The sequence below is a fragment of the Schistosoma haematobium genome, chromosome 4 (assembly GCF_000699445.3).
Source record: "Schistosoma haematobium chromosome 4, whole genome shotgun sequence".
In the NCBI taxonomy this organism is placed as follows: Eukaryota; Metazoa; Platyhelminthes; class Trematoda; order Strigeidida; family Schistosomatidae; genus Schistosoma; species Schistosoma haematobium.
In genome coordinates, this window is record NC_067199.1 from 34,505,608 (window position 1) to 34,649,786 (window position 144,179).

The 144,179-nt window shown below is 34.6% G+C and overlaps 2 protein-coding genes across 3 annotated transcripts; one reads left to right on the plus strand and one right to left on the minus strand.

The window, feature by feature from the left end:
• Positions 1–1,173: 1,173 nt before the first annotated feature.
• CNNM2 (Metal transporter cnnm2) lies at positions 1,174–71,398 on the minus strand. The gene is made up of 11 exons (XM_051216265.1): positions 71,290–71,398; positions 69,229–69,335; positions 66,411–67,426; positions 55,882–56,239; positions 43,587–43,730; positions 35,456–35,587; positions 14,381–14,468; positions 11,691–11,848; positions 9,464–9,658; positions 1,321–5,407; positions 1,174–1,274 (listed from the first exon to the last, which is right to left on the minus strand). The coding sequence occupies exons 3-10, from the start codon at positions 67,410–67,412 to the stop codon at positions 4,638–4,640; spliced, it is 2,847 nt and encodes a 948-aa protein (XP_051066836.1). The 5' UTR covers positions 67,413–67,426; positions 69,229–69,335; positions 71,290–71,398; the 3' UTR covers positions 1,174–1,274; positions 1,321–4,637.
• An 11,864-nt stretch (positions 71,399–83,262) lies between these two features.
• On the plus strand, positions 83,263–106,695 carry ACSS2_1 (Acetyl-coenzyme A synthetase, cytoplasmic). Of its 2 annotated transcripts, XM_012940616.3 has the most exons (9): positions 83,263–83,411; positions 84,740–85,175; positions 86,577–86,764; positions 90,188–90,403; positions 91,821–92,089; positions 94,545–94,753; positions 97,292–97,709; positions 101,511–101,797; positions 105,439–106,695. In XM_012940616.3, exons 2-9 carry the CDS (start codon positions 84,819–84,821, stop codon positions 105,598–105,600), a joined length of 2,106 nt encoding a protein of 701 aa, XP_012796070.3. In that variant the 5' UTR covers positions 83,263–83,411; positions 84,740–84,818; the 3' UTR covers positions 105,601–106,695. The 2 variants fall into 2 exon arrangements, with proteins under 2 accessions (XP_012796070.3, XP_051066837.1); XM_051216266.1 differs by having other exon boundaries at positions 86,577–90,403.
• The last annotated feature ends 37,484 nt before the right edge of the window (positions 106,696–144,179 follow it).

The following is a 144,179-nucleotide window of genomic DNA, read 5'->3' on the forward strand; positions in this document are numbered from 1 at the left end:
TGTTTAACCTTTTATTCTTTCATGAAATTAGCACCTCTTCTAGTGTTAATAAATGTCATTATTCCTCTTCTTCTACATTTGTCTTTTGTATTCACTTCATAAAATAGTATTTCTTTTCAACTCTGAAACTACTATATGACTTTATTTCTTGATCATTTTGCTAAATGATGTAACACCTATTTTACTTAATACTTTAAAATAATACCCTTTATTTAAATCTTGTAATCTGTTGATAATCTTGAATTTCCTATATAAAATTATCTGGAATCGCTTCATTTTCTCATAGACTTTTATATTCGATACTTGAATAAGTTTAATTATGTTTCTAATAATTTTGTAATACTTATTATAATTGTACAGCACAAAATAATGATACCATTCAAAAAGTAAATATTCCTTCTCTGAATTGGCTCAGCCCCCAAATGCCTTAGAACAGCCGAGGGCGGGGAGAGTCAGCTTTCTCTCTTGAAATGCTCTCACATGGCCATATGCATACAACCACTGCCTTCCTGCTGCGGGTATGTTGTTTACGAAATTGAGAGGACGAAAATTGAATATCCGGCACTTTAACCGGGTTGGTGGATATGGAGGATCCACATAGGGGAGTTGGAGAACCCTGATTCCAAACCAATGGTGCACATGGATTCCAGTATCCTGAGGGAACAGGAGGCGTATAAACCTATTGTCGGTCACCGGCTACCATGGGACTGCATCTCTTTACGTTGATTCACTGCCTTGCGGATGAGACCTTCAGGTCGAAGGCTCCGGGTGTGGCACCCTAAGAAAACCACCTGATTCGGTCTGAGCATCAGGGCAGCATCACAGTTCACACACAAATCAAGTGATTTGTGTGGCGCATATGTATTCGCGATGTTTATTCCTTTTTTTAAACAATGAATTGATATGTATCTAATGCAAAAACCAGAAATCTAACAGTTAAGGTGTTTAAATCCAATTTACTTGTATATTTAACAATAAAGTATCTGTTACTGATGTACATCTACCGATATTGTTATATCATATAAACGTAGTTGGATAGTAGGATCAACAAGATGAACATTATTCATTAATAATATGTATATTGATCATAAAAAATAATTAGAACCTAAATCAAACCATTGTGTTCTAATACTCTGAAAATTGTAATATACACAATTTGTATAGTATAGTTTTGTCCAGAATAAACAGTATGTTAAATACAAACTATCATTCAGTTGGTTATAAACTCAAACGTTTCAAAACGTTACATCTCTTCTTTTAAACTCTGATTTGTCCTGTTTATCATATGAAATCTATACATGTTTGACTATTATCACTTACTTTTACTGTTAAATGTTAAAATAAATGGTGTTGGGTAACTGAGCAGTCAGTAACAAATTAACAGTAGCTTAACACCTCTAAATGGTAAATCTTATTGTAGATGACAAAAAGATAATACACTATATCATCCCATGTTTAATATGAATGCTGAATTGTGCTCCTCTGGTTACTAGACCAAATATAAATAACACCAAGAAGCGAGTATAATTCGAATTAGATTAATTTACTCATTATGATTTTTATTCCACATTATTTCTGTTTAATTCAATTTGATGATCACTCAGTATGGTATTTGTTTCCTTTATCCTTATGACATTTTATTCTGTATAACATACGACATTCTTGTATAAATTGTTTTTCATAAATGTGATGTATTCTGATTATTAATCAAAAATGGGTGCATGAATCAATATATAGATGGGTGTATTTCCAACTCGACGGGTTGGGATCGCTCGTGTTTCTGGTTGCTTGAGGAACATATTTCACTGTTTCAAACTTGGACTTCTCTCTCCCTCTCTAGTTAGCGGGGCTGGGACGCATCAGAATAGCTAGCTTATTATTCTTTGGTCACAGAGTTTTTGTTTCCGTTCGCAGACTAGGTGAACTCGTAATCGCTCCAAACATAGCAGAAAAAAACTTACCTTTCCACAAAAATAATAAATTTATGACATAAACTAGATGTTAGCTACTGAACTATACCATAATCTCAACCCACTTAAACTCATAACAATATTATTCCAAGCTTAATTCATAGAAGTTGGTCGTTTAACAAACTGATCATTGAGTGGTTGAAAGAATTCACTATATACTTTATCCCTTGTATTAATGACTACAAGTTATTGGATAAATTTTTATCACATAGTGATCAATTTGAAGAAATATTAGTGATTAACTTCGAAATAAACTTTTCGAATACAGACTGAGAAGTAATGATTTATACAATTAAACAAGTTACGAGTGATATAGCCACTCTTGGTAATACTACATGAAGGACTGTAGTACAATATAAAACAATGTCAGTGAAAAATATCGACCCACCTTAAAAGTCTGAATAATGACGAATGATTACCTCATCATCCAAGATACCACCCCCCCCCCGAGATTAGAACTCAGGATCTACCAGTCTCGCGCACGAACGCTCAACCTCTAGACCATTGAGCCGGCATCCGGTAGTGTTAATATCCAACTTTAAGTAATCCACGAAATTGAGCGACACATCCACCACTGTCTTCAGTGAATTACTACCTCACAACTGATCTGGCTGAACTCTACTGATCACGGATTTCGCGTGAACTTTGCAATTATTGGTCAGTTGAAGCTCGACTCATAATCTCAACAATTGAAATAACTATAATATCCACAAAAATCCCTTCTGATACTAATCAGCATATGCTCACTAGTGACTGGTTTCAAGAGATATTTCCTGGAGTGCTAGTAAGAAGCAGTGAACAGTGGGGTTCAACCAGATATATTGAGAGATAGTAAATCACTGAAGACAATCTTGAATGTAACGCTCAATTGCGTGGATTAGTTGAAGTTAGAAATTAACACCATTGAATGCTGCCTCAGTGGTTCAGAAGTTAAGTGTCCGTGCGCGAGACTAATAGGTTCTAGGTTCGAATCTTGCGGGGGGAGGGCAGTATCTTGGATACACACTGCTGAGGAGTCCCACAATAAGACGAAATGGTCGTCCAATGATTCTTGGTTTCCCATGATGGTCTATCTTCAATTGACTCACAGATCTCAACTATTGAAATCACTATAATATCCACAAAAACCCTTTTTTGATATTATTATATATTTATTAAACCGTTTGTCTAACGGTTTATTCTAATCATAAATACACTGTTCAACATTTACAATGATAGTTGAGTTTATTATTTTTTATCAAATTAACTAATTATATATATAATGTATTACAATATGTACAATTATAACTCTACTTGATTCTTCTTCTTCTCCTCACTCTATTGTCTATCAAACTTATTCTTCCTCAGAAAGTTTCTTTTAATTAGATTAAGTAATAATAAGGATAGAATAATTTCTAAGGCAAAAGTATTTCGAAAAAACAAAAGAAGAAAACACATCTATTTTCACATTGCCTGATAGATAAATGATTCAAATCATCATTGAATCTGTAAAACATAAAAGAAAATGAAAAATAAATAAATAAATAAACAATCGAGAAAAATAGAAAAGATAAAGAAGATTTAAAAAAGAAAAGAAAAGAAGCGAATAATACAAAAGAAACAGAAGTGAGCAATAAACAACGGAAAGGAGGTCAAAAGTTAGTGAATTTACATTGTATACCCTATTTCTTTTTTTTTTCTTAATTATTGTTATTATCAATTATTGGGCATATTGACAAGAACAATTCCATTACACAGAAAATGCATGTCAAAGTAGAAAAAAAATGTAGGAAAACAATCAGAGAGAAAAATGCGATAGGGGGTGGAAAAGGATTGTGTGTGCGTGTGTGTATGTATGTATGTGCGAGAAAATAAATACAAAAAAAAGATAAACTATCTCACTGCTTTATTCAGTGAGAAAATGAACAGTGAACTATGAAGTGAAATTCATGAAAACAAAGAATAAACATAACAGAAAGTACTAATAGAAAAGCATAGAGTTAATATGAGAATTTGACAGAGCATAATCTATACATAAATATAGATTATGCACTACTTAAGAGAAGGTGAATTGTGGAAAAGTTGAGGATTGAAAGAGAACAACGACGATAACACTAACAAGACGTTAGTTAAAGAAAGGAAAAGAATGTATAACTGTCTGTATGGATTGTAATCATAACAAAGTACAATTTGTGCGTATGTATATGTTGTTTACATTACAATTGTTTATAGAATGCATGAATGCAGATAATATCTGTGGAACAACAAGCTTGTTGATGCTTTGTTTTAATATTAGTAGTGTTAATAGTATTGCTTTATATAATTTTTTTTAAAAAAATGAGTGTTATGAAAAAAATAACAGTAAAACAATGAGCAACATCTGAGTAATTGCACCCATAGCAATGAGCTTCGTTTTATAAGAATCACAATCAATAAAACGAGGAATAATCATTAGGAGAGAAAAATGGAAAACTGAGTTAAAAAAAAAATGATCCCTATTGTAATAACTATTGAAAGGAAGCAATAAAAAAGGTTCAGATTTTAATTGAGTAGCTTAATTATGAAGACTAGAGAAATATTATGAATAATTATAAATTAAGGCAAATCAAAATGAAATATTTGACAACAGATGTAAATCAATGAATAACTAAATAGTGTTTTGGTAGGAGGGCTAAGGATAGCTATAGATCATACACGTCCATCTCCACCATCATTAAACTTAGGAAGAGGTTTATTCATATTAGTATTAATTACAATAGATGGAACAAATGCTTGTAATTCTTCAGGTTTAGCTTTATTTAAATCTTCATAAGAGACATACAGTTTCGTCGGAGCTTTATTGTTATTACTGTTACTGGGAGTAGTAGTGGTAGTAGTAGAAGTAGTAGTATTGTTAAAACTGTCATTAGTATGATTACCGGTTGTACCGTTGTTATGATGATGAGGATTGTTTTTATCAGTCTTATTATTATTTATACTACCACTTCTGCCTCTACTATCATTAACTGTAGTATGAGGTTCAATATAAGAGGCTGTACTAACTATATAAGTAGTACTATCTGGAATAGCATTTTCTACATTATTAATATTATTATTTATGGTTTTACGACTTGTCGTATTAATTACAGTTGATATGTCCGGAGTAGTACTATTAGTAGTATTAGTTGTACTAGTAGAGTATGTTGTCGCCGCTTTTATTGTACAATCTGAAGATGGTGAAGATGATATTGATTTAATACTAACATGATTATTGTTATTGTTGTTAATTGTAGAAGCATAAGCTTCAGCTAATGATGATTTTTGTAAACGATTCATATGATGATTCCATGCATTCTGAAACATATCATGACCATCATAAAAAATAGATGGATGTAATGAATCAATACAACCATTTGATGATTTAATTTCATGAAATTTTTCTGATAAATTTATTGGATATTTACCGGTAACATCAAGAGCTATTAAAGTAAATAAATAAGTACAAAAAAAAAGAACAAAAATAAATTGGACAATATTATTATGCGATGATGTTAATGAGAAAAAAATATGATGAAGATAAGTAAACGTTTTTATTCTTGTATGAAATTGAACATTCAATATGAACCATTGATAAATCCTATCAACTACTGAAAAGGATAATCGTAGGTTACTAGTGTTTGATCACAAGTATCTTCGAAGTATTGCTCGTATATCCTGGGACCATCAAGCAAGTAATGTAGTTGTTAAGAAACGGGTACTAGGTAAGGATGGTGTTATAACGCTCGGTTTTACTTCGTCTAATGTTATAACGGTTGGGTTTCCATGTTTACACGTATGGGACGTTAATTTACCTTGTGCGAATATCTACACTAGATTCCCTCTCAGTGTCTATTCTACAGGACTTCAACACAACTCAGATCAAGAACACGTAATTAGCCTGACCACAACGTAAATATATTTCCACACTAAAAACTCGACACAATCGGACAACAATGAATAATAAGTGGGTAATAATAATAAGGATAGGGGAATATATAACTCATCTGACGCCTGTCAGACTATCTACATATCTGACTAAGCGTCATTTATGGCGTAGGCGAGATATCTGTCTACCAACCAAAGAACGGGTTTACTGGGCAGTAGTTCGTTCTGTCCTACTTTATGGCAGTGAAATATGATCGGTAAGACTAGAGGATATTCATAGGTTACTAGTACTCGATCATAGATATCTTCGAAGCATTGCTCGTATATCTTGGGACCATCGAGTAAGTAATGCAGTTGTTAGGAAACAGGTACTAGGTAAGGATGGCAAATCAATTGATGAAGTTTCACTATTTCATCTATTGAGATGGCTAGGACATGTGTTATGTATGCACAGTCACCAGCTGCCCCAACTTGCGATGTTTCATGGTGTAGGAGTAGGTTGGAAGAAAGCTAGGGGCGTCCAGATTAAAACACGACACAAATCCATGAAGTCATTGACAAGTGGACTGATCCATGTTGGTAGGTGTAAATTACCTGGTTGGGCCGATGGTCAGAGACCTTGAATGACATGGCCTAAAGTCGTTTGCAATGGAGCAGGTGCATCCACTCTTTGTGTTCTCACAAATTCTAATCTTCTGAATTCTTCACGTCCCTTTTTTCTCTTTCCAAATTTATACTCCTTATATAACATCTTCAAACTCTAATCTTTCCAACTACTGCTTATACGTTTATTACCTCTACCACTATGGGATTTGAATCGACAATTGTATCTCTGTGCTTATGTGGTATGGCAACTCGAACTGATGTATGTACGTACGAAGTTCTACGTCGTTACTAATTGACTGACTGACTAAACATTGAACAAGAATTTCAAACTAATGCCAAAGTATATTTTACAGAGATGAATAAATCAGAATGAAGAAAACTAGTTGTGAACTGGAAAAATAAGCGATTTAAATCTTATATCACGGTGAATAAGTAATAAAAAAACCTTTGTCTAATGCTTAAAACATTTAAAATTGTTACGGAAAATTCTTTGCTTATCTTAAGATAAAATGATAATAATAAATATACTATACTAGTAACAAATATATCAGTTGCTCAATTCGGTAAATATCACTTTATTACATAATCATAGTGTAATAGATGAGTTGGTTGAGTAGAAATGTCGAAATAGATAACGACAGTTCTCTTAGATTTTCATCTTTAAAACTATTGAATGAATTCATCAGTAAAGATTTTGTAGGTGATGATCAATTTTCTGTAAAACATTTTGTGACTATGCGACAGATTTGATGAGAAACTCTATCAGTAATGAACACACACACAGATTGAATAGTTTAAATTCTTCAAGATATTTAAGTGAGTATGGTTACTCAAGAAAGACCAATTGGTATCCAATAATTAACAGTGTCAAACTCAAGTTAATCTGTGATATCGCGCAATATTTATTCAATGATTCTGTGTTAGCCTCTGACGTGAATCACAACACAGATCATGGTCTTAGGGAAATACAACTCGATATCACCGGGTACTGATTACAAGAATATCATATAGTGGAGCTGTTTGTTTAATTTTTCCTGGCCTTAAATAGTCCTCAAATTTACATCCGTTTGTAATTTGAGTTACTTACAAGTTACATTGAATTTTATACTGTAATAAGCATTATGTTTTAATGTTGAAACCAACTAGTTAGAAAAATAAGTGTATATTCACTGAATATTTCACTAAAATCTGTATACACTTATTGGATAGGTAACTTAAGACGACTGGAAAAAAACTCGGTGACAAGTGTTTTAGCTGAATTATTGAAATATATGTGTAAATTAAAAATGGAAGGAGGAAAATTTCTTCAAACAAAAGATGATCATCGATTTGTACAGGTTACAATCATTACACACACTCGGGTATCGTACAACAAACATCCTTTCGTGTCTTTTAGCGATCACGAGACTGTAATAACGATTAGCCTCAATTAATAACATTATTATCACTTTGTGATTAGTTAAACAAATTATACTGAATAACATATCACTTATGCAGTATCCATTGTTTACATATACATAGACATGTATGTGTGTGTATTCTCTGATATGTGTCATTCGTAGTCGATGCAGGGATTCTGTCTCATTACAAAGTATCAAAAATGTACTCTCGACATCAGTCAAATAACTGAAAGAAAAGAAATAGATACAGTTAAAAAAGATGCATTGAATGAATACACACACAGACATCTTTTTCCCTTCGATGACAGCCCTCAGTGTAGTTAAACAATTGTTGCTACGACTCATTAATACAATCGATCAACGATGATCGAGAAAAATAACAACGGTAGAACATTCAAGATTCGGCTGAACGATAATTGAAATTTATGTCAATTTACAGATCGTGCTTGTCACAGACTGAGTGATATCAGGTGTTTAGTGGTGGTCAATGGGAAACTGTCGATATTGGTTTCATGCTAGTTGACACTCATTAATAAAGCCTGTCTTTAATCTTCAAGGAGTTTGTACTCGTTATGGGATTTGAATCCTTTTCACTCAGCTTCACATTTTGAGAAGTTATCACTGAGCTACTCAGGCCCTCACTGACCACCTGTAGGACTGAGATTTTAGCATTGACTGTCCAGTGAGTGATGATGAACGTTAAGTATGTTTAATTTTTTAGCAATGATGGAATTTCGCCAATCAAAGTGCCTCGAGATTGTAGATGAGCTTTGCTCACAAGTGTCAGTTAACATGAAATATAGATCAAGAGATTCCTACTGATTATTGCCAAACATCTAACAACATGTGATGCTGAGTCACTTAGACTAGCAGTCACACTGGAACATCATCAGTAGAATACGGTCAGAACTAAAAAACTATATAAACATGATATTAGTTACTATTCAGTGACCAGTGAGTTATGACTGATATCAGCTTGGCAACAAGAGAGCATTTAGTGAACAGCTGTTCTGTGTATTCCCTAGAAACTGAAGTTTTAGCGAATAATTATGGAATTCAGATATTTCAGAACTGAGGATAGTGACTTCTCTGAAATATCACTTGGATAGGATCGTGTCATGTCACAAACTGACTGAAACAGAAAATATGTAGAATATTGTGTACTGATTTCATGGTTTGGAACTACTGTACTCGTTGTAAAGAAAACCGAATGTCTTAGATTCGATTCTATGTAGGTGTTTGTAGTTGCCTGTTATTGAGGAGGTTCGAACTAAGGAACAAAAGACCATCACTAAAGTAAAATCAGTTCCATTGAGTTCACAAATACCATCTGATTGAAACTGGAATTCAGAAATTTCTTTCGGTTATCTTAAATCAATTCATAAACTTTGATTTAAATAATTTCATCTGCATTCTATTTATGTATAAAGACAGATAGAGTTAAGTATTTTATGGATAACTCTATAAATACATTTGTTATGTTACCATACATTTTTGCTATAATCGAGTTAGTAAAAATGACAGATTAATATATATATATATATATATATATATATATATATATATATATATATATATATATATAGATATATTTGTTTAACTTACGTGAACTAGCCCGTTGATGTAATACAGTTAATCGTCTAGCTAACAGATAATGTTCTGCTGATATTTTTAAATATTGTAAATTAGAACAAGCTTTTAAAGTATAATCAGGTAGAAATCGAGCTTCCGATGCTAAACGTGCTGATTGAATAGATGGATCCATATTTTCAGAAGGATTTGGAAATAATTCATTGACACCTATTTTATTATTGAAAGAGAGAAAGAAAAAGAAAAAGAAGTGGATTTATTGACAATCAACTCATGAATATGCTAGTTGAATCAAGAAACAAATTATTTATTCTTAGCACATTAAAACACTTTTGGAACGATTTTGGTTGATATATCAACAGAATGAAGTTGATTCCATGGAAAAATTAATAAAAGACAAATGATTAGGGTTTATTTCACTAATCCTATCATAAATAGGTATTTAATCTCTTTATTCATTCATTCGTCTATTTTTTTTGGAAAGGATCGAGTTTAATGTATCATTGAAGATAGCCAACTAGAAATATGAGTTTCGAGAAGTTGTATCCTTATGTATTTAAAGTAGTTGACTTGAACAAATACTGTTTATAAGTTTAAATGTTGAAAAATATCTGGACAGTATAGCCTAAAGTCTGGTATAAAGAAAGATGATGAAAAAAGTGTGTAGCTCAGAAGGATGGATTTATCGAAATTACGTTTGTCAAGATGGATAGCTTTGAGCATGAAGATATCACCATCATCATTTTAAGCAACATAATCATTACAAGCTTAAGACAAAAGTAAGTTGTCAAATACCAGTATTATATATTTTTGTTTAGATCAATACACGTTCAACTGGGAAAATGTTGAAATCATTTTCAAAGACAACAATAATAAGGTTTAGACCTCAATGCCTGTCAGTAATCAGAAAATATTCTGAAGAAAACTACAAGGTTAAGACTTATGTAAAGATTTTATTTATTTATATTAGTTATTTAAATCTTCCCATTGATGTTTAGGAGTGCAATTGACCAGTCTGTTTTGGCACATATGCATCCTATGCAGATCGCTTAGATATTCTCATTAAGTCACAAGCATTGTAAACAGAGATGGATGATGGATAGCAGTGGAATCCAAGACGCGCCTTACATCTCATTCGGGACTCGTCAGCTTGATAGATATACCTCCAGGACTCGAATCCAGTACCGTTCGCTTAAAAAGCCATCGCGTTATGCGTTTAGCTGCTGAGTCCAGATAGCCAATTTTGTGTTGACAGAACAGCCGGTTAGTCAACTGTGGAAAAAAATTTAAATAGTCTTAATTGTGAACTTTTGTGTTGATTCATTGTTGTTAGATCTTTCTCTATCCCCAACTTGTTGTCACATAATTGTAGACTTGTTATTTCAATTTGCATCATGCACATTCTGCTTACAAATATAATCTATACTCTGTAATAGTCTTCTATTTAAGGTATATAATCACGGGTTTAAGTTTGAATAATACAAGATAATAGGATGGCTTTTCTAGTATTCTGGTTAATAGTTTCGGGGCAGGAGATTTTCGCTTAGCTAACCGATCATTAGCAAAAACATTGGGGTGACAGTATAATATAAGGACGAGCTCGACAATTGGTTCTTAAAATGACCACATGAACTTGAAGACATTTTTCAACTAATTAAAAGAGAGTATATATATAAATCAAAAGTATCTTGTAACGGAAGTAACAAAAACTGTTAAAATTTAATGGTTCAAAGGAGTTTATTGACAATTCAAGGTTATTATCGGTTTTCCTATCTTAGTACTGCAGAAATATCATTACATAAATCTCATTTGTCTGAGTGAAAATACATTCAACATAAAACGTTCGTTTCTAAATTCAACTATAAAGGTATTTTGTAGAAAATACATTATTATCTACGGAGCTCTCATTCATAATTACAGAGATGGAATTCTAGAACAGTCATTGTCTCCATTTCGGTATGAAGAATTGATTTGCGAAAATAGTTATTCATTTTAGTATTCTTACAAGCTCCCCTATCATTTAGTGTATTGCTAATAAATTTTCTTTGAGAGTTTGCCTATAAATAACGTTAGTTGAACGCAGTACATGATTAGTTCACATGTTGTTGCACTGGAGTGAACACCAGCTCTGTGATGCAGATACATTCGGTTGGTGAGTTTTCAATAGAACGAAACAAGCGTCCTAGGTTTCACTACTAACCATAATCCATCAGTGTTTTCTTTAAAAAACAAACAGACTTACGTTTTAAAACAGCTTCACCAAACATAAGAAAGGGTCCAGCTTCAAAAATTAATCCTTCAACACCAATTTGAACAATAGCACGTCCTTGCAATAAAAGAATAGCATAATTTGACCATTGACCCATATGATACAAAGTATTTGCTTCATCATCTTTTGGACTAAAGAATCAAGAAAAACCGAACGAAAGATTTACAAAATATACATCATGAACTTATGGAAAATGTTATTGTTTTGATTATGATGTCCTAATAGTAACACAAGAACAAATAGTATGGACATTCAAAATTCGATAATTTTGAATGGGAACTATGTTGTGATTAAACTTAATTTGAAGCTTGAACTAAGCCATTAAGCATAAAAATATCAATCGTATAGGAATACTGGTCTGAAAAGTTTACTCGTACTAATTCTTGTTCCGTATATTAAATCACTTGGAATTTATGCTTATGTATTGTGTTAACTGGGATTGTTTGCTATTATGCTTAAGGCGTTAAACTGAACGCTTGTAAGCTTGAGAAGTCAGTTGTACACACACAGTATTTCATTGTTCTATGAAATGTTCTTCCGCTTCAGACAAAAACAAAGAATGTGATATGCAAGCTGAATGAGTAAATATATATATATAATTACTTATATGGTAAAGCAATCTCCTCAAAATTCACCATTAATTTGCTAACTGCGCACACAGTTTAACAACATTCCCCTATTTCATGAATCATTTGAATTAACTATGTGTGCTAAACTCAGCATAATGTAGTCACATGCACTTTCGTGAAAAGTTTAAACCATTGTTTTTCCAATACTTAATATTGAGACAATTCATGAATGAAAATGAAGGTTTTTTCATGTATTCTTGAGAAAGGTAAGAGGTCGTCTACTTATACACTGATGCATATATTGTATACAATAAAAAAGACATGTTGTAGATATACATCTAATCTAAAAGTTACGTAACGGTTTTTATGAAAGACTAACCATTGAGTAGAGAAGTCTTATAACTGATATGTATACTGTTTACCAACAATTCACTCATTGATTTTCATGAAAAATTATTATCAACTATACTAATGGATGCATCTGATACCCGTAACGAATATGATAATAGTAATTCGTTATCAACACAGAGAACAGATGATCAATACAATTCGATTTGCACTAGAGAACTAGAAAAAGAGGATATTTTGTATTACTATGTGATCAGTCAATGTAAATATCTTAGTTCTACAGGATATCAATCGTGGTTTGAAAAGCTCACTGGTAACGCTTCAGAACGTGAAGACAGATGACACAAGTTTGAATCCTATAGGGAATATCGGTTCCCTTAAAAGTGTACCTACACTTTAGTCAGAAGTACCAAAAAATACGAAACATAAGTCCAAAGTTTCCTTTCGTCTACTTCCAACTAACTAGTATGCAACAAACATTGCAGTTATTACTGACAGTGTAATGCTAAAAATTCGTAGAAAGAAAGAAACAATATGTACACTAAAAACACTAGCAAATCATCTACTTGGATATTGAACTTCAGTATTTAAATAAACTCTATAAAGTAAGTCATTTCAAGACATCTTTAACTATTAGTATTGTGTTCAACCATAGTGGTAGTCTAATTTGCTGTCCTACCCACACATTGGACATAAAATGAAAAGAAAATATTATCATTATTACCAATTTCTATAAATTATAAGCATAGTTGATAAAATTATAAGGAGGAAGATACTGTTTCTAAGCAAATATAAGTCATATTAATGATTGGAAGAAAAAAATAAATCATAGAGAATATAAACAAGATTATAGCTTATTTATCAAATACAAGTTTGTGTACTAGGTGTTGGAGTAATATTGTTTGTATTAGGTCTAATGATAATCCTGAAATTAGTCGGTTGGAATTTGAACTTGTGACCTGATGAGTGGTAAATCATGTGTTTTTGGCCACTAAGTCACAGTTCAATAGACAATATAGATAAAATTAAATGATTCAGAGGCTGATAATTTACATTTTTAACTTCAATTCACTATGTTGTGAAACTACCTTTTTAATGTCACTGATAGGTAACTGTCACATAAACGACGTAGTTGAACTCTGTTGTTTGTGATTTTTCACTAGAGCTCCGGAAGTTATCTCTTGAGATAAGTCAGTAATAAACCCATGATTAGTATTAGCAATATGAAATGCTTGTGCAGATTGTTCACATTACAGACTGCCCTTAGTTAAATAACTAATGACAGCTAGGAAGAACTGGACAGCTGTTCTTAGTATAGGACTCTTCAACAGTGCAAAAATATGTAAACTTTTGGATACCGACTCAGTGGTCTAAAGATCTAGTGCTGCGAGTCCCAAAGATCCTGAGTTCGGTATCTGGATGGGAGGGTAGTGAATCCATGTGTCAAGTTCAATGCCATAACGAAACAGTTGTCCAGTGTTTCATGGTCTGTAACGATTGTCTAAGATCAGCTCTCCATGTAACCCACAAAAGATTAAATCCATTATGTACGTAATTCTTTAGTATCATTTAGCTGGATCATAACAAATTCATATTTCCAACTGTAATCAGTTCACAATATCATGACAATATCATTACATGTGGATTCCTGAACTCCTAATATCTAACTGGCAATCATTAATTAACGAAGTGGACTGTCTTCAATTCCTATCAAGTATAAACAAACATCATTACTTTAATACTTACTTGTAAATACATTCACCAACAATATTTGCATTAAGGAAACTTTGTAGTACAGAATAACAAATATACTTCTCTTCAAATGATTTCACTTCTAAAAATTTAGAGGATTAAATAATTATTTAATAGACAAGGAATGTCAGCAATATAAAAAGTATTAACAAGAGTAGTAGTAAGGGAAAAATGGAACAAGAAAAAAATTTAAATATAACTCTTTTGATTGAGATCATGAACCGATTAATGTTAGACCACCGTTGGAAACCTGGAAGCACTAAACGGCCGTTTCGTCCTATTATAGGACTCCTCAGGGCCTGGGTTCCAACCCCGCGTATGGGATCGTGAATGCGCAAAGCTGAGGAGTTCCATGAAAGGACAAAACGGCCATCTAGTTCTTCCAGGTTTCCAATGGTGGTCTAACATCAATCGGTTCATGATCTCAATCAAAAACTTAATAATCTCCACAACCCCTTCACTGTTAAATATAACTCATTTAATAGGGAAAAAACATCTATGTACTAAGCTTTGAACTATACCACATTTGAGTAAAGGTTAATGATCCAGTTAAAGTAGGAGGATAAATGATAGGAATCTACATAATATATTGATGGAGTGTCGAGTATTTCAACGACTAGACTACATTACTTAACATATGATAGAATTAACAATATTAACAACAATGGAAAAGATTTATCTCTCTAGTGAGTGATTTTATTAAAAGTTAGTTCTTTGAATTAGATGGTTTTATTGATGATTTTATTTAAGAGAATAAACTGTGCATTTCAGAGAACATGATTTAAACAAATTCGTCCTTTTGTGCTATAAATATTATTTGTCATTTTAATATTATATGCGTGTAAAATGCTTTTTATTGTTAAAAAATTGGAGAATTTCTCTAAAAAGGTAAAGATCTACAAACGAGAACATGATTAAACCATTCAGCTGGCAGAAAACAGATTAGACGAAATATAAGTAGAATCATGAAAATAACATGTTGAGTAAAAGAGAACTTAAAAACATGAATGAATAAATAGTGGTATCAGCATTTTTCTCTAAGTAGCCAAATTATAAAACAGATGTGAATGAAGACATAGATTTATCACCTCACATTCTTATCGGCTTTAAAATACTTTAAAACTGAAGCTAAAGAAGCACTGAACAACTGAACAAATAGCACTTCAAAGGTTCAATCCAGCCTTCCTTCGAGATACTAACAAATTCAACGAATTCAAGATAACTCTCAACAACGGGTTCCAAGCCTTACAAGATCTACTGAATGAAGAAGAAACTACTATGGAGGACAACTGGAAAGGCATCAAGGAAGCATTAACTTCAACGTGTCAAGAGGTTCTGGGCCTAAAGAAGCATTATCGCCATAAGGAATGTATCTCTATAGAAACACTGGACAGGATCAAAGGAAGGAAGAACAAGAAGACAGCAATTAACAACAGCCGAACACGAGCAGAGAAAGTCCAAGCACGCGCTGAGTACATAGAAGTAAACAAACACGTGAAGAAAGGCATTAAAGCCGACAAGCAGAAATACGTGGAAGAACTAGCAAAGACGGCGGAAAAAGATGCAAGAGAAGGAAATATGAAACAGCTTTACGATACAACGAAGAAACTATCAGGGAAATATAGTAAACCAGGGAGGCCGGTCAAAGACAAAGAAGGCAGGCCCATCACTGAAATTCAACAACAACGGAACAAATGGGTAGACTACTTCGAGGAACTCCTGAATAGGCCGGCTCCAATGAATCCAGTGGACATCGAAGCACCACACACAGATCTTCCTATAGATGTCAACCCACCAACGACGGAAGAAATCAGAATGGCCGTCAGACAAATCAAGAACGGGAAAGTAGCAGGACCCGACAACATACCAGCTGAAGCACTGAAATCAAACATCGAAGTAACCACAAGCATGCTTTACCCTCTATTCAAAAAGATTTGGGAGGAGGAACAAGTGCCAATGGACTGGAAAGAAGGACATCTCGTCAAGATTCAAAAGAAAGGAGATCTGAGCAAATGTGAAAACTACAGAGGCATTACACTACTGCCAATACCAGGGAAAGTCTTCAACAGAGTTTTGCTCAACCGGATGAAGGATGCAGTAGACGCCCAACTTCGAGATCAACAAGATGGATTCCGTAAGAATCAATCGTGTACAGACCAAATTGCAACACTACGGATCATCGTCGAACAATCAGTTGAGTGGAACTCATCACTATACATCAACTTCATTGATTATGAAAAGGCATTTGACAGTGTAGATAGGAGAACGTTATGGAAACTTCCTGAGAAGATTGTCAACATTATTTGAAACTCATACGACGGACTACAATGCAAAGTCGTGCATGGAGGACAGCTGACAGATGCATTCCAAGTAAGGACCGGAGTCAGATAAGGCTGTTTACCCTCTTTCTTCTGGTGGTCGACTAGATTATGAGGACCTCGACATCTGAAGGAAAACACGGCGTACAATGGACAGCTCAGAATCAATTAGGCGATTTGGAATTTGTAGATGACCTAGCCCTCCTATCCAACACACACGAACAAATGCAGATCAAGATAACTAGTGTAGCTGCAGCTTCTGCATCAGTAGGCCTCAGCATACACAAGGGGAAAAAGAAGGTCCTCAAATGCAACACGGAGAACACTAACTCAATCACATTTGATGGAGAAACGCTGGAAGGTGAAGAATCCTTCACGTCATTGATGAACAAGGAGGATCAGATGCAGACTTAAAGGCAAGGGTTGGCACAGCAAGGGCCACATTCCTACAGTTGAAGAACATATGGGACTCGAAACAACTTTCAACCAATATCAAAGTCACAATCTTCATTACCAATGTTAAGACAGTTCTACTTTACGGAGCTGAAACTTCGAGAACTACTATAACCATCATAAATAAGGTACAAGTATTTATAAATAGTTGTCTACGCAAGATACTCAACATTCATTGGCCGGATACCATCAGCAACAGCTTTCTCTGGGAGAGAACAAACCAGCTTCGAGCTGCAGAAAGAATTAGGAAAGGATGTTGGTAGCGGATAAGACATACATTACGCAAATCATCAGACTGCATCACGAGGCAAGTCTTAACTTGGAATCCTGAAGGGAAGCGGAGAAGAGGAAGGCCAAAGAACACTACGTCGGATAATAGAAGCAGATATGAAAAGGATGAATAACAACTGGAAAGAGCTTGAAATGATTGCACAGGACAGGATTGGATGGAGAGTGCTTGTGGGCGGCCTATGATTCTCCACGAGGAGTAACAAACGTAAGGAAGTAAGCTATTATATCCATACTGTGTAGTAGGACTATAAGTTACTACATAGATACATCATGAACTTTAATGATGATGATGATGATATTTATGCTGCAACTCAGTAATTAAATATAGATTTGCATACTCGAATTTGAGACAAACATACCCTGTGATGCAAATGATAAATAACACATGGAATTACAAGTTTCAGTCAATAATTTAACGTTCAATTTTCTACTGCATTTAAGGAAATGAATGACTCCAGACTGTTGTTGGATTAAACTTGTAAGTTAAGTGGTTGAAATGAAAAAAATTTCAAAGGTGCATTATAAAATCACTTATGAGAAGTCGAGGTGATATTTAACAGTCATATGAGACGAGGCGATACTACGTGACTGCTCACAACCCGAAATACATGAACTGTAGTTTGAGAACCTACAACTAAATGGTTGACAGTTGAATGCTTGATCATGGTCATCAATTCGCTGCTTCCTAGTGAATAACTTAGATCAGACTTCACCGTCGATATTTATTCATTTAACTATGTGCTTACTACTGAATCATTATGATAGGTATTTCTCGGAGTTCTGGTAAGAAGCGGTGACTAGTGGGATTCAAAGTGTCGTCAGTCATGTATTTATCAACCGAAGACAACTACAGATGTGCAATATCACAAAATGAATGAAGTTTGATACGTAGGTCATTTAATACCCAGTCAGTGGTTTAAGGATTAACTTCGAGATCTGAAGATACAATGTTCGACACGGGGAGGAGTTGAATATTAGGAAAAGATAGCTGTCAAGTGCTTTTTAGTTTCCAATAATTGTCTAAATAAAGACAGTCCATGATGTAAACCACAAGAAAAATAATTGACATTTAGATATCTTAAAACTACTAATTACAGATTTACCAAACTTCTGTCATATTTTTCAACATCATAACATTAAATGTCTGATTACTTTGCAATGACCATGTTTAGTACAAGAAAACTATATAGGATCATTCATCCACCAAATTGATTTTTTGAATTTCGTTTGAAGAAAATAAGCCTGCAACAATTCTATCACTCTCTTAGTTGAACATCATGTCTACAGACCTCGACAGTATACAATAGTATAACATTTCATTTGATAGAAATTACAATAAACGAAATAACATTAAAATTCAACTACTGTTCTACTATTACAACTACTAATAGTAGTAATAGTAGTAAGTACTGTTATTGTTACAAAAATAGAAAATCACCATGGTAGTTCTATTGATCATGGAAGAAAAGATAGAAAAAGACAATGGGGTAGAAATTGAAGGGAGAAACTAAAATGAGGCAGTAAATAAGATTGGAAATGAACAGATATATAAACAGATGTACAATAACTCAAGGTAGAAACACAAACAAACAGAACAGTGACCAGATGGATACAACAAGCAGCAACTTAGAGAACGAAGAGAACATAAAATAAAATGAAAAACCAGTACATATTTCTTATTAAACAAAAAAAACACGAGTAGAATGACCTTATCACTTGAGAAAAGGCAAAAAAATTTCCTACAAGTGAAAAGTGGTAAATTATTTCAGGCAGAAGAAAACTTGGTATTGTGTATTACACAAGGAACAAAGCAACAAAAGAAAAAGAAAAGCACAAACTAACAACAACAACATATTGATTCGGATCGTAATTGAAACATTGGATGGATTGACGCAAGTAACAATAAGAGACAAGAATGTATGGGTTGATAAAAATAAAACATAATCTATTTTAGTTAGTTATTATTATGATTACTATTAACTGCTTAATTAAGTAGTATAATGAAATAATGAGAGAGGCGTACTTATAAAGAAAATGATTATCAATACATTGAATGTCTTAAAAGGAAAATAAACAATAGGCCAATTAATCTATTACACATTAGTTTATTAACATTACAATAACAAAGGTCATGTATCCATGGGATCATTTTTATTTTTCATATACCTTATTATTATTATTATTACAATGAAAACGTTACATGCTGGTAACTAAAAACACCAATTTACTAAAGTCATATATTGTTACTATTTAAGTAGTACTTTTGAGTAGATAATTAAAACAAAAAATTATCGATATTTTTTTCAAACGATGCATTATATTTAGAAAAAAATTTTTTTGGTTCATATTAGAAAACTATGGTTTTCATCATATGACTTATTATTGATAACTGAACAAAAACAACCTGAGTCATTTTCTCTGAATGGTAAAATCTCTAAAGGAATAATTACTGTTACTACTACTACTACTACTACTACTACTACTACTACTATTACTACCAATGATAATAATAATAATAATAAATACCAAATAATTTCAAGAAAGAATTCTTTAAATGGAATTTTAGTGAATTATGGATATAAATGAGAGAATTAATAAGTCATTCATGGATTGAACTCTGGATTTTTTTAAGTTTTAAAAGCGAATAGAGTTAGTCAGTCAACAATATGAAACCTTCCATGAATGTGTATCAGTTCAAGTTGTTAATAATTAACACTAAAGCAAAGAGATGAAATTATCAAAACTAGAAAACATAAGAAATAAACAATATGATTCGAAAAGAAATGATGAATTTGTGAAATAGAAAGTAAATGACAACTTGAGAAATAAACATTGAATGGAAGACAAATAATGAATTGACCTATTCCAGTCAGTCAGTCAATCAGTAACGACGTAGAACTTTGTACGTACATACATCAGTTTGAGTTGCCATACCACATAGGCACAGAGATACAGTTGTCGATTGAAATCCCATAGTGGTGGAGGTAGTAAAATTATAAGCAGTAATTGGAAAGACTAGGGTTTGAAGATGTTATTCAAGAAGTATAAATTTGGAAAGAGAAAAAAGGGATGTGAAGAATTCAAAAGATTAGGATTTGGGAGAACACAAAGAGTGGATGCACCTGCGTCATTGTAAACGATTTTGAGCCATGTCATTCAGGGTCTCTAACCATCAGCTGTTATCGTCTCGCGGATCCTAACCAGATATTTCACACCTACCAATATGGATCAGTCCACTTGTCAATGACTTCATGGATTTGTGTCGTGTTTTGTTCTCGCCGCCGCTGGCTTTCTTCCAACCTACTCTTATACCATTGAGCATCTCACGTCAAAGCAGTCGGTGGTTGGGCATACATAACACGTCCCAGCCATCTCAATTGATGAATTAGTGAAACTTCATCAATTGATTTGCCATCCTTACCTAGTACCTGTTTCCTAACAACTGCATTACTTACTCGATGGTCCCAGGATATACGATCAATGCTTCGAAGATATCTATGATCGAGTACTAGTAACCTACGAATATCCTCTACTCTTACCGACCATGTTTCACTGCCATAAAGTAGGACGGAACGAACTACTGTCCAGTAAACCCGTCCTTTGGTTGATAGACGGATATCTTGCCTACGCCATAAATGACGCAAGTTGGTAAAAGCTAGTCGAGCCTTCTGTATTGTACTGAGATTTCGTCACACACCAAGGGCTGATGAGACTTCCAAGATAAGTGAAGCGGTCGACACACTCAATTACATCACTCCCTATCATTACTTCAGGTTTCGATGCAACCCAATGCTGAAGCAACATTTCGCATTTCGAGGGGGAGAATCGCATGCCGAACACGCTTGCATTGTTGCTTAGAGTGATCAGAAGACTCTGCATTTTGTCAGCGTCTTCACCAAATAGAACTATGTCGTCGGCATATTCCTATTCCATTGAAACTGACTCACAGTTACATCTATCTAAATTGGTTATGTTAATCATGTGGTGAGTGCGTTAATCTTTAAGTTATCACAGAAGTAGAAATTAATGACATACAGTTTCACATTGTATTAAATTTATTTCACACTAGGATTAGTAAACTATTCAGTCCTAATAACATAAATGGATGATGAAAATCATGTCTACAAATTGTTATATCCTAGCAAAGATTAAATTATGGATACCTTGTGAAAACTATTTATGAACTAATATCATACATATATTTTTTATGGTATAACTGTTAAGAAACTAAACTATAAATTTATATCTTTCTTATTATAATAAGTTTTTATTTGACTTACTGGTCACTGTTATATGATTTATTATTTTCAAATTATTGTCAGTCTATTAGTCACAGTTTCTAACAATCACAGCCACTTGGTCTTGTACAAATATTATTTCCTTTTGTATGATATGACGTGGTCTGGTTGGCTATTATATAAACTAAATACAAATGAAATACATGATTTGATATATAACGGGAGGTGATATTGGTGTTCTGGACTGAAACGGCTGGGTTAAGTAAGAAGTTGCTATCTCAAACTCTAGGCGGCTCGTACTGGTCCGCTCAAATAAGTCGGTGATTCTAATTGGTAATCGTATCGCATCATATATTAACAGGGCACAAGGATCACAAGTCATAACACAAATTAAACTTCTCTTTCTACAAACTTACAAACTATGATATAATTCTACTGTTATCAATACAACATAATTAAAGCAATTATTCTCTATGATAAAATTTGGATGGTGTAATTGTTGTAACTTTGAGCCCGGCTATTTGTTACGTGATTTCTTTGCCAATCAAAATAAGACTTGTTCAATCTTAGTACTGTACTAAACCAATGAAGTTCGACCGGTATGAGCAGCCTAGAGTCCTTATTGGTCCTTTGTTCGCCTAGCCCGTCCATTTTAGTCCAGAACGCCAAAAACAGCCTCCACTATGCGAATCATTTATTCCAAACATACGTGGTTTATATTATCAGCCAAACAGACTGTATCATACCATAAAATAGGAAATAACATTTATACAACATGAAGCCGAAAAGTAGCTGTGAATATGGAAGACTGTAATCAACAAACTGAACATAAGAACAGTAAATAATTTCCTATAGATCGAAATGAAGTTTATAATAAGAGGAATATAGATATATATAATCTAGTTACTGAATAGTTATATAATAAGAATATCTATAGAATATAAGTCCATTAATACTTCTCAGAAGTTACCCGTAATTTAATCTTCACTAGGATATAACAGTAATAAGAACATAAAAGTTCTCAGAACTACGTGACTTATATTAGTGATCACACATATACTTGTTAAGAACACATAATGTATTCAAAAAATTAAAGGTCAACTAGACAAATGGAGGGTAGGAGGAATCAATGATGATAATTAATAAATAAATCAGCCAATCAGTCATAATCAATGAAGATATTGGACGATTTTGTATTAGATTAAGTTAATACAATGAATATTAGCGTAAAAAGAATAGGAAATTAACAAAGATGAGAAGTAAAAAAGAGAAAATCCTGAATAAGTGGAATACACTTCGATTAGAATAATAAGTCAAATTGAATAATGAAAAATTAGGAATAATACTTAAAAATTTAGAGGAATGAATGCAGCTATGTTATTGTGATGGATTTTGTACTAAAGCATCCAATGTCTCTATTAGATAAGAGAGGAAAAGAAAAGTGAGTAGGACTCTGAGAATTGCTGAAATTTTTTATGGATTTACCAAGTATTTGCTTTAGAATTTATGTTTTATTTATTTAAACACATAAACATTGGTACAAGCAGGCACCAAATATATATACCTCACACATATCATTTGATTTGTATGACGGTTGGAATACTACCCGGGAGCCCGAACCGAAATAGGTGGCTTTCTTAGAGAGCCACACCCGAACCTTCAACCTTGAGGTTTAATCCACAAGGCAACGTTAGGAAATGAAGTTCCACGGTAGCCGGTGATCGACAATAGGTTCACATGCCATTTGTTCCTTCAGGATCCTGGAGCTCATGTGCATCATTGGTCTGAAATAAGGGTTTTTCAACTCCCCCTAAATGGATGCTGCTCCGTACCCGCTAACCCGGTTAAAGTGCACGATCTTCGCTTTTCGTCCTCTTAATTTAGGATATTTTTATATTGTTTTAATTATAATTTTTGATCTAACTCATTAACTGTTTATATTTCTTCAATTGTTCATGAAGTATAATTAATTAATTATGCACCTACCTGTTACTCAGTTTTTGTATAACAAAGAACTTAGTTATTCATGGATTGTGGTTTTTTATTCATAGTGAATTGTGGTCTTATAATTGATGAATATTATCGTGTGAGTTTTCGACTTATGAAAATAAAAATTAAATTAATTCACTGTTTTCGTGTTCTGTATAGGCAGTGTGAGAGCAAAAAGAGGTTGCACGAACTAATCAGTGTCAGTATCCTTGGTGGACGTATTTGGTTAAGCGAAATTTACAGTATTATTGGCATAATAGGTTTCATCATAGGTGAACTCAATTTCCTATCATAAACTCAATTTATCATGACTTAAACTAGTAACAGTTTAAAAAAAATATCTCCATAAATCAACCTGAAGGTATAATTAATAACGTTTAAATACTATTAAAGATTATAATTTATGGGTTGTTTTCTGAAACATGTTAAAAAAGTTACATTAAAAAACAAACATTGAATCACTAAACACTCTGGAAAGTAAGTACATTCAGCTGAAGAGTCACGAATAAGACGAAATGGGCGTTTTGAATTCCACTGCTAGCCACATTATCATTTACTCTATAGTGAATCGCTAAACAATTTATTTAGTGAAGGAATTCTTTACAACGGGTTCATTTCCAAAGCCGTACAATAGTATATATATATATATATATATATATATATATATATATATATATATATATATAACAAATTATAGGTCAATGAATAAGTGTGTTTGGTTGGATTAATTTAGTTGTTATATGAAATTCAATTCACTATATTTTTGAATAAACAAATAGTTATTAAATGAGGCAGATTATGAAACATGAGAAGTCTATAGTTATCAAAATTAAAATTGTAACTATGCTTATCATTGAGTTGAAACAAAGGTGTTGGAATGGTGATTGAGGCAGTTAAGAAGAGATAACCTTGGTAATAAAAAAGATAAACAATTGAGCGAATTTGAGTCCATTTTATAAATAACATCGGAGTGAGAAACGAACAAGCGATGGGACCACTATATAAACAAAATAAAACTAAACTGAGACAATGGTAAAGAAAGGGATTTAGCGAATCATTTTTTATATGCATAGCCCAAGTTTTCAATCATAGAAAACCAAGGCTACAATGTAAAGTAAATTAAGGTGTACACCTCATGGCGTTTTTGACTGGATTTTGTAAACGATATCAAAAGATGAATCAGAGATTAAATGTCCTGTGTCCACTACATGTTGCAGAGTCGATGAAGTATTTGACGTATCTAGACATTTGTGAAGCCCTATTGATCGATGCTTTTGAATGCGATAGTGAAGAGATCTCGACGAACGACCTACACATCTAATTCCACAACAGCAAATGTACTGGTCAATCCTTAATGAACCAGTAAGTCTTTGTAACTTATATTTCACATGAGGATATAAAGTAGTAGTTTGCGCGGAGAGTTTATACATTAAGTGTTTTAAATACATCTCTCCAGATAGCTTTTCAGTATTGCACCAGTAACATCTTTAAACTGAAGATATATAGACAGTGAATCCCATTTTTTGACAGCTATTTGTTTTCCATATTCTTTTCAATAATCCTTAACAGATGTCCATTCTCTACGAAAGTGGATTTCAAAATAAGCAGTTGATTTTCTAGGCGGTTTGGTGAACATATTTTACGATATCGCGTGGACATGTAAGGAATCAGACTTAGCCTTCGGGTTTTTGGAACTCAGCTGTGAACAACCACTTTTTCCTATATAGAAGATCACGAAAAGGAGAATTTGATTCATTTTCTTATTCCCCTGTGAATTTAAGCGATGAATTAGAATTATCAAAAGACTTGAGGATATCCTATACATCAAAATTTACATCACATAATAGATGAATCGTAAACATACCTTCAGTTCAAGGACAGCTTGTTGATTAGGTGTTGCTGTAAACTCTGGATATGAAACAGTCGGCTTATAGTGAATTCAGTGCAGAACGCACTGCTATGTTATATGTTTGTCTTCACTAAAGCTAAAATATACATTCAGAGTACGACTACAGAACAACCCCGTCTAATTAGACTGTAGGAATTCCTAAACTATTATTATTACTGCTATTATAAGGGTTATCTCTAACTAAAATTTTTGATCACCGTTCAAATATCTTTTTGATCACAAGTTAACGTTACTCACAGCTGTACTTTTCATTCATCTGATTATTTATCCTACATATTTCGTAAACATTATCCTTCAAAAATTATTTATATTTAATAGTTGAGATCATGAGTCAATTGAAGCTAGACCACCATGGAAAACCTAGAAGCACTGAACGGCCGTCTCGTCCTATCGTGACACTCCTCAGCAGTGCGCATCCACGGTCTTGCCTCGCGATATCCGAACCCAGGTTCTATCGGTCTGGAGGTTAAGCGTTCAGGTGCAAGACCAATAGGTCCTGGGTTCGAATCTCGCGAGGAGGGATCGTGGATGCGCGCTTCTGAGTCCCATAATAAGAAGAAACGGTCGTCCAGTGCTTCCAGGTTTTCCGTGGTGGTCTAGTTTTAATGGACTCATGATCTCAACTATTGAAATCAATATAATATCCACAAAACCCCTTCTGATATTAGGTATTTATTTATTGAAAACTATGTTGTCAAATTCTATACAACAAATAGTCAAACTCTTACAAAGATAAAAATACAGGACGAGATGGTCATCCAGTGATTTCAGGTTCCCAATAGTTGTCCAAGGCAAATTCATGATTTCAATACAAATAGTCGATGAACTATGATTTATATATATAAAGATGAACTTGTTAAGGAAGGATTTCTTCGCTCAATAACTTGCTTTAAAATAGAGCATAGTTTAAACACTTGATATTTAGAACACTGAATTTATTTGTAAACTATCAATAGTGTTTCACAACGAATTTCATTGGAAATGCATTAATAAGTGTTATTAACAAAGAAACTAATGTATAATTATATGGAAAATAAAGAAATTGTAGTGAGATCCATTTTGTTGATGATGAATTCCATTAAAAAATCTGATTGGAATCAAGAAGCGCAAGGGATCTTCTTTTATGCATTATTTATACGTGAAGAAATCTAAAAAACTGCAATTCTGCTTAAAAGTCCATTAGCATTATACTTAATGAGTTTATATACAGAAAGTACACGAATTCCAATTTTATTCAAAACACAAAACAGTTCTATAATGAGTGGACCTGTTATCTGTAAAGATGATAATTTAACTTATTTACCAAGTACACTAAGTATACTATCATGTTTGTGGAAGCTAACATGAGTTATCTGACAATACAAACTGAAGTATGCCGAGTGGGATTCGAACATGCGAACTATTAGCTGATAACTGAGTGTTTTGATCACTGAGCCGATGACCTGTTGTTATATGTAAGCATCTAACACTCCTCCTCGTTTTGTTAACTTTAGATGCATTTATTTTCAAATACATCTGTCACCGAAGCATTGGATTACTGTTCAACTAAACTCTTTGTTAGAAATCGATCAGTCTCAAGGATATATTTAATGCAAACAAACTTTCGACTATATAATTCTTAAGCTTCCTTCTATCTAAGCGACATGCATCAAATAGTTGTTTATATGAAATAGATGTTACTGATAATTATGTAACAATAATTTAATGATAACCGATCATTACAGAGAGAAAGAATTGATCAACATCAGTGAAGTTTAATTATCACTAATCAGTAAACAAAGTGATAGAATGTAACCTGACAAATTATTTAGGGATTGATATGGCTCTTCAGTTTCTTAGTTTCACTCTGTCTCTCTTTCATTTGTTATCTCAACAAGATAAACTGACAGTGAAATTGGAATTTGAGATTCAGAAAGTGAACGGAATTGTTTTTGTGTCATCCACTATTGTTAATGCGTGCAAATTGACAGTCTTCGTTCTTTGAAAGACTACACAGTGAATTAATTGTCAATTTTATTCTCATAATAATATCAATCAAAAAAGTAACCAAGCAAACGAGAAAATGGGATAAAAGTATTCTTATTGGTTTGACTATATTTTAAACATGGACACACAATAGTAAAAATAATCAACCATTAGAAATGTAGTACCTTGCACAGGTACGCTCATAGGTTCTAGTTTCCACACCACATCAGGACAACAAGACGACGCTACTAAGACACATATCAGAGTAGTAGGAATAGTAATAGCAACACTATTGACAGAAAATATTAAGCATAAATAAGATTATACGAAAAGAAATTAATCTATCCAGTAAAAAAGCATAAGATAATATTTAAACTCAATATTTAAGAAGCGAAAAAAAGCGAGTATGTGGTGCCAGCTGATCTGGCTCCAATTTCGTTGAAAGTATGAATATGCTATGAACATAAAGCTCCCATTTAACTCTGTATATTACCTAGGCTAACCCCGTTTGAATAACGGTGGTAATAAGAAGCCAAGTACGGGTGGCGTTGGATGAATTTATTTTAGACATTCGTTTATCCAGACAGACGATTAAGGAAACGAAATGAAGAGGAGAGGGCGAAGCGAAACGAATATGCATATGAAACAACTCAATTTAACTAGGCGTTACCTAATATTCATAGTTAGAGAAAGATAAGTTACAGACGTGATGAGTAAGATACTAAATGCACACACATACGCTTACATAAAAAGTCAAGGTTGATAAGCGAATAATTAACAAGGTCAAAATTTGACTCAAGAAGAATGAATAAATTGGTCTGTCAGAATGCTAGAATAAGTTATGTGGGCTTGACATGGCACCCGACACTACAAAATACATCTATGCCATTGCTACTGATTCTAAACCATTTCACCCACCATCAAATATTGGATACAATAATTACGTGTTCCTCAAACAGACAGTCTACACTTACTAACACGGCTCAATCTAACAGTAAATAAGATTAGTGAAGTTAGCAATCCTGCCAAAAGCGAGTTGGTTTTATCAATTCTGATGAAAAAATAATAGTTCCCTGAACACATAATAGTTTCAACGAAACAGCCGTCCAGTGATTCCAGGTTTCCTATGGTGGTCTAGCTTCAATTGACTCATAAATTCAACTATAAATGTTCGATAAGTTATATGATAAAAATAATTCGTTAATTAATGTCATCATAATGGATTTTACATAATAAATAAAGTCAAGAACATTATTCAAAGGTAGTAGATAGATTTTGTTAAGGAACATCTAAAAACTTCTCTATAAGCTTATTGAATACCTAAAATTACCTTTAATTAATTAATACTTTTGAGACGTTCACAAAAAATAATCTAAAAAACTAAGGAAATTACATTCATTTTTATTGAATAAACAATTATCAATTCCAAATAACAAACATAAATGAATTTTAGTATCTTTTCTAAGAAACTTCTAGGATAACTTATGATCAGATAATTATCCTTTTGATTTTTGTTTATGAACTAACTTTGAAAGTAAAGTTTTCAGTTTAAATTCGGATTGAAGTTTCATAGATTGTGGAAGTCAATAAATGGGCGTTCAATTTCAATATCGAATTATTTGTCCAAAGTTTATACATACTAACAAAGTCTAGTCAAAATTTAGTCCTTGATATCAACAATGGGATATTGTGAACTCTTATCAATATATATATATATATATATATATATATATATATATATATATATATATTTTAAACAGTGGAGATCATGAGTAAATTGAAGCTAGACCACCATGGAAAACCTAGAATCACTGGACGGCCATTTCGTCCTATTGCAGGACTCGTCAGCAGTGCGCATTCACGACCCCGCCTCGCAAGATTCAAACCCAGGACCTATCAGTCTCGCGCCAGGCGCTTAACCAACCAGACCACTGAACTGGCATCAAACGGTGTTAATGTCTAACTTCAACTAATCCACGAAATTGAGCGACAAATCCACCATTGTCATCAGTGAGTTACTACCTCACAACTGACCCGGTTCAACTCCACTAGTCACTGCTTCTCACAAGATCTCAACTGTTAAAAATTACTACAATCTCCACAAAATCCCTTATATATATAAATTAAATTACTAGGACATAATTCACTTACCAGGTGAATGATACTATAAAACCATACTTATACGACTAATTAATTTGACAGAAATTATGATTAACCCTTTCTAATAAAATGGATTTTTATGAACCATTAGTTTACTTCGGAAGTTTTTAATTCAAGATATCAAATATAGTTTTGTTGAACTATTCGATTAGAAACAGTCAATTGAAAGATATTCACAATATTTCTTCTATATCAACATTTTTATCATCAATGTATAACAGTAAGAAATTTCACATTTCTGTTGTTAAACATAGTATCATTGAAAGAGTTTATTGTAAACATCATCACAACTAAATTATTTGATAATCAAAATAACATCGCATATTACTATAATTAGTAGGGTTTTTTAAAGGAAAATAATATATTGAAATTAGCAGTACAATTGAGGATAAAGTTTACTTATCCAAAAAAGTATTGACTATTCATATGTATAACAATCAAAACTGGATTAATGGAATCTGGTTGTTTAGAACGATCGAAAACAAGTGAGTAAACAAACCTGCCCACAAATATGTAAACATACTCATATACACACATACCGAGTTACATGGTAAAGAAAATAACAGTAAGTGAATAAATATAAGTCTCAGTAACTTCTGATAGTTTATTATTTATAAAAGTAGGTATATATTTCAAGGTTAGAATAAAGAAGAAACAATAAACACTTTTAACCAATCACTAAAACCTAATAATAATAATGGCAATAAGATCCAATATGGTGATATGCTACTGCGGTTATGTATATAGTTAAGTTATACCATTCTGATAGTAAGCTCTATTACAAGTTTTTAAAAAATTATTGAAAATATAAGGGAAGACTGAAAAGTTTACAACTCATTGACCACTAAATGATGAACGACATTATATTTAACTAATCTTCGGTCTAAATGATTCGATATAAGCTTTAAACTATATTGAAACGTTAGGGGCGGTTGAAGAGAACATCATTCATTACAAGATTGTAGGTATGAATTGTTAAAAAGTGCCAACTAGCACGAAACCTAAGTCTAGAGTTTTTTGTCAAGTATTTTCAACAACTTAACACACTAAACAATTGTTTTATCTCAATTTAAGACTCCTATAGTAAGGCGAATCCATGAGACATGACACGTGGATTTTTCTGATAAGCACGATGATAACTTTAGTAGACTCATAAAAGAAGATAATCATATAATCACTTTAATAAAAACGGTTATCATGTTCTCAATACTAATTGGTTTACAGATAGGTTTCTTCAGGTTCTAGTACGATATTGTGACTTGAAGAGGGTCAATAATTTCAGAAGGCAATAATTGATAGATATTATTTCGCGAATCGAATAAAGAATAAATGAGAGGAGGAAGGGAACGAACATTAATTCACGCTAACGGAAAATATTATTGTTATTCAACCAATGTCTTAGATTTTATTTTTAAGGGTTTGAATATTTTCATTACCGATACTAGAGACTGCAATTGATTAGTCTCTTTCGATATGTGAACCGTGAATGGATCGTCTAGATATTGTCATTAAATTCTTTAAGTAAAACTAAATAATGGATAGTAATAGAATTTAGGACACGCGTTGTGTCCTATTTGAAACTCATCAGCTGTATGTATCTGAATCCTATTATTGACATTCACACCAAGACTTGAATACAACATATTTCGCTTCAAACATTCAATATCTTATCCAGTAATCTAGCTTTTGAGTCCAGATACCCAATTGTTCGTTTCAGACGTTATGAATGTGAGACAAATGGTACTTGAATAAAGTCTCAAAGTGAACCACATTACTGGGAAGCACGTACATCAATCCGACAAGTCTCAGATACAATAAAAAGTGAATTCTGAATTCTACTGTTACCTACCATCGACGTTTATCAATGTTTTATAATTTCTAAAAAAATATATGGATCAAATTAACGAATGATAATAGTCAAGAGAAAGCAATGAATAGTCAGTAGATTTTCAGAAATTGCTAAAAAAAAAATTTCTAAAATATTTGCTTGATTAACGATTGATTGTATTATGGTCAGTTGTTTATTGGTTCAAGGTCATAGAATTATTACCAATTCCACCAACATAGTCACAGAAACAAACGATCTACCATAATAGAAAAATGTTTACAATACAAAGTGTATTTTATTGACTTCAACCACATATTAATTTACAGTGTGAAAAGTTTGAAAAAAAAACGATAATAATGATAATAATAAACTATTTCATGTTGACCTTAGAATTGGTATGCATCATAAATGTGTGATTTTCTACGATTTGATATTCAGTACTATAAGTGAGAGGAACTTTCAACACGAATATGTATGTATATGTGTAATTATTGTTGGTGTGAATGAACGACATGTGAAACAGTTGTTTGAGATCTAACTACATAATAATAATGAATTGTTTTTTTCGGAAAAACAGGATTCAATGTATTGACAGAGACAGAATACTTGGCTACACTTATCACATGATTAATCATTCGAAATTGACATTTTCGATTATTATGATATATGTGTACACAATTTTTTTTAAATTTGCAGCTAAATATAATCATTGTGTATGCCGTTGCACAAACAGGGTTAGTCTAAGTGTAATATATACAGAATTGAACGGAAGATTTATTTTTCATGATTATTTTCACTTGTTGATTCTAATTAGAATCAGATCAGTAAATTCACAACAGTACTTTATTAACGATTCGTCGCTCAATGATCCTGTCCCCTGAAATTATTTCACCTGAGATTTGGGAATTCAGATCAGATCAGTGTGCATAATATCAAAGCGGCAATCTTAGTGCATTAACAAACTATTCTTTTTTCATTGATCGAGATGATCTTAAAGTTATTACCGTTAACATGAACTCAATCTAAATTCAGTGGATAAAAATATTTTATAACAGGAAATTCTTGGAAAATTCGACTTATAAAGTTATGAACAAGAATATTAAGATCATGTTTGTTACACAGTGATGTTAGATGATAAACGACTGGACAGAAATTGAGCACAAAATTGATTTTGCCTTCTAGTTTGAGGCGACTGAAAAGTATGCCCTTATAATTCCATCAGCAATCGAATTTAGGAACTTGGAGTTCTGATCAAGTGGTCTAAAATTAACAGGCTCACTATAAAACCAGAAGGTCCTTAGTTTTGTATTTCTTGTGATATAGTAGGTGTTCATAATTGGTAAGTTCTCAAGTAAATCACCTGGTACTTACTGGTTTTTAACAGTTTACTAGCTGGAGTCAGTCTGTGAAGGAACATTATCTGAGGAAAATTTAAATCAATTTAAAAAATCAGCTGAAAAGTTTCACGTTTGTAATGAACAGTGAAATTACACAACACAAAATGTGACTTAATAAGACAACTAATCAGATGATCGGATTAACACTACCAAATTCAATAGGAGTTGAATAAAATAGGTGTAAAAGGGTATGGGTGATGCATTACTAAAGGTTTAAGAATTTACCATTTCAACATTATCCAATATGTTTGAATAATTGGATAATTTTGATTGAATAAGTATTTCACAAAATCAAGGGAATAACACGGTAGATTTCAAAATACATAAGTGACCAGTCAGTACATACCAATGTTATAGAATGATATAGTGGGATCTATCCATGCTGTATGATTTGCGTAATACAATAGTTATCCGTTGAGTGCACCTACACTTTAGCCCACTTGTGAAATGTGAACTCACGTTATTTAACACTTGAAATATTGAAATAAAAATAAAACCTCATAACACTTGTATAGACCGTTATTGTGAACTGTTGTCAATTTCTTCATCTATTGTACAGTATCTATTAGTTAATTGTGTATATTAATTTTTGACTAAAGCTAATAGTAAACACTTCATATTGAATGTCAGCATACACAGGGACTTTAACTAGTGATTGGAATCTTACTACCAGATGGCAGTTTATCAACTTTTGCTAATGATTAGGTTGTATTATGCAAGATTTATCAGTTAGATATACTGTAGTTGAAACATCATTAATACGCAATGCACTATAGTGTATCCTATTTGTATACAAAGAGAACAATATCAGCAGCAATACGATTCAGTGACGTTGTATAGCTGGTTTAAATATAGCTAATGTACTGTAAGTAAAGTGGCCTTATTGTGACTGCTAATCGAATACTATCACTAGTGCGTGCCACTTATGATAACAGACGTAAGTAGCAGGAAGTGGAAGTGGAACGACTACCAGCAGAAGATTAAAATAAGAGAAAATAAAGGAAAAGAGTTTAATCGGAATAAGAACAGGATTAAAAGAATGATAGAATGTGTAATGGAAAACTCAAGAGAGATATGTAAATGATGTATTTAATGTATGACTTTCATATTTCACGAAACCACGTCATTTTGCGTAAAACAATAAATTGGTTTATCGTAGCTGAGTTTTCATTCACTACACTACTACTGTGGTGCGTGCTACTTATATAGATATAAGTAGTATATGATGCGAGTTAAAACGTAATGTCTGGCAGCAGAAGATAAGGGGAAGATCAAGAAAGGAGAGCGAGAGCACAATGGAATTTGTAAGAAAACGCATGAACAATGGAATGGGAGACAATGGATTGGTGTTTGCAACAGAAACAGTCCAGTTTGATATGATGCATTAATATTTTGCAAATTGACGATTTACTATATGGTATTCAGATTTTATTGAGATAGTCTGTAATGATTGTGCCACATTCATTCGATTGTTCCCACCCGTGTTCTTGTTCACTACACTACTACTACCAATGACAATAATAATAATATAAAGTTAGCTTTCGTCGCGAATTCTTATTAATTGGGGAATAATTGAAGAATAAGGAACATTGGGTGAAATAGTTCTTCCTAATTCGAGACATTTCAGCGATACGCATCTAAGATCTTATTACTGATCAAAGCCATGACCCTTTGGGCTGTCAACGGGTGTTACCCTTAAACTGATGAGTTGAAATACAAAAGATCACATTTCTAACTCCCACTAGTCGACTCTAGAGCACAACGTCATTTAATCGTGTTGGTGGGTAACTGTTTAATTTCGAACACCTGAAATTCGTAAATCAAGAATATTCATTAGAACTTCGGAAATATAAGTAGAAGTTGGTTACTGACGTACCCAAGAAATAAATTTCCGGTGCGATCTTTGGATATAAATCGTTCTTCGGCTGATTTAACCAATGACAAAAATCAAATTCAAATGAAAATTCACATTGATTATTTTCGAGCAAGAACCATATAAAATAATGTTTATGCCAATAAAAGTCTCATAACTTTAAAAGCGAATAACAGTATGGGAGTGAGGTGAAAAACGATGGCGTCAAAAAACATCTTGGAAATAATCGTCACACATCGACTTCAATTAGGATAACATTGGAAACTGAAGAGCACCAGACGACTATTTTGTTATAGTATAAAGCTATTTCTTCAGTACTCTGCACACAAGACCGCACAAAAGATTCAGTACAGAACTGCCAGATCTCATGACGAGCTTTTGAATATTATTAGGTTAAAACAGTTGTCTATTGCTTTCTGGTTTCCAACGATAATCCAAATTAAGTCTATCTGTGATATTACCTACAAATTAATCTTATCTCGACAAAATCCTTAAATCGAAACCGAAGTATTAACCAACTTAAGAATATTCCGTAGGCTCAACTCATTCCTTGTTCAAACGTGAATCTGCTCAAACCATAAGGATATTTCAGATACTTTTACAAAGAGTTTATAAAATATGAATAATGCAAATGCAAAAGAAACTCACCTGAGGCTAAATGCCGTAGAGCTGCAATTTTCAATTGTGGTGATAATCTTGATTTACCTTGAGAATCATGTAAACCGAACATTCGAAAATCTCTTTTACGCACTTGTCTCACTTGATGATGTACATTGTCAGCTTAAGTTTGAGAGAGAGAAAAAAAGTGGGAAAAAAGAATTTTCAGATGTTACACATTTATAGATTATTTACACCTAAACACACTACATATTTCTCTTCAATTTGGAAGCAATTAAAAAAACGTAAGTCTGATTTATGTATCCAGAAAGAGACAGAAATCAACTTATCACTAACATGGTAAATTTATAACCTTGAGAAATATTCTCTTCAATTATTATATTTGTGATTATTATTTTGTTAATGTGAAGCCTTCACTAAACTAATTCTTATATGTATAGGGTTGTGGAAATTGTTGAGTTTCATTGAAATCATGGAAATTCGTGTACACTAAAATCATCCTTTTATTTACTCACTTAATTTGTCCAAATCTTTTTTTTAACTATTATGTAACCCTACAATTTCTATTTCTACACAATTACTATCTCATTATTGTAAATCTATATATATATTCTAAGGTGTTCTGAATGTTATGTAAACTCTTCGAAACTATAATTATCACATGATCTATCTTATCTGCTCTCGAACTTGATTTAATTACTGTCTCAGCTCGTTTCCCTATAATTCTGCAACCCATCTACAAATGACCTTAAACCTATTCATGCTCAGACATATATAAACATAGCTATTATTAATAATCTTTCCGACAGCAATATCGATCGGTTCATATTATGTCATACCTCAATGATACACTTTAATACATGTATGGATGTAAGCAGCTGATGAAAAACCATGAAATATAATGAATTCGCATTATTCTCACTCAATTGTTATTTAAATTTATAAAAGGGAACCAATTGCACGAAATATTTGCTCCAGAAATATTATTCATAGAGATGTTCAAACATTACTGATCACAAGTTTTCTACTGATAACCACATTTGATTTTTATGTCGATTGGATTAGCTACACTTTGAAGCTTTTAATAATAACAGCTGGAACTAATCCTTAGGTTATTCTATTTAGTTCCTTCGATTGAGATCATGAACCGATTGATGTTAGACCACCAATGAAAACCTGGAAACACTGGACAACCGTTTCGTCCTATTGCGGGACTCCTCAACAGTGTGCATCCACGATCCTGTACGCGGGATACAAACCCACGACCCTCAGTCTCGAGTGCAAACGCTTAAACTATAGACCACTGAGTCGGCATCGAACGGTGTTAATGTCTAACCTCAACCAATCAGCGAAATTTTGCCATCATCTTCCATTGTACTGAGGTAGATACCTGTCTCTATCCGACACACTAGAACTCCGAGAATTCCTTAATGAAGCTAGTCATTAATGAGCATTTAATAATCTCCACAACCTTATACTGATGATATTCTATTTAGTATCTCATTCTTGTTTCTGTAAATTTATTCTGTCGGAGGATGAGTAAATAAAAATGAGGTATAATTCCGAATATAAAAATAATCCTTCACAAATTCTCTGGTGTATATGTGATATTGATATGAAAGGCTTGTAGATGATTGTATATTTTCATGAATTTGTATGTATAATTCCAATAACAAATAATTAAAATAAAAAAAACCAGTTGAAATCAGTTAATTAGAAATAAAATTACAAATTCGAAAAGAAAAATAAAAGAAATGAGAATGCGGTAACCAAACATTGCAAAAAGGTTGAAATAAAATATGATGTAATGAAGTGAGTGTCATTTCACTTTGATAAAGAAAGATTTTTATAGTTGAGTTCATGAGTCGATTTAAGCTAGACTATCATTGAAAACCTGGATGCACTGGATAGCCGTTTCGTCAGTATGGGACTTCGCAATAGTGCATATCCATGATCCCACATGCAGGACTCGAACCCAGAACCTTCGATTTCGCCCGCGAACGCTTATAGAAAGATTTATCAGTGTTTGATTTTGAATGTATATGTTTAGCTTCCAAAGTTTTATGGCTATGGTTTCAGTAAATTTAAGAATACTAGGTTTAGGTTTTTTATTAGTTTTTTAGAATACTTTGAAATCATAGACATTAAACGTTTAAAACTGAGCTTATTCATTCAGCAAGGAACATTGATAAGTATTTTTTAACCGTGATGGAATTACACAAACATTGATAACTAACGGTAAGGTTAGTGTGAAGGAAAACGAAGAAAAATCACGAAGTAATAGACCATATCACTGATAGATGATATACCAGTAAGAAAATAGTCAGAAGAAAACTATTTTTACTGTAGAAGGTTATGAAGCATTTACATAATACACATTCATAAACATCAATCGTCCATTTACATCTTTTAGTGTGTTCTAGAGTCAGACAATCTTTTCATCTGGTTACCAAATGTTTTGCCAACGCCGTTTTTCCGTTGTGCAAAAACTCTTCAGTTTATCCAGAAACTTTGAGGCCACGTTCCGCAACATAATACTTACAAGCAATCATGTGAGTAGTGTCCACTATACTGGGACTAAACTGCCGTCTAGTGCTTTCATGTTTCCAATGGTAGTCTAGCATTGATCGGCCCATGATTTCCATAATAATTAAAATATTTAAGGTGCATATGTAATTATGTATGCTTACGTTTTAGTAATGCTGTAGTTCATGTGCATTTAGCCGTAGGTATAGAAGCCTACTAAATTACAAAAATATAGTAAATTGATAAGTTTTAAGACGTGTTCAACGTGTGTATCCTAATGTTGATTGTTAATTATTAAAGAAGTTCCATTGAAACAATGAACATGAAAAGGTAATTACATGTTTTCTTATAGCTTACGCTGCACTTCATTTACTCACTTTCTCAGTTGAGTTAATTGGAAGTATAGTAAATCTAGTTTGACGTGTATTTCGCGAGAACTTTCTATTTAATACTACCATTGCTTAGATCGCGGATTGGTCCTAGCTAGATCACCATTGAAAATCTGGAAACATTGGACGGCCGTTTCTTCACAGAATGGGACTCTTCAATAATGCACATCCACAATTTCCACAGTGGATCAGAGTGAGAACTTTTCTTCTTGCGCGCGAAAGCTTAAATTCTAAGCCAATGAGCTGAGGAGTCCCTTTTAAGACAGAACAACATTCCAGTGCTTCCAGTTTTTCAATGGCGGTCTTTGCAAAACTAGTTCGTGATTTAAACAATAGTAATATTGAATAAAAAATTTCCAAAAATAATATTTAATATTATTTTACTATGAAGGTTAAAGGGTATAATTAATGTGTTTCTAGAATAAATAAGCTTTGTGGAAGCCTGAAAAATTATTGCTAATCTGGTATAACAGCAGACGAAACTAGTAGTCATTTGTTATATTTCTCATGATAGAATAGTAGTACAATTAAGATAGGTATTTCAACTCATTCGGAAGTCATTAGTTGAATTTATTTATGCATACATAAAAATTTGAACATATTGCCAATCGTTTAGAGTGTTATATACACTATGTGTAGTTGAGCCCCAATAACCACCCAGTGATTATCAATATTCAGAATACACAAACCTTTAATTTTAATTAACATTAGTTGTTTGCTCATTTTACTAATTATTATCTAACAAAGTACTGACTAGTTAAGCTTAAAATCATAATTGAAACGTTTCAATAAACAAATTTACTGTTCCAACTTCAGTTGTGAATGATAATAATAATAATAATAATAATAATAATAATAATAACAATAATAATAATAATAATAATAGTATTACAATTATATTGATAATATTTTCGTAAACTCGATATAACACCCAGACATATTTTCGATATCTCAAAAATATATTTCATATATAGTGAATAATTAAAGGTTTATTGTGACCGTCAATCCAAATTATCGTTTTAATAGGTAATCAAAAACAGAGAATAGAGTGTTTTGTGCAAAATCACCATAATTGTGAGTAGGATGAGATATATACTAAAAGGCACAAACCATAATAGGTAAATTTTTTAGAGAGACCATTCCTCGAGCCTTTAATTAAAATTTTCATCCATAAAACAATGAAACAATGTTATGAGATCCAGTTCCATGGAAATTAGTAAACAAAGTAAGCTCAAACGACATTCATTGTTTAAGGTTCTTGGGGTTTGTGTGGACCATACTTTCTAACTTTCTTAAGTGAATCCTTCGTGATTAATCAATCAGGTCTTATTGGTGTATATTAGATGTTCATCCTTTCATTCTTATAAACAACACGTTTGCTGAAAGAAATACAGTGAGTTGAACTTTCCTAGCAGTGGTTATGAACGTGTGATTATATGAGACTATTTCGAGAGAGAAAGAAAGAGAGAGCTAGCTCTCCCTACCCTCAGCCATATAAGAGAATCTAAATTCAAATAAATTACTACACAATTATTCTTTACTATCTAAAAATATACTTCTTTTATCTCTTAACAATTTCAATTCCTTATTCATGTTTTGATACCAAGTGGTATCGTTGTTATTACTTCTATGTGAAATTGTTTTTCATCGTTCACCAAATCTCATTCATATTTCTCGAATCATGTTATCCACTGTGTTCAATGTTGTTTTGTATTATGTATACATGGCTTATATTTCGACTCTTTCTTTCTTCTTATTTTATTAATTTCATGTGTTTATTTTTAAATAAAAAAAGAAATATGGTTAGCAATTAACCGTGGACATTAAAGAATATGTTGAGCACCATTTTGAAGTTATGAACCAAATATATTTTCGTAACTTAGTGGGTATTTATTAATTTAATGAAAGTATCTTAGTCATAATGATAGATATTACGAAGTGTCATCTATTTTATAATTAATCAAGTAGATTCTACATCCATGAGATGATTTAGAAATATATGTAAAAGTGATATTGTTTACTTAAATCGTCCCATTGATGTTTTGGATTGCTATTAATCAGTCTATTATTAGCATATGTGCATAATGTGCGTATTGCCTGGATATTGGACGAGCAAGTGGTTATCAGGACTCAGTAGCTAAGTGGATAACGCAATGGCGTTTGATGCGAACGGTACTGGGTTCAAGTTCCAGAGTGAACATCAACACAGATGCAGGTACATTCAACTGAAAGGACCTGAATAGGACGAAAAGCGCATCCTGGATTCCACTTTTAGCCATTATCCACCTTTGCTTATGCAAAAGTGGTTAGTAGTGAAATGATTCAAAATTAACTTAAGGAAAATATGGTATTTTATGTTAAAATATTGAGAAATATTTCAATATACAAGTTTTGTAGTTATTGATGATGTCAAAGCACAGTATTCTGATATACTTTAGTATGGTAATATTCATTTTCGAAACCTTAGAAACGTGTCAAAACAAATGACAAACTAAATGAAGCCAACAATAAATTACGAACTATGGAATTTTTTACATTTCTAACTTCTGCATATAATTATATGCAGAAGTTGAAGTGTTTGAAATTAGACTAAAATTAATGTCTAAGCAAATTGAGAAGCCTAAAGATAATGATTTAACGAAATCAGACACATAACGAGCTCCATTAAATCTAGTTCACGAACAAATGGTCAGTCAGTCAGTTAGTAACAACGTAGAACTTCGCACGTACGTACATCAGTTTGAGTTTCCATACCACATTAGCACACAAATGCAATTGTCGATTCAAATCCCATAGTGGTAGAGGTAGTAAAAGTATGAGCAGTAATTGGAAATACTAGGGTTTGAAGATGTTATTTAAAGAGTATAATCCAGTGAAAAAAATTTGGAAAGAAAATAAAGGACATGAAGAATTCAAAAGATTAGGATTTGGGAGAACACAGAGAGTGGATGCACCTGCGTCATTGTAAACGATTTTGAGCCATGTCATTCAGGGTCTCTAACCATCGGCTGCTATCGTCTCGCGGATCCCAACCAGGTAGTCTACACCTACCAACATGGATCAGTCCACTTGTCAATGACTTCATGGATTTGTGTCATGTTTTGTTCTGGCCGCCCCTAGCTTTCTTCCAACCTACTCCTATACCACTGAACATAGCACGTCGAGGCAGTCGGTGGTTGGGCATAAATAACACGTGTCCAAGCCATCTCAACTGATGAAGTTTCACTACGTCATCAATTGATTTGCCATCCTTACCTAGTACCTGTTTCCTAACAACTGCATTACTTACTCGATGGTCCCAAGATATACGATCAATGCTTCGAAGATATCTATGATCAAATACTAGTAACCTATGAATATCCTCTAGTCTTACCGACCATGTTTCACTGCCATATAGTAGGACGGAACGAACTGCTGCGCAGTAAACACGTCCTTTGGTTGGTAGACGGATATCTCGCCTACGCCATAAATGACGCAAGTTGGCAAAAGCTAGTCGAGCCTTCTGTATCCGTGCTGAGATTTCGTCACACACTAAACCACAAGGGCTGATGAGACTTCCAAGATAAGTGAAGCGGTCGACACACTCAACTACTTCACTCCCTATCACTAGTTCGGGTGTCGATGTAACCCAATCCTGAAGCAACATTTTGCATTTCGAGGGAGAGAATCGCATCCCGAACATGCTTGCATTGTTGCTTAGAGTGGCGTTAGATTTCAACTCTTAAGAATGAATTTTCACAACGTTTTGAAGGCTTTAAGGTGTATAAATTACAAATCGATTTGATTTGGAGCACCATTGCAAACAAACGGCACTAGATAGCTGTTTCGTTTCAGCGTGGGACTTCTCAACAGTCTGAACTCCACAAAAGCGCTTCAAATAATCTGTAATAATTATATCAACAGTGACTCACTTCAACATATTCCTGAAGTTTTAGTAAAAAGTCATGACTGGTAGAGATCAAACACATCGTAAGTGAAATAGTTATCATTAGTGACATTGGCTGGTCGTTGTGTTAGGACTGTAACAATGGGCTCTGGTATAGTAGATCTACTGAGCAAGTGTTCACCGCGAGACCTCGAGGTCACAAGTCTGATTCTTAGTGGAATCGTCGGTGAGCTCATAGTAGGACGAGAAATCTCTCCAGTGCTCTTTGATTTTCAGTAACCTATGACGAATGTGACCTACATACTAGGTCAGTCTTCACAAAACCTTTTCAACTGAATGCCATTTTTTAAAATAAAAGATGAATCTCAGTAACTTCATTAAAAATCATTAATCCATTTTGTATATGAGACCGGGTCTGATGAATTATCTACACTTATGTGTCGCTGAAATAAATAAAAAATTCGTTCAACCCCATCCATCCAGTTAATAGACTGAATCATTTAAAATGTACAAAGTTCTAACTATCACCACAAAAAACAAAACAAGATAACTACTATAACGTTTTTTTATCGCGACATTATGCCTTACTATTTCCAAACTGGTAAACAACTTATTGCATTTATCGCATACCATCCTATGATTTTATTTTAAAACTTCTATTTACAAAGTTCCAAGGTTAAAAACCATATGAATTTCATGTGTCACATTAATTTGTTATGGTTGATTAGAAAACAAATTGTTGGAAAAATAATAAACATCATGTTACTCGTCATTGTTGAGTATATGTATTTGTTAAAGTGATAGGAAGAAAGGACTACAAAGATATAATTATCAGTATAGGAGTTGTGAAGATTGTCGAGTTTTAATCAAGATCATGAATTGATCAATGTTAGACCACCAGTACTTCCAGGTTTCCAATTGATCTATTCATGATCTTAATGAAAAAGACATAACGTACTTCTGATAAATTATGTCTATCTTATTGATTTTTTTTACTTGGATAATCAGATTAATACAAGATACACATATTAAACCATATGTAAGACTAATTTAACTGTACATACTCATATTTGGACTATATCTTGTCATTCGTTTAGTCCTTGTTCCTTTCTGAGCAAAATCGAATGAAGTACAGTGGTAGGCATGCGAAAAAGTAACAAGTTAAAATGTAATAGTCATTGCTTCTAAATTATGATCAGTTTGCGATAGAGTATAATCATTATCTTAAACTAAGCTACAACAGACTACTCAACTGAAAGGCACCTCATTCATTAGACACAAATCATACTTACTGAAAATGAAAACAACTGACGAGAAATAATACGAAAAAAAGAATAGTTGATAAAACAATAAAGCTTACTTAAAATATCTGTTTCATCAACTATTTCAGCTTGAATAATTTCTTCAATAACATCTTCGAGTGTAACTAGACCAATCATTTCACGATATGGATCACAGTCACCTTCTGTTACTAAACGCTCAACAAATGCCATATGAGCTCTTCCTAAAATCAATTAATATTTAGTTAAATAAATAATGATTGTCAAGAGAATGGGAGAGGGATATTGTGTTAGAAAGCATAAAACAGTATATATCGAAAATAATGAATGAGTGATAATCATTTGAAAAGATTTATAGTTTCAGAATTACACAGTCTAATGACAAACTCCAAGAACGACTATTAAAATCTTAGTGATAATTTGTAACCAGTGGAATTTAATCATGTTGCAACTAAAACTAGTTTCACAGATGGCAATGAATGATAATCACATAATACTCCAATCTAAATGAATTTGGAAACATGAACCGTTAAGTGTGAAATCAGCTGTCCATATGTGTGAAGGTTCTAGATTCGATTTATATTGGGATCGTGGGTGTTCACTACTAAAGAGTCCAATACAAGGAAGAAAAGCCTCTTCAGTGCTCCCTGATCTAGAATGGGTTTTTCTAAAGTTAGTAGTCAATGATTTACATTTTAAATCGAACAATCATCATAAACCATCTAAAAGAAACATAAACATGAAACTGTTGTTCGATGACCAACTCTTCGGAATCCAAGTCGTGTCGGATGGATCCTATCCAAACTAGTAAAAGCAGATATATGTTACATATTAGGTGATGACTTTGTTGTATAATTATGGGAAATTTGGGGTGGATTTTTTTCTTAAAGTTCATATAAAATACGCAATAGAAATATATTTATGATTTACTACTGAAGAGTAAATCGATCCGAATCTGATAAACTAATATTCCGTTTATTTTATAGCTGTGCAGTGAACTTTCTCTCTCATTTTCAAATTTCTTTAGACCAATTATTTATGCATGTTAACCGCATAATTGTACCAATGTAGTGAACGAAAAACTATGGTGGGGGAAACAAATTTATTGCTTAATGCAAAATTACACAATGGCTTAGCAAAATATAAAAACCATACATTAAATACATCATTTGCATATCTTCTTTGCGTTATCCTTTACCTACTCTATTATTCCTCTAATTCTGTCGTTATTTTGATTGCTCTCTGATTTCCTTGCAATTCTCTTTAGTTTAATATTCTGCTGCTAGGCATACCACTTCCGATTGCAGCAACATACTACTTATATCTGTCAGCATAAGTAACATACACCACACCAACACTCATGGGTTTTTATAAAGGGCCTAACAATCTACCGGAAGTCTGAAGTAAAATAAAATTTAAGTGAAACCATCACAAGATTTGGTGTGTTTTCTTTATGACTCATCCTTTTTTGAAGAAACACGAGTCTTCGACAGCAATGGAATTCATGCATGGGCAATTTGTACGCAACGTAAAAAAAACATTTCCCAATATTTAATATTGTGTGCCTAGAATTTATTTACTGCAGTCAAACAAATGGAGTATTGGACAAAAATGATTACCATTGTTACTATTATTATTTTATCATTACGTGTCACTTATTTCTGCTGCATTCAAGACTGTGATCTACTGGTTCCAAATCACATAGTAAAAGCCCTGTATGGAAACAAGCCAGTCAAAACCGAGAAAACGACTTACAATGTTTAATGAGAAATTCACCACACAAAAATGCACAATATAAATAATCTTATCAGAATATTGTTTCGTTGAGATCATAGGATTTAGTAGAACTGATTTTAGTTAAACCACCGGTGAAAACGTGGAAGTCATGACCACTCAGGTACAACCATGTCGGACGAGAGACTGATATTTACCACAGTCAATAAAAAATGGTTTCTCATCATCGTGGGTTGATTGGGTTTAGACATGCACACCATTGAATACCGGCTAAGTAGTCTAGAAGTTAGGCGATCAGGTGCGACCGAAGGTCCTCGGTTCAATTCCTGGATCCGGAAATGGCTTTGTATAATGCTCAAAAGACTTAAAACTAATAAGGAAAGTCCTTTTTTCATTTTATCATGCTAAAGAAAACTTTAAACTCATAAAATGTTCATGTTTTATGTATGGACTTTACATAACATGTAAGCCAATCAAGCCTTGTTCCAGTCTCCCTCTCTATTATAAACTATCAGAATACATTTCATTAGCAAGCTAATAATTAGTGCATGAGCTGACCAATTAAAAATTCTAAACTAGATAACGATTTTCATAAATGAATTCTGTATATCAATATAGAGGCAATGGTGGTTCTCCTACGATGATGACAAACATTCCATAAAACTAATTGTAGCTATGAGAGATTTAAGGAGAGATAACTTTTAGAGGAAAAAACATTTACACTCAAATTAACAAGTTTACGTAATCATATTGTCACAACAGTAGAATAGGGAAAACCTATAATAACCTTAAAAAGTCAATAAACTTCTTAAAATCATTAAACTGTAACAATTTTTTTTATTATATCCATTTCGAAATACTTTTGATTTGTACAGACACTCACTGTTAATTTAGTTGAAAAAGTGTCTTCAAAATCATGTGGTCATTTTAAGAACTAATTGTCAAGCTCATCCCTCAATATTATACTTTTACCATATAAACTTGTGATAATTAGCGTGACGCATTTCTAGTTTGTTTTTATTTATCTTATTCTAACAGTACATTATTCATTATATAAAACATCTTCTGAAAGGATATGAATAGGAAGTCGGATAATACTTTTTCTAAATACAGAAAATATTGGAACAGTTGCATTGAATTTGTCAATCAGTGGTCTCCAATGAGATAACAATGTTTATCAATAAATGAGAAAATATACTATTAGGAAATTATTTATCCATCACCAACTAATATCAAATGTCATTAAACAATTAATAATAATGTTGCATTGAAACCCGAACTAATGATAGGGAGTGATGTAGTTGGGCGTGTCGACCGCTTCATTTATTTTAAGAGTCTCATCAACCCTTGTTGTCTGACGTCTGACGAAATCTCAGCACGGATACAGAAGGTTCGACTAGCTTTTACCAACTCGCGTCATTTATGGCGTAAACGAGGTATCCGTCTACCAACCAAAGGACGTGTTTACTGCGCAGCAGTTCGTTCCGTCCTACTATATGGCAGTGAAACATGGTCGGTAAGACTAGAGGATATTCATAGGTTACTAGTATTTGATCATAGATATCTTCGAAGCATTGATCGTATATCTTGGGACCATCGAGTAAGTAATGCAGTTGTTAGGAAACAGGTACTAGGTAAGGATGGCAAATCAATTGATGACGTAGTGAAACTTCATCAGTTGAGATGGCTTGGACACGTGTTATTTATGCCCAACCACCGACTGCCTCGACGTGCTATGTTCAGTGGTATAGGAGTAGGTTGGAAGAAAGCTAGGGGCGGCCAGAACAAAACATGACACAAATCCATGAAGTCATTGACAAGTGGACTGATCCATGTTGGTAGGTGTAGACTACCTGGTTGGGATCCGCGAGACGATAGCAGCCGATGGTTAGAGACCCTGAATGACATGGCTCAAAATCGTTTACAATGACGCAGGTGCATCCACTCTCTGTGTTCTCCCAAATCCTAATCTTTTGAATTCTTCATGTCCTTTATTTTCTTTCCAAATTTTTTTCACTGGATTATACTCTTTAAATAACATCTTCAAACCCTAGTATTTCCAATTACTGCTCATACTTTTACTACCTCTACCACTATGGGATTTGAATCGACAATTGCATTTGTGTGCTAATGTGGTATGGAAACTCAAACTGATGTACGTACGTGCGAAGTTCTACGTTGTTACTGACTGACAGATAAAATGAACAAATATCATTGGGTTGAATAATTTTTTGTTATTAGTGATAATACTGTGTCAATTAGGCGATAGAAATGTATAACATCAAGTTTTATGAACTTTAAAGAACTCCCTTATGTAGTAACAACAAGATATTAAAAACATACTCAGATTATGTGGTTTTTCGACAACAACAAAGAAAACAAGTGTATTCAAACACAATATGAACGAAGAATATTCTTTTCAATGAATTTCTCATCAGGTTCTACAATTATCTCATATCCAAATTAATAATCCATAAAATTGGTCAGGTCTATGGCAGAGTACATCATTTATAATTGTAACATGTGAATTAAAGATTGTCATATAAAATCAAATCACTAATGTTAGGGGGCTGACTAATGTAATGTTAACTTGAATCACTTTATAAGTGGAATGAAATTGTGAAATGAATGATCAGAATGAATATGGTCAACATGGGGTGAGGGAGAGAGAGAGAATAATGGAATAAAAATCGGAAATTACGTAATATGTAGAATAATATGAATTAGTAGATAGGGGTGGATGCTAAATAAATTTCTCAAAAAGGTTAGCAAGTATAATAATAATAACGACACTGGCAAGATGTGTGAATAAAATAAGTTCTGGATATAAAAATGAACATTAATCAAGTTACGTCACCATCTTATAAAATTGATTATTAACTAGTTGGCTCCAAAGTTGGCCGGGGTAAAAGAAACGACTGAACATATTTCTTTTGGATGCAAAGTTCTGGCTTTTTGATTCGAATAGCAATTGCTTCAGCCGTCTGTAGGATTCTCAGTCTGACGGAATTAGGTAGAATGCTGTTAACACAATATATTATTGCGAAAGATTGCTCCATGTTGGCTGTATGTCCCGTCCAAATTAAATGGGCTAAAATGGAGCTGTTAACCGTTTTAACTACACCTTTGCTTAACCACACTGGGAGGTGCTAACGAGCCCGAATATACAAATTCCTAGAACATCTGCCAATATAACTTGCTCCATAGGAGCAGTTGAAATGATAGATACAGAAAGAAGTGGCTAGTCTAGGCAATTTATCTTTCAACCTTGGAGTGATCATTGGACGTGTAGAAAACATTGATTGTAGTTTACCTGCATCAAAAGCTCTTTGAATTGATCTGCGTAACTTCAGTCTTAGAATTTCACTAGGTGCATCGCCCCTGAATCGTAAGCGTATATACAGAGGCTTTTTATTCACGGTCAGGCATACTCTATGCTTTCTTTTATTGGCTATTTTTCTATTTATAAATTTCTCTGGATATCCATTTTCTTCCAGGATCGTGTATAATGCCTTTCTTTCATCTTCGACCGTATCTAGAGAGTATATGGTCTTGATTCTATGGTGCAGCGTCTTAAACAGGTTCCTTTTATATTGCAGAGGAACAAAACTAAGAAAGTTTGTATATTGGCCCGTCTAAGTAGTTTTCTTGTTTATGTTTCTCCTTAATTACCCGTCTTTTCTCATTGTAATCAGAACATCTAGAAAGAATATTATAACCCCATTTTCTTCCTCACATATGAATTTTATGGACGGGTGAACTGTATTGAATCGCTCGAGTGCTTTTATCAAGTCCGTATAGTCGTTACAAGGGATAAACGTATCGTCCATATATCAGCAGTAAAATGAAAACTTTTCGATCTGTTGTGCCAGTGAGCCGTTTTCTAGTTTAGAGAGAAAAATGTCAGACAATATGGGACCTAAGGGTGGACCCATTGCGACACCATCTATTTGTCTATAGCCTTCACCATTAAGTTTGAGATGTACATTTTAGTAGTAATTCTTCGATGATCTCCACAGGGAATGTAGTTTCCATTTCTTGTTCACAAATATATTCTACAGTCTCTCTATGTAAACAATGACGTTACATCAAAGGACATCATCGTTTGACCTTTCGTGTTTGTTTTTAATTTTGTCGACGAATCGGAATACAACCTTAATACTATACATCCCTAGGTGTTTGTGGAGTGAATTTAAAACGGTTACTAACCACTTTGCTACAGTATGATAAAGGGAATCGTACATGTTCGAAATTGGTCTCAATGGGATACCCGGTTTATGTACCTTCGGTAGTCCGTACAACCTAGGTAAATGGGTAACTATCGGTTTAATTGTTTCATATATGCCTGGTGGAATCATCTGTTGGTCCCTGAGTTTTTTTTGAAGATCTGGTCAGTTCATTTTTCAGCAATTAAAACCTTGTGAACAAGTATATTCAATATACAATATTTTAAAATTAGCCTATTTATTACAATACTTCAAATTCACAATATGACGTTATTATTGAGTGACGTGAAACAATAACTTATAGGACTTAAATAGTTATACTTAAGTAGATAACGCGATGGCGTTTGAGACGAATGGTACTGGGTTCGAGTCTCGGAGTGAATATCAACTCTTGGATGTAGGTACATACAGCTGACGAATCCCGAATAGGACGAAACGCGCATCCTAGATTGCACTACTAGTCACCATCCATCTCTGTTTATAATGCTTGTGACTTAAGGCAATATCGAGGCAATCCGTATAGGACGCATATATACCAACAAGAAACTGATCAACTGCAGTCCTAAACGTCAATGGGAAGATTCAAACAACCAATACAAAAATGAATTAGATTGATTTTTCAACGATATCATGAAAATTTATTCAGTTAACCTGGTACACATACGCATCGAATTTGAATTGTTACACTAAATCATCACAATAAGTTGAAATTATCAAAACAGATCTCATAGTAGTAGAAATAATAAAAGTATTAGCGATAGTAGAAAGAATTCGGCATAGACAATATGATCTTAAGAAGAATGAATGAATTTGTCGAAGAAAAATAGTTAAAATCCAACGAGAGATAAAGAAGAAATGGATTTACCTCATCATTAACAATTATGATCACTATAATGTTCCGCATTCTCAACATCTCCAACCATTGTAAGCAGAGATAATCTTATTGGTTAAATCCATATTATTAACTATTTTCATTAAATCATGAACCACAATATAAATTCTAATTGTATATATGATCTCAATATTTTTTAATATAAAAGGTCTATTTCTATGGTCAAGTTTCGAATTATTCACACATTGAATATACTGAAATAATTAATGAAATAAGAATGCTGAAGAATAAATTGTGTTGAATTCATGAGTCAATTTAAGCTAGACCACTATGGGAAACCTGGATACACTGAATGGCCGGTTTGTCCTAGTATAGGACTCATGAGTAGTGCGCATCCATGATCCCACACACGAAACTCGAACACAAGACCTTCGGTCTCGTGCGCGAACGACTAATCTCTAGATAATAATCATCATGTGCTCACTAGCGATTGGCTTCAAGATTTATTTTCTTGAGTTCTAGTGAGAAACAGTGACCAGTGGAGTTCAACCATGTCTGTTGTGAGTCAGTGACTCATTGAAGACAATTGCGGACAGTGGCTCAATTTCGTGAATTGGTTGAAGTTAGACATTAACACCGTTGGATGCCAGCTCACTGATTTATTCAACTAATAAATTACAACAGTCTCCACAAAACCCCCATTGTGATGATAAATTTTGTGTTGTATTATTTTCCTTCCGAGTAAAAATTAAATTTCCAACTGACTAAGTTACAAGAAAGTGAACATCAAATATATCACAGTAAAACGAAATTATGCTGCTAAACAAAATTGAGATCTAATTTCACCCGTTTTAACCAATCAAAAGGTAGAAAATATTTTTAAAAAGAATGGATGGACGAACTGTTGTACGAAATGAAAGGAATTACACGGAATTTATTATTTTTACATGATGAATGAAATTCCTAAGTTTACCATAGATTCTAACTCATTACAGTTTAGGATTACGATAGAAGTTCAAGGTTTGGATTTAGGCTTTGGATGTTAGAATTAACGTTAAAACTAGGGTTATGATTTAAGATTAAAATGTAAAGAATGTGGTTATTCTACTGTAATTTTAAATCTAACTCTAAATCCTCAACCCTAACCCTAAACTGTACGTTTTATTCTTGATAATATAGTTCAACCCAATTAATTATAGTTTCTTGATTGATGACGTCATACTAAATTGATATACGCGCTATGACTTTGAATTTGCTTTCGCTTTCCTGACTGGCTCGATAGTATACCGTAGGCTCACTATATATCATCTCAAGTAACTAAGCTTACACTAAAACATGGAGACAATATCTAGACTTTCAAGTTAGAAAGTACGTGTAACCATGTGTGAAGTTGTGGCTCATAGGTTCCATTTTCAACTAGTAGGTCATGGGTTCGAATCCTGCTTTGATTTCGATTACTTTGGCCAGAGAGGTAGTGTAACTAGCCGTTACAAACACATTATTTTGTAATGAACAATAATGTCCAATATAAACTTGCAGTAGTAGTGTTCGAGGCACCGTAACTCATCTACTAAGTGCTAGTATTCACCCATGTACCCTGTTTTGATCCTGATCTTCATCTGAATCCTAGAAATACGTTAACCAGACATCAGAAACGAAGTAGTTGAAGTTAGGTTCAAAAACCTGAGATCTATATAGATTTCCTCAGTCAGTGAAAATCTTTAAGAAAACTCAGACCAATGGAATTTTTTGGTGCATTTTCCCCCAAAATCTCCGCAAAATTGATCAATTACTCCAGGAAGTTGGGAGTTTGAGATATATCGAAAGCTGGTTGTTTTAATTCATCAGTAGTTGCGTCATCGCCTAGATTAATCATAAGAAGTGAAGTAGCTGAGTGTGATGATTACTTCAATTGTCTTGGAAGTCTCATCAACTCTGGTAGCAGGTTCTTAGTGGCTTGTCTGAAAAAATCACGGAGAAAATTCAGAAATCTCGGTTGGATTGTGTCAAATTACATTAGCTGTAGGAGGCGAGATGCCTACCTACCAACCAAAGAAAGAGTATACTACACAGAAAATAATTCTGTATTCCTTTATGTATGTAGGATAGGGTTTATTAGGGTAAAAGACAAATGTTTCTGATCACAAGTCTCTTCGAAACACTGCTCATGTATTGTGGAAGAAACGGATGGACACTGTTAAGGTTAGATGCAAGGTACTAGGCAAAGATGGGGAATCAATTGGTGAGGTTTTGAGTTCTCATCGGCTGATTTGTCCCGGACAAGTGTTTCGTATGCCCACTCACCTCCTACCTCGACATGTAATAATGGCTATAATACAATTAACTTGGAAGAGTTAGGGGTGGGGAAACCATGAAGTGGGACCAATCCATTAGGTCATCGATTGTTGATCGGAGTCATATTAGTTGATGCAGACTACCTGGTTGGGTTCTGAAAGATAACTGCAATCAGTGTTTGAAGACGTTAGATGACATGCAGATGTATTCACTCTTCATCTTCATATCGACTCTGAGTTCCAGTATTTCTTCGTTTAACTTTTTCACTTTTTCTTCTTAAACCGGATTCTTAATGTTTAGTCCTTCTAATCATGGTTATGATTATTTCGACTACCTTGCTACTCATTTTTCTTTATTTTATCTTGTCGTACTGACATGGTATGGTATCTTAGGATAGCGCAAATTTGTCCCAGTCTGAACGATTGAGCCATTACTCAAAAAAAAACTAGATTTAATGTGGTGAAAACAACAAAATGATAACACAAGATTTTAGTGAATAAAAAAGGATAGTAGTTGTCAGGCAATTTATGTCTTGATGTTTACTTTTTTATTTTCATTATGATGCCACTTTAACAAAAAAACATAGTTTGAATAGATAAACTCATGAAATGAATATTTTCAATAATTCAGTAGGTAGCTATAAATTATGGAAACACTTAGGTATTGTGTGAGAATATGTTCTATTTGATAACATTAAATAAGAGTTTTTTTATTAAAGTTGCAGACTAGCTAGCATCGGAATCCAGAAAGCGTTTCGTTTTTTTCGGGGGGGGGAGGGACTTATCAAATGAATATGCTTGCGTTTCGACCTCCAATTTCCCACCCAGATTTAAACCCAGTACCATTTGAATTCACTTAGTGTTGTTTTTAATTTTATCTTCAGATTGTTATTATCAGGACTCAGTAGCTAAGTGGATAGCGCGATGGCGTTTGAAGCGAACGGTATTGGGTTCGAGTCGCAGAGTGAATATCAACTCTGGCATGCAGTTACATCCAGATGACAAGTCCCAAATAAGACGAAACGCGCGTCCTGAATTCCACTGCTAGCCACTATCCATCTTTTCAGTACCAATTGCTTCAACCATCGACAGGTTATCTTATGAGAAATTAAGTTTTGTGGCTAATTGAAATATCGAGGCAATCCGCACAGCATGTACATGTGCCAATAGACACTGATCGATTGGAGTTGTTAGAATTACAGACGGGAAAATACAAACACTTACAAACTAAATACCAGTACTGTAATATGGAGAATTAATTAGAGTTTCAGTAGAGTAATGCTGTAACAGTTAACTGGAAACAGTACAAAACTATACTAGAACGGTATACATAACAAAGTGACTAACGATATATTCTGCTCGGATAGAATGGTTTAGACTTAGCTTCGACTGTACTACAAGATTTCAATCACGTGTTTAAATTGACCGTATTATATAAATTGAAAACATTTTATAAACAAAACCTACTCGAAAATCAATTGTCCGAATAGAAAAATATGTACTTATTAATTTTTATTTGTGTGTAGTATGCATACATTCTGGTACAACAGGATACCAAAAGTATAGGTCAAACAAATAAACAGATAATATTGAGAATACAACTAAAAAAAGAAAATTAAACTAGAATACTGCACCTTAAGTTACATAGTTCAGGTAAAAATACAGCCACAAAGGATTTCTTTCAATTAGAAGAGTTCTTTTCGTTTTTACGGAGAATGTAGAAGAAAACTACAGTAGTACCATCATCAGTTTCTAATCTGACCCGTGTCTGATAATGCTTTAAGCCACTGAGTTGCACCGTCTCTAGAATCCCAACCAAATAGTCTTGATGGAGAGGCAAACGTTAATTCTATATAGCCATTATTATTACTAAAACGGCGCCAGGTTATAAACTGACCATCTCTGAACTTTTTACACCTAGTCTCAAAGTCAAACATTAATGTACAATATAGAAGCCATTAGGACGATATCCTTGAAAAATCTTCAAGCCACTGAGGTGAATATTTTAGGATGTTAACACTAATTATATCATTACTGTTTTTGAACCTACATTGCTGAACCTCAATATTACCAGCATAATATTTTCATCCGATGTCAGCAATACATTTTCAAAAGTAGCGATATATATATATACTCACATTTTTCACTAAGGTATATCTGCTACGTTTTAAGTAGCTGTCTTTACACATACAGCTGGTTTAGAGTTGGCTTAACAAACTTATAAATATAGTTAATAGGTTACATTATCTATACATAGGCATAATTAGAGGAGAACACTAAGTAAATGATATATTATAGTTTATATCACGGACAGAATTTAGTTAGACAACCTTTGAAAACCTGGGATCGTTGATCAGATGTTTAGTCCTATTACGAGAATATGGAATAATGAGCATCCACGACATTGTCACAAATTTACCTAGGAGTTTCAGGTGACGACTTAGCTTTTAGATTATTGAGTTTGGATCCAGTGGTTTAGTTGTGTAACTTCAATCGGTTCGCAATATTGCGAAACCATTACCGAGTGCTACTGGTAAGTAACAGCCCCGCTCTCAGTACAATTAAACTCCACTTGACCACACCTCATTAAAACTTCAGGAATTTCGTCTCTAGAGTAGTAACTAGTGAACACACTACTATTGTTATTACTATTATTATTATAGATGTAAAGAATTGATGATGAAGTAAAAAATGTAAACTAATGAATGCTCACTCAGTGGCCTAAATTTTAAGCACTACCTGTGAGACCTCAAGGTCCTGAGTTCGATCCCCAGTGGGGTCGTAAGTGCTTATGGCTAAGGGGTCTCATACTAAGATTAAACAGTTACTCAATGCTGCCAAATTTTCAAAAGTTATTTAACTAAGATAAGTTTGTGATGTAAACTATAGAACTTAACAATCTTCACAAATTTGAAAAATTAAAAATATAAGTTTTTGATTGAGATCACGAACCGATTGATGCTAGGCCACCATTGAAAACCTGGAAGCACTGGACGGCCGTTTCGTCCTATTGTGTGACTCCTCAGCAGTGCGCATCCACGATCCCGCTCGCGGGATTCGAGCCCAGGGTCTTCACCCCCGAGCGGGATCGTGGATGCGCACTGCTGAGGAGTCCCACAATAGGACGAAACGGCCGTCCAGTGCTTCCAGGTTTTCAATGGTGGCTAAAATCAATCGGTTCATGATCCCAATCAAAAACTTAACAATCTCCACAACCCCTAAACTGTTAAAAAGATAAATTATACAAGGAAATGTATCTAAAAATAAATATGCTAAACATTAAACTAACCTTGACGAAATTCTTTTAACATCATTCCTAAATTAGTTGTATCCAATACAATGATAATTGAACGATTATAAAAATCACAAACAGTTGATACTGGAACTTTATCATCTGTATTAATAAAAGCTAAATCTTTTACATTTAATACAGATCGAATATTTTGTCGATCATTTTCATAAACTGGTATACGTGTATAACCATTTGAGAAAATTTCATTCATTGTATGAAAATCTAAATTAGCTGAATAAGATAACATGAATGCATCAGATAATGGTGTCATTACATCAGCTACAGTTTTAGTAGTTAAAGCTAATGCACCAGTAATAATATTCATTTCATCTGTTGCTACTGTTCCAGCTAATGCCTTTATTTATAAAGAAGAAAATAAAATAAAGTTAAACAATGGATGAAACAATATCATAATTTATGAAGAAGAATAATGACAAATTTTAAATAATGAAAAAGATACGACTATGATTATTACTATTATTTCTATCTGTTTTGTATTTATTTAGATAGTTCGTTTAATTTATGCACGCAAAAGTTTGAGTTTCTCTGTTGTCAATAGTAAAGAATCCATTTAATTAGTATCCATTGGAATATGTATATCATAAAACAGATTGCCTCGACAATGTCTTTATTTACAAGTTTTGTAAAAGATGGACTCTGGTTGGTGGTGGAATTTAAAAAACACGTTTACTCCTATTTGGACTCATTAGCCGAATTTGTCTGTATTGCAATAGTGATATATGTAAACATACAATTTCATATCTGTCGAACAAGTCATTGGCTATCTGCAATAAGTAGCTCAGGGAATTATGTGTAGGCTTTTGAAGTAGAAGTTATTGGGTTGGAGTCCCAGTATGAATATTAACTGCTAGCGCAGCCCATTTTTACTAAAACTGTGCTGGATCACTTTGATATCTAGAGTTCTGTAGTTCGATTTCAACTAACACTTAAGTTTCTTTTTAAATTAAACATAATCACCACCATCTCTGTTCAAATACAGTTCATTAGATACAAGTATACTTAAATTGTTTATATTACTTATCATAAGTAGTTATTTATCAAGATAATTTTGTAGAGATGTTGTACAAGTTGTATATAATTCGTAACACAAACTGATGCCGCTGAAAAGGTAAAGAGGATTTAACAGATGTTTTCATTCAGGTCAGAGCGACTAGTCACAGATACGCAACAACGAACGAATACTGGATCAAGAATAAAGGTCTTAGGTGGTCCAAAAAGGACTATGCCTTTAAACCATTGAGGAATCGAATGATCTATATTTTTCAGTCTCAATCCGTTTGTGCTAACGCCCGATCAACCCTAAATAACAATATCGACGGGCTGTATGTTACAAGTTACAGTTTGGAATACGGTTATTAGGTAACAGGATGTCTGAATGGAAATTTTACACAATAATCATTTCCGTCAAAAACCGACATGTTAATGTTATTGGAAAGACTCATCACGGATTGGGAAAAATAATTTAGTGTAGTAGAGTTAATACACAGATAAAGCAAAAGCAAACTATTTAGCAGTTAATATATTTACTTACTACGGACAAACACAATAGAAAATTACTTCTTTTTAATGACGAACATAAAGTATCCTAATCTGTTTAAAAAACATCTTTATAGATGACTAACAGGAATTCAATGGCCTACATTTTTAAATTCATTCAACATGAGATATGGTGCTAACCACATTACCTGTCAACTAATTTGTCTAGAAGTGATGTGAAAATAGAAACAAGAAGCCCTGACAAACTACCAAAGCTATTTTTCGGGACGTTATTTCATTTTATGCAAAGCTTGTAAAACACTAACATTTATTTTTGTCCGTAATCTGTTCTACAGAACATAAACTTTCGTTCGATGTATGATTCATTGCTATACCCTTTTCTGTTCCGAAGCTACTGTAATTTCAACATAATATTTTGCACCCTATTTTCTACGCTAATTCCCGGCTTTGGACATAATTGTATTTTTCCTAATTATTGTACGTTGTGGTCGGGTTAGTCACCTATTTATTCATGTACCTTTTTACAGTAATCCGAAAATCAGGATATCAGGAATAGATCGAGTAGTGTTCCAGTTGTCTTGTCTTCTCTTATTCGCGTGCTTGTCAGTCAATCAGGTGGTAGAATAGTTTTCTTCTCTCTACCCCACTTCGAACTCACGCGTACTAGCCTCAAGGTTAGGTCAGTCAGCCTAACGCGCCAAGGTCTTAATCTGGATTAGATAAGTACCCTCAGCACCAAAAGTGGGTAGACAGACCAAAGGACATAACAAGAAGTAACACGCCCACTGAAGGAGTTGGTTCCAATCTTTGAAGGGGATCTTCGGTGTGACCTGTAGACAAATCCAATATTAGGATTAAACAGCTGACCAGAGACTACCTACCGATTTTAAATGGGTTCGCTTTTTTTCGCTAAAGTCAGTTCGTGCGTTTTAACTAATTTTGAACTGGACAGTACCCACAGAACTCCTATGGTAATGTGATAAATCTTGATATATATATATATGTATATATATATATATATAGTAACTATAACGTCAGTTACTGTGAATAACATCGCAAGTAATTGTCACTCACGTTCTTATAAAAACCGATAGGCATAAGTTGTATTACTCATAGAAATGATGTAACCTAGATTGATGAGTAAATAACTATCAGAGTAAACGATAATGAACAATAAATGATCTTTATGATACTATTGAATTCTTATCATTTAAGTACGCTGAATCGTGAGTATTAGTAGTTGAAATATTAAACTTAGAACTATCAATTTTACTCTATCACACGTTATTTCTAACCTTTACACGCAAAAAATAATAATAATAGAGGTTTGCGTATGAGTTTACAAGTGAATCTATACTCGATTATCAAATTACATAAAATTAAATTCTTTTCTAATTATAATAGTTCCGGTAAGTTCAGTAGTAAGCAACAATAAATTAAACTGCTCTTATCATTTGTTAGTTTAGTAAAGTGTCAATAATAATAATAATGATAATAAAATCTATTCTATAATGGAAAACTAAATTCATTATATCTTATTTACAATTGATTGAGTTATAATTCGGACAAATACATTTTATAAACTTCACAATTCTATTTCATAATAAAATCTTTAATAACTTTCACAATCAACTGAATGTTGACTGATTTTAGCATTTAACTAAATACAAATTCTTTCATACAACTTTCAGTTATATTATTTTGTATGATATCTAAAGATACCAATAGACTGAAAAAGCTGATATATGTAAAGCAAGATTCAGAGACTGACAGGCAATGACTACACTCATTTACTACATTAAATCCTACTTATTCAAGCAAAGACGGATAGTCGCTAGCAGTGGAATTCAGGAAGTGCGTTTCGTTCTATCTGGGACTCGTTAACTGGATGCATCTGCATCCCAGAGTTGATGTTGACTCCGGGACTCGAACCAAGTTCCGTTCGCTTCAAATGCCATCGCGTTATCTACTTAGCTACTGGCTCTACGTGCTGCTACTGGATCCACCAATTCACATGCCTTCAAATGCCCTGGCATGGCCGAGAGTGGGGTGGGACCGCCCTCCCTCTCGAAATACTCTCACACGGCCACGCGTATACAGCCTCTGCCAGGGAAGTCCTACTCACTGCCTTCTCGCATCACGGGTATTGTTTACGAAATTGAGAGGACGAAAAGCGAATGTCCGGCGCTTTAACCGGATTCCAAACCAATCGTGCACATGGGCTCCAGTATCCTGCGGGAACAAATGGCGTATGAATCAATCGCTGGTCACCGGCTACCATGGGATTGCATCTCCTTACGATGCTCCACTGCCTTATGGGTTTGACCTTTAGGTCAAAGGCTCGGGGTGTGGCCCCCTAAGAAAACCACTTGCTTCAGTCTGGGCGCCCAGGCAGTATCACAGCCAACACACACAAATATAGTGTGGCGCATATATATTAGGCGCCCTCTTGTACCAATATTTATGTGTTGAAATAAATAAATATATAAGGCAATGACTAGATCTGTTGTGAGTTATTTAGTGAGTATATTTTTAATAATTGAATTCATGAGTCAATTGAAGCTAGACCACTATGGAAAACCTGGAAGCATTGAACGAACGTTTCATCCTAGTATGGGACTCCTCAGCAGTGAGCACCCATGATCCCGCCTCGCGAGATTCGAACCCAGAACCTATCAGTCTAGTGTTTCCAGGTTTTCTATGGTGGTCTAGCTTCAATTGACTCATGAATTCAATTATCAAATTACTACAATTTCCACAAAACCCCTCTGTGAGTATATTTTCCTTGCATAGAATAGAAAAATGTATTTTTAAAGCAATGTTCAACACAGATTGACCTTATTTGACATACTAATAAAACTTATGGAGCACTTAACAGTTGCAGTGCATACTCACAACCCCCCCCCATGTTCGACAGATCTCGTGGTGAACCTCTATTAAACATTTTCATGATTCTTAATTAATCATGAGCACTGATTAGTACTATTTCATGTTTTCACTATTGAGTGAATGTTAAATAATAATATTTTAGGTACTTCAGTGAGGAGTCACCTATTTAAATGTTAAAAGGTTGATGCTATTGTATTTATTTGCTTGAAGCAAAAATACTATTAATACAAACAGTTAACTCTTATCTAAGCAAAGAGTATGAGCTTCTGAAAAAGGTTTGAAGAATTATAAATATGTTCTACCACAGGATTTTGAGGCCTTCGTATACCACTAGATTAGTTGAATTAAAACTATCCTCTACTTTATAGTGTGTCAAATGATTTAACATAATTTCATTACAGTCTTTAAATTACTTGATAATGATTTCGATTTTTTCCTGTCACTCAGAACGATGAAGTTACTAAGACACAAAAATAGTTTACAAACTCTACATTCACTATTTTCTAATTGATTAACTGACTTTTGTATCAACCTGTCAAAGGTGAAACACTACTTAAATGCTTCATAACAGCTTCATATATGAATATGCTCAAAAAGTAAACTTCCAATTTTCTACCTTTATGTTTTTATAAACTGAAACCTTTTACAGTATTAAGTTTTGTTTTCCAACATTTTATCATTCATAATCCTGTTTATTGTTTTTGTTTAAATTATAATCCTTAAGCAATCTAGTTTGTTTTTAACCCTAAAAACAATAATACACTTATAACTAAGAGTATGTTCTCTTAGTAACGGTAAGTTATTTAATGTAACAAAAATATTTCCAAAACAAAATCTTAGTTTTTTGTTTTATAAATTAGATGAAATGTTATTAGTAGTAGAACCCGAGATGAGCATTTCACGGATGATGTTCATTATGGGATCTTGAACTCATCGTACTCATTAAACAATTGAGTGACTTAGTTTTTTTATTTATTCATGATATATAACCTTTTTATATCTGTAAGACTATAATTTATGTAGACTATTAATTTGACAGTTCAATGATTTATATCTTCAACTTCAGTCAAATTGCGATCATGTGCAATCCTCAGCTAAACTTATCAACGAGTTACTATCTTGCTTCTGAATTAGTGAACTTGAAAGTTGGTTTCTCATATGACCTTCGGAAAACTTATATACATGTATATGGTTCCTTCAAAAAATGGTTTGAGTTAATAAAGTTTAAGTGAAACTTGGGAACAGGTCTTATTACATTCAACAAATTTGCAGTTGATTGGTAATTGAGTAGTGATTGGTTTCATGTTTGTCAAGTCTTTTAGTGCTGATCGGATTCCTGTGATCAAATCGCTATGTGACAGTTAGTCTGAATGATTCGGCATCATATGTACTATGCTGAGATATTTAGTAGATGGACGTAGTTGGTAAGGAACTCTGAATGTTAGTCAACAGAATTCGGTCAGCTACAAAATACTAGATAAACATGGCATTACTCAATGATCAATCGCCCACAAACACTTAGGTTCGAAAGGTCAACTGAAGCCCAAATGGCTGTTGTAACACCTCAGACTATGAAGTTAAGTGATAGAGCTTCGAATTCACTAGAAATAACCAGTTCCCTGAAGACTGAAGACAACTTTTGCCGGTGAGAGAGAACGAGCACGTGACTAAGGTCTAGAGTTTACTGGCGATTGCTTCCAACCGCCTAACATTCCATGAAGTGTTGTGGGCTAGTTATAGAGGTAACATGTTAGACCATATGTTAATAAATTTGTTTAATGTTGATGGATGGTTGTTCGCCCCCGAATGCCCTGGTATGGCCGAGAGTGGGGTGAGTCCGCTCTCCCTCTCGAAATACTCTCACACGGCCGCGCGTATACAGCCTCTGCCAGGGAAGTCCTACTCACTGCCTTCTCACATCACGGGTATTGTTTACGAAATTGAGAGGACGAAAAGCGAATGTCCGGCGCTTTAACCGGATTCCAAACCAATCGTGCACATGGGCTCCAGTATCCTGCGGGAACAAATGGCGTATGAACCAATCGCTGGTCACCGGCTACCATGGGATTGCATCTCCTTACGATGCTCCACTGCCTTATGGGTTAGACCTTTAGGTCAAAGGCTCGAGGAGTGGCCCCCTAAGATAACCACCTGCTTCGGTTTGGGCACCCGGGCAGTATCACAGCCCACACACAAACGATGAACTCTATGTCTATGGCAACTGCTTTTCTCGCTCCGAAAAACAATCAGTCGATTCAAATAATTATCATTACTATTATTGTCATTATTAATACTATTATTATTACTATTATTGTCATTATTATTATTATTATTATTATTATTTTCCACATTATTCACCCTCCTTTATACTTATACAGCGGCTCGTCTTTGGTGGAAATCCGACTGTATCTAAACGTTCTCGAGTCACTGTCCGGTTGAAAATTGTATGTTACCATCGAATATGAGTACTGAAGCAGTTTTTCTGAAACCACGTGCGCCATTCAAACTGGCTGCCTTCAACGTTCGCACACTTATGCAGGTTGGTCAACAGATAGGGCTGGCTATGTCTTTGGAAAGTCTTAATATTGATGTTTGTTGTCTATCCGAGACCCGTATTCAAGACTCTGGCGAAGTACTACAAATTCGATCTCCATCTGTCGCTTCGAAAAGCTTGTTTTACGTGCGTTTATCCGGGGACCCTATGGCATCTTCGTCTGGTCTTGCTGGCGTTGGTGTCGCACTAAGCGCTAGAGCTGAGGCAGCACTAGTCGATTGGATCCCCATTAACAGTCGGTTATGTGCTGTTAGATTAGAAAGTTCCATCAAAGTGAGAAGAAATCGGCGTGAGAAACGATGTCTTTTCGTCATCTCCGCCTATGCCCCGACAGATTGCAGCCCGGATGCAATCAAGGATGAGTTCTACCACCAGTTATCTGTTCTTCTCCAGAAAGTGCGTTCGACAGATATTGTAGTACTAGCCGGAGACTTGAATGCTCAGGTCGGGCGTCTAGGCACAGAAGAGAGTCGTTTAGGTGGCCGATGGGGACTCGTTGGTCGCAGGTCAGATAACGGGGACCGTCTACTGCAACTGTGCACAGACCACAACCTGTTTCTGGCTAGCACTAACTTTCGGCACAGTCATCGCCGATGTGCCACCTGGCGTCCTCCCTCTGCATCCCAAGCCTGGACTCAGATTGATCACATCGCGATCAGCTACCGCTGGCGTGGTTGTGTAAAAGACTGCCGCTCCTTTTGGAGTACCTATCTGGACTCTGACCATGCCTTGGTCTGCGCCAATCTTGCCTTACTTTTCAGTGGACAACGAAGTGACCGCCAGCAAAGGATTGATATTAGCAAGCTGGTTGCAACTTCTGTTGCAAATAAGTATCGAACCGAGCTAGCCTCTAGGCTAGCTACCACTCCACCGAAAAGTATAGATGAGCATTGGTTGCAATTGCATGACGCCATGAAAATGGCGGGAACAGTCAGTTGTGGGTTTGCGAAACGTCCCGCTTTTAAGCACTGGGTTTCTTCTGGTTCCTTACAACTCATTGAAGCCCGTCGGTCTACTCCGGGTGACCGTGAGTTTGACCATAAACGAAGGATGTTACGTAAAGAAATTGGGCAAAGCTTGCGTAAGGACCGAGAAGCCTGGTGGTCGATGCGTGCTAATGAGCTGGAAGCAGCAGCTGCATCTGGTAACTACCGGAAGCTCTTCCAGCTCATCCGAGCCACTGGCAGCAAGAAGTCTGGTGTGAGTGAAACAATCTGCGAGGATGATGGGATGCCAATCACTAACATCCATCGACGTCTTGGACGATGGGCAGAAGTTTTCGAAGGGCAGTTCAACTGGCCTGCTGCTCCGGCAACATCGGTCAGACTGTCCTGCCCTCCATGGCCGGTGACGACTGATCCACCAAACGAGGAGGAAGTCCGCAAGGAACTCCAACTCTTGAAGCGTTACAAATCACCTGGCACAGATGACTTACCTCCGGCTCTTTTTAAAGATGGTGGTGACTTTTTGACTAAGGAATTAACGACGTTGTTTACAAAGGTTTGGGAACTAGAGAGTGTACCAACGTCATGGAATGAGTCGATAGTTGTCCCTATCTTTAAAAATGGTTCACGTCGTTCCTGCAACAACTATCGGGGGATAAGTCTACTTCCGATTGCGTCCAAGCTATTGGCTTCCGTCATACTTCGTAGGTTGTTCAAAACCCGAGAAAGATTGACTCGCGAGGAGCAGGCTGGGTTTCGTTCTGGTCGAGGATGTATTGATCATATCTTCACCCTCCGCCAAATGTTAGAACATCGCCATACTTATCAAAGGCCAACAATCGTAGTGTTTCTTGACATCAGGGCTGCCTTCGATTCGTTGGACAGGACTGTTCTCTGGGATTGTCTATTGAAGAAGGGTGTGCCTGAGAAGTTTATTAACATCCTAAAAGCCCTATATAAAAACACCTCAGGCAGAGTGAGGGCATACAACCACCTCTCTCCATTGTTCCATTCGAGCAGTGGGGTTAGGCAGGGTTGCCCAATCTCACCATTCCTCTTCAACTTTGCCATCGATGACATTCTGGAAACAGCTCTGATGAATGTAAGTAATGGTGGTGTGGATCTGTTGCCTGGAGAAAGACTTCTCGACCTTGAGTATGCGGACGATATTGTCTTACTGTGCGATAATGCCCAAGGCATGCAATCCGCACTTAATCAGTTGGCAATCAGTGTCCGTAGGTATGGTATGTGCTTTGCACCTTCGAAGTGCAAAGTACTTCTACAAGACTGGCAGGATTCCAATCCTGTACTCACCCTGGATGGTGAGCAGATAGACGTAGTCGAGAAGTTCGTGTATCTGGGTAGCTGCATAAGTGCTGGTGGGGGTGTGAGTGATGAGATCAATGCACGTATAGTGAAAGCCAGAGCGGCTTATGCCAATCTGGGCCATCTTTGGCGCCTTCGTGATGTTAGTCTGGCTGTAAAAGGTCGGATCTACAACGCGTCGGTGAGAGCAGTTTTGCTCTATGCTTGTGAAACCTGGCCTCTCCGAGTTGAGGACGTTAGACGACTCTCTGTGTTCGATCATCGCTGTCTCCGAAGGATTGCTGACATTCAATGGCAACACCATGTCAGTAATGCAGAGGCTCGGCATCGTGTGTTCGGGCACAGAGATGATAATTCAATTGGTGTTACCATCTTGAAACACCGACTTCGGTGGCTTGGAGATGTTCTACGAATGTCGTCCCAGAGAATTCCACGTCGTGCATTATTTGCCGACTCTGGGACTGGTTGGAAGAAGCGGAGAGGTGGTCAGTGCATGACATGGTGTCGTGGCATGAAAGAAAGCTGCAAAGGACTGGCTTGTGTTGGTCCTTCACGACTCCCTGGTTGGGGTCTGAGAGATGGTGCTACACAGTGGCTAGAGACGTTATCAGATATGGCTCAGAATAGAAGCCAATGGCGATCCTGCTGTAACCTTCTTTTACTTTCTTCATAAAAAGTGGTTGTGTCTCCCTTACCTGAAAGGTTTCTTCCGATTGTACCTTTGCGTTCCCTGATTACTAGTACATTACCTTACACCAATCTCTTCGTTATCGTTCTCTCTTTTTTTTTGTTGCGCTCCTTAGCTTTTTTTTTCTTCTTTGTATTCCTCTCGAATTTTCATTGTTTTGTGTGGCGCATATATATTGGCGCTCTCTTGTACCAATATTCATGTGTCCAAATAAATAAATAAATAAGATGGTTGTTCCATCAAGAGGATGCACCTGTATATTTAGTAGTGATTATTCCACACCTTCAGGCTCATAGTTCTACCATCATTACGTTAAATCACCCCCTCTGCTCTTCGGATTTCTTTTTGCTCCTGGAATGTAAACGAGTCACTCAGATACGACATTTAGAAAATATGAAGACGATGAGATAGTTGATGACCTTAACTTGGAAGAGGATTAGCAATAGCGTTCTGAACAATACAAACAGAGATGCGACAATCTTACTGACGAGTATGTTGATAAAGATTGATATGTTTTAGGTCTTGTAAACTAAAGGTTTTATGAATCTGGTTCGCGTATTTGTTATATATATTTATTTAAAAAGTATTACAATATTAAACAACTCACTTGTTCACGTATAAGAACTCCAAGTTTTTCTCTACTATATACTTGACCGATTTCTTCACCCAATATTTTATCCAATAGAAAACTTATAGGGAATGCAATAGGAAATGTAAGTAACATGAACAATTTTGTTAACCAAAGTGTTTTAGCACCGATAGCTAATCCATTACGTGAGCATACAGCTTGCGGCATAATTTCGCCAAGCAATGTAATACCAATTGTAGATCCAATTACAGCAAACAAACCATTACCAGTTAAATCATCCATTAGAATTGTTAATGAAGTATTAACAAGAACATTACCTAATAAAAGCGTACATAATAATAAATTTCCTTTTTCTCGTACAGGGCGAATAGCTTTTGCGTAACTTTTCTCATTGTGTGAACCAGCGCTTTCAATAATTTTCAATTCAGTTTTATCAAGAGACATTAAACCTAAATTTAAACCACTGAATAAGCCCGAAAGAAAAAATAATAATATAATTAAAATTATTTGAACCCATAAAGGCATGAGAGTAGTTGTAGTTCGAAATGATAAACGATAATCCGATACACTGTCAGTACCACCACCATCGCCAGCAAAAATCCATTTACCATCAATATTGGTATGATTTGGAGAAGAGTCAGTTTTCGGTAATGAAGTAGGAGTGACACGAATGCATAGAAAAAAAGCGACCTCGTTAGTGGACAACTCGCGTAGACTAATTATACTGGTACTGACAAAAGAATTTTCTGGCAAAGCATCAAATGAACTAGTTACACGTTCGTGTTCACATGATGAATTACGTGGTTTTTTAATTGAAGCAAAGGCAATATGACTAATATAATCCATTTTCAAGCCAAACATACTAAGATGAACAGGTTTATTTGAAGGAAGTACAATGATATTATCAGTGATTGAATTATAGATATCTGGGAGAATGCCATATATTACAGGCTCCGTAGGAGTGCAGTAGATTGGTAAGAGTTTCAGAAAAACTGTAATCAGTATTATATCCAGTTTCATTTTGATTAAATGCTCTAAATGGAAATAAAATAAAAACAGTCGTTTTTATACAAGCAATATATGATTCTAATAAACATTAACACATGACACAATGTAATTCCATAACCCATACTAAGAGTATGAATACATTTGAGGTGAAATCTATTTCGAAACAGTTATGGGATACAATGAAAGAATAAATATGTTGTGGTTTGCGGCTCAATACGATGCATACATTCTACAAACTCACTATGCAAACAAAAAATGAAGATGAGTAGGAAGGTTTATTTGCAAAAGTGAATCATAATCTACATTAATTGTAGTTATACATATGATTTTCATTCCAACTCAGGCAAGGATATACAATCCTACCTTGATTGTGTACATAATTGACTTCCTTCAGTAACGTGCCTCGTTCGCAATTTCTCACCTACCCACTTGACCTTGAGGTGGTATATGAATCCATGCATGTGATGTTCATACTCGCCAATTTACCAAATGGACAAAAGGAGTCTGAACAGCAGCAAAAATGATGTTTTTCTACTGTTTGTTATATATCCAATCATGAGTCATAACGAATTAGTTAGAAATCTAGTTTCTAAATTATTGAGCTGGAGCCACTCGGTAAAAACAACTTTTCCAAGTGAATGAATGAAGTCCAAGATTACACATCCTCGCTAAAATTGATATGTACCCAGAGGAGTAAATCAAGTGACTGGATCTCAATGTGATTAAAAGCGTTTTGCACTGCATCGCTGAGTAAATCCCTAAGACCCGTAGTAAGAAAATTACTTCCCTTTATAGTTTAGAGCCCAGGAAAGACTCAAATTCACTCGTTTCATTGAGTCTACTAGCTCTAAGGGGTAAGAACGAAAAGAGAATTTTGACCTCAGCAAGTACTTTACCTTCCCTAAATGTCACAGTGATTTTTGTCAGAAAAGGATGGATATATGGAAACTCAGAAGACACTGAAATACAGAGGAGTTGAGGAACCCAATGAAAGTTTACTACAAAGCACCATTAACACAGGATCGGGCGTAATAAGGTCTCATCTGAGAGAAAACGTCTTCAGTTCAGAGAGATCTATCAAACTGATTTACTTATAACGAGGTTATAAAGGCTTTCGATCCTATGTGTGATACATACCCTCGGCTAACATCGTATTTCATGTTGCGGCCGTGCATGATGGAATGATCGTAAATAGTGTGGCTAAGCAAATTTAACAAGCGACTTGCAGCTTTCATCATAGATTCTCACTGCAGGCAAACCAACTAAACATAGTACTCAGAGTTTTAATTCTGATTAGCTCCGACAGTAATGTCATAGTTTTGTAACAGAGCGGAGATAAGTACTGCATTAGAGGAAAATATTGACGACAAGCCAATTAACATACCGACGGATGGGGTGAGACTTAAAATCTTAATAAGGCTTTTTTCGCCAGTGATCTTAATATTTAGTTAGTTATACTACATAAAAAGCTCACTACTTTTCGTAAGCCACGGATAAAACAGAACAGACATTTTCACTTACAATATTCAGAATAGCACCCATTTAAATCATACCATACACCAATAAAAAGTATTTAACACCCGGTTAGCATGTAAGGGGACTAACTCCTTAGAAAAGGAAAGTTGCAGTGGAATGTTTATAATTAATACGAAATTTGTGAGGCACACAGTCAAATACATCGCAGTCATATTGAATATATTAGCTAAAAGCACGTTTATCAATACACCTTTTGCCTAATTTGGAAAGATTATGTTTCGGTCAAGCGTTTGCTACTTTATTTTGAGTTAATTGTACATAAGATATCAAAATTATATAATATTCGACTTACCACAAAAAATCTTGAGAGATCATCTGTTAAAGCTTCTGAACACCAAGCATAAATCCTCTATTTAGATTCATCTGTGTGATTCAGAAACTTCTCACTTTTCTTCTTTTCTGAAAGGCAGACGTAAATCGTTAGCTTATCCTGTAGCAACTAATTGGGATACATGTACAAAGTTCAAACTATAGAAATTCTCGAAAACGTTAACTCATGTTCTTTAATGCAGTGGTAGTATAATTATCCAAGAACCTAAAGATGCCAGTTTTTACTTTAAAACGGACATTTTTCATATCATTAAATAATGTCTGCATATACACTGGTCTTGTTATACCAACTTACATTTACGAAATAGGAAATATATCTGAGACACTTTCATCTGTATTCAAAAGGTTGAATGAAATTTAATTTTCAACTACGCTTCAGGTCAAAAAGAGAACGTCAGAACTGGGGTTAAACGTAGAGAGTTATCTGGTCAGCCAGATAAAACGTAGAAACTGAAGAGTATGTTTATTGGTTCAAGCTGCTATACCCCATTAGCACAGAGATGGCTGGAGACGCTGGGTAACATTGCTCAGAACCGATCAAAATGGTGCCGGTGTATACACTCTTTGTCTTCCTTCACACCGTGAGATTAAAATTACTTTATAACTCCCTTTCTATGAATTAATTCTTTCTCCACTCTTTCTTTTATATATTACTACCAATGAAGTAGCTACTTCTATGAACTCGGTGTTCATTTTGTGATAATGAGCTATAGCAACTTAAACCGGCGTATAAGTGTGCCTGGTCCTACGTTGTAGCTTACTGACTAGCTGACAGAGAAATGAAAGTCTCAGGCCAAAAACTAGAATCGTAGAGGTGGTAACAGTATAAATGGTGATTGAAAAGACTAGCCATCAACGATACGTCTCAAGAAAGTAGAAATTAGTGGGATAAAAGCACGAAAAATATTAAGGAAACCACCCCTAACTGCTGGTTGAGAAACGAGCTGCCATAAAGCCTTACGAAAATCGGTGTAATAGCTAGAACCTTATACAAACCACTAGGGTAAATTATGATGAACTGTTTCTAGTGCCCTATGTAATCATTTTGTTAAGGCTTTGTAGGAATGACAAACATTCAGAGACTATTTAGGGATCACTTAGAGTACGCTTCAATGTTCCAGATATAATTTTAACACCAAGGTATGACTCACATTATTCATCACAGAAAATAAGTGAAAATAAGGGAATTTAGATTTAAAGAAACGGGGTTCTCCGACTAATGGAACAGCGTTAATCTATGCGTGAAGTCGGAGTTAATTAGAAATAAATGTTTTTCAATGTTGCTACCACAAATAATTATAGTTGTCAGTATCGGAAAGTACAGTGAAGACAAAATCACGTGTTCGCAATTTTTTCGACTTGTTTACTGGCCCTATCAATTAAATTGTCCAGTTCTCGGGAAACGTACCCCTATGATGTTAAGAGGTATTATTTTGTTGTACAGACGAAGGTGAAATCAAGGACAAAATACAGATAGTGACAGACGACTCGGTAGCTAAACTCACGGAAAAACTGTATGAAAACTCATTACAACTCATTTTAAAAAACGCACCTAACATACGAGTAAACGTTGGTCAATCATATACAGACCAACGGATACCGATCACTGGATTTATACTATAGACTTCCCAGTTTCCCGATTTTGGGGCTTTCCCCAAAGTTCAATGGTCTTCCCCAAAGTTTTGGCGAAATATTGGGGAACTTTCCCAAATCTGGGGAAATCTTGAAGCTTTTATGCCGTTATCCAAACGTTTCTATAACGGCTTCTCTGAAATTTCCCAAAAACGGATAAAAGTTTCCCGAACATAGGGGGGACTGGGTTTATAGCCTCTAGAAAGATAATCATAGAAGGATGTCGTCTGGAACCTTATAGCAATATACCACTTTTGGAAGCATAAAAATTTAATTTTTAAGATAAATATACACACACAACAGCATCAGTTCATTAAATTATTTTTAAATACTAAAATCCACTGAAAAATTGATGAAATATCTCCGAAGACGAAAAAAATGACTTTTTTACCGCTAAATTATTATTTTTTTGACAGCAAATTGTTTTGATGGTTGTTCATTAGACACGCATGATGCAAAGCGATTTGTAAATAAAACACGATATCAAAAATCGGTCAAACAGTGCGCTTACCCTAAGGCCAAATTAATGCAACAAAGAAGTGATTTAAAACACGAATACATATTATTTTCTAAAGATACTTTACTGAAATCTCTGCCAAAAATCGAAGATTAATTGGCGTTTTTCAAATATTAAAATTCGGTTTCACCGTGAAATAAGCAATTAGTTCTTTAAGGTAACGACTGTGAAATATTTGACTTGTAGTGTGCTTACTGAACTAAAAACCAATGTTTATAACATTCTGTTCAAATTTATTCACCAAAATCTCTCTTTAGAATCACTTTTGTGCACCCTTCATTGATATTATTTCTGCTGACAGTTCAGTAAGTTGTTATTCACAATATTTTAGTACATCATTCAATTTCTGAGTTTCTACTACGTTTTGGTGTAGTCAGTAACATCCTTCGACCAGAATAATATTCGTTTTAGCTCTGATTCGGATAAATAATACTACTTTAAAAGGTACGACTTTCTTTTCGAAAATCGATGTAATCAAATTCCCACGGCTTCTGACGATATTCCTAAAACGTCTATCATCCCTTCCTTCTGATTCTACGAATTGTACGTATGCATTTCGGCCTGAGAAGTGCTGCTCAAACTTTCCACAGATTCGTCAATGACGTTTTTAGAGGTCTCAACTTTGTACACACATATATAGTTGATTGTTTGACTGAACGCCCGGACAGAGAATCTCATCAGTAGCATCCGGATCATGTTTACGAACGAGTGCAAACGCACGGCATAACTGTAAACATTCAGAGATATCAGAATGGAATCAACTCTTGGTTTCTCAGACACAGTATTGATACATGAGACATCTGCCCTCTAGAAAGCAAGGTGGCCGTCATCCTGAATCACCGAGAAACAACCACAGTCAAACAGTTGTGTACGTTCAAGGGCCTGGTCAGCATTATCGATGGTTCGCACTGAATCGTGCGTCTCTCATAAGATCATTGCAGACTAACTTCGTGGAAATGCGAAAACCATCAACTCGAACGATGCCGCAATGCATTCTCCGAGAGAAGGAAAATGCCGCATAGACAACCACACTCACACATCAGAACACCAAAGCATCTATTAGTATCTCAGTAGGCTCATCCGACTATTCACTTGAGGGAGTCTTACCGTAGTGGATGAACAACAGCTTTAGGCATTCTTCCCGAGACGGCTGCGAGACACTGAATCGAGGTAAAGCAGTTTCAGCTACTTTCAACACTTTGTGGAGGGCCAATAATTCACTCTGTTCACGGACCGCTAACCTCTCAACTTCTCTCTATGCTCGTCTTCAGACAAAAATTTCCTCGAAAGTCTCAACAACTGGACTGCCTTTCACAGCTTTCTTCGAATATACAACTTATTTCTGGGGCTAAAAATTTAGTGGCAGACATCTTGTTTCGTATAATTTCCTTTAACGGTTTTCAAGGAATCGACCTTCTTGAACTCGCTCACCCTCAAAAATAATGAACTGATCTTCATCACAAGCTACCTTCAACAATCCTAAAACTATGTATTGAACAGGTGGGAACAGGTAAAGAATCAACAGTACATGGCATATCTGCGGGCAGGGATCACCCAAGCGTGCTGAAACAATGTGGACGCAACGTTTTCAATACGTCGCATAAACCCTCTTATCCAGGGGTCCGAACGGCCATGAAACTCATAACAGAACGATTTCGTTGACCTTGGATGAATAAAGACGCGAGGGAGTGGGCACGCTCCTGTATAAAGTGCTAGATGTCTGGGGAGGTCAGGTACAACAAATGTCCCTTAGGCTCTCTCGCAACTCCCTACTCTCATTTCTAGCATTTTCATCCACATTTGGCATACCTCTTGCCAGATTCAAAATGATTGTTACCTCTTAACACCTGTAGACTGTTTCACACACTTGGCAGCAGCAACGTCTATCAAGCATAACACTGCTAAGACACTAGCTTGGGCTTTCGTCGAGCTGTGAGTATTAAGCTACGACAGCCTTTCGTCAGTTTGAATCTGGACTTTTCCATTGTCTTATTATACTACTAGATATCAAACGATTCCGAGCGTCCACCTTCCACTCGCAAGCAAACGGGTCGGTAGAACGGTTTCACTGACAGTTGAAAGCTTCACCCTCAGCTGTAAAATCATTCCATTGAACTGACGCTCTTCCACTCGTTTTACTGGATATTCGCTGTGTGGTGAATGCTGGAGTTGGATACATTACAGTATAACTCGTTTATGAAACGATAATTCGGCTTCCAGGTGAATCCGTGGATCCTTGACCTTCGTCAATGAATACGAATATAAACTCTTACACGAGCAGGTTTACAAATACCATGCGCTTAGTCAAACTTGTTTCTACTCAACTGTAGTCAGATGATTTTTTCGTCCAACCCGCATGACACATGGTACAAAGGTTTTAGTACTCCGAGATTCATCACAACGACCCATCAAAGGAAGATACAAAGGACAATTCAAATTCCTCCATCATTGATGGAGCAGGAACTGACGATAATGTTAGCACTGACCGTCTTAAAAATGTGTATTTAGAAGAAAACCCCAATTATGTTGATTTTTTTCCGTGCACTTTGATGACACCAGCCAAACAACTACGATACCTTTCCTAATGACCAACAATCACGAAGGAATTTCGGTGATGACTGGCCTAAAACACCACATTCTGAAGGAAGAGTAAGGTTTTCGGAACACTTGACAAATTATTGTACGTAGGATAACACATAACATTTTATCAGAATGGGTTTTGTGGAGAGTTTTAGAAATTTCACAAGTTGAAATCATGAGTCAGTTGTGACATAACATTTTCTTTTTTCTCAGTTTTTAGTATTATTGTGCCAAAAAAAATCAAAAACAAACATTTTTTCTAATGTGCTCATTAATATGTGTGTATTATCGTAGAAACCTCATTGTGTGGAAATTTTTTATATGCTATTGCATGTTAAAAACACACGTATTTAAGTTTACTTTCCTTTTTCGCCCGATTTGTATCCTTGCGCACGTTCGAATGTATTTCGACATTCGTTCGTGCTTGTCTATTACTTCTTGATCCGATTACGTTATTTCTGGGATTCTTAGTACATGCTACAATTTAAATAATTCGAAATACCGAATTGGCGTCGCGAGCAGGATCCTGTGATTGGGACGGTCGGACATACATTCAAATTTCGATGCTTTTGAGGATTACTTCGAAACGTTCCAAACCCGGGCTATAACCAAGGAAGATGACGATGTTAATATTGTAGCACATTCCCCCATATTCGTCGGAAAAGAAGCATAGAGCTTATTAAAAACTCTGGCTTTAGCGGAAAAGCCCACTTCGCTTTCTTAAACTGACAATTCGCTAATATACAAAGCCTACTCAAGACCCTATAATACCTGAAAAAAATAATACAAAAAAACTAAAGGGGCTCTAATAGCTTCGATAATTAAAGGAAGACAGCCAATTGTATATCACAATACTGTTTCTAGCACTATATTTTATTTTATAATCACACATAATCCCATACTCCCAGCTCCTTTCCGAATCGCCTCCATTTGTCAGTTGTATGTCCACTCACACCTTGTTAACACTTATTTTCTTTAACCTATTAAAATGCTCTTTCTTAACAAATACCTTAATAAAAGAAAATTAGACTAAGTAATCATACCTCAAACATTCCTTCATGAATATTGGCTACTCTGCCCCTCGTGTTTTTTTTACTTGCCCCCTTTTTCAGCCCCCTTGTGATATGGAACGAAAGATTTTATCCTGCACCATCCTCAAAGCCTTAGACATTCCAAAGGGACATAAGGTTGAGACATTTAGAAGCTCCACCTTCAATGGACCTATCCTTGACTATCAGTTGCACATTCGCAACGCAACTTTCGTGAAGCGTGCCAACTGTAGTACTGATTAAAACCTACATTCATATCTTATAAATTAACAACCCAGCTATGTAATTTACTACAGTGGATATTGTATCATTTGTATCAATTTGATCTTGCCTGTAAACTGGGATGCCTCATGTAACAAACTGTTATTTGAAAATAAATTTTTATCATTATTATTATTATACAATTCTCAAGGATCTACTGCTAGACTATGTTAAGTATACAAAGTTCGAACGCGGTAAAGGAGGAAGATTTTGTAAAATAACTCACGAGGATATAAAAAATTCCACTGAATTACGTCATCCCAACCCAGTGTATACTCAAGGTTATGCAGATAATTCACTGAGAAGTTGAGATACAGTTCATGAAGATGGGCACAAGTCTGGTTAGTGTTTGTCCAGTGGCAGATTCCACTCTTTTAATTCATGTAGGTTTCGTAATTTTAAGTGCTCTAAATGTGGTGATGTTGGACATATTCAGTCAGTTTGTAATACTACTGTTCATTTTGGTGCAACTAATATTAGGTCTTGTAATTCTGATTCTATTAAGTTGAGTATTTATAACGATTTCAAAAAACAGTGTAGAGTCATATAGCAGTCCAGAGTTAAATGAAACTCAGAATCCTTGTGAGACAACAGTTTCCAATCAATCAACTTATCAGATTTCTCATGTTATTGTACAAGATATGGTTTTTCCTAATGGTTCACTTATTTTTGATGAAATTCATTACAAATCTGAGGAAAATATGTTGAGTGAACCTAGTCATGATCGAGGACCTGATGTAGTTTTGTTAGATGCTGATTTTTCTAATGACCTTTTACTCTGCAATGACATTCTTAATAAATTCGAGGAAACTATTTCAGAAGAACCAAATCTTGATGTTCTCGGGAGGCGGGATCGTGGATGTTCACTGCTGAGAAGTCCCATATTAAGACGTGCAATCGATTACAGACACTTAAACTAATTTAAGCTGTGGCGGATGTGGTGTTCGAATGAACTAATGATTTCTCTGTACTTGTTGAGTGCTTGATTTCGAATTTTAAATACAGTAAATTCGTTCGTGTTTATCCAGTACTTCTTGATCCGATTACGTTATTCCTGGGATTCCTAGTTCATACTATAATTTAAATAATTCGAAACACTATACTACCTCAAGCTTCAACTGTTTTGTTCCACTATCTGAATAAAAGTCTGCTATAACCACTACTCTGGCTCTTTTAATGTATAAAACGAATGGTAACTACCAGTATTAATTGACAGCTAATGTTTGGACCACTAAGTGTATGCTCTTTAAGGCACTGTCGTCCACAGCATAAATTAAAATTAAAACCTCGAGTGACCTATTGTAAAGTTCACCTAATACTGTAAGTGGGTACTATTGTAAGGTTCACTTAAAATCTAGACGAATCCAAGTGTCAGTCTTGGATATTGATGATCTATAGCTTTAGAATATTTTCAGACCATATTTTCATCACTGTCACTTGAAAGTTGTAAACAGGAAACAATTGCTCTAGAACAGTTTGATTCACATTCAGAAGGCTCCTTAAAAACTTTTGGTAAAATCACATAAGCTAGTTTTCAAACCATCTCATCACCGTCACCTGAATTTCACCAATCGTAATGTTACTATTCAATATTATCCAAGATTCTCCAACTTTTAACAGGTCTTGGGGGTTCTTGAGTTAGAAGGAAATCAACAGAGTTGAATGAGGAGACGAGACGAGAAACGTACTTAAGCAATCAATTTTACATTTGAGAATAATGAACTGCATTATCAATAGATTAAGAGAGTTTGTACACTAAGAGATTGGTCCCCTCTTAAGCAGGTGAAAAGTTAAACGGAATTATAAGCTTGTTTACCCTAAAGTTTACATTGGCTTGCGCATTATATGTGAAAGTTTTGAGGAAAAAAATGGTGAAACTTAAAAAAACTTTCAGTAGACTCTTGGTTTCATCGAAAGTTACCTCTATAAAGAGTGATCTACAAACTAATTGCAGCAAAACTGTAACACCATGCAACTGGATGATACAATCATTTTCTTAAACTCAAATTTTAACACTTCTCTTGAATTTTCAAAAATATTCGGAGTTATTACACTCAGTTTTGATTTTCTTGAACTTCACTTTCAATAATCCGTCTACACTATCTCTCAGTTAAACTTAGAAGCCCACCGTAAACGCGTCAAGTTATAATGTATTGGCCGTTACTAATACGCGCGATTTTCGAACGGGAAGTTTAGTCCTAACGTGATTTGCATTTATCAAACTTTTGCTGTGTTCTTACGCAACAAAAGTACCATTTCAGTTCTAAAGAATCTATCCTGAGCTATACGTTCGGCAGATTACTTTTTTTTGAGTCTCACTATATTAAATAATTACCTGTGGTTTTGCCTCAGCTTACTATTCGGTTGTTTTTGTTTTTCACGTATAGACTAGTTTCAGTTTATATCACTCGTTTTGTCCATTTTTGTCCGTTTTCAGTGTGCTTTTTAGTGTTTTTTTTTAAAAGGCTTAGGCTCTTGCAAGCATCTATAACATAGTTTGCTTCAACACAGTCATGAAAAACTCATGCAAACGTCCGGGATGCCGTTTTGCTGTCACAACTGGCATGCAGTGCGACAACTGCAAAGGTTGGTTCCACGAAACATGCACAGATCTGACAGCAACTTCTTACAACAAACTCAGCAAGTCAGACCAAAAGTGGGTATGTGTCACGTGCAGCACAGACGCAGTTGTCTTGCTGAGTAACATCATTGTCCTACTGACAGGTCTTCGGAACAAGTTGTCAGTTAACTTGGATAACACTAGTAAAAAATCCGGTCGACAAACAAGAGCGTGTGACGGACTCAAAAATAGGGATGTCGACAGGCATACCATCGATGGAGCATCCATCAACACTAATGACGACGTGTTGAGGCTCAGCACCATCATTACGTCGACAGTACTAGACTCCCTAAGCAAACTCGGGTCTCCCAGCTCAGGGTCCCTGGACACAGCAGTGGTTCCCAAAAACCCTGTAGGTGATTCGACCCACGTTAAGAGAGCCCAAAAGAACCAGGCATCACCGCCTAAGCCGAGCAACCCAAGTGTTGCTGCACGGAAAATAACTGTTGATTTGGTCGCACAGTCTACCCCCAAGACTGTTCGTCCGGTCAATAAAGAGCCCAAGATTCAAAAACGCACACTGATCTCCAAACAACAAGTTATTAAACCTGAACCCATCGTGAAACCTGGTAAATTAACAACAGTTCGTGACGATTCTCTCATTATCATGAACCTCGTTGACAATCCTGACCTTCCTCTCAGTCTGCAGGACAAAAACGACAGGATGCTCTGGGGTGAATTGAACAAGAAGCTTGAACTTCCTAGAATAGAGCCTTTAACGGTCACCCGGCTCACTCGAGGAAAGGATTCTAAGCATCTAAATCACCCGAGGCTACTTCGTGTAACACTTAAGAATGCTACCGACGTAGAGGATGTCTTACTAGCGAGTCATTTACTGAAATCAGATGGGAATGTAAGTATACTGCCTGACATATCGTATTCTGAGCGCAATCTCATCCGGAACATCCCCAAAGAGTCTCACGATCAGTTTTTCCGCGGGAGGAATATAATTGTGCAAGGTATACCGGAAAATACGGACCCTACTCAATCAAAAACTGACATCAGGGAATGGAAATTCATCAAACAGTCCTTGAGGCTCAAACACATACTGACTCAGCATGTGACGAGACTAGCCAAGAAGGATGGTGATCCTAAACCCCGTCTAATGAAGATAACCTTCCCATCTTCCCACATGGCGGCTGCAGTTCTGGAAGCATTTCGTGCTAATAGACGTCGATTGCCACCTGGAATCCACATGCACCCGGATAGGCCATACGAAGCTAGGACCAAGCACAAAGGCAAGTTGGAGCTGACCATTCCACTTGTGGACTGTCTAAACGATAAAAAAAACGTGTAAAGGACAGGGCCTACCACCTCGGCAAACCTTATATAGGTGGGATACCTGTCCATTCACATAAGGCTCATACAGAAAAACAGGATGAAGCTCACGCGTTCCAAATTGAAAGCATAAACTGCTTATATATGAACGCCGCGAGTCTACCAAATAAACTGGATGAATTACGTGAACTTAGCAACGCTAATAAGGTCCATCTGGTAGGAATATCTGAAACCTGGATATCTTCTCAGTTCTCGGACCAAGAGTTAGCATTGCCTGGGATGACTTTGTTCCGCAACGACAGAAAAACAGGAATTGGGGGCGGAGTAGCCATATACATAAGCTCTTGCTTAGAGGTGCACCAAGTTCATAACCTCGAGTTTAACAATCTTGAGGAATCCATATGGTGCTCTGTAAGATTGTCTAGTACTTCGAGGTGTCTAGTCGGAGTCATTTACAGGAAGCCAACTGCCGACATCGAGTACGATAGTCGTATGCTGGAAGGACTATCCCGCTCTACCCGTCTCAGTTTCACACACATCCTGATTCTAGGGGACTTTAATCTCCCTAGAGTCAACTCCGCGGAACACACGTACACTGGAGGTGACAACTCAATTGAAGCTCGGCTCTTCAACCTCATCGATGACTTGAGATTATACGAAAATGTGAGGTCGGCAACTCGTTGGAGAAACAGTCAGACACCATCGCGCTTAGACTGTGTATTCACAAACGAAGAATTCCTAGTTGACAACCTCTCAATCCTGGCTCATCTGGGAAAGAGCGATCATGCCGTCATAGCCTTCAGTTTTGTCATCAAAACTAAGCTAAGGTATCCCAACAATAATTTGCGTTGGAATTTTAAACGGCTGAATGTGCCAGCTCTACATGACTATCTACAACAGGTGGTTTGGGATGTTCACCCTCAACTCGATGTGGATGGTCATTGGGACTTCTTACTGCACACGCTCTTATGTGCTACAGACCATTCAGTTCCTCAAACGGTTCCAAAAAGCTGCAAGCCACCTACAGTATTCAAGAGCCGTACCCTTCGCCTGCTAAGCCGCAAAAGGCACTGTTGGGCGGAATAAAAATGAACTGATAACGACGGAGCGTATAGGCAATATAAACATATCAGGAACATATGCACGAAGGCTATAAGAGAAGACAGGCTTCAGTACCAAACAAAACTTATGGACAAATTCGCCTCTAACCCTAGAAGCCTATTCCGTTATGCAGCCTCTCTTCGTCAAGCCAAAACTGGAGTTTCTCAACTGCTAGGTCTTAACGGCCCGACCAACAACGATGGCGACGCCGCTAACCTTCTGGCGGCACATTACTCTCAAACATTTCAACCGGCTGACATCAACTTTACTGACGACAGTTTCATCTGCAATTCCACAGGACTTTCTGAAGTGGACCTAAGCGCTGACTTGGTGTTCCGGAAATTGCAGCACATGAGACTAGACACTTCTCCTGGCCCGGATACGGTTCATCCTGCCATACTGAGGGAAGCAGCCTCAATCCTGGCAACGCCGCTTAGCGTGATGTTTTCTCACTCGCTTAGCCGAGGCAAATTACCGGAAAATTGGAAGTTGGCTCACATCACACCAATTTTCAAAGGTGGTCGACGCAATGAACCTTCAAGTTATCGGCCGGTGGCTCTTCTGTCATTACCTTCAAAACTCATGGAGTCCCTGATATGCGACGGTTTAAATGACTATGTACTGTCCTTAAATTTCTTCTCACCCCAACAGCATGGTTTCAGGAAGGGTTACTCTTGTATAACCAACCTGCTGACTGCGGTGGACAGATGGACAAGCATCCTCGATTGCAAGGGAAAGGTTGATGTCATTTACCTTGATTTCTCAAAAGCTTTTGATAAGGTTAACCACTTGTGTCTTATCAACAAGCTCAAACGACTAGGTATCAAACCAACCCTAATCGGTTGGCTTACTTCATACCTAAAAAATCGACACTTTAAGGTTAGGGTTAATTTCACTTTATCTCAGGCTATGGAATGTCCTAGTAGGGTCCCCCAGGGCTCAGTACTAGGGCCTCTTCTCTTCTTGATCTACATAAATGATCTTCCTCAACAGGTAACGTCAGATTTATTACTTTTTGCCGACGACGTGAAACTTTGGAGAGAGATACGCAACCAAGACGATACACAGGCACTTCAGGAGGATCTGACTCGACTTCAAAGTTGGGCAGACGATAACAGACTTACCTTTAACACTTCAAAGTGTAATGTAGTCCATCTGCGACACGTTGCAAACTACAGTTACAACTTAGGAAACTCCTCTCTAGTAGTATCCCAAGTCGAAAAAGATTTAGGAGTCTTGGTGCCCCATGATTTGAAGTCTTACGCCAACTGTGACAAAAATGCCTTCCGAGCAAACCTTGCACTGGTAACGTTGAGGCGCATTTTTGGCCAGTTTGACGGAAGAACTTTCCACACAATCTTCAATAGTTTCATCCGTCCCCATTTAGAGTACGGAAACATAGTACTCCCTTCCTCACTCCAAAAGGACAAGGTCACTTTGGAGCGTATCCAGCGGCGAGCCACGAAATCAGTCCGAGGACTCAAATCTAAGCCTTACGAAGAACGCCTCCGTTCACTAGACCTTTACCCATTCGAATATAGGCGTCTTAGAGGTGATTTATTAATGGCTTATAGTATTCTTAACACTTCTGGACATCCTCTTAAATACCTACTTAAGCTTAGTTCGAATAATAACCTAAGGGGTAACACCCAGAAACTGGAAACACAACATAGCAAGACGGAATGTAGACACAATTTCTACTCCTTAAGAGTTGTCAAAAGCTGGAATTCGCTGCCAGCCGAGCTAGTCCAAGCGACTTCTCAAGAGTCCTTCAAGAGGCAACTTGACCTATTCTTAAGGACCAAGAACAGCATCACATTATGATTTACCAATCTCTTTTCCTCTTTTATTGTTAACATACCTAGGTTCCTGCCTGGAGGATTTGGTGATCCCCTGCTACTAGACACGGAAGCCTGTTAAGCGAAAGCTTCTTCTATTCCGTCCACAACCATTTGAACCATTTGAAGTATGGGCTCAGAATAAAGGGTGCAAAATCTTGCTTGAAAAGATCTTAGATTCATCTAGCACTACTTATTGTCGATTTTGTATTTTATTTAGCACATTTTATTGGACTTAACGCTCTGTGTATTCAATAAGACCACAGCTGTATATCAGAGGTCTTCTACATATTTAGTATCGGAGTATTTTTCAGGCAAGCTGGTCACCGGATATTTGCGTACTGAAGAAGTTGGATGTGAAACTATTCGTAGACGTAAAGATTTGTTTTGCTGATATAAACCATTGATTGAATTCGCATAAAAAAACAGACATATATGAGGGCAAATACACACCTTTGACAAATGTTAATTTGAACGATCTGTTTACTTGCTCACTGACTTACCACGTGTTTCGCCCGTTACCCCTCATGGAGGAGCACAGGTCGCCCACCAGGATTCTCAATCCCCTTCTGTCCTGTACAATCCTCTCCAGTAGTTTCGAGTTGCTATTCATTCTTTCGATACCTGATTCCAGTTCCCAACACAGTATGTTCTTTGGGCTTCCTCTATTCCTTTTCCCCTAAGGATTCCAAGTTAGCGGTTACCCCGTGATGCAGTTTGAAGATTTCTGTAGGGTTTATCCTATCAATTTCCAACGTCATTTTAAGATTTCCTCCTCAGCTCGATGCCAGTTTGTTTTCTTCCACAGTAAGGTAATGGTGACATTATCCGGTCAACGGACATTCAGTGTCCTGCGTGAACAATTATTTATAAATACTCGTACCTTTTTAAAGTTGGTTGTAGTAGTTCCCCAAGATGGCAACTCCTCAAATTTAATCGACAAAATCCACAACAGATATACCTAACTCAAATTCCCATACAGGAAATAATAGCTTCCATTAAAGAATTTGCCTGGTCTCAACATATCACTGATCGCCCTAATACTAAGTATATGATATTCTACATAGTAACTGAGTAAGTGGGCAAGTTATTCTCGCTCAACAGAAATTGCCTTAACATGGAGGGATTTTCGTGATTAATATTTTACTTTTACTTTATTAAGTAGATTGTCTAGTTATCGGTGTTAATGGCTCGGAGACTTTCAAAAGTTGCGTTACTCGTTGGACCTAAGCACACGACCTTGGTTAATACCGTTAGGCTTGTAGACAGGTGATATTAATGTTTGAACGTAATTTTGGTGTCATGTTTTTTCCTTAAAGTCTTCATTTGGCAAGATATATGTTTGTTTTGCAGTCTATCATGTGACTATCACAATTTACTCGATGGAACCATTCGTCGACTTGTTTTTCAATAAGATCCTTTAAGTTTAGTCTAAAATTGAATTCGTATTATGAGAAAGACACAATCACAAACGCATAGTATCCTGGGGGACTTGCAAGCGTATTGTCTTTGTGAAAAGTTGTGATCAAAGGAGTTGCGTGTTCTGTTTATTTCAAGTTTTATGGATACATCATTTTCCAAATTATATCTGCCTAATAGTGGTTTTCTGTAAGACTCAGATGATAAGAGACTTTATGCAGTATTCCTAAACAGCGACGAACTAAACATACGTCGAAGTCAAGATTAAAGTACGTGGATTATGTGCTTTATTATAGCCCACTTTTAGTTTAGGCCTGAACTATTGGTCTAATCACCTAAAGCTGGTCAAACTTCACATAAGGGCAGACAAAATTTTTTTCATTATTGTCGCACATGTGGAATTGAAACAAATTGACTGAGAAGTTGTTTGAAGGGGATCAGAACGTTAATCTTCACAGAGCGTTAGTCATTAGTTCACTTGAAATGTTATTCCCAGGATTTTCTCTTTATATATCGTCAATAGGTAACTTTACTCGACGGTTTCGTATCTTGTAAAATATGAGTATATAATAAGACAGTTTAAATTAATGGACTGTCATTATGTAAGCAAACTTGTTTATTAACAGTGCTAATATTAACTAATAAGACAATCCTCAGTAGGCTTCCTAAATTACTGATGACCTGTAAACGCTTCCTATCGTTCGTCTTCACCATATTTGTAACAATCTTTATTTGAAGTGGGTTTATGGTGAAGTTTCACACACTTAAATTGGAACGAATGTAAGTTGTTGGTGTTTTTGCACCTGTATTTCCATAACTGATACAGCATTCTACTGAGAACTATATTTTTTGGTATTACTGGGAATCGAGTCTTAAAGATAATTTCTTGAAAAACAATTTAATGAATCCTGCCCTGTAACTACGACTTGCATCTTGAGTTGAGGTGAGATTGACTTTGTTTATGCATCAGCATTAAATTTGTCTACCAAACAGCAAAGAAAAATGACTCACGCTAACTCCCCTTACCTCAATACTGCATTTTTCAAGCTCTTTACACAATTCAACCCCGTGCACAATAATATGTTATTGTGTAACCTTCCTAACTTTGCATTGTTAGGTTAAACAGGAGCTTTAATGTATGTTCACTAAGTCATAAACTTACGTTTGTTTTATTCTAGGTTACTTATCCAGTCTTTTGGATTCATTCATTTTGTGCTCTAATCATAAAACTTCTGGGAAAGAAATCGCGCGAAAGTTATGAGTGTTGTTACACCTAGTGATTTAATCAGAGAATCTGCCCATGTTAAGTCAGCAGAAGAACACAAATTATTGTCTGACAAAGCATTATGCAATCCTAAGGAATTTTGGTTGGGATATGCAATGAAGTTTCACTGGCATTCACCTCCTTCATTCGGAAAATGTCTTAGTTACAATTTCGATTGCCGTAAAGGACCTATTTTTGTTAAATGGTTTGAGGATGGATGCACAAATATTTGCTACAATATCTTGGATCGCAATGTTGACCGTGGTTTTGACGATAAAGTGGCAATTTTATGGGAAGGCAACGATCCAAATGATACAAATCGTTTGACGTACTCTGAAATGTTGACCAAGGTACTTAGACCTTGTATTTTCATTTTTTTTAAAAATTGTTTTGCAAATTAAACTGGTTGCAGACTATTTGTCATTTTCTCCCAATTCAGAGTTTGTATCAAAACGAAGTCAAGATGTGTATGTATCTAAGCATCACTCACAGATATTACTCACTGGTTGTACAAACAACTCATGGTTAAAATATTAGTGTAGTAGTTTCCATGAACTTTTGTTGATAGTTATTTATTTATTTGGACGCATAAATATTGGTACAAAGGGGCATTGAATACATATGCGCCACACAATTCACTTGATTTGTGCGTGGGTTGTGATACTACTCGGGTGCCCAAACCGAACCAGGTGGTTTTCTTAGTTGGCCACATCCAGAGCCTTCGAACCTCAAGTCAAAGAGCGAACTCCCCCCACTCTCGGTCGTACGAGGGCATTTGGGAGCATACACTTACTTTATTTGTACAACGTATTATCTGGACTGTTTTACTTCTCAGCGAAGTCAACTTTTATACTTCTGAACTGAGAGTTTTATTATTTCATCGAGTTATTAGAATTTCCGAACTTTTTAACCTGACTCATAGCTCTCATTTCTACTGTTAACCTGATATGACCATTATGTTTATTTCGGTATATCTGCCACTTCAATAAGTTCAGTTTGTCGAGTCACAACGAAACACTACGTTATTTTAAAGCACAAGGTGCTTTTTCGAAGAAAAAAAGCGAAAACCTAGTTGATAGAAACAAATTTGTAAATTCGAATAGCAATCCATTATTCCTTTTCCATGTCTGTTTGAAACATAGTAAAGTCCAAGTGTTTCAATTCATTATCAACACTGAATACATTGTAAGAGACAATTGTACTGATTTGTTAATAGTAATATCATGTCTCATCTTGTTTCTATATATTTGAATATCTGAGTAGTAAGTTAGGAGCTCATTGAATATAATTCATCCATGCTGCTGCAAGTTGTGTGTTATGCTGGTTGAAAAACAATGCCTGGTCTTTTATACATATGTGGTTTGAACTACTGACCTTATGATTTGCAACTAAATCCTTTAAAATAAATCAATTCTGACGTATTTAGTATGCGGGTAGCAGTGGAATCCAGAAAACACTTTTCGTTCTTTTTGGGACTCATCATAGGGATTTGTCTACCTTCCTATCTTGATGTTTATACTGAAACTGGAACCCAGTACGTTTCTCTTGAAACACCAACTAACTAATTGTAGTCCTGAATACCAATAATAAGAAATTATAAACCCTTGCTAATAAATTAATTCTGATGACTATATTTTTGTTAGTCTCGTTCACACTTTTGTAAATCAATTAATTTCTTGCATGCTTTTAGTAGTCTGTCGGCTTAAATTATTTGACCAATTGCTTTTGATTATTTAAAATACTCCATATAGGTCAAAAGAATTGGTAAAATGCTCGCGAATCTCGGTATTAGAAAGGGAGATTGTGTTGCCATTTATATGCCTATGATCCCAGAGCTCCTGATGACTATGTTAGCATGTGCTCGTATTGGTGCTGTACATACTGTTGTATTTGGTGGGTTTTCCGCCTGTGCTCTTGCCGATCGAATTATCGATGCCAAGTAATATAGTATTTCCAACAGCTTTTTTTAAATATTGTACTTCTAGTATTATGTATTAGTCAAAATAGCTTCATTATTTCTGAAACTTATATAAAACTGATACCAACTCCACTGGGGCTAGATTTAGGAGTTTTGATGAATCTGGCTTGTTGTCCAGTGTAACACTTAGTCCAAAGGTTGGAGGCTCTAACATGGACTTTACTATAAAGTGTCAAGTGTTCAAGGATAGCTTTTCGCAAACTGAAGTCATAAGTTATTTTATTTGTTTTTATTTTAACACATAGATATTGGTACAAGGAGGCACCATATACATATGCGCCACACAGATCTCATTTGATATGTGTGAGGGCTGTGATACTGACCGGGTAGACTCTCCATGTCCACCAACAAGGTTAAAGCGCTGGACATTCGCTTTTCGTCCTCTCAATTTCCTAAACAACACACGTGATGCGAGAAGGCAGTGAGTAGGACTTCCCTGGCAGAGGCTATATACGCGTGGCCATGTGAGAGTATTTCGAGAGGGAGAGCGAACTCTCCTCACTCTCGGCCGTACCAGGGGATTTGGGGGCGAAGTCATAAACACCCGTTGGACATATAGAAAATAGGTTTAGAAAGGTGGTGTTAACTAAACCGGAAACATTTAGATACTAGTAATTCAGTTGTCAATGGAGATTTGCTGGGACTGGCACTTCCATGCTGCCCACACCAAGGAACAATATTACTCACTTGTATCATTACATGAAGTAAGCTAGACCATTGGATTCGTATAGGAGCTACTTTTGAAAAGGAAGATAATAAATGTATTCCTTTTTGAATTTCTGTGGGTTCTTATGACAAATATGTTTAAAAGCCACTAAGCCTACATATCCGTTTTATAAGTGATTTTTCTTCAACTGTCTTGTGTCATCACTAGACAGTTCTAATAATGGGGTTTCTGGTACGATATTCGTAATATATTTGATCCCTTCGAAATTTTAGGGCTTTTTGTCTAATTATTGTACATGGACAAAATATTGTTTTTCAGACAGGTTGAAGTTTTTTGATAAAGTTTAAAAATATTTTGACTTCCACCAAGTAAAACCACAGCACTTCGGTCATCTAGATAATGTATCTTGGTGTACTGCATCCTTTATCAAGCAGTTATTAGTGTCTTTTGTTATCCAGTACATATGATATTTAATTCAGGGTCAATCACTGACTGAATAAATTACATACACATGTAGACGCAACTATATAAGGGGTGCTAAAAAAGGATCTCCAAAAGATTTTCCGAGCACAATCCTAGATGACTGTTCTTGAAAAAGGTAAAATACTCAGTGGAGTTATTAACAAGGTGATGAAGCATAAAGTCGTGACTCGGTGTCCGAAAGCTGATGATGATATTCACTCTCCCTATACACAAGCGCAGCTACGCAAGAGAAGAAACGAAGAGTAGGGAAGGAAGTTTATTTTGGTAGGTCGAATCGATTGAATATAGACTTATATATGGGTCTCATCCCTTGAAAATGAAAACAATTCCTTGGTCAATCATGTGCACCTACCGTTCGGCGATTTCTGATTGGCCAAAAATTTTGGAAATAGATATCTCCAAAGGTTTAAAAATAATTAGCAAGCAACACAAAATGTACTTTATCTTAAGAAAATCATCTCCATCATGTATTTCCAACACATCATGCATACAGAAAGAAAGAAGGTTGAAGTTGTCGTTTATCTAATTAAAATGTGCTGTCTGGAAACAATCTCACTCATTACATAATTCTTTTTTTCTCACAAATCCACCTACAGTCAGCTACAACATGGGACCAGGCACATATATACATCGGTCAAAGTTGCTACACCTCATTAACACAACAAGATGAACACCAAATTCATAGAAGCAGTTACTTCATTGGTTGTAATATATAAAAGAAAGATTGCATATAAGGATATAATACAGTAAGAAAAAATTAGTTCGTAGAAAGGTATAAGGCAGTTTTAATCTCACGGCTTAAAGGAAGATAAAGAGTGTATACACCTACGCCATTGTGATCGATTCTAAGCCACATCACCCAGTCTCCAACGGTTAGTTATGATAGTCACGCGGACTTCGACCAAGTAATCTTCATCTATCAACATGGCTTAGACCGGAAGTTAGTGACTTCAAGGACTGATGCCACGTTTTGGTTTGGCCGCCCCTAATCTTAATCGTTCAATTTCTTGTGTTTATTTATTTATTACCGGTTACTTCACTTTATTTGATATGTCTAGATTATATACAAAATAAATATGGATCATTTTCAATTATGATATATAACGTTTCTTTTTACATCTTCTCTTCCTTTATTTTCTCTGATATGCCGAGCAATGGGTTAGTCGACTAGAGTGTGAATGATATACAAACTTAAATTTTCGTTCAACGTTACTTCCATTTTAATTTAATATGATGATTACTCTGTAATATTTGTCTTATTTTCAGGGTAATATTTTGTTCAATACAACGTTGAGTATATTTCAGTGTTATGTTTCTTCGGGGCAGTATCCTTTGTATCAATTAAATGTGAACTTTGTTCAGTATGACATGTAGCTTGAGTTTTTGTAGTAATTCTGTGTATTTCTCCTATACGTAATAGTTGTTAACTAATCATGAAATGTGAGTAAAATTGACATGTAGATGAGTGTATTCATGTATCATTTTGATTTATTTTGGAGGCTCAGTAAATCCTTATCATCAGTCTATGTGTCCTCAATAGGGGAATTACAGTGTTCTTTCTCTTCTCCTTCCTATCCTCTTACCTCTTCCTCTCTCTTCTGTATCTTCTGACTTTCTGTCCCATCTCAATTTTGTTAATTAAATTATTTCAACGATTTATTGTTTATAATCGTTATTATTCGTTGCTTAATTATGTTCTGTCTTTTCAGCTGATTATTCATCACTAAGATTGGAGGGTTATGAAGATTCTCTAGTTAAAATCATGAACTGATCTTAGTTAAACAGCCGCTGAAAACTAACAAACACTGGGCTGCCGTTCCGTATAGAATGACTCAGGGGTCTATAAGCTAAGCGTTCGCGCGCGTGATTGGAGTCCTGGGTTCGACCTCTGGTGATGAGTTTTGGATACATACTGATGAGAAGTACCATAGCAGTAGAAGATAGTTGTCCAGGGCTTCGTAGTTTTCAATAGTTGTTTAACTACAATTAGTACGTGATATTAGCCATTATGAGAAATCGTCAAAATAGAGTGATTCAAATGTATTTATTCAACATTTTTCTGTTAAAAAATTACATATTTCTTTTTTCCCTAAATTCTGTAATTTGTTTCGTTTATGCGCATTGATTTAATATTTGAACTGTGCAAATTTCGCTTAGTAGAATTGTTACCTCAGTATATTTATTATATCGAAGTAATAAAAAATCTCTTACCTATTTTTATTTCTTTTAATCAGATGTAGCATTCTTATCACTGCTGATGGAACATGGAGAGGGTCGAAACTTATTCAACTTAAATCAATTGCGTCTACTGCAATGGATATGTGTGAAGATAAAGGATATTTTATCCAACGATGTGTTGTATTTCAACATGTTACTGCTTTTCCCTCTAAATCCACTAATGGAATCAGTAATAATGTTGAAAGTAAAGATGGCGTTCGACCCGCTTCAATGTAAGTTTTTTTTTGTCATTGGAAAATAAAATTCACTTTTAAGGTCCTTTTATCATAAATAATTTTTATTGATGAAAATTAATTTGATATATATTTGTACATCAAACTAATTATTTTACAACTCAAACTTCATAATGATGAATGAGATTGTTTCTACCCTCTTCTTTCGTACTCTTTAATTAGAATGTAGGGCCCAAATTTGCATTATTTATTTATTCACCTATATACTAATTACAATAGTAAGTATAATATTTATCATACTAAGTAGTTGTTCATCATTGGAGCGAAAAAAATCACCATGAATTTATGAATACAAAAGAAATACATTAACAATTAAATGACTAATTTCATATTCAATGAACGGAAATTAACCTGAATTCAATAGTACATAAGGTTAACTGAACAAAATTCACTTCAGGTCAATACATTAATTTAATAATTGGTTTCTCCTGAATGTTATGTTGAAAGATGTAGTTAGCATCTTCAAAATAATTATAATGTTTTACCTTAAATTTTTATTAATTTTCACTTTTGGTTTATTGTTTTCCCTTAAACTAAGAGATTAAAATCGCTTCATATCTTTCTTTCTACGAACTAATTCTTTTTTCCTGTACTATATCCTTATATGCAATCTTTCTTTTATATATTACCACCATTGACTTAACCACTTTTATGAATCCGGTGTTCATCTTGTTGTGCTAATACGGTATGGCAACTTTGACCGATGCATATATATGCCTGGTCGTATGTTGTAGCTGACTGACTGACTGACAAATATTTAGAAGGTTGAAGTCATTTCTCATCCCAGTGAAGTATAGCTTACCAAGTAAGAGTTGACAAATGTTTGTTTACTTATCGATCCACTGAATAGGTAACCAATGTTTGCGTAGATGTTAGAGTTGATCAAACTCTATCTATTTGATCATCTAGTTCTTTTCAAACATAAATAATCATGGATAGGAAATTGTTATTTAAAATGTAGACAATTAGAAAGAGAGAATTCACTTCATACTATAAATAAATTTCGACCGTACCAAAAATGACCCGTCAGTTAAACAAGGTTGATTTAATTCAATTAACATTAATGGCTAGATAATCATAAGACTGGTTGCTATTCAGTGATCTATTAATGTAGAAGGTTAAGTTACGAAGTCCACTTCATACATTTTATTAGGGACAGTCGAGAAGTACCATTATTTCCTACACACACACTCTCGCGCGAAATGTATAGCTTAAATCTAAGTACATAAGTTTGTTCTTTGTAAATGGTTCATGCACCACTAGTTTTAGTCGGAGTTTTTTTGCCAGTCTCTATTACTATATGATCAGTCTATTTGACATGTTCTTTTTCCAGTTAGGTCTTATTTTACTGATATAATTTTCTAGTAACACTTTTCTTCTTGATAACTTTAAATAGGCTTGATGTTCCATTGAAGGATGGTCGTGATTATTGGTGGCATGATATAATCAGTACTATTCCTGAAAATACTGATTGTCCTGTAGAATGGGTGAATTCAGAAGATCCGTTATTTATACTTTATACAAGTGGCAGCACAGGCCGACCGAAAGGTGTTGTACACACCACAGGTGGCTACATGGTTTATACAGCTACAACATTCTTCTACACGTTCGATTATCATGAAGATGATATATATTGGTGTACTGCTGATGCCGGTTGGATAACAGGTGTGTTATGCTATACTGATAATGAGTTTATTTTAAATCGATTCTGTGTTCAGATGTATACAACTGAGTGTGTTTATGAAAAATCTTTAACAATATTTAGTTATTTAGCATGGGGAGTTTTGTGATGTTTGAATTTTCTTAGTTTACATCATGGACTAACCTTAAACAACCAGTGAAAATGAGACAGCATTGGACAGCTTCTCTCTCATTCTACTCTGTGCTCATTAGCGGCTAGTTTCAAGAGGTAATCCACGGAGTTCTACTGAGAAGTCGTGAACATTGGAGTTCAACCACGTCAGGTGTGAGTTGGTTACACACCGGTGGAACTGGGAGGTGGTTGGCTGAAATTTAATAAGTCTTAGTGGATATATGTCCATCCTGTACAGATTGCCTCGATATAGCCATTATGACAAAAATTTATACAGAATAGATGGAATGTATCTAGCAGTGGAATGTATTTAAATTTGTTTTATAATGGATATATTGAGACAATGCTCACAGAATGTACATATACCAACTAAGACTAAGTCGAAATATATCAAAAACATATTTTATTTTATTTTTAACACATAGATATTGGTACAAGGAGGCACCAGATACATATGCACCACATAAATCATTCGATTTGTGTGAGAGCTGTGATACTGTCCGGGTGCCCAGACCGAAGCAGGTGGTTTTCTTAAGGGACCACACCCCGGGCCTTTGACCTAAAGGTCTAACCCACAAGGCAGTGGAGCATTGTGAGGAGATTCAGTCCCATGGTAGCCGGTGACCAACGATTGGTTCATATGCCATTTGTTCCTTCAGGATACTGGAGCCCATGTGCACGATTGGTTTGGAATCCGGTTAAAGCGCCGGACATTCGCTTTTCGTCCTCTCAATTTCGTAAACAATATCCGTGATGCGAGAAGGCAGTGAGTAGGACTTCCCTGGCAGAGGCTGTATACGCGTGGTCGTGTGAGGGGATTTTGAGAGGGAGGGAGGGCGGTCCCACCCCACTCTCGGCCATACCAGGGCATTTGGGGGCATATCAAAAACAGGATAATGCAAAACAGCAAAAATTGAGATTATTTAGTTTCATGTAAATATATTAAAGTTTATGAGAGCTGATAACTGTCGAATGAAGCTAGATGGCTTTGTCAGTTTCCTTGTCTTCATGGAACTACCACTAAATCTTGAGGAATGTTCATTTGTTTCTCTTACTTACATGGCCATGCATATACAGCCACTACCAGGGAAGTCCTACTCACTGTCTTATCGCGGTGGGCGTGTTGTTTACGAAATTGAGAAAACGAAAAGCGAGTGTCCGGCGCTTTAATTGGGTTGGTGGATATGGAGGGTCCACATAGGGGAGTTGGAAAACCCTCATTCCAAACCAATGGTGCACATGGGTTCCAGTATGCTGAAGGAAAAAATGGCGTATGAACCTATTGTCGGTTACCGGCTACCATGGAACTGCATCTCCACTGCCTTGTGGATCAGACTCTTAGGTCGAAGGCTTGAGGTGTGACCTCCTGAGAAAACCACCTGGTTCGGTCTGGGCACCCAGTCAGTATCCCAGCCTTCACACAAATCGAATGATTTATGTGACGCATATCTGTTTGGTGCCTACTTGTACCAGTATTTATATGTTTAAATAAATAAATACGAAATCGATGTTAATCCCACTTAACCCTTGTAAGTTGGTGTGTTTAACTATAAGCTGCGTTTATCGTATTAAAGCTAACGGTACAACTAGGTTCGGTTAATCAAAATGGAAAGCATGGATTTTTAAATCTGTGAATCAGTGACATTAAGTTAGTGCACCACAGCCCCACAAAATCTAACAACTGGCGATTACGGTCTGATTTTCGGGTGTTGTGTGCTAGGTGTATCCTTTAGGATCGTGGAGTATGTGCAGATTTTTGGAATCATAACTCATTGGTTCAAAAACTTGATTCATCATTCATTATGTCATTAAATCGAATAGTACTTAATCTATTTTAATTCGACCACTACCTAGACCATTGTGGTCCTTACTCAATAGTTTAAGGGTATCATTTTCATCATCAGACCTGAAGGTCTTAGGTTCAATTCCATATGTAAAGTTATGAGTGTAAAATGTTGAAAGGCTGTAAAATGTTAATGGTTCTACAATCATTATCAATCTCTGTTCAGGCTTTCTGCTTGAGTTGTTTTTATTTAGGATCTCTCTGAAACTTAGCTTAATTCTCATTTTTCAAACTAGACAGTTTAAACATTTCCCACAAGTAATAGAAATATTTAGTAGTATATGTGTACATAAAATTCTAGGTAGATTTTCAATTGATATAATTACTTTAAATAGGTAAATAATTGATGTACAATATAATATTCATTATGACATTGTTAATATTTAAAAGGTTTATATTCTGAAAATTAACAAATATGTTATCAAAGATAAGGCACAAATAACTTAATTATCATTTCTCTTTAGGTCATTCATACGTTGTATATGGACCATTATTAAACGGTGCTACAAGTGTAATATTTGAAGGTATTCCAACTTGGCCTGATCCGGGTCGATATTGGTCTATCGTAGATCGATATAAAGTGACAAAATTCTATACAGCTCCAACAGCAATTCGTACGTTAATAAAAGCTGGTGATCAATACGTCCAATGTTATGATCGTACATCATTAAAAGTGAGTATTCGTTATTGTGTTGTCAATTTCTAATTGTTGTGAATTTTATTGGTATATAGTATAATGTAAGGTATTATATGAATACATCTCTGTTGCTATTGACGTATCCAGTTAAATTAAAAATAATATTTCGGACTAGTATTTGTATTTTACTAAATTTGACGTTTGGTTAAATAGGAAATATACAAATTGATCAGTGAAAGTATAGGGAAGGGACAAGTCAATCAGGATCAAGAAAGTGGAGTTTAAAGTTTTTGAATCAAATTCAATTATCACCTATAACTAACGGCCGAAATACCTTTGTTTACTGTTCAAAACGTTTAAATTGATTTTAAAAAAAATTACTTTTTACCACCATAAAGTAAATATGATAGTGTTAACCTTGTCAAATCCCCGATTCTGCTTTTGTAGGCTGCATATAACTGGCTAAACGATACTTTACCTAAATCATAACCTCAAACCCTCTATCGTAAATTAAATATTAATTCGGTGGCACTATGTTTTATATACGAACGAATCAAATAGACTGTTGCATTTTGTTTTTGCATGAAATTCGTTCTGTTTGGCTACATTGTATTTCTAAATTATATCTGATGCCATCTATTCGTGATAAAAACGGCAACCCTAAACCTAACTGCGAACAGTGGGTGGACTCGTATAAATTAATCTGGGTCCTTATATAAGGGCTTGAGAAGACGGATAATTTGTATCTGTAAGGACAGATTTTTATGTCATTGTTTTTTTTCAGTTTACAGCCAGATTAACCGGTAGATTCTAAAAAAATTATTTACATATATGGAATCAATGTACACTGCAATATTCTTGTTTTGTTTTCCATAAACTATCCATTGACAAAGGCTATTTTCTGGTTGACTAAAAACTGGTGGAATATTTGCCGCTGTTGTTTTAAGCTCTTCCGTATACTATACTCTTACTAGCTGGACAACGAATACATTTTCTGTATAAATTCTCATCAGGTTCCAGTTAATGATCCAAAGGAATAATAAAATTTAAAGCAAATACATCTTTTAAGAAGTATAGGATATGAATTTGGGATTACTAATAATATTAAGATAAAATTGTTCATGTAATAATGTCTAGTATGTAATATTCACCTAAATAAGTTTAAATATCACTCAAAATTAATAATAAGCATAAATATAGGTAACATACGGCGTCACTAAGATAAAAATGTGAAGATGACCTGGTCCTTCCACCCCACACACACCAACAAATGCAGTTGAAGACAACGAGTGTAGCAGCAGCCTCTGCAGCATTAGGTCTCAACATACACAAAAGAAAAAGCAAGATCCTCAAATTCATCACGGAGAACACCAACCCAACCACACTTGATCGAGAAACTTTGGAAGATGTGGAAACGTTCACGTTCACCTGGACAGCATAATCGATGAACATGGAGGATCTGATGCTAACGTAAAGGGAAGGATTGGAAAAGCAAGAACAGCATTCTCACAGTTGAAGAACATATGGACCTCAAAACAACTGTCAACCAATACCAGAATCACAATTTTCAATGAGAACGTCAAAACAGTTCAACTATCCGGAGCTGAAATCTTAGAGAACTACCACAATCATAGTCAAAAAGGTACAATTATTTATATACAACTGTTTACTCAAGATACTGAATGTCCGTTGACCGGATATCATCAGCAACAACAAACCAGCTTCCAGTTGAGCGGAAATTAGGACGAATAGCAACTGGAAAGGATCGCCCAGGACAGAGTTGGATGGAGAATGCTGGGGGTGGCCTATGCTCCTCCACGACGGGTAACGGGCGTAAGTAGTTAAGTAAGATAAAAATGTAATTACACGTCAAGTTAAATGTTTAATTGAATATTACGTAATGTATGAAATGACATGCTTTCACTAAGAAATAGTACGAGCCTGTTATTGATGACCGACTACCATATGACCACATCTAACGTTGCTCCACTTCCTTGTGGATTAGGCCTATGGGTCAGAGGTTCGGGGAACTGTCTCTTAACAAAATCATCAGCTTTGATTTATGCACCTGAAAAGTATCGCAGCCCATACAGAAATTCAGTGATTTGTGTGACCCATATATTTTTTGCTACCCCTTTGTACCAATATTTGTGTTCGAGTAAATTAATAAATAAATAATTCAAGTAATAATGATGATAGTTACAGTAATATTTGAATAAGATAGATTTCAGTTTTAAAAGAATGCAAGACCGAGGGGTTTATATAATTCAACCCAATTGTTAAGATAACTTATTAGGTCTAAAGTTGGCCAATGTAAACAAAGCAGTTAGATACATCTCTTTTCTATGTTAAACTTAGCGATTTATTTTCAATGCAGAATAGCTAACTTTTCCTGCTGTATAGAGAGAGCTATAAGTTTGTCACATAATTCAACGTTCATTTCTTTTAACAATTGTCCGACTGAGATGGTGTATTAACAATGACATTTAAAAATTTTGTTGAATGGAACTAGAGTTTCAATGTAGTATAATTACATGTTTATCTTTTTTCATAAAAAAAACACAAACTTTTTAGGTTCTTGGAAGTGTTGGTGAGCCAATCAATGTATCTGCTTGGGAATGGTATTATAATGTTGTGGGTAATGGTAGATGTTCAATTGTAGATACATTTTGGCAAACAGAAACTGGTGGACATATGCTTACTTCATTACCTGGAGCAAATATAATGAAACCTGGTTGTGCTACTAAACCATTCTTTGGCATTGATGCTCGAATATTATCTGAGAGTGGTGAAGATTTAACAGAAAATTCAAAAACACTAGGTATCAATGTAGAAGGTTATTTGGTCTTTGCTAAACCATGGCCTGGTATGATGAGAACAATCAATAATAATTATGAATTATTTGAATCAGTTTATTTTAAACGTTTTCCTGGTTATTATGTTGCTGGTGACGGTTCTGTGTTAGATAAAGATGGAGATTTTTGGATAACAGGTAACTAATAGTATTTTGTATAAATCAACTTATAAAAACTGAATAAAGTTTCCATGGTGAGGCTATATTTTAAGAACGACCTTTGAGTGATGCTAAAGTGATCTTGAGAATAGTCACCTTCTTTCTAGGGTCAAAAAGGGTTTTAAATTAGTGTAAGAAATTAGTATTAGGATTTAGAGTTTAACGTTAGAGTTTTCATCACAAACTGACATCAGCTATGACAAAATGGTTTTTAGCCATATGGATAAGTGGATTTCGCGCTGTCTGAAATCCGCTTAGTTCGTCTACATATTATAATTTCACGTTTTTAATTAAGAAACAATCGAGAGGTGGTTTGTAAAGATTAGTAAAATAAAAGTGAGTAAAGTTGATTCGTTAACTGATGATGCCAAAATAAATAAGTAAAGTCTGATAGTGGTCACATTAAAATGTGTAGTCTGTAATTTGTAATCATTGAGTACTGGTCTAAATATATAGACTTATCTATATTTGGATTCGCACTCGTTTCAATTCTCTCTTGCTGTATTCATGTGATATGTCCCAGAAAAATCTGACGAAATTATATTGTTTTTTTTATAGATTTAGTCTATTCGATTGAGTAATTGTGTTATGAGTTGAGTTAGAAGAAATATTCTTTATTTTGCATCTGTTTGTATATAGACAGTTTCATACTGTTATCATAAGTTATTCTCATAATAAAATCACTGTTGGTATGACTTAAAACCCCATGAACACTCTTTGCTTATCACAGTTGAAACTATAAAAAAGACAATGTTTCTCTTTGAGTGAAATAATCGACCTAGTTGATGACATTTCAGTTTCTAATGGGGAAGTACGGTCATATAAGTGATAAAGAAAGCATTATTTTCGTTAGAATTCCAAATTAGCAGATACAACCGCTCAAAAGATAATTCATTTGATAAGTACAAGTATATATTATCAGTTTTGAGCCACATGGTTTTTATGTGAGAGCCATCAATACTGTCCAGTTACTCAATCTGAAGTAGGTAGATAGGTCCTGATAGTAGCTGCTATCTTGACGTGATGGACGGGCCCGTTTATCATGATAAACCAGTCGAACCATATTGAGAGGAAGGTTTGTTCCTTTAGATTATATTATACCAAGCAGCTCAGTTAGAGAGCGGTAAGACTAACATCAGCAAAACTAAGGTATGTATGCGACTTCGTACTACCAACTTTACTCAAATAAGGTAAGGTGTTTCCCTCAGTTAGGAATCATCAGCATCGACGCTACCTTCTCACCATAAAAGGTCGACATATCGGACAGTAACCATGGATGCTACAACGGTAAATCAATATGAAACAGTCATAGTCATAAAGAGGTTACAGTTTTATGATTGATAATCAAACAAAGACAGGTTGCATGAAGATCAGAAGGGGTATAAGTGGTGAGGATTAAAATGAATGTCATTTATTGATTTAGTTATGAATCATAATAACGCACATATCAAATCTCTTTATGAATTCGCGTCAACGGGAATATATATATATATATCCTGCAAAAGGGTGATTGATCATTGACAACTTCACTTGTCTTGGAAGTCTGATCAGCCCTAATGGGTTGGTGTCTGACGAAATCTCAGCACGGATTCGGAAAGCTCGCTTGGCTTTTGCCAACTTACGTCACCTCTGGCGAAGGCGAGATATCCGTCTATCAATAAAAGACGAGTATACTGCGCGGCAGTCCGTTCTGTTTTAATTTACGGCAGCGAAACATGGCCATTAAGAGTAGAAGATACTCGTAAGCTACTAGTATTTGACCACAGATGCCTTAGAAATATTGCTGGCGTCTGCTGGGATCACCGGGTAAGTAATAGTGAGGTTAGACGCAGGGTATTAGGGAATGATGGTAAATCAGTTGATGAGGTTGTTAATCTTTATCGACTGAGATGGTTGGGCCACGTGTTACGTATGCCTGAACACCGATTACCACGACGTGCAATGCTAACCGGTGTTGGAGATGGTTGGAAGAAAGCTAGGGGCGGCCAAACCAAAATGTGGCATCAGTGCTTGAAGTCACTAACTTCTAGTCTGAGCCGTGTTGGTAGATGCAGACTACTTGGTTGGGGTCCTCGTGACTATCGTAACCAATGGTTAGAGACTCTTGGTGACATGGCTCAGAATTGATCACAATGGCGTAGGTGTATACACTCTCTGTCTTCCCTTAAACTAAGAGATTAAAATGGTTTCATATCTTTTTTTTCTAAGAACTAACTCTTTCTTCCTGTACTATATCCATATATGCAATCTTTCTTTTATATATTACCACCTCTGAATTAACTACTTTTATGAATCCGGTGTCCATCTTTTTGTGTTAATGAGGTATGGCAACTTGGAGTGATGTATATATGTGCCTGGTCGTATGTTGTAGCTGACTAACTGACTGGTCGATCATTATACTTGTTTTTAAATGAAGCAAACACTATCCGAGATATTTACGACCTGACTAGCGTAACCTCATTCATTAACGCAACCATACAGATATGTATAAAAAAGCATCATTAATCATTTATACAAATTGACTATAATCCTTAATGTTTGTTTCTTTGTTCACCGATCATTAATTTCTGCTTTTTTTTTAATGAATCTTAGAGTTAACAAAACTAAACCTTATCAAAGGTTAATTTCTATCATTTTCTATTCTAGATTATAAGTTAATTTGTTGTCATTAGTGTTTATGATTTTTCTTTTTAGTTATTGTTCTCTTGATATTCAACTCATATTCTAACTGTATGTACAAACTTCTACAAACTATACATCATTTTCCATGAATACAATTTAGAATTTCCTTCTATTTTTTAAAAATAAGAAATGCTTTTTAATACAGTACTAGTATGTATATGCCTAATTGTAGATTAACTGATTGGTTACTTTTCATTCCTTTCTTTCATTCAATTGTTGTTCCTAGTTCTAAAGGGAAAAAAATACAACTTCCAGTTTATTTGACTATTTTCTCTAGTTGTTGTTGCTCGATTGATTGAGCAGAAAATCATTTCTAACTATCAGCGTTTCTATTATTCTCCAATAGATCCATTTATTGCCCATTCTATATTCTGTATTTACTGCCTGTCTGTTTATCTTTTTACGATGATCATTGTTGAATTATTTATATCTTTCAACGATTTACATCAATTAAACTATTTTCTAAACATAATATTCAGTTGAAATTTCATTTTATCAGTATAGGGTTTTGGAGATTATTTGAGATTGAGATTGAGATCACGAACTGATTGGTGTTAGACCACCATGGAAAACCTGGAAGCACTTGACGGCCGTTTCGTCATATTGTGGGACTCTTCAGCTCGTAATGAAACTATTCTATACATACAATGACCAAGATGACTTTAAGATATATAGAAAAAACTAGTAAATTAAGTAGCAGGAACCAATCAGTAAATGGGGAAAGCCTTACAGAAATACGATTTAGAAAAACTGTACTTATGGTTATTGTCACAAGAAAAAATCAGCACTTATTTATAATATACGGTAACTTCTGATCAAGTTAAAAATGAACCATACTGATAGTTTGAGACTTTCAGTTTTGCTTTAACCATGATCACTGTAGTTTTACTCATCATAAAAGTGTTTTAGTAATCGATTTTTAAAGCGTAACACCGATAACGTACAACTTCTAAAGGTAAATTCATCAGTAATGTACTTTGACATAATGAAATACTAAAATCGATGTATGTTTTATGATAAACTAAGGAGAAGCTATAAAATTGCATTTATGTGTATAAATATTGTTTTCTATTCACTTTCTATATTTCCATAAATCAGGTCGTTTAGATGATATGCTGAATGTTAGCGGTCATCTTATTAGTACAGCAGAAGTAGAAAATGCTCTTCTATTAGATCCAAATGTTAGTGAAGCTGCTGTTGTCGGTCGAAAACATCCAGTTAAGGGTGAATGTTTATATTGTTTTGTTACATTGAAAGATTCTATACTAAATGATCATATGAATGGTTTCATGAATGGTGATATAATTACACAGGAAATGAAATCAGAATTATGTCAAATGATTCGAACAAAAATTGGACCATTTGCTACTCCAGATTACATACAGGTAATTATATATATATATATATATATATATATATATATATATATATATATATATATATATATATATATATATATATATATATATATTTTATTTTAGTCAAACTGTGAAAACAATTCATTTCTCAAATAGATAGACTTCAAAACAAGTAAAATCAATCGTTATACCTACATGATAGTTAAATGTATTGTCATTGTTTTGAGTTCCATATATTCTTCAACTGTAGGAATGCTGTGCTTGTTTTTCTAATCCTTGCCTTTACGTTTTCATCAGTCTTTGGTTTTATATCATCATATAAATTAATACGTTATCATTTTACTAACAACTGTAAAACAATTATGTAAATAGCCTAATTATAAGTGACATTTTTGATCTTAAATAATAAATACCTATGTACAGATGAATTTTGACTTATTAAAAGAACAGAATTAATTAAATTATCAACTTTTCATACTGATCACAGTTATAAAGAGATCTATTGACATTACCAATTACTTACAATATTCTTGTTTTGTTATAGTTATTGGGTTTGTGCCCCTATCAGTATATAACGTAATGATACCGCCAATTGGAGAATAGTGATTTATCGATCAGACCAATAACACACACCGTACACTATTGTCTTCAATGAGTTGATATCTCACAACAGACATGGTTGAACTCCACTGGTCATGGCTTCTCACTAGAACTCCAGGAAATGCCTCTTGAAGACAGTCACTAGTGAGCAGATGATTATTATGAGAAGAGGTTTTGTGGTCTAGCTTCAATTGACTCATGGTTTCAACTATTGAAATTAGATAATTCATTAAATTACTTTAAATTTTAACTTGAATACAAAATTATCATTCATATCTAGCTGTATAAATACAAGAATCAACTCATTATAATGGAATTCATTTGATAACCTATGATTATTATTATTATCATTATTATTTGTTTGAATCTTACTAATAGTTTGCTTATTTGACACATTCTAATCATCTCTATAGTAAATAATATTTGATGAACTCATTTTTATATGAAACATTCTTGTAAATTATTCATCAAATAGAATAGTTATCGTTTATAATGAATTAATGATGATGATGATGATAATAACAAGATTGTATGCTATTCAAAAGGTTACTATGACCACTGAAATAGAATTACAGACTTGAATTTGTTTTTTACTAGAATAAAGGAAATCGTAATTATGTAATAGATTTGTTGTTTATTGTGATTGATCATTGTGTAATAAGTAAGCAATTGTTACCTTTAGTCTCGTTGTTAGTACTGATCGGAACCTTTGTTTAACCTACATTTTATGTCGATCAGCATTCTTAACTGTTTGTGGGTTTGTGCACCTATGATTGCGTAGCGTAGTGATACCGCCAATTGTAGAACGGTGACTTATCGACCGAACCAATGACTGACAAAATTTGTACGAGCATTCTAGAGTCTTTATCGATCGTGCTTCTTACCTAGCCCTGTCTGTTAAGTCCAGAACACCAATGTCAGCCTCTGAGATATGAATAATTATATTTCAAACAAACTGAGTTTATATACAAACCAAACAGATCACATTGTAGCATAAAATAGGAAACAACATTTGTACAAGATTTAGCCAAAAGTGACTGTGACTGGGGATAACTCAATAGTAGTAAATGGTATAATAATAGTTCATAAGTCAAAATAAAGCTTATGATAAGAGGAACACGAATATGAATAATTTAGTTACTTATCGATTATATGATAAAAATATATGTATCGTATTGGTCCATAAGTAGTTGGCAGGAGTTACTATTCATTGTTCTCACCTTCTTACTTTAAAATTAAACTGAATTATTTTCTCGAGTAATTTCAATATGATTTCTAGTAGTCGTAAATATCATACTGAATAAGTTAATGGACTACTATTTACTGTGTTAAGATGAATTCACTTAATAATAAATACTGATAAGTTGACTGAAAATACTAAACACCTATTAAATATTGGAATGTAATTATATATTCAAATTTCTTTTCTCTCTGGTTAACATAATTATGTCTTTTTGTCCATATCTATTCTTTATTTTGCTTTGTTTTTTACAAATAGAATTTGTTGTAAAAAGTAGTACAATTTGATGGTCATTTTACGTAATATTATTACGTCAAATTAGTCAATACAGTGGAGTTTTTTAATGTTAGGTTTAGGGACCACGCATGAGCCCGAAGGTTTTGGGTTCGATTCCCGCATGTGGGTTCGTAGATGGGCACCACAAAAGAACCTCATACTAAGAAGAAACAGTAGTTCAGTGCTTTCAAGTTGTATAACTCATTTGGGTTCAGAATTGTAAAGAGTCAAGTGGATGCTCACTGCTGAGGAGTCCCATCTAGGACGAAACGGCCGTCCAGTGCTTCCAGGTTTTACATGGTGGTCTGGCTTCAATTGACTCATGATTTCAACTATTGAAAGAATTAAGTTTCCAAGAATTCACTTCACGTTTTATTACGGGAAAAGTTCTGTATCTGGTTCGAAGATATTTTATCATAAGTAGCCTCAGAAAACTGGTTTAATATTGCTAATCTTGTCGATCGAGGAAGGCGACCTCAGAGTCCAAGAGACATGTGTTTAAGGCCGCTTATATGTGACATTTTTGTTTTTAGCCAGTTTTAGTATTTATTCCATGCTTTTTCCAACCTTTTCACTGGTTCCAAAAATTTCTGAGTCCAAGTGATGGTGAAAACATTTCGGGAAATTCATGCAATAAATGTTGAAGTTTATTTATGAAGAGAAAGCATTAAGGAAAATGGCTCTTTTCAAGTCAGTCAAACGTTTCAGCTAAAATATTTAAGATTTCAAGATCTAAATGACTATCGATTCCCTGTGTCGATACATCCATTAAACGTGTCTGATCACTTTTCCTTCTTATCACTGATTCATTCACCAAGTGATTGTTAATGACTTGAATTTGATATATTCGTCTGTGTACATCATTCTAGGGAAACATTGAGTAGAGAAACGGTCAGGTAATTGAAGAGCTTTGCTTCAGAGGACTTTCAGAGGTATTTTAAAGAGTGGAAATGAATATGCAAAACGTACATTGTCACAACTTAGAAGTATTTTGAAAGGGAATAGGTCAATATCTATTAAATTTCGTAAGATTACACTAACATATTTACTCGACGATTAGTTAACCAGAAACAACGTAGAGCCTGGAATAAATGTACGTCGGCCTAATTTCACGTACCACGTCAACATGACGACATGAAATTTTATAGGATAAATAACAAAACATATCTAAAGAATACAGTATCAACGATAATATGAAAGAAAGAGCATCCATAATCTAGTACAAAATGACAAAATAGAAAATTATGCATAAACCAATACTGAAAATCAAAGTTTTCGAGTCGTTCATTATTTTCTATAGTTTCATTAAAATCATGAACCAATTGAAGTTAGACCCAATATTGAAAACTTGTAAGCACTAAACAGTTGATTCGTTCTGAAGAGCCTTATACCAGAACGAAATGGTCATCTATTATCCCCAGATTTCCAATGATTATCAAATATTGATCTTTTCATAGTTTCATTGAAATTCAATAATTATAGTCTATGAACAATTTTCTAATGAATCTAATCCTTCATCTCTTGTATTCATATTTTCTTTATTTATGTTTAGAGTGCACCTATATTGCCAAAAACACGTAGTGGTAAAATTATCCGACGTATATTACGTAAAATAGCTAATGAAGATTATGATTTTGGTGATACATCAACTTTATTGGATTATTCTTGTTTAGAGACTTTAATTAAATTATCAAAATTTGTCATAAATACATAATTGAATGTGTTTCCCTCAGTTTTGTTGTTGATCTTCTTTTTATCTCTTTTATTTTCTTCAAAACTGTGTGACAATCACACAGATGAAAATTAGTAATGATACATTCAATATGCCTTTATATTATTATTATTATTATTATTATTATTATTATTATTATCATTTACATTGAAGTGTTTATTCGCTCATTGTTATTATTTTTCTAGTTAAATAACAATTTTTGTAATTCATTCTTTCTTTTGTCATATCATGAATTGAATGTTTTGTCTTCAATGTGTTTATTAACTTATCTGTTTATCTTTTATTATGGTTCACTGTTGTCAGTTGTATTATTATTGTTAACATTGGTGTTCTTGTTGCTACAGTTACACAGGACTTATGTGAACTGTGCAACTTTTCATAGATATTAGTCTATTTATGTGAATCTCATCACTTCTATTGTTACTATTTATTGTGTACTTACTTTTCTGTTGAAATGTCTCCGTTTCCATATATATATAATTACATGCTAATATTACTACTACTAGTACTACTACGATTATTATTATTATCTTTATCATTGCAATCCTTTCCTCCCCCCTCCCCCCCTCTTGATCAAGTAGTAAGGTTGTGGGCTTTTATTACTTATTGTCCTTTTTCTAGGAATTCATTTTTCCGAACTTGACTAGCCGTTTATTACTTAGTTCTATATTGTTACCAGCTTTTTTTTTACTTCACCTACTACCATCCATGACAACTTTGTTTATTTTTCTTATGTGACACCTGTTTTTTTCTCCACCTCGAAATGATCAATTCAAATATTCGTCAAGTAAACTGTATTACTATTAGTGTTATTATTCAGCATTTTTTCTCCGCCAGTTTTTTTTATTCTCTCTACAATATTTTGGAGCAGAAATCTCACGGTTGTGACTATTGTTTCAGTTACTATTCATTATTACTGTTATTTTTAAACTGAAAAAGGGACAATATTACAATCCCTTCTGTTGTTATTACAAAATAACTACTTAATTATACCTGTGTTCATTTTGAGTACAGTTTTAGTTGCTACATTAATACTAATTGTGTTAGTTGTGGTTGACCACATTTGTAGATAGACAGGTAATTAAGTAGGTGGGTTATATTATTATTTTGAGATCTGTTTTCAGTGCATAATAATACCACAGTTAGGCTTTTATTTAGTCCTAGGGTGAGATTCGCTAAATTGCTCACCTACACATAATGGAATCTGGGATCGACCTTCAAGTATTGTGATGAGAACATCACGTTTAAACTATTGAGTCAGAATCCGACAGGTTTTATACTCTTTGAGCAAGTTGGTAATTATCCAAACTTGTCGGTATTTGAATTAGTAGGTACTAGATTCAGGTTTCAATGTGACTTTACTATTATAATCCAAGTACATTCAACTGACAAGTCCCGAATAGGGGGGGGGGCGAAATCTGCCTCCTAAATTTTGATACTGGCCACGATCTAACTAAATTAAGTACTTCAATCAATTCACCGTTTAATAGTCTAGGATACATATCAATGCTAATTGATCACTTTCAATTATCTCCTATTATCAGTGATAACTTTCTTCAGTCAGCAACAACGTAGAACTTCGTACGTACGTACATCATTTCGAGTTGCCACACCACATTAGCACAGAAATGAAGTTGTCGATTCAAATCCCATAGTGGTAGAGGCGGTGAGAGTATAAGCAGTAATCGGAAAGACGGGTTTGAAGATGTTACTTAAAGAGTATAATCTAGTGAAATAAATTTGGAAAGAGACAAGGAGGATTTAGGAGATTAGAATTTGGGAGGACACAAAAAGTGGATGCAGCTGCGTCATTGCAAACGATTTTGGGTCATGTCATTCAGGGTCTCTAACCATCGGCTGCTATCGTCTCGCGGATCCCAACCAGGTAGTCTACACCTACCAACATGGATCAGTCCACTTGTCAGTGACTTCATGGACTTGTGTCATGTTTAGGTCTGGCCGTCCCTAGCTTTCTTCCAACCTACTCCTATACCATTGAGCATCGCACGTCGAGGCAGCCAGTGGTTGGGTATACGTAACACGTCCCAGCCATCTCCACTAATGAAGTTTCATTACTTCATCGATTGATTCGCCATCCTTACCTAGTACCTGTTTCCTAACAACTGCGTTAAGCAAGGATGGAGAGGGTGGACGGCCCTGACGAACACCACTTGAGGTAATTAATTCTGATGACAGTTCGCCATAAGCTCTCACTCGACCAGTTGTATTCGAGTAGAGAGCCTTTACAAGGTTAATGTACTTCTTTGGTACTCCTTTCAGTGATAAACACTGCCATAGAACCTCACGATCAACAGAGTCGAATGCTGCCTTAAGGTCTAGAAATACTACCATTGTGGGGCGTCTGAGTTCTAGAACCTGACGTAGTGTGAATACAACCACGTCCAGGTCGAAAACCAGCCTGATTTTCTCTAGTCTGTTCTTCACGAGCTTTGGTTAGGCATCGAAGTATTATTGAAGCTAATATTTTAGACGCTATATTTGTCGAGCTGATTCCTCTGTGATTGTCACAAGAGGACTTTTGTCCTTTCTTATAGACTGGCACAATCAGTGATTGAGACCAGTCAGATGGGATTACGTCCAGTTCCCAAATTCTACCCAAGACCTCAGTTAATCACACTGCTAATACTGAACCACCATCCTTAAAAATCTCAGGAGTGAACCTGTCAGGGCCTGCTGCTCTCCCTCGTTTCAGATTTCCTATGGCTTTTTCAACTTCGTAAAGAGACGGAGGACCTACATTAACTTGCCATTCAGGTTGACTGGAGATCGTGGGAAACCGAAGTGTGGCTGAAGGCCAGTTGAACTGATCCCCAAAGTGTTCTGCCCATCGATCCAATCTCCTGGATTGAGAATGAATAATATGTCCATCTTTCTCTCAGATTGTTTCGCTAACGGTCGGGTTCCTTATTCCGGTTTCCTTAACGAGTCTGAACAATTGTCTGCTACTACCTATTGCCACTGCCTTTTCCATCTCTCTTGCTTTCGCTACCCACCACTGTTCACGATCATTGCGTAGACTTCTTGTCAGCTTGCGCTTAAGCTGACTCCGCTCTTCTTTATGTCCGGAGCCAGATGGAATGAGTTTTCGAGCATCTATCAGTGCGGTAGATGCTGCTGAGATCCAGTGTTTCTCCCTAACCTTACGGGTTATCGTACTAGCAGATATCACTGCTGTTTCCACAGCTTTTCTGATATCATTCTATGCTGCCTTGGGGTGAGCATCACATACATGGCTGCCTTACTGTTTTTCTAGTTGTTCCTGAAATATACTCTTAGCTTGACTGTCATTAAGTAGGGCCCTGTGAAGTTATCTTGCAGCGTCTTTCCCACGTCCAGTAAGACGTAGACAAATACGCGCTCGTACTAGAGCATGATCTGAATCTAAGCATGTGCTCCAAAATGAACGACAGTCTTCTATGGAGCCCCTCCATCGGTGGCTGATAGCGATGTGATCTATTTGGGTCCAACGTTGGGACGAATTAGGGGGTCGCCATGTTAAAAGATGTTTTTCCTTATGCTTAAAGTTAGTATTTGCAAGAAAGAGGCGGTTGTCTGAACATAGCTGCAACAGACGGCCACCATTATTTGTTCTTTAAGCCACGATACCATAAGATCCCCCCAGGTGTCTTTCCCATTCGCTTAGTTTACCTACTTGAGCATTAAAGTCACTGGCCACTATTACTAAATCAGAGCGCCTAGCTTTTCGGAGAAGGTCGGAAAGCTTCTGTAAAACTCATCTTTTACATCATCTGAGCTGCAGCCAGTGGGAGAATAGGCAGAGACGACAAAGAGGCAACGAAGAGTGTCCCTATCTTTCCGAGTCCTTATTTTTCCGTTTAGTCGAACAGCGCACAAACGACTGTCTACTGGGATCCACTCTAAGAGAGCTAGTTCTGCCCTAGGACTCAATGTTATACCTACGCCGGCTAGGTCACCAGAGGCAGCATCAGGGCTTCCAGATACACGAAGTATGAATCGAGTCGGTTCTTTATTTTGACATGGTGAGGTCAAATGAATTATCTTACTCGGATCCTGTATGCGCATTTCAGAGACGCAGCAAAGATCGATGGCGCGAGATTCTAAAGTCCTAGCTAAGAAAGCCTGTTGTTCTATTTGGCACAGTGTTCGAACGTTATAAGCTCCAACATGAAGTTTAGAGCGTGGTTTCAGGAGACCAGGAATAACTTTCTGCGTACTCGAATCGCCTGCCCTAGCGGTGCGAGGTGATAAAGGGACGTGAGAAGGGTTAGTCGTGGAGATATGAGATTTATTAGGAAGTGTAGGGAGGATTTGAATGTGACCAACTTGGTCTCGTGTGCTGTTACAGGTATGAGGGCTGATGTCACTTCCCGGCTGCCCACACCGTGGAAGGGTATTTCTTGAGGAACCTGAAAGGGAAGTTGGATTAATGTTGGCCTTAGTGACCTGGGAGCGTGACCGCAGAGCCCAAGGGACAACTGCTTGAGGCCGGCCGCGCACGGCCTTCTTGTGAGAGGTTTTTGATGTGTTAGCCCCGTTCCCCAAAGGGCTTTACTGCCGGAGACGGAAATCCGTGAGGTAAGGTGAGGTGTGACATTGTTAGGGTCGACCTTTTCTAACCTCTTCCTTCCTTGTGAGAAGGCAGCATCGCTGCAGATGCTGGTTGTCCGAGGGAAACACCTTACTGCTGTCACACCCCTCTACAGTCAGCAGTACGACTTCGCCTTCAGACCTTGAGTTGCTGCTTTTAGTCTTACCGTTCTCCAATCGATCTGCCTGGCACGGTAGAACCTACAGGAACATATGTTCTAGCCAATATAGCTCGGTTGAGTCATCACGATGGGCAAGCCCGACCACCGCGTCAAGGTAGCAGCTACGGTCGGGATAATTTTCTTAAAATTAAATTAAATTGTAATGTTACATTTCGATTGTCTCTTGTTTTAATAGGTTTACTAGTGAAAAATATATGGCCATTTCGATACGGATTCTCAACATTAGCCAAACAGCACTGGAAAATGATGTCATGTCATTTTGAAATTGTTCAATAGTGTATACTTACTTCTCCATATTATCTTGGATGCTTCAGGTCTTACGGTTAATAATGATATATTTTTTTACGACTCAGTCGGAATCCAAATGGTTCATATTTTAAACTTCAATCAACTCATTAATTTGATCAGAAGAAATAGATGATTTATCGGTTATAAGATGTGTAATTTTACATTCACTAATCCTTAGATATTTCTATGGAGTAATGGTTCGAAACGTTGATAGTGGTAAACTAATTCATATAGCGCATAAAATTTATTAATTATTTTATTTAATGATAATATATCAACAGTATACAGGACTATACCAAAAATAGTTGTTTCTCAGTTTATTTACTTGTCCAACTCATTATGATTGTTCGCGTGTGATCTATTAGATTTCAATTGAGTAGCTTAAAGACGTGTTTGTTGCAGGACTTGAAGGTCTCTAAGTTCAATCCCATGTATGGAGTCGTTCTGTTTTACTTTATTCCCGGAAAACTTGGCCTTTAAAAGTAGAGAATATTCATAGGTTACTAGGGCTTGATCATCGCTGTCTTCAAATGATTGATCATGTGTGTTGCTCCACCGAGTACTCACAAAGAGGAAAAATGATTCGATAATGGAGTGAATCTTCATTTAGTGATGTGGTCAAGATATGTGTCACGTATAATTAACCACCGCTTATCTTAACCCTAAATTTTAATTGATACAGGAGTAAGCTGAAAAAAAGCTAGGGTCAGCAGTCCTTGAATTCACTGACTGTCGAATTGATCTATTTCGGTAGGTGTGAACTACCTCGTTTGTTCAGCATGATTATCATGAACTGTGGTTGAGTAACATGGTTCAGAATCAATCTCGATGCATTCATTCTTTTTATCTTCCCACAGATTCAGAGTTTCTACACTGTTCTAGACCTTTGATTCTATGAATTCGTTCATTCTTCTCGAATCATATTCTCTGTGCCTAATCGTTATTTATCTCTTACTAATTCCATTATTTTGATGTTTATCGTGATAGTTTCATCTAGCTTGCCTGCTGTATTGTGAGGACTTGTATCGATCCATATTATGTACCAGTTTCTGTTCTGCTTATAATTTACTGGCTATAGTCATGCCTAAATATTGTTTTTAAAATTTCCCTGATATTGATAAACTCATTAATTCATTTCAGTTCGTGAAAAAGTTTCTAACAAAATCATGTAACTTGATAACTCAAATTAACTTTCTATTTTATTTATAAACGTTTACTACCTGTTTAATTTTTTATTGAGATGGTGATAACTTTATCAATGTTACCATTATTCATCTTAGTTTATGATCCTATTTATTTATTTAAACACAACCATGGGTACGAGAAGGCACCAAACAGATATGCGCCACACAAATCATTCGATTTGTGTGAGGGTTGGGATACTTCTCTGGTGCCTAGACCGAATCAGGTGGTTTTCTTAGGGAGCCACCCCCGGAGCCTTCGACCTAAAGATTAAATCCACAAGGCAGTGGAGAAACGTAAAGAGATGCAGTCCCATGGTAGCCCTTAACCAACGATTGGTTCATACACCATTCATTTCCTTAGGATCCTGGAGCCCATGTGCATCATTGGTTTGGAATCAAGATTTTCCAACTCCCTTATGTGGAACCTCTATACCCACCAACCGGGTTAAAGCACCGGACATTGGCCTTTTGTCCTCTAAACTTCGTAAACAACACCCCGCCGCGAGAAAGCAGTAAGCACAACTTCCTTGGCAGTGGTTGTATACGCATGCTCATGTGTCAGCATTTCCAGAGGGAGGACGGATTCTCCCCACCCTCGGTCGTACCAGGGCATTTGGGAGCTTATGATCCTAAATGTCTATTTTTACGTACATTCATTCAAAAGAAACGGTAAAATCTAGTTAAAATTATGTTCAAAGTATAGGGAAATTGTCGTTAATTTGATTTCATTGGATAGCGAACTTATTTTCAAATTATGTTAGAAATGTGTCTGTTTATCTTACTAGATCAACCAATGTTCGAATAAAAATACTGATATTTGATGCAGATAATCTATTCCTTCTTTTCTTCACCTTCCTTTCATTTCATTTAATAGAATTATGAGGAAGTCAATTGCTTAAGCAGGGTTTTTTTCCATATTTATTGAATTAACTATGAAGTGTTTACATTCCAATAAAATAGTTGGTTTATTGGTTATCACTAATAGAAAGCGATAAATCTAGATTTCAGTACTGTTGTTACTGATTCCTGAAAGTAATTTTGGTTAGCGACGGAATAAATTGGATTCATATTACTCTGTTTCAATTATGATTTTATCTTGATTCAACTAGTTAATTTTAAGATACATATCTCTTATTGACGAAGTAGTTTCCAATATCTTTTTATTAGGTTCTACGGTTATGATTCATATTTTAGTTATGAAACTTTAGGAAGACAGAGTAATCACAAATGTAACTTATAACTTTCTACTAGTTAGTTCGATGCATAATTTTATCAAATTTAAACTATCCTCTCCCATCATAAAAGTTTAGTAATAGCCTTCTTATCAAATTAATGTTGAAATCATATGGTAGAATGGTTTCGTAAAAGATCTATTCATTATGCTTCTACTTGTTGAATGCTATTTAGATGGACGATGGTATCTATCTTAGAATTGTGGTCACGATTATCTACAATGACGGCTCAACAAAGTTGAAGTGATTTTAGCATTTGTTTCTTAGAGTTTTAATATGTCACACAGGTCAACTAATAAGCCGTCAAATTAAGGACAGTAAATTTCAGGTGGAAGAGTGAATCTGAATTCTAATTTTGACTCTGTAACATGATATGGTTATTGTACAATCACCAGTATTCTCATAGACAGGATGAGTATTTTTGAAAGACTGATAGTAGTGTACATTTTAGCACAGATTTTTTATGCTAGTGGTAAATTTTGAAAAAGTCCTGAACTAATAATGCAAAAGTGACTACTCACAAATATACCATACTTGATAAGTCTCAACCATTTTTTTCTAAGAGTTGTAATCATGTCTTCACTCTAGTGAGATTCTCAAAAATAATCCATTTCCTGTAGATTAGTTAATATTGAAATCAGAACCTTTAGAACCACTTTGAGCAATATGAATAGGATATTCATCCTAAGATAAATCGACTTTATCTACAGTGTAATTTAAAAACATTGATAGAATCTTCAGATTTCACCAGTTCCTACTAAGTGATGGATACTCGAAAACACATCTCTAGTAGCACTAAACATATTAATTAATTGAGACAACTTAAAAAAGATATAAACTGACTATGTTTCTATCAAATGATTTTAAGCAAAGGTAGTTTGTGAATACAAAAGAAGACATCCAAATCTCATTAGTAAAAATTGATATTGAGCAATTATTTGAACTTGTAAAAAAGCCAAAACGTTAAAAATCCAACTAGGTTCCTGGAATGATTAATGAATTACTATATAGAATACTTTTATATCAGTATCTTTAGTGTAAAATTGTAAATAGCTGAAATTTTTTATTGTTAAATCAATTCAGATGTACAACCACTGAATTATGTGATTAGATCTTCTAGATGACTTTTATGTAATACTGAATTTATTAGAATCCAAATACTAGACAATCAAATGTGTCTATATTGCTTCTTACTAAACATTAAATAATATCTAGTCATCAGTAATTAGATAATTATCAGGTGGGGTTTTGTGGAGATTTTTAGACGGCGGCTTCGTCCTAGTACGGGACTCCTCAGCAGTGCGCATCCACGATACCGCCCCCAGCGAGATCCAAACCTAGAACCTATCAGTCTCGCGCGCAAGCGCTTAACCATTAGACCGCTGAGCTGGCCGGCATCCAATGGTGTTAATGTCTAACTCCAACCAATCCACGAAGTTGCACCACCGTACACCATTGTCTTCAATGAGTTGATATCTCACAACAGACATGGTTGAACTCCACTGGTCATGGCTTCTCACTAGAACTCCAGGAAATGCCTCTTGAAGACAGTCACTAGTGAGCAGATGATTATTATGAGAAGAGGTTTTGTGGTCTAGCTTCAATTGACTCATGGTTTCAACTATTGAAATTAGATAATTCATTAAATTACTTTAAATTTTAACTTGAATACAAAATTATCATTCATATCTAGCTGTATAAATACAAGAATCAACTCATTATAATGGAATTCATTTGATAACCTATGATTATTATTATTATCATTATTATTTGTTTGAATCTTACTAATAGTTTGCTTATTTGACACATTCTAATCATCTCTATAGTAAATAATATTTGATGAACTCATTTTTATATGAAACATTCTTGTAAATTATTCATCAAATAGAATAGTTATCGTTTATAATGAATTAATGATGATGATGATGATAATAACAAGATTGTATGCTATTCAAAAGGTTACTATGACCACTGAAATAGAATTACAGACTTGAATTTGTTTTTTACTAGAATAAAGGAAATCGTAATTATGTAATAGATTTGTTGTTTATTGTGATTGATCATTGTGTAATAAGTAAGCAATTGTTACCTTTAGTCTCGTTGTTAGTACTGATCGGAACCTTTGTTTAACCTACATTTTATGTCGATCAGCATTCTTAACTGTTTGTGGGTTTGTGCACCTATGATTGCGTAGCGTAGTGATACCGCCAATTGTAGAACGGTGACTTATCGACCGAACCAATGACTGACAAAATTTGTACGAGCATTCTAGAGTCTTTATCGATCGTGCTTCTTACCTAGCCCTGTCTGTTAAGTCCAGAACACCAATGTCAGCCTCTGAGATATGAATAATTATATTTCAAACAAACTGAGTTTATATACAAACCAAACAGATCACATTGTAGCATAAAATAGGAAACAACATTTGTACAAGATTTAGTCAAAAGTGGCTGTGATTGAGGGAGATAGTAATTGATAGACTATGCATTACTCAAGAATGGTAAATGGTATAATAATAGTTCATAATTCAAAATAAAGCTTATGATAAGAGGAACACGAATATGAATAATTTAGTTACTTATCATTTATACGATAAAAATATGTGTATCGTATTAATCCAGAAATAGATTCCATCAGTTACCATCCATTATTCTCATCGGGATATAGCATTAACAAAAGATATCTGCAATCTTCAGCTCTGAGACTGATGAATTTGCAAGATTCGAACCTGTGTCATTTATTGTCATGTACAGAAATTTTATCACTCAAGTATTTGACTCTTGACTGATCTCCCCTATAGGCATGAAATATTAACGAATGTTGTGTTTGTCTTATTCTTAATGATAATCGAATTCTATCTATATTATTTATCTGATATGGTATTTTTATGTGTTCAGTCTTGTTGTAATATAGAATGAATTCTTTCTCTTAAATTGTCAATGTTTGAAAAGAAATCTAATAGTCTTCATTTGGAAATTACAATTTTCTACTTTTAATTATTCAGATCTAAATTATTGTATGCGACAGATATCCATCACAGGCGATGGATGAGGGTTGTGAAATATCGTGAATTGATTATGGTTATACATGTACACTAATGAGTACCAGCTCAATAATTTAGAGGTTAAATGTTCTCACATGAAACTACAGGTAGTGAGTCGTGGATGCGTACTACTCAGGTGTCCAATAATGGGGCAAAACATCCATTCAGTGCTTCCAGGTTTTCACTGGTAGTCTAGCTAAATTCAGTTCATGACTTTTTTTCTTGTTATTTGTTGGGGTGATCCAGGAAATTTCTTGCAAAAGACAAGCAAGTATCAGGAAACACTAAGAAGCGTTTCATCCAATCAGCGTTCACTTGAAGTTTTAGCCAAAAATATCAAGGAATTGAAACGTCACATGTAGAGGTTCTGATTGCTATACTGCTACTATGTTTAGTATCATTCCAGAATCATCGAGCAACCCAAGGACATTTAAAATATTATAAAGACCCTATATTTTCTGCATTGAAATGAACTTTGAAGTAAAGTACTTCTCGTATACTTTGCGTCTTCTCTCTCTCGTTGTTCAGGTCACTGTATAGTTCTAGCTTGGGGGTTACAAGAATAGCTTAGGAAACGAATATAGCGTTCAATTTGCAAGACTTATCATTAATCTAATCTTATTTTTAATTTGATCTTTACTATTAGTCATGGAATACTATTTATATTATTTTTATTTAGTAAAGGTTTATTCTGTTTTTTTAAAATTCAATAAAAATTATTTTAACATTGTTCATCATCATTGATTTAGGTCATAGCAATATATAGTTATTCCTTTTTGTAACATAATATATATGTTCCATCATAGTTACTATGTCATATTAAGCTTAATTTATATTAGAACAATAGGTACTTAATCAATCTATAAGTAGAATAGATGTACAATTAAAGAAGGTTTCAACACACATATATACACTAATGAATATATATATTAGTCATTTATGATAAGAATATGTACATCTTATCAGAGTTTTATGTCATAGAAATCTGTCATTTAATTGATCAATCTAATATAATCTCAATAGATTTACAATGTAACACTAACATTTTCTTTTTCATTATCAGAATGGGTTTTGTTAAGACTTTTAGAAATTTCACTGGTTGAAATCATGAGTCAATTGAAGCTAGATCACCATGGAAAACATGGAAGTACTGGACAGCCGTTTCGTCCTGGTACAGGACTCCTTAGCAGTGCGCAGTCGCGATCCCGCTCGCTGCGAGATTCGAACCCAGGACCTATCACTCTCGCATGCGAGCGCTTAACCTCCAGACCACTGAGCCGGCATCCAATGGTGTTAATGTCTAACTTCAACCAATCCACGAAGTTGCACCACCGTACACCATTGTCTTCAGTGAGTTGATATCTCACAACAGACCTGGTTGAACTCCACTGGTAACGATTTCTCACGAGAACTCTAGGAGTATCTCCTGAAGTCAGTCACTAGTAAGCAGGTGTAGATGTTCACTCTTATGTTCAACTTGATGTATTCCATACAGTATCGCTTGAAATATTCAACTCTGAGTTATCTGTTTATTTATAAATCTATCTATCTATCTATCTATCTATCTATCTATCTATCTATCTATCTATCTATCTATCTATCTATCTATCTATCTATCTATCTATCTATCTATCTATCTATCTATCTATCTATCTATCTATCTATCTATCTATCTATCTATCTATCTATCTATCTATCTATCTATCTATCTATCTATCTATCTATCTATCTATCTATCTATCTATCTATCTATCTATCTATCTATCTATCTATCTATCTATCTATCTATCTATCTATCTATCTATCTATCTATCTATCTATCTATCTATCTATCTATCTATCTATCTATCTATCTATCTATCTATCTATCTATCTATCTATCTATCTATCTATCTATCTATCTATCTATCTATCTATCTATCTATCTATCTATCTATCTATCTATCTATCTATCTATCTATCTATCTATCTATCTTAATTGTAATAACAGAATAATTACAAAAGAGTTTTCTTTAAGGGTTGATAGGAATTGTTATATCTTAGTGAAGATCAAATTACGGGTAACTTTTGAGATCTATTAATGGACCGTTATTCTATAGATATTCTTATTGTATAACTATTCAGTAACTAGATAATGTTTATCTATATTCCTCTTATTATAAGTTTCATTTTGATCTACAATCATGATACAATTTACTGTTCTTAAGTTATGTCCAGTTTATTGATTACTGTCTCCCAAATTCATAGTCACATTTTGGCTTGATTTTGTATAAATGTTATTTCCTATTCTATGATGTGATACCGTCTGTTCGGCTGGTATATAAACCAAATATGTTTGAAATAAATGTTTCACATAGTGGAAGGTTTTATTGGCGTTCTGGCCTCAGCTGGACGGGCTAGGTGAACAAAGGACCAATAAGGACTCTAGGCTACTCAACCCTGTCGAACGTCATTGGTTTAGTACAGTACTAGATTGAATAAGTCGTATTTCGATTGACAAATAAATCACATAACAACTAGCCGGGATTAGCAAAAATGAATTATATTCGTAGAAAATTTATTTTTCAAAATAATATTAGCTGAAAAACCTCGAAGAACTAAGAAAAACAAACATATTTTTCGAATATTTCACACACACACACACCTCTATATAAGACTGAGTTTTAAACTTTTAGGTCTCATGGGAAACATATTCATTACAGACTATCAAGTTTATGTTATTCTTGAAAAGCATTTTGTCTCGAAACATCAATTTTTTTTCTTCATTGATGATAATTCCGATCAATGGAAAACTCAATTTTTATTCAGATACAAATAGTGGGTCATTTCTTTGATGAATAGGGAATTCGACACCTTGAACGTTTTATATTCTATTCAATGGAATTGTGTCTAGTTAAGCTTACTATAATGGACTAGTCATAAGAATATAATTAACCGTTTATATTTATCCGTTATTTTCAAGTTGACTATTAGTGGTAACTTTTGAACAAAAGGTAACCTAGTGTGTTTTAAGTCTTATTTGATCTATTGAGAAATCTGTTTCATACAAATTTATGAGAACGTCAATTGATTGATAAAATATGTTCTTTTAATTGATTATGTAAATGATCCACAAAGTGTACACTTAGCTCAATGTTCTAATAATTTGGTTATTATTGAATCCCTGGTTGATAGAATCAAAACACTTCTAAACCATTTTTTTTTAAATTCTACCAGGTTATTCTAATGAGATTCTAATTCATTATCTAGGCATTGGAGACACTTTCCAGAACTATTGCGATAACATTAGGCATGAAACTTGGAATTTTTTTAAAAACACATTCACCTTTATTGAAAGATAAGATTCAGTAAACAATCTTATCAAATTCTAAACTATTTTGTATTCTATTGTAGTGAACAAGAAAACCAGTGAGGACAATCGAAAGTATTTAACACACAATTACAAGACTTGTTAATAAAATCTAACAATCATAAAGTAAATGCTCAATTTGCAAAATGACCATCATTTGTCTCAAAATCACTCAGATTTCATTGTTCTTGGATTTTCATGTAAATTGCATTCTGTTTCCATTCTTTACTGTTCGATCTTCTTGTCTCTCTGCTTCCAGACCTTCTGTTCACGACCAACATCATATAATACTTATGTCAATATAAGTAGCACATACCACACGATATTTATTGTTATCTTTTCTTTCTATTCACACATTCACACAATTCATTCTTCTAAATTACACTACTTTAGTACATTTGACCTACTTCGATTAGTGAAATATCAACATGATTTATTAGTAGTTTATTTTAATTATTTTTATCACCATTATTATTACTGTACTGAATGAGAACATTAGTGGAGACAATCAAATGAATTTTAGTACAACATTACAGAATGTCTTGGTAAAATCTAAGAACTATGCAATAAATACTTCATTTTTAAAATGTTCATCAACTGTCTAAGACTTTGTTAATCTTTTGTTTCCATGAAAACCACTCTCTTTTCTCATTCTCTTCTCTTTGATTTATCAACTTTCTGCCTCCAGGCATTCCACTTTTGATTGGTATTACATACTAATTATCTGTTGACATCAGTAGCACACACCACAATACTGTCATAATTCATTTAAAGTTTTACTTTCAGCTGTGTAATATGTATCGTTGTCAATGTTGATTTACGAATGATTTTAACTACTACACCGAAATTATGGAGAATATTTGTGTTGGCGAGATCCAGAAAAGTCCTCTAAAAAAGCTATAAAAGGCTCTGAAAACACTGAGAAGCATCTTATTCCAACAGCATTCAATAGTTTTGCCAGAAACATCTAGAAAGCGAAAAATTACATGTCGAGTTTCTGGTTGGATGACTACATATGCTGCTACTATGTTTAGTAACATTCCAGAATTTTCCGGAAACCTAAGGCCATCTAAAATACTATAAATACCCTAAAATTTCTGTACATGAACGAACCTTTGGAGTAGTGTTTCTTCCATATTTCTTGCCTTATCTCTTGTGTTCAAGTTGCTGTATAGATCTAACCTGGAGGTTACAAGAAAAGCTTAGAAACCGAATCTAGTGTTTAATTAGAAGACTTATAAATTTGTACTGCATTAAGGTTGTGTTTTTTTATTTTCTCTGAACTGAATGATTTCTTTTATTATAGAGCCTTTTATGTCAATCTGGACAGCACTGTTAACTTTTCATTTGATTTGTCCAACGTAAACTTTGAAGTTTTGTGTGTTCTGAACCAAATTTGATCTTACAATTAACTTCATATTCATGGTGTTGTTAGAGTAGCAGCCTTATTATCTTAACGCCAATGTTCGCTAAAGTTAAACTGATCACTAGATGCATATTTTTCCTGGACTTTAAGATTTCTTCTTATTAAAATTAATAGTAACAAAAGTGACATTTGCTGAAAAATATGATGATTACGTTTTTACGGCGGTTGTCAGTAGTTATAAAAATGAATAGATAAGTTACCATACTGAACATATATGGTAGTGTAGTCACTGTATATGTAGTCTGTTCCCCATGGATTTCGGTCATTTTCATAATGGATGTACTTATGGGTCATTAAAAAAATGACTGTATTGACACATTCGATAAAAAAGTTCGCAAAGTGAAGGTTATTGATAGACTTAGCCATTCAGAAATATCGGTTACAGGCTAAATCATAAGTGGGAGATACTAACTGCTCACACATGTTGGTGGAGATTTGATTTAAACTTCTTGGGGTAGTACGTACTCTATTGGTTAGAAATCTGGGTGAGACTTTAATCTATGGACGACTTTTGAGCAACGCTAAAGTGGCCTTGAAGAATGTCCACCTGCGGACGAGGGCGAAATGAGTGTTTTAAACCTGTGTGATGGTTAGGGACAGGGACTAGATTTAGGGTTTACATCACGAACTGGTATCAGCTACAATGTTAAGAGGCTATTTAGCCAAATGGATAAAGAATTTCTCACCGAGATCGAAAACTGTTATCGTAAATCTGATTGTTCCGCCCATAAATTATAGCCTCGCTGAAATTTGATTCAATTATTTGAGATAAACAAATGTATGCTTATGAATCAGTTTGTAATTGTATTTTGATTCAGTTAACTAGTCTACTCACAGAGACAGCTGGTTAATTTCGTATGTAACAAGTATGTACAATAATCAGTAGAAGAAATTGGACGACCACACATATCTACAACTTACTCCGCCTTCAGTGGTTCTGAAGTTCGTTCGTCGGTTTGCAAACCTTATTTTCCCTCTAGGTTTCTTCTCCCCTAATCTTTTTCACTTGCTAACACGTTACTTAATAATGCTCAGTAGTATAAACTTTCATGTGTAATTTTGTGACTCCCGTTTCATAACTGATGAAATATACAAATTATAACATACCAGTCACTAACATTTCGATGTTTTGGTCAAATTCTTCCGAGATGCAACGTTATTAATTATTCCACACACCCTGAAATCCACCTCGTGCATGTAATCCTGAAATTTTGTGTATTTTAGATAACGTGTCTCATACTAGGATAAAACGACCGTCCAGTACCTCCAGATTATCGTGGTAATCGATTTATAAGTTAAATATAACTTGCTTGACTTCCAAACACTATGAAACGTTTTGTGTCGTCTCTTCCTCGACACTCGGCTTTGGTTAAGTTCTATGATATTGTTATAGTCCAAAGCCGCCAAACAGAAGCAGAGAATTATCGATCGGACCAAGGACACGTAAAACACGTGCGAGCAGCCTGTTGTTCTGATTGGTCCTGCTTTCCGCCTAGCCCAGCCAGTTAAGTCCAGAACACCAGTCTCAGCCTCTGTAATATGAATCATTATATTCCAACCATACTGAGTTTATATACCAATCAAACAGACCACAACGTACCAATAAAATAGGAGACAACATTTGTACAAGAATTAGCCAGATGTGGCTGTGAATGAGGGAGGTAGTAATTAATATACTAGGTATAACTCAAGAATGGTAAAACGTATAATAATGGTTCATAGGTCAAAATAAATCTTATAATCAAAGGAATATGAATATGCATAGTTTAGTTACTTAATAATTATACAATAGAAATATACGTTTAGTAATGGTCCATCAATAGATCCCAAAAGTTACCATTCATTGCGCTTATCGGGACATAACAGATATATTATATTTATTAATAGATTCAATGCTATAAACATTTTGTTATTCAATCATCTGAAAGAAATAGTTATTTCCAGATTTATATATACATTAATCGTTGAAATCTTTAAGATTTTCCGATCAATCTCATCAATTAGCTTATGCATAAATTGTTTATTAGGTTAGAATGATCTAAACTCGCTCATTACAATGTTGTTGTTTTTTTTATTAAAAAAAAACAATGTTCAGACACTTGGAACTAATAAATATTTACCTGAATATGGACATTCCTAAACAAATTTCCCAAATCTTTCTTCTCTCCACTTAAACGATGAAATAATGAGACCGCATGATTTAAAATATGAAGTACTTTTACATAAAAATACCAAAAAAAAATTCCATTCAAACTGTTCGTTTTGTTTTTCATGTTAACATGTTTTCATTTCATTTAATTAATACATTATTTTTTTTAGGGGAGGGGAGGGTGTTTATTTCTTCTTTGTAACATTAAAGAAAAATAATTTCGATGGGATATTTTTACGATTCTATTAAATGTACCATTATGTATAATTAAAAATGATATCTGTCAGTGTTTATCTTAACAGCATTGTTCGTTATCTCTTTTTTTGGGGGTGGGGGTGGGGCTAAAACAACACCCTTCAAGTACACAATTTACTTCATGATTATTGATAGACATGTGATTGTGTACTTCTGGCAGTTAGAAAAAAAACAGTGTTTCATTATTTGTACACATTTAATTTGTTAATTGACATGATAGAATAAGCTGAATGTAAGTTTAGAGATATTATTGAAAATAATGGAATTTTCTATCATTTTACTATTTTATTTCTCGTTAAATTGATGAATTCAATTCAAGTTAAGCTTGAATTCTTGAAGCGAGCAAGAACGGAGATCGATGTAGAACAATATGAATTCAGTTTATTTCGTTAGGTTCTTATCATCTTGAAGGTGATTAATAAATAATCAAAGTCCAACCTTTTGAAATTTACCGAAGTGATAGCAATCAAACGTCTAAAACTAGATTTATGTATACAAAAAAAGAACAGTAATAAATCTTTCTTTGCCCTAGCAACATTAAATCCCCTTTTTACCTATTACGTCATTCATTATTTAGACTTTTTCTGAAGTTTAAATTACATCATTGTCAATTCATAATTGACTGATTTTAACTTATATCTTTCTTTATTACCATTAATCTGTTTTCGGTTACTTCATTACACAATCATCTAATGTTTGTTAACACTACGAGTTCTAATCACTATTTCAATCTTCTGGAACTCTCCCTCCCAAACTTTAGTTATTTATCTGTAACAAACATTGTATGGTCTTATTAACTCTATTGAAATATTAGTTACATCATGATACACACATATTCATTTCTAATCACCGTCGCATTTATAAGTATGTCAATATCTATAATAACTTTGATTTTTAAATGTTACAGGTTGGAAGCAGCTGATGAGAATCTAACGAAATAAAATGAATCCATTGATTATTCTGCACCAATCTTCATTCTTGCTCTCCTTAGGATAATAAAAGGAACTGTTTATATGAAATTTCTTAAATTCTTGATCAATATTCAATTAACGGGAACAAAAGTTGTATATCATTAATTTTACAAAGATCATCATTCATAAGGTTGTCTATAACAAACTGAATGTTATTCTGTTTTAAATATTCATGATCAACTTAAACAATGTTGATTTACTAAGGAGATTTATTCAGTGTTAGATAGTTTCACTGTTGGAAAAATAAGATAATCTTAGATAAGACAGACCAGTCGCTTTGAAAAAAGAATGTCAGTTTGATTAGAACTGGGTTTTCCTACAAGAATAGTTTCTAGAATTAAGTGTACAAGACTGATCAGTAAAAGAGGCTTTATATAATAAATGAAGACTTGGAGGGGAAAACCATTTTTTTGTATTATGTAAAACAATAAACTATTGGCAAAATGTAAAAACAACGCATCAAATACATCGTTGACTTATCTTCCTTGAGTTGTTTCATGCAAACGCCACTGTTATTTTGAATGCTTTCTGTTTTATTTTCTCTTCATTTTACCCTGCTGTGTGTTAGAATTCCACTTCAATCCCTGACATATACTACATATATCTGTCCATACAAGTAGTACATGCTAAAGTTATTCCAATTCATTGTGAATAAGAGTGGCTAGTGTTCGTAATTAAGATTAGTTCAGTAATTAGTATTTAAACATTCTTGTTGTGAATAAATAATGACTAACATTCATGTGAATAATAATTGAATAGACCATGATCGGTTCGTGATTCTAAGAGACTCAACGGCTTCGAAACAAGATATTCAATGTAGATTACTTAAGTGTTATGTGGTTATATTTTACACAATTTTTAAAATCAGTTTTAGGATGTTTGTAATCACTATATTTTTGTTGGAAGCAAGTAAAATTTCTACAAAGATGATTATATTACTTTTGATAATGAAGCTTATCTACACTTTGGTGAATATCGTGTAAAATGGTAACTGATTTCTACAGAAAATACTCTGTCAAAATACTTTTCTCATTCATGCTATCATCAATTTATCAAGTTTTGAGAATGTACTTACTTATTTACTTAAGCCTGTTACTCCCGATGGAGCATAGGCCGCCGACCAGCATTCTCCAACCCACTCTGTCCTTGGCCTTCCTTTCTAGTTCTATCCAATTGTTGTCCATTTTTCTCATCTGTTTCCATTTCTCGACGTAATGTGTTCTTCTTTGGTCTTTCTTTTCTCCTTCGGCCTTGAGGATTCCATGTGAGGAATTGCTTTGTGACTCAGTTGAGTGCTATCCTCAATGTGTGTTCTATCCATTTCCAACTCTTCTTTCTGATTTCTTCCCCCACTGGAATCTGGTTTGTTCCCTCCCATAGTAGGTTGTTGCTACTAGTGTCTGGCCAACGGATCCGAAGTATTTTGCGTAGACAGCTGTTAATAAACACCTGTATCTTCTGGATGATGACTTTCGTAGTTCTCCAGGTTTCCGCCCCATACAGTAGAACTGTCTTGACATTTGTATTGAAAATTTTGACCTTGGTGTTGGTTGACAGTTGTTTTGAGTTTCAGATGTTCTTTAATTTTAAATATACTGCTCTTGCTTTACCGATCCGCGCTTTCACATCTGCATCAGACCCACCATTTTCATCAATGATGCTGCCCAAATACGTAAAGGTTTTTACGTCTTCCATACCTTCTCCGTCAATTGTGATTGGATTGGTGCATGCTGTGTTTTATCGGAGAATCTTGCTTTTCCCTTTGTGTATATTGAGACTTACTGCTGCTGAGGTTGATGTTACACTGGTCGACTCCTGCATTTATTGTTGCGCGTGCGAAAGGAGGGCCAGATCATCTCCGAAGTCTAAATCATCCAACTGCATCCTAGCTGTTCATTGTATCTCGTTCTTCCCCCCAGATGTTGACATATTCATGATCCAGTCGATCACCAGGAGAAAGAGAAAAGGTAAAAGTAAGCAACTTTGCCTGACACTGGTCTTTACTTAGAACGTGTCTGTGAGCTGTCCTCCATTCAATATTTTACAGTTTAATCCATCATATAAATTCCGTATGATATTGACTATCTTCTGAAGCATGCCTTAGTGTCGAAAATGGTTACATACCTACGTATACTATACAAAAATGCCCATAAATACAAATGATTGTCAAGTAGCAAGACAATAATTTAGAAGATTAGCCAGTACGGTAAAAATAAAAGCTATAGTCGAACTAATTCTAACGACCTTGAGTCTTTATTCTCAAGTTTAATCAGCTAATTAACTTATTCAAAGTTCCAACAGTTGAGATCATGAGTCAATTGAAGCTCGACCACCATGGAAAACCTGGAAGCACTAGACGACCGTTTCGTCCTATTGTGAGACTCCTCAGCACTGCGCATCCATGATCCCGCCTGGCGAGATCCGAACCCAGGACCTATGAGTGTCGCGCGCAAGCACTTAACCATTAGACCACTGAGTTGGCCGGCATCTAATGGTGTTATTGTCTAACTTCAACCAATCCACAACCTTCAAACTTTTTAATCATCTACTCTTCTATATATTTCATACTTGTTATCTTGAGTAATGAAAATAAACCTATTCATGACAATTAAGTTAACTGTATTCACCTTCAATATGATTCAATCAATTTGTTTTTTTTAAAAAGCTCACTGAAGACAATGGTGTACGGTGGCGCAACTTCGTGGATTAGTTAAAGTTAGATATTAACACCGTCGAACGCCGGCTTACAGGTCTAGTGGTTAAGTGCTCGCGTGCGGAGCTAGTAGGTCCTGGGTTCAAATCCCGAGGGGCTCAGGGTCGTGGATGCGCACAGCTGAGGAGTCGCACAGTAGGATGAAACGGCCGTCCAGTGCTTCAAGGCTTTCCATGGTGGTCTAGCCTCAATTGAATCATGATTTCAATCTGTGAAATTCTTTAAGAATACTTCATTAGTACTACTGACTCGTAACTATTACATCACAAATATGAACACAAATTATACTTTATACCAATTTGAATTGATTCATTCATTTATGTAGTTCATTAAAATTCCATTTGATCAAAACTATTAGGTAGTAAACAACAACAACAAAACTACAAGTACAATTTAGTTTGTAGCAATATCATTATCATTGTTAATTATAACTACAATTTGAAGGTCATTTATAACTCTCTATTTAACTGTATATATAACAGTCTAATTGACATAAAAACAAAACAACAAGAATAACAAAAACAAACAAAAAAAATAATTGAATTTTCTCGTTTTTTTTCAAACATCAAGATTTATATATCACGAAAAGAAAAGAAAAGAAGAAAAAGGAGGGAAAGAAAGAAAGAAAGTTCATTACAGTTTCTAAGTTTATGGTTCAATTATGATTAATGATTGTTTCTTTCATTAAATTATATTTATTAGATAATAGATCTATGATAGATAGTATATTATCAAATATATTAGAATAAATTCAATGAATTATTTATTAGTTCCTAAAGAAATTTAGTATTGTCAATAATAAATAATCATAACTATCAGTTTGGTTGGTTATGGAGATTGTTAAGTTTTTGATTAAGATCATGAAGCGATCGATGTTTGACCACCATTGAAAACCTGGAAGCACTGGGCAGCTGTTTCATCCTATCGTGGATTGGTTGAGGTTAGACATTAAAACCATTGGATACCGGCTCAGTTGTCCAGTAGGTTCGCACGCGAGACTGGGGGCCCTGGGTTCGAATCCCACGAGCGGGGTCGTGGATGATTACTGCTAAGGAGTCCCACAATAGGACGAAACGGCCGTCCAGTGCTTCCATGTTTTCAACGGTGGTCTAGCATCAATCGGTTCATGATCTCAATCAAAAAATATTCATAACATCAATTTATATATTTCATTATATGTAAGGTATTTATCGTTAGTAGACAACCAGTTGTCTACATAAGATACTCAACATCCGTTGGTCGGATACCATGAATAACAATCTACCATAAGACAGAACAAAACAGCTTCCAGATGAAGATTAAATTAGGAAAAGATGTTTAAAGTGAATAGGACATACATGGAAGAAATTATCAAACTGTATCACGAAACAAGTGCTGATTTGGAATCCTGATACGAAATGGAAAAGAGGGAGATCAAAGAACACACACTATGTGGAGAATTGGATGCAGACGTGAAAAGGATGAATAACAACTGGAAACAACTGGAAAGAATTGTCCAGGACAGGGTTGGATGGAGAATGCTGGTGGGTGGCCTATGCTCCTTCATGATGGGTAACAGGTGTAAGCAAGTAAGTAATTGATTGTTACAAACGCTTAGCCGAAGAAAACACTGAACACATACGCAACTATATATATCATTACTCATATTTTCAGAGAACTATGAATAGAAATTTGTAGAGATTAGGATTGTCAAAAGATTTCTAGAATTATAGTATCTAGGTTAATTTAAGGTCATTAGACATGTGAACATAGATCTAAAATACCAACTTAGTCAGACGAGATCAATCAAAAACATGATCAGAGATTAATAAAATAAAATAAAATAATAAACAGAAGTGTAAAATATCATAGAGATAACAAAGTATACAAAAACAACCAATCACAGACAAGTATAAGAGCGCTTTAATGCTAAGGTTTCCATATAAGATGTGTAATCGAGGTTCATTAAGTGTTTATTCTATGGAAAGACTGATGAATACATATGCTATATTATATTCTAGTGAAAACGTGCCTGTTTTAGAAATGAGATTAGATGGTAATGAGTCCAATTTCTGATAGATATTAATCTTTTGTGGAAAAATTACTATTCACTATGGTGATTACGTCATCTGATAGAAATAAAAATCAAGTAGTGAATACTAGCAACAAGGTGACTAAACAACTGATTTTCCAATGTTTGTGAGAAAGTTAATTTACTACTACATGGTAAAATTGATAAACCAGTTGATGTGGTAGTGAATCCCCATCAACTGAGGTGACTAGGATATATACTGCTTATCTCCAGCCTTTACCTATATCGATGCACGATATTGACCGGTGTAAGCGTAGATTGGAAGAAAGCTAGGAGGATAAAAGTAAGACATCGAATCAATCCATGGAAACATTTGGTATTGAACCGAGTCATGTAGGTAGGTACAGATTACCTGATTGAGGTCATCATCACTATTACAAACAATGCAAAATCGCAACGAAACTTCAGTTTCATGAACAATCAACCTGTGAATATTCAAAAAATATGTAGCAAAAGTCGTTATACTGTGATTATTAGCCATTCTCTTAATCCATAAATGTTTACGATCGGTCTTGCTCTTATAACATTTATTTTCGTCAGCGAATATGTCTGTTATTTGGACTCTAAGGTATTCGCCTCTAGTTTCTTGAAAGGACAGATGAAGGGGTTAATACACGAACTAAAATGGTTCTGTCTTGAGTGTCTCAGAAACAACACTCGTGATCGATTGTAAACATTCTATGAAACTATTTAAGAACTGATGGTTACTAGATATAACGGGTTGATTAAAACAGGTACAAACAGGAAAATTTATGACAATATATACACGTTTAAAGAAAAGTTGGTTTAAAAGTTTGATCAGTTTGCCACTGTGTTGCATATTCTTTTCTCATTTTCAATTGGAAACAGTTTAACCTTTTAAAACTCTGGAAGCATTCAATAATACTGATATCAAAATTTTCAAGTATTACACCCATAACCCAAACAAAAAAAGATAATAAAGATTGAAAGAATCAGCTTTTATTTGATCGAAGTTAGTGGTAGATGAAAATCAGACTAATAAACTAACTTTCAAGGAAAAGTAGAAGAGAAGCGTCTCATATGGGCTATATCCCAATATGCTCACAATACTTGACTCAACACTTTTAGCCAGTAGTATATCTTATAAATAACAATGTAAACATCAGCTTCGATTATATACAAAACAGTGCATTTTACGGAGTTATTTACAGCCATAATCTTTAAATGAGAAAAACTATGTAAATATTCTGGAAAGAAAAGTGTCTCTTGATTACTTATAAAATTTAAAGTAACATAGTTAATAACTACAACCATTTTCATTCAATCAGCTGATAAATCCCAATAATTGACAAAGATTATAGTAACCAGATTTCACTTAATTTTCATGGAGTCCATCTATCAAACTGTCAAAACGTCATCTGAAAGTTTATTCCAATACAAACCGAACATATATATACATATATATAATTCTACAAATTATTATTTAACCTAAATTCCATCCTTCCGTATAGCGAAGATGATAATGATAATACCATCAGTAATACTACTACTACTACTACTACTAATAATAATAATAATAATAATGATAATAATAATAATAATAATAGTAATAATAGTAATAATAATAATTGTAAGATCCGTTTTGGATGTTTTGTCTGTGTGTGTGAAAATCCCTCCATGTATATACTTGCACTTTGTTCCTGTTGATCCACTTAGTTGTACATTGTTAGTTTTTTGGCTACATTTGAATTGTTAATATTTGTATTTTATTATAGTTTTCGTTTTTACTACACCTTCACTAAGTTTTTGTGTTTCTTCCCGAACTGCATCTATGTTGTTTTACTTGATACTTGTTCTTGGCGGCAGCCATATTGATTTGCTCCTCCTTTTTTGTGTGTTCTATCCAGTCAGGATAGAATAGCGTTCATCTGTTGGGACTGGTAATTTTCCCGCATCTTTTATCAACTCCTTTATTTATTGTAATTTAGATTATATTGACTGAACAATTATTGGTTGAATAGTCGGGCGGTAATATTTGTTTAGGTAACGATTTACATTTAAATTTATGATGAATTATAGAACCGCTATTTACCCGATTATTTGTTTTGATTTTGACGGGCAAGGGCGCGTGTCTAACGTACCTGGACGGCTATTCTTCAGTCCAAACCGTAGTTTGGATTCTACAATAATAATAATACAAATTCCAATATCTAGAAAGTGGAAACGTATCATAATCTCTCTCTCTTAATGCGATCTGAAAATCTTCACCTCATGGAGACATTTTTTTAAAAAAAAGCTCACAGTAAATTATTCCAATAATGATATGAACTGATTTTGTGTATGCTTAGTTAACTCTAATCAATTTCAGAAACTACTGATGAGTCGCATACTAAGATGAAACATCTGTCTAATACTTTCAACTTTTCAATAGTAGTCTAACTTTAAATCGACTCATGAATTCAATTATAAAATTTTATAAATGTTTACTTTTTTTTCGAAAATAAAGACAAACAAACAAACAAACTTGAATGATTATTGGCTTATATTCAGGAATTTATATCACCCTAACAACAACAAAAAAACACAGTTCCCTTCTAACTAATCTTAACTTAAAAAACAAATCTATCGTTGTATTAGAAAATTATTTTTTATCCGTCTGAAGGTTGGTTAACAACATCATGTGATTGAATCATTATATAGTAGTCAGGTGATAAATCTTTGTTATTTGTAGCTTTGTTTAAAATTCATTTTATATTTTGATTGGATTGGTGAATGATTTATTCGACCAAAGAAAAAAAGGGGGAGGGTTAACAAAAATAATTTTCATTATTATTATCATTATTATTATTATTATTATTATTATTAAATGTTAAAATAAAATCGATAAGGACAAATATCAAATCAAGTAGATAAGTAACTCACTTGTTTTCATCTTCTTTTTTTGTTTCTATGTGTAATTCTCAGAGGTAAATTTATGCCATAGCAATAACTATTAAATAGAATTTTTGTATTTTATAGTAAAAAATCTCATTAATATTAGTTGTCAGTTTTTATATTAAAAAATAAAAAGAATCTTATGACCTTGATCTTAGTCGATTTGTTTAAAAATCGACGTAATTCGGTAAAAGAGGTTAGATATGGCTTATCCATCAATTATTCGTTTGAATTATAAAATACGTTGAATAAGGTAAGATTTTCTGTTAAGACTGATTTTTTGATTTAACAGGACTTTAAATAAAATGAAACAAGTTTTTATAACGTAGAGGATATATGAATGAAGGTAGTTATTTGTTTAAATGATGAACTATTAACGACTAGAAGAAAAGTCTTAATATAATAATCCTTAATAGGTGCACTTGACCGACTACAATCCCGCGTGTCGGATCATTGATGCGTATTGCTGAGAAAAATCATACTAGGACGAAATGGCCGTCCAGTGCTATCAGATTTTTCAATAGTGATGGTCTAACATTGATCAATTCATGATCTCACTAATGACCCACTAGAGACAGAATATTGAAACTTCAATTCTTATAATGATTGAGATATGTTTAAACTAAAAAGTTGGGAATTATTAGTCCATATGTCTTCATAGGTTCGATCCATTGTAGTTCACAATTTGACAGTTGTAACAGAAATTTTACTTCCTACATTTATTTAGTGGTGTGTGTAAACTAATTTTATTTAAGTATCGTTTGGTTCATAAACTGATATCAAATGTAGGACTACTATGAACCATAAAACACTAAATATGAAATAACATAAAGATGGTTATCACGACTTAGTAGCTAAGTGGATAACGCGATGGTGTTTGAGGCTGGACGGCACTGGGTTCGAGTCCCACAGTGAACACCAATTCTAGGATGCAGGTACATCCGTCTGACGATTCCCAAATAGAACGAAACGCACGTCCTGGATTCCGCTGCTAGCCACTATCTATCTTTGCTCAATATAACGATTGCTTATAATATTGTATTTCGATCAATTTGTTGATCTAAATAATTCCCTTTATTCCCACTCCTAAATTGTTTATTGCAATCAGTGTCTCGATTGTATTTTATTCGATTATTCTTTTTATATTTCCCTTAACAATATATAAAAACCGAGTGCACACTTAAAGTATGACATTAAAAAAAATTCGTAATTGTTTTATAGTTTATTAATTTCAATGGTTGAGAGATTATGATTCAATTAAAGCTAGACCACCATGGAAAACCTAGAAGTATTGGATGGTCGTTTTGTCCTATTGGGAGACTCCTCAGCATTACACATTAACAAATGAACTGTAATTGTAATGATTTCATATTTTTGTTAAAGACATTGTAAATTTTATGTACTAATCTTATTTAGTTTATGATATATGATCTGGAATCATTGATCTACAGATACATTTTATTGTTCATAAAGTTTGTTTTATTTTTATTATTAGTGGAATCTTGTAATTTAATTTTCTACCCTTTATCACATGTCATAAGCTATAGAGAATTTGTACTACAGTAGTGTATATGTATACATTCATTCATGCTTGTACATAAATCAACACCATATACAAATCTTTTTCAAAAAAAAGTAAAACTGTATAGCTAATAGTTATTACATAACAACCCCAAGTTTTAGTGATTAGTTTATTAGGTTAATACTCGGATTATCAAAAGAATTTAAATCGAGAAACATGTATATGTAGTAAGCTTAATGGATGGTGGATATGATAGATACATGTAGATTTATCCGTGTGTGTGTGTGTGTGTGTGTAGCGAGTGTATTAGTGTATATAAAAGGTTTATTGATTCACAGTACCTTTGAAAGCTAGTTGAATTTGGCAAATATAAAGGTGAAGGATTAATTTGATCTCTTTTAATCTAAGGAAGAAGGAGAGGGAGTGGGGAGAGAAAAAAAGATCAAAATACTTGGATTAGTATTGTTCATAATGATAAATACTAATAATAATTCTTAATAAAACATTTCCCATCGTGTATCATGTACTTTTAGTGGGTACATTCATAAATACCTTTCACATTTGTATAATTTTTATTTCAATTATGAAATTAAAACTAATCAAAGTGTAGACTGATGTAATCAACTTTGAATTACATTATTTATATGAAGCCTAGATAATAATTATCCTACTGTTTCAATCGAAATAGATAGAGTTGTTGTCAAATCTTTTAAAGTGCTGGTTCATAACTGTAAGCTATAACTGTTAAGATATGTAATTTCACAAATAACTATAGTGAACTGAATTGAACACTGATGTTTTCAAAGTCTCTTAGTCGCTGATGATTATCATAAGAATAAACAAAGCAAGACAGAAGGATAGTTTATAGTGTAACTATTTAAAAAAAAGACAATTAACTAAGTGTGCATTTATGCAAACTGATTAATTGTTTGAAATCTTTTACTCTTCGTGGATTATGGGCCGCCAGCCAGGAATCTTCAATCTAATCTGTTCAAAGCTTTTCTTTCCAGTTGTTTCCATTGGCTATTCATTCTTTAGATATCTTCCTCCATTTCCAAACGCAATATCTGTCCTAGACTCCTTCTTTTCCTTCTGCCATGAAAATCCCAAGTTAGCGCTTGTCTCGTGATGCAGTTTCGTGATTTCTGCAGTGTGTGCCCTATCCACCTCTAGTGTCTTAATTCTTAATTTGCTCTTCAGATGGTAGCTGGTTTGTTCTCTACCACAATTGTTTGCTGCTGATGGTATCCGGGCTAAAGATCTGGAGTATTTTGCATGGACAGCTCTATAAAAATACATGCACCATTTTAATGATGATTGTAGTATTTCAACAAGTTTCAGCTCTGTACGATAGAAATGTCTTGATATTTGTATTAAAAGTTATGACTTCGGTATTAGCTGACAGTTGTTTTGAATTCCATATGTTATTCAGCTGTGTGAATGCTGCACTTGCTTCACCAACCTGTGCACTTACATCTGCATCAGGTCCGCCTTGTTGATCAGTGATGCTGTCCAGGTACGTTTCCACCTCTCCCAGAGCTTCTTCGTCAAATGTGATTCAATTGCCATTCTTGGTGTTGTATTTGAGGATCCTGCTTTTTCCTTGTGTATATTGAGACCTAATGTTGTAGAGGCTGCTACTGCACTAGTTGTCTTCACCTGTATTTTTTGGTGTGTATGGAATGGCAGTTAGGTGATCTGCAAAATCCATATCGTCCAACTGCATCCAAGCTTTGCACTGTGTTCCGTATTAGAGGCAATACAGTTTGTAGTTAGTTATATTTTCAGAGAGGTATGAAAATAAAAACAATTAGGTTTGCAAATAACGGTTGCTAATTGAACGGATGGGTTAAGTAAATTGAAGAATATAACAATGCACTGATTAACAATTCAGTATCTAAACACAATCAGTCAACCTAGATATAATAATAATTTCAACAAAAGTCCGTTTCCATTAACAGTAGATTAGCAAGAAGTCAAGATGATTTTAAGACATAAAAACATTCAGTTGATTCATAAGTTAAAATCAGTTTTTTGATAAATATTTCAACATCGCCATATAATAATATAGAATGTTATCCTGTCTAGAAGAATGATCTATGCGATTGAATGCAATCGATTTATTCCAGTGAAGATGGATGGTGGCCAGCAGTAGAATCCAGGACACGCGTGTCATCTTATTTGGGACTTGTCAGCTAGACCTTTATGTACCTGCATCCCAAAGTTGATATTCACTCTAGCACCAACTGGGCTGAATTCCAATGATTTACATTTCTTACTTTCATAACGTGAGATAATAATTCAATGCCCTTGAGGAAAATTGTCTTACTCTGAACGTATCTGAATTCCAGCAGTCACAACTTCGCTTATAGTTTCAGAAACATTCTGTGGTAAGTTATTAGTGAGCTGACTGTTATAGTTTATGATTGAGATCATGAACCGATTGATGTTAGACCACCATTGAAAATTTGGATGCACTAGACGGCTATTTCTTCCTATTGTGGGACTCCTCAGCAGTGCGCATTCACGACCCCACCCGGAGGGATTCGAAACCAGGGCCTGTCCTCCTCTAGACCACTGGTTCGTCATCCAACGGTGTTTAGTTTAGTTAAACTGTCTTTGAGGAGATCGATTTTAATTTGCATATTACACTCGTCACAGATTTTCTTATTACACAGAAAACGGATTATTCAAATTTTATTTATCAACACAAATTTCATGTTTATTGACAGAATTGTGAACTTTTAACCTTGTTGTTTATTCTTTTCTTCTAAAATATAATTTCCAAATAGTTTATGTAAAAATGTTCATCTTAGCACTTTCATTCATTATAGATTTTAAATAGTTATAAAGCAATATGCTAATATAAGACTGTTTTATGAAAACTATACAATAATATTCATTATACGGAGTGTTCAGTTTACGTATACACACAAAGTATTTTAGTGTTGTTCAGTCTTTTGAGCTAAGATGGCTTAGATTCTGAACATTCGTTATCATTCTAGACAACACCATCAACACTTATTTCATGTAAATCACATCGGTCAGTGATTATTACTGAGAAAATGAACGGATTGGATAGCTGTTTCTTCATAGTATTTGTATACATCCGCAGTGGACGTCGATGACACGACCAAGAATCGAACCCAGGGTCTTCAGTATCATATTGAAAGCTAAACCTTTAGACTAGTGAATTGGCGTCTTATGGTTAGCTTTTCTAACTTAATCCAATTCGTGATATTTGGCCGTCATCTTTCATTACCATCAGTAGGTAACTGCTTACCACTTGAATTTGTTGAATTCCATTGGCTACAGCTTCTTAATAGAAGTTCAGGAGTTACCACTCCAAGCTAGTCATTAGTGAGCTCATGACTATTATTATGAGAGATTTGTTGGGATTGTTGATTATATAGTGTTGAACTAAAGTTTCATTTTCGTTTCGAATTTCTCATCAGTAAACATGAGTGACTTCTGCATAGACGGAGTCAAAGATTTAAGGCCTTGTGACGAGAACATTTCCTTTAGAATACTTAGTTGAAATTTGATGGCTAACAATTCAAAATTTAATTTTTTTACAATATTGATTGACCATTATTTATTGTCACTAGCAATGACAGTCTCACGTTAGATATGTTTGAACCATATCGAGCAAGGCTTTTCACTTTATGTAAGTTGAATTAATCACCCCAATCCTTTTAGCTAAACAGAAATTGTCTTCGCACTAATGATTAACTTTGAATTAGATTGTTTTGGTACTGGAGATGAGTTATGACTATAGCGGGGATGGAATTCATTCTTGCCGGATCTAAGCTTAGTAGTTTGAAGGTAATGCACTTACTGTGAGGCTTGAACATGCCCGGTTCAGTCTCTGGTTAGGACGCCAATGTACACTACCAAGCGGTCCTAAACTAGAATGAAGCAAATGTTCAATGCTACCTTGCTATCACTGATTCTCTAGCTGATATTAGTTCTTTGTAAAAAAAAGTTACTCAGTGATTTCTTTCAAATATTAGTAATTTCTTCAAACTATTTACATGCTGTAACACTAGAAATTCCATTCTAAACTTCAATGAAGCTTTGAAAATGATGATTACAATGTTAATTTTACAGCATTTCCCTTGTGTAGATCCGACTTTTTTCTCAAATAATGTAATGTCATTATTCATTCAAGTTAACTTATTATTTTTTTTATAAAGTAATTTCACAAATGACCACTTACATACACTGAGATAATACAGTCGTACAATCGATAAAAATTTGATAGAGTTTTGTTCTTTGAGCTGAATGATTTAGTCGTGAAACGTTCATCGTTCTTCTGAACGACATCATCAGTACAAACTTCAGGTAGAAGTGAAATGTTATATTTCCTAATGGGAGATACAATCAAAATAAAGAAGTAAACAATGACAGATTTAAGGTTGACAAGAACCAATCAACATCGAGATCTACAGAACAAGCTGTGAGTCATATATGAAGATATCGGAACACTTCATTTCTACCTGAAGTTTATGCTGATGATATCGTTCAGAAGATCAATAGAAACTCCACGATCAAATCATCCACTTAAGCTACAAATCTTCTCCACCATTTCAAAATCGATAAAATCTATCGAGTTGATCTATCTTTAGACCACATTAGATAAATAATGTTAACTGTCTAGAATTAATCCATTATTCAGGAAAAAAGACACAAAGAAACCTTCTAAAAAAATGAAACAAGTAAACAAAACGGGAGAAAATGTTTTTTTTTTCAGTATACTGAATCATGAACATAATGGGATAGAGAAGTTGTATGTTCTGTAATTTGGATATGAATAATTGACAGATTTAATGAGCTAAGATTATCACATTTTATCAAATGTATAAACACATTATTAAACTTATTTAAATTGGGGATTTTTTTTCAAAACTTTACCTCTAAAATTAGTTTACATACAGATGAGGTATGTAAATCATGTCCTATATATCAAGAACTGAATCAAACTGGACAATTCATGGATACATTTGATTAAGTAGTATTTTTTCATTTGACTTTGGAGCGATATATTTAACATTTTTAGTACAGTCAGAAGGGGTTTATAGAGATTTTAGAAAATTCACAGATTGAAATCACGAGACTGATAGGTCCTGGGTTCGAATCTCGCGGGGTGCGGGATCGTGGATAGGCACTGCTGAAGAGTCCCATACTAGGACGAAACGGCCATCCAGTGCTTTCGAGTTTTCCATGGTGGTCTAGCTTCAACTGACTCATGATTTTAATTTTTAGTGGAGTTTGATTCTCGAAGCTTGGTAGTTTAATCGTCATTGTCCTTCTGAATAGCATTATCATTATAAAATACAGAGGTGAATGACGTACTAAAGATCTTTCCACAGATGATTAAGAAGCTATTCTGTAAAATTTGATTTTAATTGTTTGTTATTCTATCATTGTTAGAATACTTATTTTAGTTGTCCAGTTTCTTGACCTGGTTTCTGATTTTATAGTTGTCCATGATTTCACTTATTGATTGATAAACTGGTTTGATTCCCACATGTATAATTGATTAACCTAACAGACGAGTGACAAACTCCTAAAAATTCCCTGGACTTCAGAACATTTCCTCTTACTAAGATTTAGACGTTTTTCCAGTCAAATATATACCTATAAATGTCTAAGTGCAATATTCTGTGCAAATTTCCCTATGTATACTATGAAGAGGTTTTTCAATGCAACCATTAAATTACTGATTACTATGCCTTTAAACAATCTTGAAAATGATGACATTTTTGAAATAAAGTATATTTAGACTACTGTTCAATCAAAAACATGTCATTTATGGTCCTTCTTGATAGTTAGGTTGATTGTTTTTTCCTCATTTCATGCATGTGATAAATTATTATACATATTTAGTTTTTAATAATGTTGTTATCATTCACGAATTTTATCGGTAACAAACGGTAACAACTGGTTATATCATATTCTTCATGTATGCAATCATATGATGACTATATCAACTTTAAAATAAAACTAAATACTAGATACTTTATATATATATATGCTTTTGAAAGTACATAATTGATAGTGAGATGTATTCTTTGCCTGCACCACCTCTCTTTGTAACTGAACTGTTACATTAAGATCCTTAGTTTAGTACAGATAGGCACAATATTAATGTACGGAATGTTTTAAAATAAATGTCCTATTCAAAAGCCGTGACCAATGGAATTCAATTCGTGGCGGATAAAAGAGAGTTATCCACCACAGGCAATGGATGAAGAGTTGTGCAAGATCATGGATTGATTGAAGTTAGATATTACCATGATTAGATGCTAACTCAGTGATCTAAAGATTAAGCATTCGCTCGCAAGACCGAAGGTCCTGGGTTCGAGTCCCATCTGCGGGATGATGGCTGAACACGTCTCAGAAGTCCCATACCAACACGAAACGACCGTTCAGTGCTTCCGGTTTCCCTGTGTTGTTCTAGCTTAGATAAACTCGTGATTTTAATTGTGAAAATGTTAGCATAGTTTACTCAATTTCCAGTGGTTGTTGTCAGTGTTCAATTTGATCAACAAAAACTTGCGTAAGGATGTAACTTGACACAATAACTTTATAAACAATCTAAGAAATAAAACGTACTATTGTTTTATCTAAATTAATTTGTGAATTATCCCATCAACAAATTCAATAGCTTGATAAAAATGTGACGGTATGGTATGTAATACAGTTAAAATGGAAACTTCCATTGCACATATGCTGAATTGACAGGCATTTGTAACAAATTACAGATTAGATGAAATGTTTTCAGTGTTCATTTTGTTAAATGACTTATTATCAGAAGGGGTTTATGTGGAGATTTTAGTCATTTTTATAGTTGAATTCATGAGTCAATTGAAGCCAGATCACGAAGGAGAATCTGGAAGCACTGGACGGCCGTTTCGTCCCAGTATAGGACTCCTCAGCAGTGCACATCCGCGATAATATAAATTATTACATTGTATGATTTTAAATTTTTTGCATTTTCAAATGGGTTTAATCTTAGGTTTTATCCTATGCGATGGTATCACAGATACCTGCAGGAATCAGCTGCCTAGTGTGTCCCGTTTCTCACTGGTTGTTTAGATTAGGTTGATTCGTAATCTTAGTAAAATTATACAAAAGGTATTACAATTTGAATACAAATATAATAAATATAGAAAACTATATAAGAACTTTCGTCTAAATTTGAACGAACAGTTTCACAGTATTCAGGCACTGAGTTGATGTGAGACATTAAGGAGGAGGAATGTGTTTGTACACTATCAGCGACCAGATTGCCAAGCAAAACGTTGGATTTACTTCAAATTCATTCTCTGAAATTGTACATCGAATTTCAGAAGATTGGAATTCAATTGTTTGTTAATCACCTTGAAAGACTTCAATGTATCCGCTTGATTTCCTGCATCAGGTGGTTGTCTCGAGATGTCCCTGCTGATTGCTTTTAATATTAGCATGAGGATTTGTAGAGATTGTAGTAAATTTTTGATAGTCGATTTAATCTAGACCACCATTAGAAATCTGGAAGCATTGGGCAGTTGTTTCGTCATAGTATGGGAATCCTCATGAGTGCTCATCCCGCTTGATCTTAGAATTCTATGAATTTTGCAAATTAATAATCAGCATAGCTATGAATAGAATAAGATGAGAGAAAATCTTAATGTAATTACATATGTAATTAAATATTTGCTGGACGACTAGGATGTATGGAATAATATAAATTCTGTATGAAATGATTGAGTGAAGTGTGTGTTCTTTAAACTCTTCATGTGTTTTCATAACTAATAATGATAATAATACGAAGATATGTGAAGGACATTAATGATAGTAATATATTTGAATAGGTTAAATTTAAGGTATGAAAATTCACAAAGAAAAGATTTGGAAATAGTAATTTAAATGTCATCATATAATTAAAATGATTATAATATATTATAGTAATTTCGATGGTTGAGATCATGAGTGGAGTTCAACTGGGTCTGTTGTGAGATAGCAACTCACTGAAGACGATGGTGGATGTGTTGCTCGATTTCGTGGATTAGTTAAAATTAGAGATTAACACCATTGGATGCCGACTCAGGGATCTAGTGGTAAAGAGACTGATGGGTCCTCGGTTCGAGTCTTGCGAGGCGGGTTCGTGGATGCGCACTGCTGAGGATCCTGTGGTAGGACAAAACGGCCTTGGTGTGCTTCCAGGTTCTCCATGATGATCTAGCTTGAAGTGACTCATGATCTCAGTCATTGAAATTGTTATATATTAGTTTGACCAAGATAGTAGAATATAAATTATTGTATTCCCTTAAGATTAGTTTATTTAAGTGGGCAATCTACAATGAAAGTAAAATTAATAACTGAATTATTTAACCTTGATAAAAGCAAATTTTAAGGTCAGATGTTTGTACGGTATCTTAAATTTATAGATAGTTTACATCATGAACTGGCTTTTTGTTAACACAGAACAGACGTTTCTAAATGCGTAAAGCTAATACAGCTTGAAGGGTACTCTACTGTTATCAAAAAACCATACATGTATATAAGAAAGTATATATATATATATATATATATATATATATATATATATATCAGTAATAATGTTTGTGGTTAAAACACTGTGGCAGCTGAGCAAGGATTGAGGAAGACGCCGAATGCATCATCATTGAAATCATTCTTCAAAAGAAATGATGAGAAACAGATAACTAATAATGTAATCAACTTCTATAATGTTTAGAATATCTCTTGTGTAACATGAACTAATCCAATGATTGACCATTAGATATTAAGGAACCGAACTATCTTATTGTAAAGGAAATGTATCTTCTACTATGATGTCACATCAAACTAAATGTCTTTTAAAAATAAAGCTTTGATTGCAGCACTGTAAAAATGTTCACAGAATTGGTATCTGAATGATGAAAATCATTGAAATTTATATAAGTCATGGAAGAAAACGAAACTGTTGACCAGTGAAGATTTCATTTAACCGACAAAAACGCTCTGATCATTTTAATCAAACAAACTTACTTATGTATTGAATGTTATTGATATTCCATAATTAAATAATGAATATGGTTTATAGAGGAAAGGCAAAAGTATATAGATAACAAAGAATTTCCATTAAATATATGTTATAATATCATACTGAACTAAATTTATATTAAATCAATTTAAAATACCACTGTGGTGTGTGCCCCTCATATCTAAATGAGTAGTATATAAAAATAGTCAGGATTAGAATGTCTGGCAGTAGAAGATCAAGAAGGAAAGAACGGGAACAGAAAGTAAATTGATGTGAAAATGCAAGAACAATGATGTCTTAGACGATTGACTGATATTTGCAAAACGAACAGTTAAGGGTGGATGGTTCGGTCGTGAAACTTTCATCATTCTTCTGAACGACATGATCAACTCAGAGAACAAAACCATCAAAATCATCCACCTAATCTACAAATCTTCTCCACCATCTAAGGAACAGTCAAGTTTGAGATAACTGATTGGTATTTTGTAAATTAAGTATTTATTATATGGTTCTTAGATTTTACTAAGGTTTTCTGTAATTTTGTCTTCATATACATTCAATTGCTCCCGTTTGTGTTCTCGTTCACTACACCACATTGAGTTTTCTTTTATTGAGGTCTTATCTAATAGGTAAGACACAACAACATCAAAACATCTATACATTGTATACCACACAAAAAGTTTTCAAATATTCAACCTTTTCAATAAATTTCTCTGTTAGTTCAATAATTCAAACAAACAAACATTTATTAAATATCAGTACGAATAGTACATCAAGTATGTTTATCTCAACTCTCTGTTAGTAACATTTAAACAAAATAAATCAGGAATGATTATTATCAAACATGGTAGAGAATTTCCCAATATATCATTAATAGATTACATAATTTATTTGGGGGTTGGGGGTTGTGGGTGGGGGATGCTTGATTGTGAAAAACTGTTTTACATTAGTTTCTATTTTTTTGTTTTTGTTTAGAAAGTGTTAAAGAGTGTAAAATAACTAAGAGAAAACTAAACCAATACAGTCAAGTATTTGAAAAAAATAATTGGAATAAGGAATTGATTACAATATAGTGATCGAATGGTTATATGCTTCTAACTAGATATAAAGTTCATGTGGCGTTGTGAGATTGCAACATCGACTTAATCCCAAATATCAATGAAAGTAATATTTAACACTTTTAGGTACTACAATGGTTCTTTCTTACTTTTATTGCATTCAGGATTTAAAAAACGTTCAAAGAAATTCTATAGATTATAGTGAATGATTGAGAGACATCAGTCTCATGATTCACATGAAATAATTACTTCCCTGGAAGGAGATCCTTGGTTAGATATTAAGAAATACTGTTTTTGATTCCAAACTTCTGACTCATTGAGAGCAACGGACGATGTAGTTAGTTTCCGATTAGAAATCTTATCCATGAATATAGATGAAGTGTACATTCTCTGTCTAATTTAACCTTCATTCTTGCTATCAGTATCAAGTCTTTCGAAAATAATGAAAACTGTACATCAAAAAGACGATTTAATTAGGTATTAATAGATAAGAGTTATTGATTTGCGATCTGCTTTAATGAGCTTCATGATTGAATTGTGAAGATTTCAGTATCATTCTGAACAATAACATTTGTGAAATGGTATCTTATTAAGTATATCAT

What these genes read in the sequence shown, in the direction of transcription:
- CNNM2 (XM_051216265.1), bottom strand. Translation starts at nt 67,412, where the DNA reads ATGAAACTGGATATAATACTGATTACAGTTTTTCTGAAACTCTTACCA. An exon ending in GAGTTCTTATACGTGAACAA is followed by an intron (nt 56,240 to 66,410) that starts GTGAGTTGTTTA and finishes TTATAAATAAAG; the next exon opens with GCATTAGCTGGAACAGTAGC. An exon ending in TGATGAAACAGATATTTTAA is followed by an intron (nt 35,588 to 43,586) that starts GTAAGCTTTATT and finishes CTCAAACTTAAG; the next exon opens with CTGACAATGTACATCATCAA.
- ACSS2_1 (XM_012940616.3), top strand. Translation starts at nt 84,819, where the DNA reads ATGAGTGTTGTTACACCTAGTGATTTAATCAGAGAATCTGCCCATGTT. An exon ending in ACTCTGAAATGTTGACCAAG is followed by an intron (nt 85,176 to 86,576) that starts GTACTTAGACCT and finishes TACTCCATATAG; the next exon opens with GTCAAAAGAATTGGTAAAAT. An exon ending in ATGATCGTACATCATTAAAA is followed by an intron (nt 94,754 to 97,291) that starts GTGAGTATTCGT and finishes CAAACTTTTTAG; the next exon opens with GTTCTTGGAAGTGTTGGTGA.